Genomic DNA, 144,179 nt, shown 5'->3' with positions numbered 1-144,179 from the left:
ACATGGGTTTCACATCCCGCAATCCAGGGTTGGTTGAAAGAAATCCACCTATCAGTGGACTCCTGCAGTTCAAACCACGTTGTTCAAGGTCAACTGAAGATTTCAATTATATCTCTATTCTCACACAGTCCCCTTTTGCATCAGTAGTTGCTTAATAAGTGAACTGAGTGACTAGAACAAAAATACATGCCTTTCTTTGCCCAGCAATTAAGTGGGCTTAACACAGAATGTCGCAGAACTATACTCCCATGGACTTTTTCACTTACTACATCTTTAAGTTGAAAATCCTGTAACAGTCCTCATTGTCAGCAATTGCATGTTATTGCTACATGAGCTACTGGCCTCTGGGTGTGAGCTCAGGACACAAGCACAGTCTGTAATTAAAGTGGTTGGAATAAAGCAGAATGTACCACTTTTTAGGATGTCCTGAGATGTTTTGCAACCTTTTTTGTTTATTTCTTGGAGAAACTGTCTCATGCTTAAATGTATGCTTCTGTGTTACCTCCAATACTCATCACACCAATCAAGGACACCTAAGCTATACCTCTTTCTTATTTTTCTTCAGTTACTGCAGTTACTAACAAAGAATGTTGGCACGAGAAGGAAATCTTCTTGATTCTCTATGAGAAAGGAAAGGACCCAGCTCATGTTTGTTGACAGTAAATGAAACACAGATTTATCTTCTTATTCCACCCACTCTGTCCTATTTTCTAAGTGGAAGAAAACTACTTGAGCCCAGTAGTTGAGAAAACTACTTAAGATCAACTGGTTTACCATTATACACATGGCTACTGAGTGCAAAAACTGAGTAAGAATTGAGAACTTTTGTTTTTAAGCTTGGATGTTTGTTTTAACTTTCATCATTCTAAGAGCCAGAACTAATCCTTGAAGCATATCTGAACACCAACAGTGCTTTGACTACCCTCAATTCAGCAAGCATAAAGCAGTCTGGAGAATAAGTGGATGCCCTCGTCTTTGCCTATTCTTCAAAGGCTCTCCAAGTCAGTGATTTTGTCTCTCTGATTGAGCCTGACATGATGGTGATAGTGCTGGGAAGCCTCACAGCAACCAACACTCATGAAGCACACCTACACACACGTGGGTTCATGCAAAGCAAGTTAAACAGGCTGGAGGAGCGTATAAACAAATTACAGAATCTCATAGTCAGGTGCGACTTGAGAGAGAGTCTAGCCTAACCTCCCATTTGTCTGGTGCTCAGATCTTCCCTACAACCTTCCCACAAAATGCTTACTTACACACCTCCCACCATGCAGCTCCCAGGGCAGCCCAATCTTTAGACAGTTCTAGCTATTGAAGTCAAGCAAGAAGAATCAATTAACTTAAGCAACAGCTCCCTAAAAGTTGGATCAAAATAATGCACGATGTATAGGTTAATCAGAAAATGTCTACTGCAACTGTATCTGGCCTCTTTTTTGTATATTCCACCTTTCAGCTGCAAGAGTCATCAACACCAATAAACATCACATACTTTGGATGAAATGGAGATTGTCCAAAGCATTATAAAACCACAATACACAGTGTGATATTCGTTTCCACAGGAAGTTTCTCAGTTACATTTTTATAAACTGCTTGGCAAAAACTATCAAAAAGAAACTGCTGTATCTCATTTCTTATATTGTATACGATGACCTCCCTGTACAATGTCAGCATACTGTATCCCATCAGATACTTTATGAAGGTCACGTATTTTTTACAACTGACTGTAGTTTAGTCAGGGAACAAGGGGTTTTAATATTTCCAGTGCTAAAACCTTGATAAATCCCTGTGTCTTTACTCTTAAGTCACCAAGTAAACTCTACTGAAAAAGACAGCATGCTACGTGTACAATTTCAGGAAGCTTGCAGCCAAGCTTTTCACCTAAAAGCACTTCATGAAATACAAGCTTTTATGAGAAACACTACTTATATATACACAAATAATTCTTTTCATCTCTAGGTGTCGTAGAACTATACCAAAACTGGATAGTGAATCATTTTCTAGATCTCTACATCAGGTAGGTGTGAACACCACCATTCAGATATAGAAATAGAGACGGGTTTTCCAGGCTCCTTCCAAAGCTCCAGTGAGTCATTGGCAGGTTTGTAGAGAATGCGTGAGTCAAGGGACCCTCTTCTGGGAATTAGTTTTGAGAGAAAGCCCTGGGCCCTACCTTGGATAAACTATGGCTTTAACTAAAACAAAAAGTAGAATTTGATCTGGAGTTAACAAAAAAACAAAAAAAAAAAAGGAAGAAATCTCTATAATGTGTGTGTGTGGGATGTTTATAATTTCCATCAGAGTTTTTAAAACTGTCAAATCAATAATAAATAAAAATAAAACATTTTAACCCATCATGTGAAAGGATGCTTTGTTTGAGTATTTATAACACATATCAAACTGATTTCATTTGGTCATTAAGAGAAGTTAAAAGGCAGCTTGTTTAAAGATACTGAAAATTAATCTTTTGATCAGAAGAATAGAATGAATAGTGAGAACTCTCCAGAATTGTTCTTAGAATCTTCTCCATTTGCCGATTCCTCAACATGGTACCTAAATAAATGTATCTTTCCATGAGAAGATTCACTGATTACTTCTCAGTCGTCCACTTTATAAATATGAATGTAACTCAGGAGGTCAATAGTCCACACATAATTACTACACTTAGAGGTTAGTTTGGTATAAGGGAATCCTAATATGGGAACTGTCAAAAGCTGAAATGATAATACTCAAAACCACTTCACATGTTGACTGAGCAAATGCCCCAGAGGTTCAAGGTGTTTAAACAGACTTGGAACAAGTTCAATAACTCAGCTACATGGCATTGACACACATTATTAGAAGGTGTCCCTCAGTAGGACAAAGCAACAAGTGACACCAACTGAACAATGACGACATTGCCCACCTGCAGCACACAGAGAGGGCTGGAGGCCATTCCTGTTTATCTTGTAAATAAAGACTAAATTTCTCAGGAAGATACTCCAGACATGAATTGGTATTACCTAAATTAGGGGGAATTTAATAATTTTTTGACAAGTCACTCAAAACCCTTCATTAAAAAAAAAAGTGAAAAAGGCATTCCATTAACCTTCTGCTCACCATCCTTAGAAATATTTCTCTCTACATAATCCTTTCCAACTTGATGATTGAGCACTGAACATCCATTACATAGAAATTCCTTTGTGGAAGACTGAAGCCCTCTCCCCGCCTTCCTCTCCCAGCTAACCTTTGCACTCCTCAGCTGTGACTATTTTGCTGCATTTATCTTCAGTGCCTTCACTTTCCCCTGTGTATTGTGTTGGGCAGGTTATTTAGAACTTCTCTTTCTTGTCATTTTTTTTTTTTTTTAACCTACTATCAACTGTCTCTTTCCAAACAGCATTGCACAACTGGCCTTTTCTGAAGACCTTGGTCTTAGTTGAAAATTTTGGGTAATTGGAAAAGGTTTCTTCAAGGGACTCCCTGCACTAACCGGATTTTACACATAAAGAATAAAAAATTCAACCTCAGGGAAGTAAAAACACCAAGATGTGACATTCCATGTAGGAACGTAATAATATGAAAAGTAATAGTAAAGGTTAAAAAATTGTTTTTATGTAATACTTTGGGGTTATCTAATTTTGCATACTTGAGAAGCTATCAGCCTCCCAACTTTTCTAGTCATCCCATTTTCAATTTACACAGAATCTTACTATGTCCAGGAGAGGCCTAAGGGCTCAAGTTCACATTTCCACATGCATTCTCTCACTCTTCACCTACTTTTATGGGATTTTAAGATGAAATTACACCTAGGGTGGAGAAAAGTGATACTGAAGAGATAGAGGCAAAACTAGAGTTTAGGCCTGGGTCTCCCTGTCCCAAAGTCAGGGTTCTCCTCAGTTCTACACGATAAAGCACGTGGTCAGAATTCTTGATCACTTAAAACCAGTAACTAAGGCAATCACACAACAGAATGAGGGGACAAGGGGGCCACGGGGGTTGGACTGTGGCTATGGGGTGGGGGATGCACTCACTGGTCAGATTCAGCAGGGAGTCGAAGACTTTGCACTGGATCTGCCCCGTGCTCTGCGACACGCAGGACATCCACAGCCCCTCATAGATCGCCTGGGCGGTCACGATGTTGTCGCCGGCGTAAGAGTAAATCTTCCACTGGGGCAGGGCAGTGCTGACGATGGCGCCGATCCAGCCCAGGAAGGCCAGGATGAAGCCCAGTAACTGCAGTCCCGCGTTGGCCATGGCTCGCTCGGGCGCCCGCACTTCTCGCGACCGGCAGGTGCAGGAGGCGGAGAGTTGGCAGGTGCGCGCCTGGGGCTCCCAAAGCTGGCGGGGCCGCGCCGGGAAAGTTAGCGTGGAGAGTCCTGCTTGCTGCGCCGCCGCTGAAGAGGCTCCGCGCCCCGGTCGGGGTCTGGGTCTGTGGCTGCAATGGTAGAAGCTGCCGTCGCTCCTGGCTCAGGAACTGAGAAGCCAAACCGCTGGGCGCCGCGATTTAAAGCAGCTCCGCCCCGGGCCCAGCCCCGGCAGCCACGCAGCGCCCCCTGGCGGTTTCGGGACGGCTCTCCCGGAGGGCGGCAGGGAGCGCCCTGCTGGGAACTGGCTGCCCACGTCCTGGGGACAACCCACAGAGGGCCAGCCACCGAGACTGCGTCAGGACTCACTTTCTCTCGTCTCTCCCCCCCTTTCTCGTCAGGCTTCTCAGGCTTTTCATTCATTCACTCCACAGTTACCCCCAAATTACCCTCTACATGTAAGGGTAAACCCTAAAAATACCTAGAAATGAAGCCCTGAAGAGCTGGGTTTTATTTTTAATGTTTTCTGTCACCTTTGCCCCTCCTCCTCTCCCAAACACACCTCTCTCCACTGTTCAATTTCCTCCCTCTTCTCTGTTCCTTCCTCTGCTCCCTTCTCTTCGTGGTCTGACCATGTCTCTGCAAGAACCCCCCGGGTCTGTACACTTTATAGATCAGAAGAGTGAGCCTCAGAGAGCAACATGTCTCTACAGAGTCACACAGCAAGTTAGCAGCATCCGCAGTGCTTGGTTCCCTCCCAGATGTTTTCAGTGACCAAAATATCTGTCCTTTGAGCTATTATTTTCCTTATAAAAATGCAGCTCTCCTGCCCTCCCACTCCACTTCCACTCTCTGCCCCACTGCAGTTTGTCCTACAACAGCAAGTCCTTACCAGAGAGGCCTGGCCAGTGCCACACGCCCCCTCCAGGGTGTTTCACTAAGGAATCATCACAGGCCACTCAGCAAAGGTGAGGGCATCAGAACAGGGCTTTCCCCCCTAGAGAAAAGGCTGGGCTGGGATTTAGGAAGTCTGCTGCTGGCTCTGGATTCGGATGGGGCTAGTTGAGCCTTTAGTTGCCTTCTGTGAGTCTGTAAAGCTTCCTCCTTTGTAGTTATTCAGAAGTGCTGTTGTGGTTGAAAATAATTCATCTGTTTTCCTAACTGCTTTTTCTGTGTGCTGTGAGTTTGGTGGGAGGAGAAGCGTCTATGATTTTGGTAAAAACAGAAGCATGGTGGAGGCAGAAATAAACATACTAGGGAGAAAACAAGATAGGCTGTTTTGTACTGCGGAATCTTCCGGTTAGGATGGGGGAGGAACGGGAAAAGTGTTTAGAGTGGGAACAGAGGGACTGACCAAAGCCCTATCGCCCCCAGCCCCCGCCTGGCTATTTCTAGTTACCTTTTATGAAGGTTTAATGCTAAAGGACTGGTGTGTGCGGGGATTTGCAGACTGTCAATGAGGAGGGTCATAAAGGAGCTGAATGAAGACATTTAACCTTTTCCAATTCGATTTTTCTGCCACCTGCATACTCCCCAGCTCTTATTTATTTGGGGTGGGGAAGAGGTTAGTGGATGACTTATACTTATCCTACAGTTTTAAAAGAGAAAAACATAAATATGAACACATCTGATAATTTTATTATCTATGTTAAGTTACCTGCAATACTTGAAAGTGCTCTTATTTATATTTTTGATCAAATTTTTGAGGGTGACACTTCTTGAAGCAATGTCTGGGATGAATTCCGGGCTTGCCCTCCTCTTGCATGTCTCCCAGTGGAAAATGGTTTTTCTCCTTCCACCCGTCTCATTTCCTCTGCTGCAACCCATTCCATCCTTTGTTGATGTTTTTTATGTCGCATTATAACACCCATCTTCCCATTCGGCCTTTCCTCAGGGTCAGAACATGATGGTCTTCCCCTCTTTCTTGAATTTCTGTTCTTCACATTGCTCACAAGCTGAGTGATGAGATTTCTTCTCTAAGAAAGGTTGTCTGTGCTTTTTCTTCAGGGTCGTGGGCAAACAAATGCAACAAAAAAGATGCATTGGCTCTCTTCCGACACAGGATTGGAAAGTAATTTGCAGTAAGCAAGATTAACGTAAATGAGTATTGCCTTTCTTCTCCCAGCTTTCCCAAACACCCCACATCCTCTAAGTAAGTTCTGTAGGACAAGACCATATTGATACTGTGTTCCCAGGACTGGGACCTGAAGGAAGAATTTATTACTTTCTAAGTCCAGATGGATGTTCTGTGCCTGTAAGTATCGATGAAGAGGTATTGATCACACTTGATATGTTTTATTCCCTGGGACAGATACTCAGGGTTTGCCAGAGGAGTAGACCAACACCATGTCAATCATATACTGTTAGATTTTTGTGTTCTAGTCATTTGAGCATTAAAGCTATTTTTTAAAGACGTGATTAGATTTCAATGAATATGCTTATGAACCAGACCTATTTCTATCAACCTACAATTGGCAGGGAATTGGAGGGATGAATTCTGTGTTCCAGATGGCCCTGTATTTTTGTGTTTTTATTACAGGTCTGCTTGAGGCTGATGACTTCATTGCCCACAACCATGTTTGTGAGGCTTAGGAGAGTGCTGTTTGCTCCACTGAGATCCACGCCTACCTCTGGCACCCTTAATCCTGTCTACTTTTCTTTCCTTATCCTCAGTGCAGAGGACAGGTGAGATAATGGCTTAGCATAAACCCATCAACTGAAGAAGAAAAACATCTTACTAACACCAACCTTTCATATATGAAGCACAAAACAATAAAAGTGGCACTGTGACCCAAAAGGTTCTAGAAAGACTGGCAATGGTGTGGCAGATATCCTGGCCTCTTGAGGAGGAAAAGCTGCTATGTACTTTCAGACGCATTACCCTCTTTTTTTTTTATTACCTTCTTTCTCTGACTCAGTTTTTCTATTACTTATGGTTTTACATTAATAGGTATCTACTCATGAGAAAAAAAATCATTTTACCACCAGCACATTTATACCAGAGTGTTTATTGCAGTTCAATTTGCAATTGCAAAGACGTAGAAGCAACCCAAGTGCCCATGAACAGGTTAACAGACTGTGGTATATGTATGCCCTGGAGTACTATTCAGCCATAAACAAGATGATGGAGACTTTACATCTTTTGTGTTTACCTGGATGGAGTTGAAACATGTCATCTTAGTAAAGTATCATAAGAGGGCGGCACCTGTGGCTCAGTGGGTAAGGCGCCGGCCCTATATACCGAGGGTGACGGGTTCAAACCCGGCCCTGGCCAAACTGCAACCAAAAAATATCTGGGCGTTGTGGCGGGCGCCTCCCAGCTACTCTGGAGGCTGAGGCAGGAGAATCACTTGGGCCCAGGAGTTGGAGGTTGCTGTGAGCTGTGTGAGGCCACGGCACTCTACAGAAAGTAATAAAGTGAGACTCTATCTCTACAAAAAAACAAAAATAATAAATAAATAAATAAAAAATAAAGTATCATAAGAATGGGGGAAAATGTTATCCAGTGTACTCAATATTAATATGAAACTAATGTATAAACAACTACAAGCACACATGAAAGAAAGCCACAGTTTTGTCTAGTGAAGGGGAGGAGGGAAGGGTAGCCAGAGGAGGCAGGAGGATGGTTGACTGGATTGCACCTAATGCGCACAATGTGAGGGTGTTCAGCACGTCCCTGGATGAAGAGCTCAACTACAACTTGACCTTTACTTCAGAAATGAAAACAAGTTAACCTAAACATTTGTACCCTGATATCAATCTGAAATTAAAAAAAAAAAAAAAAGGTAGGGATTGACTTCTAAAAGTTACTCAGTCTAAGGCTTTATGCCTATAAAGAATAACAGTTAATATTTGTCAGGAATATTTTCTCACCAAGTGTTGAGCTCTGGGTTTTATCTGTTATCTCTCTGTGCAAATGACAGAGACCCAGAAAGGCCAGGTTGCTTGCCCCATGTCCTATTTGGTAAGTGGTTATTCTGGGATTTCAGATGAAGAGTTTGGAATCTATCCACTGTCCAATAGTATTTCTCTGTGTGATCTCCATCAGTTGAGGACAATGGGCTTTTGGGGGTGGACTTTGACATCCTTGTTATGTTTCCAGCTCCAGGCAGTTGTGCGATGTTCTGCTCTGTGACTGTCTCTTCTCAATCTCTGTTGTAGCCACTGAGATTCTCTACCTTGGGAATCCAGAATCATGTGACAGAGAATGCCGCTGCGGAGGAGGGAGGGAAGGGGAATTCCGCAGTTAGTCCAGTTGTTTACTCCATGTGCCTATGTGAGGGATGCTTGTGCTTAGCCATCATCCTGGGAACCAGCAACAAGTAGACAAGATTCAGATTAAGAGATATCCTTCGAAGATGGAAGTCAGGGTGAGAGGAAGGGTGATAAACAGAGTGTACACAGGAGCCAAGTTCCTAAGAGGCAGCCTGATGAGAAATGGTTAAGGTTCTCAGAAACGGTTAAGTTTTTTCCTGAGTGATACGTATATGAATGTTAATGTTTCAGAGCTTGTCACGTGCTAAAGCAGAATGGATGGCCGTATTACTAAGTAGGCAATCTGCTGTATAATTATTTAGGGCTAGAGAGAGGAATCAGAGTACAAATGTAAAAAATCTAACATGAATTTTAGTATTAGAACATGCAAGTTCCTAATAAAATAATGGATGCAGGATTTTTTTTTTTTTTTGCAGTTTTTGGCCAGAGCTGGGTTTGAACCCACCACCTCCATCCAGTATGTGGGGCTGGTGCCCTACTTCTTGAGCCACAGGCGCCACCCAGACTGCCATAACTTTTTAAAATAGCCCTTTGAAATGCCTTGTAGTTTTTGAGAGGGTAATGAAGGGTAGTGGTCAAGAGCACAAGCTTTTTGTATCCTAATTCTATCACTTCCAAGTGACAATTTTGTGCAATGTTCTTGTGCCTTAGATTTTTTTTTTCTCTTTCAAATGACTCAAAAAATAGTTTCTTATGAACATTAAACAAGTTAATACACGTCCATTGCTTGAAATAGTAGTTGGCATACTGTAAATGTAAATGAAATGGCAGTTATTATTTCAAGCAGATCAGATACACTTCATTTGCTAATCCTGCTGCTTAGAATGATCTTCTCATTTATTCAGAAGGAAACTTTGTGGCCTTGATTCTGTTACAATCTCACTTAAAGTCATAAATAAATCAGGGTGAAAAAACTATACAGTTTCTCTAGCAGAAAGTTGCAATTTTGTAGGCAGCAAGTAAAAAGTTGTGGCCTTAGATGAGATTTCTAAGCCTTCTGTTCTGGCTTTGACAGCTTTCCCCTCTGTTCTGTGTAGTTTCTGTGGCTAGGACCAAGGACGCCTAGCAGGCTCTTCCTGAAAGGAGCAGGCCCGCAGCAGAGGGAGAAAGGCGATGTGGAGCCAAATGACTTTCTCTCAGATGTGGGTGAAGGTCTTCACATGGTCGGGGTGGGGGTGGGGGAATGTGCTATTTGAGATCTTTATTATCAAGTACTTGCCTTCTTATCATGTGCACATAAAATTCTTCTTTAGACTCTAGTTTAAACTCCTAGCCTGAAAATTCATCAGTTCCCAAAAATGGGGGCTTTAAAGGGAGGTGGAATTTCAGCATTTCAATTTACTGTTTCAATCATAAAAGTCTGCTTTGAAGCAAATTAATGGACTGCTCCCTTTATCTTTTTGCTTCTGTTGTTTGGGGAAAAGTTTCCTTTTAATCTTTATTGATTCTAGAAACACTCAACTCATTTGATCATAAGAGTCAATGTCAAATTGGTAATGATACGATTCTTTTTATCTCCTTAATGTAACTCTACCTGTACGAGTCACGGTTCTCTAGAAAAACAGAACCAATTGGGAATTATATGTATGTGTCTCTGTGTGTGTGTGTGGTGTGTCTGTGTGTGTGTGTAGAGAGAGAGAGAATTTAGAGAAGATTTATTAGATTTATTTTCAGGAACTTGTGGGAGCTTCCAAGTGTGAAATTTGTAAAACATCCCAATAGGACAGAGACTCTGGAGTTGATCTTTCTAGAGTCTGAAATCTTTCAGTTTTGGGGAGAATTCCTTCCTTTTGGGGAAACTTCAATATGTCTTTGTTTAAATGAGGCTTACAAATTACGAAGGCTAACCTTCTTTACTCAAAGCCTATGGATTTAGATGTTAATTGCTTCTAAAAAATATCTTTATAGCCACATCTAGGCTTGTGTTGACAAGGGACCAGTGAAGTGGACACATAAAATTAACCTTCCTTCTAACCAATGCTTACTGGTCATTTAGATTCTAAGGGCTTTACTTGTATGAACTCATTAGTACTCAACTATCACTGCAGATGAGAAAACCGGAGCCCAGACTTAGTGCAGTTTTTTACTCCATGTTACACAGCTGGAAAGGGGTGGCGTTGCCATCTAAACTCAGTGGTCTGGCTCGGGAGCCAGATAGCTCATGGCTTGTACCACACTATAGCACACTGGAGCTCATGTTTATCTCCTGGCTCCCCTGTGACTCCCCACACCAGGTAGGATGGTGGTACCCAAAAACTAAGTTCTCAACAAGCCTCCAGTGCTGAATAGCGGGCCCCAGTTAGTGTTGGGTAACTAAGTGACCGAGCGAACAGATGAATGGACTGGAAGAAGAAACTCTCATCTCTATCATGAGGAATCTGAGGCTCCAGGAACACAGTGTGAGTGAAAACAGTTTTGACCCAGGAAGATTCGTGTTCTTGTGAGGGAACAAAGATCAAAACAAAAGAAAGTAGCAGTTCAATAAAGCTCATAACTTTTAGTGCGCCAGCCTTTGAGATAAGATAGAATCCGGGATATGATACTGCTTTCTCCTTGCATTAGATACTGTGCTAAACAAGTTAATCAATCACTCTGGGTCTTGTTTCCCCCATCCGTGAAATAATACAGTTTGTGAGGAGTAAGTACAATTGATTAGGGTAATGTAGAAAACACTGAACCTTTTATCTGGAACATGGAAACTGACCTATGATAGAACCTGGGTGTCCCATTGTCATGAAATAGAAGGGGGTAAGTAATTTTTGGAAACTAAAGTAAACTTTAAGTTGGAAAGAATGAAAGATTTCCTGAAAAATCTAGATTCTGTTTTGTTTCACATAATCAAGAGATGGCGATAGCCTCTTAATAATCTAGAGTTGTACAGTTCCAGCTCCAGATGGGCTGCTGGTTTACCCCTTCTCCAGGGCCTGCTGTGCCTACTTCAAGTACGTTACTTCTCTGGGCCCTGCAGGCTTTTGGTGCCAAGGTACCTCATGGGTAGTGCGTGATGTAAGTAGCTGAATAGGCCGGACTTGCATGCTGTGCTAAGGAGTGTGGACGTTATCATGACAGTAATACCAAGATCACAAAATATCAAGTAGGAACTTGAGCAGATTTGTGACTTTTCTGGGAAGCAGGAGGTTAATTCAATGGCGAGACTGTGGGAATAGTTCAGAAATGGGTGAATGGGAGGGTTTGAAGAAGGCTGAGGCAGGGGCGTTGGTGAAGGAGAGATGAGTGCACTTACAAGATACGGGTAGAGAGGAATCAGTCGTGCTTGCTTTGATGTGATTCTGAGCCAAGTGATTCAGGTGGAGGGCTGGACCTTTGCACTTGTGAAGTGTGGCAGCCTTTAACATGGACCTTTCCTAACGGTTTTTCAAGGACAGGTTACATTATGCATGGTGATAGCCTGTAGATGCAACTCTGTGCTATCTTGAGTTGGAAGAATGTTTACACGGATGGAGCTGGAATGTATTCTTCTTAGCAAAGTATCTCAAGAATGGAAGAAAAAGTATCCTATGTACTCAGTCTTACTATGAAACCAATTTATAGCTTCCTTATGAAAGGTATAACCCAAGTATAGCCCAAGAAGAAAGGGAAAGGGAGGAGAGAGGAGGCGGGAGGATGTAACACATAAAATTTGTTGAGTTCTATCCCTATGCTTACTCTTCTAAGTGCTCTGCCTCAGACATTCAGAGACAGATTTTTTTTTTTTTTTTTACTTATCTGTATTTGTTACAGCCCTTATCTGGGATTCTGATTCTGGCACTACCTTGCCATTCACAATTCTTGCTTTTCAAACAGCTTTACAACACGCATGGATAAACTTACAGAGACAGAAATTCGGATTCCATTTTGATTTCTGAAAAAAACATTATTTTATTGCTAAATGTTGGTCCTAAAGAATAAACCAACCAACTGTTACATTATTCAGTTAAGTAGTGATAGTGATGAGTTAATTGTGCTTCATCCTCTTGCCGATGCTCCTTGCCGTGTGTCAATTGAAGCTGTTGAAGTCCATGCTGAGACAGCCCCCAGGGTGTGTAGCGTCAGGGTTCTTGCATTCCTATCCTGGCTTTGCTGGTTGTTAGCTATGTAATTTTAGGTTACTTATTGTCCTGTGAGTGGCTTATTTTTTTCATCTGCAAAATAGGAATACCAGTGTTACAACCATTATTTAGTGGTGGTAAAGAGTGGGTTGTTGGCTGGGCCTGGTGGCTCATGCCTATAATCCGAGCACTCTGGAAGGCCCGGGGGTGGATTGCTTGAGCTCAGGAGTTCAAGACCAGCCTGAATAACAGTGAGACCCTGTCTCTATTACAAGTAGAAAAATTAGCTGGGCGTCGTGGCAGGTGCCGTAGTCCCAGCTACTACAGAAGCTGAGGCAAGAGGATTGCTTGAACTCAGGAGTCTGAGGTTGCTGTAAGCTAGGCTGATGCCAGGGCACTTTACTCAGGGCAACAGAGTGAGACTCTGTCTCAAAAAAAAAAAAAGAGTGGGTTATTACATATAATCCATTTAGAAAGAAAAGGGCCTGGCATATTAGGTGCCCAACAAATCTTAGCTCTTGCAATAATTGGTTCAGAGGGAATATGTAAGGATCTGAACCAGTATGTAGCCACGAGGATGGAGAACGGGTAGAGCTGAGAGATTTTGCAAGGGGAGAAGCTGCCTTATTGTGCCATAATACGAGGTATAAATAATTAGAAGTCACCATCCCTTAGAAAAATAATTAAAATTTACTGAAACTGATATTCCAAAGTCACATATCTATGTGTAGACTTTTAACCTTCAGATTAAAATCTAACCTCTCAAAATACGATCTGCTGTTTCAGCCTTCTCCCCTACCCTGTTTGTTCTCCCACCTGAGAAAACCTGAGAGACTGCTTATTCTGTGAAAGCTGCATAAGGTAAAGGTTAAACCAGGTAGAACCCAAATCAATGAGTAAATGTGGGAAATAGAGAGGACAAAGAACACAGCATTGCAAAATCCCACAGTCAGGAGTGAATTTGAAACTGATTTTCCGTTACTCTGACCCTTTGACCCGCGGTAGCACACGTGTGTGGGGTGGGCCCAGGAGCTGAGAGCGGTTTCCTGCCTGGCTACGCCCGTCCTTGCTGCTGCAGGGGCTGAGCTGGACCGTGGCTGCCAACCGTTGTTCTCTTCTTCCTGGTAACTGTCTTCATCTGCTGCCTTCATGTTAATGGTGCCTGCGCCACATTCCCTTCGGCTTTATCAAATATTTACTGAGTGCATAGTTTATTAAACCCTGATCCAGTAATTAGAACAGGCAAGGACTTGTTTCTCATTTTCTGTGGTACTTATTTTTTTGTAAAATTGTCTTTCCAACCCTTGGCAGGATATAGGGAGAAAAATTTAATTATAATCCAGGCAACCCACAGTGCTGTCCAATTTGATGGCCACTAGTTACCTGTGGTATTTACATTTTAATTAATTAAAATTAAAAATTCAATCCCTCTGATATATGTGGCACCTTTCAAGTACTCAATATAGCTAGTAGTTATATACTGACAACACAGACATAGATTATTCCATCCGCTTACATACTTTGTCAGCTAGATTGTTCTGGTCACAGTTTCAAAATTGATTTGATTACATATATAGGTTCTAAACCTATGTATATCTTTTGAAATTTTCTTTTTATATCCCTTTAAAACTGAGTGTATTGTTATCTGTGGCTACCATTTAACAAATTACTAAATGTAGTCGTTTAAAGCCAAAAATTTATTACCTTGTAGTTCTATGGTTCAGAAAACTAAAATGGATCTCATGGGGGTAAAATAAGATGTCAGCAGGGCTCCTGCTGATTGTTTTATATATATATACATACACACATATATATATATATACACATACACACATATGCATATATACGGGTGTATATATGTATATATATAAATTCTATGTATATATGGTTATATATAGTGAAATAATTTAAATCAATTAATTATAAGAGAAGATATTAATAGTTTATTTAACACGTATCAGACAGTAAGACCTACGATTCTAGGAGCTTACATGCATGAACTCATGAACAAATAAGTGAATAGAAACACTGACAACACCTTAATTATAGTGCAGATGAATGAAGGAAGAGATGGGGAATATTAATTAGGAAACAATGGGGTTCTCCTGCTGGCATAACCACTTACTCTCTTGTGTAATCTCTCTGGATATACATTTATAGGTAGATAAAACAGAGACCTGATAAAATTTTCCTATGTTCCCTTCCAACTCTTCAAATTTTCCTTTATGAGTTACAGCAGCAGAAAAGATAAGATTGTAAAAAAGTATGATATTGAGCAATACAGAATTGCTCCCTATTACTGGAAGAGAAACTAAGACAGTAAGTACCGGAAGACTAAAGCAAGATGATTTAATCAGATATAGCAAAGCATGATTTTATTTTTGTTACACAATAGGCTATGGCTGAAGCGGTAAAGAAACTGGGTACAAATAGTCAAACTGAGCCCCAGAACTGTGAGGGTACACACCACTTTCTGAAGGATGGAGATGGAAGGAGATGGAGGGAGGAATACCAAGGGAATACTTGTATTTCCAGGAGAATTAGACTGACCTTAATTATTAGTCATAAACATGTTTAAATAACTTTTTGTCTCCTTACTGCATTTTAGGCAGGTATATAAGGAAAAAAAGAATATTATTACCTTTAGGAATGGTATGATTCTGTGAAAATCTATCAGACTGTATACAAATAAAACTTTGCACCCAAAAATGTTAATCATAAACCACTGAGACTTTCTCTGCTGTAGACATGTGTGCTGTGCTATGAATTCTCACTGAACAGTCATCTCGGATGATGAGACAAAGGCTTTCATGCATAAAATTAGATAAGAGAAGCTTTTTGGATGAAATAAACCTTGGGTTTAGGAACTCTGAGAAGATACAAGTGATTTAAAATTATGTATTTTCTCTAAAAATGTTACTTCTAAGACTTTATCTGATCCTTGGACATCTTTAGGCCAATGATATTCTCTATGTCTGAATGAATTAGCAGTGTTGAGTGTTCAGTACCTTAAATACTCTCATTTGAGTAATCTTTACTTAAAAATTGTACATAAAATTACATATAATATCAATTGGGAATTTTTCCTTCTGGGAATTGAAAACCAACTAGATAAAGCTATGGTATATATCTGTTCTTTCTCTGACACTAAAAAAAAAAATGCTCCCCCTCTTTGAGATTCTGTGATTTCTCAGTCTCTGTTACATTCATTTACTCATTTATTCATCTTTTCTTTATTTAAAAAATATTCACAAGGCACTGGAAATACAATGGTGAAAGTCTCATATTCCAGTGGGAGTAACAGGCACCTTAAGAAAACTGTTGTTATAGAACCAGGTAAGTTCTGTGAAAAATATCGGTAAAAAGTATTATGGGAACAGGGTGAAGGGGCCATGGGAATTTGATGCAGAGAAGAGAGGCCAGAGTTGGCATTAAAAAGATATTGCTTAAAACTGAATCTGGAAGACATGAATGAATCATTTATTATTTATTCCCCATTCATTCACTCGTGCTGCTGTGTGCCAAAGCAATGCAAAAACAAAGCCATCCCTGTGCTTGATTAATTCAAAGTCAATTTGAGAAGTATCTTCTAAGGAACTAGACTACAGAGTGACTGTTGTTACGATAAGACTGTATGTGTGTGTATTCTGCACGGCGAGAGTGGTTGTGGTGAGGCAGCAGAATGAAGTACTGAGATTAGGGAGACCAATGCCAGGCAGGAAAAAAAAAGCATTTCAGAACTGGAAGTCTGAGGTATTTGGACAGACTGTATGTCCCAGCACGTAGGGAGCCGAGTAATGTGCAGCTGCAAGGCAGGCAAGAAAGAGAGACGAAGAGCCTGCTGTGTGACAGACTTTGGGCTTTCTCCCTTAGGCTACCTAGGGGAAGCCCTAGACAGCAAGCACTGGACGCTTTCTCTGTGTTCCTCCACATCTGTTCTGCAACATTCTCCACCTTGCTCGGTGCCCCAGAAGTGAATCTTTCCTCTTGGATTCATAGTCTCTCTTGCTTGCTGCCTTTGGCCACAGAGAAGCACCTTTAGGAAATTAGAGGGCAAAGGTAGAGTGAAACTGGTGTGGCAGATGTTATCGGTAGCCTGCTCCATCTTCACTGTTAGGATGATATGCCCATCTCCCAGGTGCCATGGTGTTGGCTGCTGGCAACTTATATTCTTAGCAGCAATGAGAAGGACCTTTGGCTCGTGAGGATCATCTCACCGGGGAATGCCTGGAAAGGTATGTGATTCTCCACTTCACCAGTGGCCAGGAACCAGCAGTTGATTGATGTGATGGCCTAACAGCCCAGTCCCCTTATAGCTAGGCTGTACAAACTCTGTAAACAATTAGCATTCCACAGCTCTCCACGTGTCAGGCTAACGATGAATTTCTTCTAAAATCATCTCTTTGTCTTTTTCTTTTACCCTGTTCTGTTTCCCTTGCCTTTTTGAAGGTTTATCCTGAGAGCATTTCTTGAATAAAAGGCTTGCATAAGATTCTGTGTCTCAGACTCTATTATGGGGGGACAGAGCATGTAGGGACACAATTTGAGATAGTTATTGCCATAAATGGTCCTATAAAGCAGACTCTAAAGATTTAATTCTGGAGTTGGATTATAACCTATCCTTTGACAACAAAGATAGTATCCCTAGTGGTAAGTAGAGTATTAATAATTCCTTAGATGTTGTAGTAGTACAATTGCTAATATAGAAGAAATGGCTTAGCTTTTCAATATCTTTAGCATTTAGGTAAATAGGAAAAATAATAAGATTAAGCAATGTAGAATTTGGTGGCTGTTGGTAAGTGTCTTTTGATCCACTCCAGGAGAAAAAAAAAATTGGCTAATCATTACTTTAAAACTAAATGCAAAAGTCAGAGGTTCTTTTGACAGTGTTTAAATAGATTATTATCACTTGCAGCTTGGAAGCATACTGAGCTGTTGAACAGGCATAGGACTTAATTGTGAGAAAAGCACAACATCAGAGAAAGCTGAATTCATAAATTAGGCATAGGACTTAATTGTGAGAAAAGCACAACATCAGAGAAAGCTGAATTCATAAATTAGGCAAGACTCTGGGTGCCATAATGAGACATATGCACAAAGATTCATTAATTTTCCACATCTGTGATGACTTAGGGATCCAGTGATTTGGGACATACTGGGAAATCCCCCCCCAAGGCAAGGGCAAAGTTATGGCATCTTGTGTATTCTACTATTAGAAAGAAGCAAAGTGCAGCAAATACCACATTAGGAATACTGAATTGAATGATTTAGCCAGTGATGAGGAAAGCTGCCAGTTTCCAGTAAGTCTCTAAGCAAGAAAGGGCACATCCAGGCTCTATAGTACAAGCTGTCCCACCACGTGGTTCATGTGACCCAACATATCCTATAGTGGTGCAAGAATTATCTCTGAATGATAAGAATTTTATGTAGAGTCTCCGGCAAGCCCCAACAGCAAGGTTTCAGAGAGGACTGCTGAGATTCTGGAGCAAGGCCATGCCATCGGCAACAAAAGACACCATTCAAAACAGCTGCATCAAGTAACCACGAGACGAAGGTGCTCATGAACTGGGGACTGACAGACTGAGTCACACATTTGAGCAGCCCCCAAAATAATTATTCGTAAAATGGAAGGGTTATGTCTTGGATCACCCTTTAGTAGGTCAAAGGACATCCGTAAACTGGATGAACAAGTATGACAAACTCTTATGTCATCAGCACAGTTTTAACAGACACTACTCACTCAGGTCACACTTGGGACGTCATGGAAGATTCCTTATGATCAACTCATAAGGGAGGAAGACAATCTAGGCTTGGTCTATGGATGGTTCAACTCAGTAGGTTGTTATGGACCAAGAAATGGACAGCTATTACAATATAGCTCCACTCAGAGACAGCCCTGGAAGATAGTGAGGGGAAAATACTAATAGTAGTACTGCTTGGTGCCTATAGCTCAGCGGCTAAGGTGCCAGGCACATACACTAGAGCTGGCAAGTTCAAACCCAGCCTGGGCCTGCCAAACAACAATGACAACTACAACAAAAAAAATAGCTGGGTGTTGTTGTGGCAGTGCCTGTAGTCCCAGCTACGTGGGAGATTGAGGCAAGAGAATCGCTTAAGCCCAAGAGTTAGAGGTTGCTGTGAGCTGTGACACCATAGCACTCTACCGAGGGCAGCATAGTGAAACTCTATTTAAAAATAAAAAAAGAAAGAAAATACAAGTAGTAGACAGGATTTGGTTAGTGCACAAATAGTAAACAGGGCTTGGTCAGCGCTAATTATCATCTAATTCTGGTGAGAGACAAGTGGCTCAAAAGAAGGGTATATACAAATGCAAGAAGCAAAATTGGAAGATTAGGTTCAAGGACACCAAGGAAGAAAAATATTGATGGATATTTGGAAAATGGATAAAAGTTAGAGGAAAGTTCCATCATATGTCAACTCCCATCAGAGAACATTCACTATCAATGGGACACAAAACAACTAAGTGTGGAGGATGACTGGTATAGTAGATTAAGCCAACCTCTTTGCTAGTTGAATGGGCTCATGAATGAAGTAGACATGCTGGTATGGATGGAAACAATCTGTGAACCCAAAAGCAAGAGTTCTCCTCTTACTGAAGAGCCTGCTGTGTGATACACTTTGGGATTGTTAACAAACAAATTCCTGGGATGAGCAACTGACATAATACTGCTCTTTGAGGAAAGCAGCTAAACACAAGGTAGCAAGCTGATAAAACCAGACTCTTTTTATCTCAATAAAGGCAACAATTCATCTGGGTAGTAGTGACACATATTCCAAGTGTTTTCTTTTCTTACTAGCAGGACCTCAGTCAGCATTATATTAAAGGGTGCACAGAGAGAGCTATTGGAGGGTATGTCACATAATATCATGTGAGACCAAGAGATGTCCTTTACACTAAAACATGCATGCCAGTAGGAACATGAAAAGAAGACCTACCTCTGGTCCCATAATATTTTGATGGCTCCTGACCTGACAAAGCATGGAAATACTTCTTTTAAGGAGTAGCTTTTATATCATCTTAGAGATGAGACCCTCAAATGGGGTCCACTTCAAGAAAGGTCTATTATGTGAGGCTAGATCTTTAATAGGGATGATACATGACTTCAGAAATCAAGAGATGGAGGAAATAGTGGCCATACTTCAACATTATCCAGGGCCTCACTGGGAGATCTTGTATTTCTTCTCTCCTCAACTTTACAACCTGTGGATATAGAGGTCCTATTTCTCAGAGAAGGGATATTTTCAGTCAAGAACAGAGCAAATGCCTCAGTAAACTTAAAGCCATGGCTGATATTTTATCACTTCAAGTACTTCAAGTTCTTCAAGTGGATCAGCAAAGAAAGAAATTGTCATACTTGAAGTATTGTGTACACTGGGATATTTTAATATGCAGAGAGAGTATTTTAGTCTGATTAAGGAGATAGAGTTCTGGAGTATTTTTGCTACTTGGACAAATGACAGGATATTTTTTGGTATTCTTATACCCAACTTTATTTATAAATTAAGAAGTACAGAAATTTTTACTAGGCAAGTGTGTGGTAACTAGAGAATCAAATCTGTCAGGAATAAGAGTCTATCTAAGTCACCTCACAAAATAAGCCACCTAGACTATCTAAAGTTCCAGTTGAGGTTAAAAGGAATATAGAGTTCTAGATAAAGAAGATGGTGAGTATCACTTACAACCTTGAGATAAATTGCAGCAGAGAAGGCTGCAATTCATTCTACTAAAGCTCCTCTTACAGATTTTTTTCAGAAATTGAGACCAGTTGAAATTCTGAACAAGTTGAGAGCAATGGGAAGAATTTTTGTGAGAAGGAAATGGATTTGACAAGTGAAAATAGTCAACTTAACAAAAGCTTTTGGCATCTCTCCAGATCCCCTTGACTGGGCTGTGTACTCATCTTCCAGTTACTGCAAGGTCATGACTGATAACTGTTCAAGCTAGCACATTTCACTGTAGGATTGCCCTAAGGTAACTGAAGGTGCCTCCCCCAGAGATACTTGAGAAGTTAAACTGTTCCCTCCCCAAGGGTCATCCTTGACCAATGACTAACTGATGTGGGGATATGACATTACAGCTCTCTTTTAACTGGGCCTAAAATCCTCTGATTATAATCTACTTTCTAGAGCTTCTTGTGGCATTATCAGTAGATCAAGCCTACATATCTCCTGAAATGACATCATTCCCTAACTCCATCCTTCACCTTTACTGCTCTTCTTACTCCCTTATAGATTTCTGTTAAAAATACTCCCTCAATAAGTCACTAGCACAAGATTCCCCGCCCAATGTTCTGCTCCTTGGTTTCTGGACCTCATTCACTTGGATGTAACAATGGCAATGTTTCTCTACAAATTGAACCCTTCACTTACACTACACACAAAGAGCAATTCAGAATGGCTAAAAAGGAGGACCTGTGAGGATCAAGGTCTCACCTAGTGCCCATATCCTATATCTGTATCTCTCTTGCCAGGTTCTGGTAAGGTTTCCCCTTTCTCTCTTAAGATGACTTTTAGCAGAGTCTCTCTCCTGTGATAGTTCTAGGAGCTTTACCATAACTTTAATTTTGCTTACATTTTTGAAAATAGTTCCTTTATTTAACTCTTATTAATTCCTTCATTTGTGTGTGACTTCATGTCCTATCACAATTCTGACTAAGAAAGCAGGGGCAAGCAGGCAGTGAAATGATTAGATTCACATTTAGAAAGCTCAGTCTGACAGAAATGTGAGGGAGCAGTTATAAGGAAGATATGAAAAAGTGGTTTGGCATATGAAAATAATTTAATGTGTTAGATCACATCAACAGACTGAAATATAAAAAATAATTTGATTATATCAACTGACATAGAACAAACATTTAGCAAAGTTCAATATCATTTCTTGATGTTGTTTAACATTTTAGGTATGGAAGAAGAGTTCTTCAACATAATGAAGGCCATTTATGAAAAATCCATGACTAATATAATGAATGGGAAGGAACGGAAAGCTTTTCCTCTGGTAAAAGGCAAGGATACCTACTCTCATCACTTCTATTCAGCCTCATACTGGAATTACTATCAAGAGCAATGAGACAAGAAAAAGAATAAAAGGTATCCAAACTGGAAAGGAAGAAGAAAAGTTATCTCTATTTGAAGATGATTTAATCCTATATGTAGACAACCCCAAAGACTCCACCAAACAACAACAAAAAACTATTACATCTAATAAATGAATTGAATAACATTGTGGGATATAAAATCAAAATACAAAAATTCATGGCATTTTACATATGCAGATAATGACCTAACCAAAAAAAGAAATCAAGAAAATCTCATTTATGATCACATCAAAAAATAAAACAAAATATTTAGGAATAAATATAACTAAGGAGGTGAAAGACCTGTATAAAAAACTATACAATGTTCATAAATTAATGAGGAAAAAAATAAAAGGTTGTTAGAAGGTCCATACTATTCAAAGAGATATACAGACTCAGTGCAATTCCTATCAAAATCCCAAAAGCATTCTTTACAGAAATGTAGAAGACAATCTCAAATTTATACAAAACCACAAAAGACCCAGAATATCTGAAGCATTCTCCAAAGAAAAAAAAGTTAGAAGCATCATATTTCCTGATTTAAAATTATATTACAAAACTATAGTAAAACAATATGCTACTTGCATAAAAACAGACATGCAGACCAGTGAAACAAAATGGAAAGCCCAGAAACAAATTCGCATGTATCTAGTTAACTAATTTTTGGCAAGGGCATGATGAAGACATAGAAAAGGATAGTTCCTTCAACAAACAGTGCTGGGAACACTAGATTTCTGCATGTAAATAAATGAAATTGAGCCCTTAGCTTACACCATACACAAAAAGCAATTCAGAATAGATGAAAAGACATATATTCAAGACCTGAAATTATAACACCCCTGGGGGATTGGGGAGGAAACATAGGAGAAAAGCTCTTTGACACTGGTCTTGGCAATTATTTTTTAGATATCTGGCTGCAAAAGCAAAAAAAAAAAAAAATGAAACTACATCACACTAAAAAGTTTCTGCACGGCAAAGGAAATAAACAAAATGAAAAGGTAACCTAAAGATTGAAGAAAAAATAATTGCAAACTCAACCATCTATCATATAGGGGATTAATATCCAAGATTTGTAAAGAACACAAGCAACTCAATAGAAAGAAAACATATAACCTGATTAAAAAATGAACAAAGAACTTGCATAGACATTTCTTCAGAGATGATATAAAAATAGCAGGCATGTATATGAAAATGTGCTCAACAACACGAATCACTAGTCATCGTGTTAGGATGTTAATCAAAAAGACAAGAGCTGCTCATCATCCTTAATTATCAGAGAAATGCAAATCAAAACTACTTTGAGATATCATCTAACTCCAGTAAGCTTAGCCCATATCACAAAATCCCAAGACCAGAGATGTTGTTATGGATGTGGAGAAAAGGGAACACTTCTACACTACTGGTGGGAATGCAAACTAATACATTCCTTTTGGAAAGATGTTTGGAGAACACTTAGAGATCTAAAAATAGATCTTCCATTGGATCCTACAATTCCTCTACTAGGTATATATCCAGAAGACCAAAATCACATTATAACAAAAATATTTGTACCAGAATGTTTATTGCAGCCCAATTCATAATTGCTAAGTCATGGAAGAAGCCCATGTGCCCATCGACCCATGAATGGGTCAATAAATTGTGGTATATGTACACCATGGAATATTATGTAGCCTTAAAGAAAGATGGAGACTTTACCTCTTTCATGTTTACATGGATGGAGCTGGAACATATTCTTAGTAAAGTATCTCAAGAATGGAAGAAAAAGTATCCAATGTACTCAGCCCTACTATGAAACCAGTTAATAGCTTTCATATGAAAGCTATAACCCAGTTATAACCTAAGAATATGGGGAAAGGGGAAAAGGAGGGGAGGGAGGGGGGAGGTTGAGCAGAGGGAGGGTAATTGGTGGGACCATACCTACAGTGCATCTTACAAGGGTACATGTGAAACTTACTAAATGTAGAATGTAAATGTCTTAACACAATAACTAAGAAAATGCGAGGAAGGCTATTTTAACCAGTGTGATGAAACTATGTCAAATGGTCTATAAAACCAGTATATGGTGCCCCATGATTGCATTAATGTACACTACTATGATTTAATTAAAAAAAAAAAAGACAAGAGCTGACAAGTCAAGTTGGCAAGGGTGTGTAGAAAAGGGAACTCCAATATACTGTTGTAGGAAGGTAGATTGGTACACTCACTACTGAAAAAATTAAAAATAGAACTACCATATGGCTCAGCAATCACCACCTCATAAAGATATCTGCACACCTATGTTTATTACAGCATCATTCATTCATACAATAGCCAGGATATGGAGACAACCTTGTTCATCAATGGACAGGTGAATAAAGAAACTTTGCTGTGTATATAACAAGGGAATACTCTTCAGTCTTTAAAAGGGACAAGTTTCTGTTATTTGCCACAACATAGATGGACCTGAAGGACATTATGCTAAGTGTACTAAGCCAGGCACAGGAAGAAAAATATTGCATGACTTCACTTATATGTGTAATCTAGAAATAGGTGAGGAGGAGGGCCAAAAATATAGAGATATAAATATATAGAGAGAATAAAAAGTGGTTATCAGAGTCCAGGATAGGGAATGAATGAATAAGTAGATGTAAGCCAAAGGATACAAAGTAGTTATGTAGGACACATACATGAGGGATACAGTAAATAACAGGGTATTATACTCAGGATTTGGGCTAAATCTGTGGATTATAATGAGTACTAACTATGTGATATGATAAATATGTTAATCTGTTTCACTCTAGTAGTAACCATTTTACTATATGTATAAAATACATATATATTATATATAAAAGGTAGATTGGTAGAGAAAGAAAGATGGAGCATAATATATATGTACATAATATATATGTAATATCTCTTATGATGTCATGTTTCATACCTTACTTATACAAAACATTTATATTTAAAAATAAAATCAACTAAAAAATGAGAATTTGAAAGCACAGAATAAGGAATAGCTATTAGCCTATCATTACAAAGTACAAGTTGCCTAATCTCTGTAACTAAAGGCTGTCTTCAAAGAAATTGCTTATATTACCTAAACATCTCTGAGTAACTTGTTACAATGTCATATGTGGATTTTTAGCATGCATCTCTCAGCACCTGTAATTATCTTAATTATATTCACTACTACTATTAAAAGTACTACAAAGGAATTACTATTAAATATTATGTAAATTGTCATTAACATTTGATGGATTTTGAATGCCTATAAATTTCTAACTCTTAATTTTCTTTCTTTCTTTTTGTTTTGAAACAGAGTCTCACTCTGTGACCCTGGGTAGGGTGCAGTGGCATCATCATAGCTCACTGCAACCTCAAACACTTGGCCTCAAACAATCCTCCTATCTCAGTCTCCTGAATAGCTGCAACTACAGGCACCTGACATGATGCCAGGCTAATTTTTTTTTTCTGTGTTTAGTAGAGATGGGATCTCACTCTTGCTCAGGTTGGTCTTGACCTCCTGAGCCCAAGCAATCCATCCACCTCAGTCTCCCACAGTGCTAGGATTACAGGAATGAGCCACCACACCTGGCCATAACTCTTAATTGTCATATAAGTATAGTGGAGTAGTGAAAAAGATATATTATCAATATAGGGTTTATAATTATAAATGGCTCATACTATATTATGTATTATGTTTTCTATATATGCATATGCAATATAAGTGTTAATATGGATAAAATACTTTAAAATTATATGATAATGTATAGTTTTAGCCCAAATGTTTATTTTGGTAAAATATTCAGAATTAAATTACAAAGTTATCCTTTGTCCTCCGTAAATAACATAAGCAAAGGTGTGAAAATGTAAAAAATGGTTGAAGATTTCAGAGAACAGTGTGACTAGGATATAGGTTGTATGAAGTAGAATGTCTGGAGAGAAGGTTATAAAAGTTAGCTGAGGCCAAGGTCTGAAGGGGGTTTGTTGTTCATGGTAGGATTTGGTTGGAATGGAGGGACTATCAGTGGTTCTCAACCTGTGAGTCACGACCCCTTTGTTCCATTTGCAACAACGTGGCAATTAGGAAGGTTGAGAACCACTGGACTAAGTGAACATTGGCAGAGGAGGTCAGATGATAGTGAGTTTTCAGGTTGGTTGATTGAATAGAAATTCTATTTACCCGGAAGTATTAAGAGAAATTGAATAAGTATGAACTTTTTCTCAGAAAGAAAGTATGAGAAAAATAGGCAGAATTCAGTGTCAGAGAAAGAGTTAATTTAATGCCCAATTAACACTGAAATTTGTTGATTTTAGGGATAAATAAACTTGGCTGAAGACACCTCTCTCCACCCTGACACAGAGTACTGACTGCTCCTGTCACCTGTATTAAAGCTGCATTTTCAGTTCCTGCTTCTTGTCTTACCAACTTTGGTGGCCACCGGGGAGATGGCAAGAGTTTCCAGGGGCAGGCAGGCAGGATTTTGGCTTGAATAGATATTATCAGACAAAAGATCTTTCATAAACTTTTACAGTGTATCTCCGTTTAGGGGATTTTTCTTTGTCTCCCCAGATCACATGTTTGCTACACTTCAGGAATTTGGTATTTCTCCCTTAGTTACACACTCTCTCACTGCACTTAAGGAATTTGAGTTACTTCCTATCAGTTTGAGTCACCCTATTTGGCAATTCTGGAATTATTTTAAAATACTCTCACCTCATGTCTATTATTTTTGTCCTCTGTAAACAAGTCTAGTGATCTCTCCAGGTGCATTTTTTGAGTTGTGTTATTTCTTATTCATTCATTTTTTAAAGGTCCTAGCTCTGTCTCTCTTCAGTATAAGGAGCAAAAGGCTGTGGAAGGACTCTTTGGTGAGGAAAAGGAACTCTGGTTCTGGTTTCACCATTGACAGCTATTCAGCTTGGGGTCAATGCTTTACCAGATTGGGCATCCAGTTACTCATCCAGGAAATACAGGAAGAGGCTTAAATAAATGCACTTCATCAGCTTTCCTTCCTGTAAAATTCTGACTTTTATTTTGTCCCACGTAACCTGCCAGCCTCTCTACGTGTTCTCCCCTTTAAAGTCATATTTATGTGTTTATTATTGTATTGATTACAATCATTTATTTATATAACATACATTTGTTGAGCTTGTGCTGAATGTATACCACAGACTGGGTTAAACACAAAGAATGAGACAATTGTGGTCAACCTTTTTAGGGCTCACAGTGTAACTGAAAATACAAATGAGTGTTTATAAGTATGAAGAAAGTAGCTGAAAATAGAGTGGAGGGCACTGTGGGTTGTAAGGCAGAGGGATCTGTCGTAAGCAGGAAAGGGCTCCCTTAAAAAAGAACTTTATACAGGGACCTAGAGAATGAGAGTTACCTGCAAAAGGAAAAGGAAGAATGTTTCAGACAGAGGGGATGAATGGCATGTTTAGAATGTTTGGAAATGGGAGAGAACAAAAGTTTGAAAGAAGGTCTGTGTAGCTGAAGAAGAAAGAATGAAGGAAAAAGAAGTACTGTACACAGTACTGCATATGGACGTGCATGTGTGGACAGGTTTTGTTCTGGGGGTGCTTGGAACCATCTTAAGTTTTTGGAATCTTATCCTGTGAACAATAAAAAAGTCTCTGAAAAGTTATAAGCAAGAGTGCACTGTGGTCATATTTGTATTTTAAGAGTTTTAATCTGGATTTATTATGGTAATAAAATTCTAAAAATAAATGAATTTCTTTTCAATCTTACAAATGGCACAACTATAAATTCTTTATGTAAGTTGTCTTAATTAATTCTCATCACAACTGTATTGGTTTCCTAGGGCTACTGAAGCTACAAACTGGCTGGCTTGAAATAAAAGAAATTTATTCTGTCACAGTTCTGGAACCTAGCAAGGCCATGCTCTCTCTGAAGACTCTAGGGTAGCAGTTCTCAACCCATGGATCATGAACCCTTCGTAACAATGAAAATATATCCTGCATATCAGATATTTACATTGTGATTCATAAAAGTAGCAAAATTACAGTTATGAAGTAGCAGTGAAAATAATTTTATGGTTGGGGGTCACCACAACATGAGGAACTGTATTAAAGGGTCATGGCATTAGGAAGGTTGAGAAGCACTGCTCTAGGGGGTAGCCTTCCTTGCCTTTCCCTGGCTTCTGATGATTGTTGACAATCTTTGGTGTTCCATGGCCCACAGTGTTATCAATCCTATTTCTGCTTCATTTTTGACATGGTATTCTCCCTGTGAATCACATTGTTTTCCCTCTGCCCATGTCTCTGTGTCTAAATTTCTCTCTTCTTATATAGACACCAATCATCATATTAGGGTCCACTCTAATCTGATATAACATGATTTGAATTTCTTACATCTAGAAAGATCCTATTTCCAAATAAGATTATATCCTTAGTTTCTAAGGGACATGAATTGTAGAGGTCACTATTTATTTTTGTACTGTATCCTCAAGTAGTTGACTCAATACCAATTTGAGAGGTGAGAAGTCCGATGTACCGAAAAGTTAAGAAATGTGTCCAAGATCACAAAGCTAACATGTGGCAGAGCTGGAGTAGCAGGGAGACCATTAGGAAGCTATTGTGGAAAGAGGATGACTGCAGCAGTCAGGGTGGAAAAACATGGATTGGTTCTAATAAGTATTTTTAGAGTAGAATCAGTAACATCTTCTAGTAATTTTGATGTGAAAGGTAAGTGGGAGGAAACAGGAGAAAAATTCACAGCTGACGATGTTGAGTTTTAGATGCCCATAATGGCCTAGCACTAAAGAGAAAGTTGTGGGCTAGACCATCAGAAAATTGAATTATTCATCACTTATCAAATATTATGAGGGCCTACCATGTGTCAGTTGTTATAGGTATCAAGAACACACCCATGAACAAGATAGGCAGAGTTTCTGCTTTCATGGAAATACCATTCTTTTTTATTTTCTGACAATTCATTCTGTTTATTGGGCTAGAGTGCAATGGTATCATTATAGCTCACTGTAACCTCGAACTCCTGAGTGCAAGTGATCCTCCTGCCTCAGCCTCCCAAGTGGCTGGGACTATAGGTGCATGCAACCACACCAGGCTAATTTTTGTTTTTATTCGTTTTTGAAACCGGATCTCACTATTTCCAAGGCTGATTTCAACCTCTTGGCCTCAAGGAATCTTTCTGCCTCAGCCTCCCAAAGTGCTAAGATTAAAGGCATGAGCCACACTCAGCCATGGAATGTCATTCTGGATGGGGGGGACAAAAAATAAATGTCAAAAAGAAATGAGATAATTTTGAATAGAGAAAAGTGCTATGTACAAGAGGGGTGACATGCATTATTGGTAGAGATCGCCTTCTACAGTTTTTATGGTAAGAGTAGGCTTCTCTGAGCACATGAGAACTGAACTGAGACATGTCTGATTTGAAGAGGTGACCTCTGGGCCCAAGCGTACAAAATCCCAAAGACAGAGATGTCCTGGTAGTTTGTGAGTAACAACAACAACAAAATGCCAGTGTGTCTAAGGAGGTGAGGAAGGTAAGAGAGGATGAGACCAAGATACTGCAGAAACCTTGAGTGTGTGTGTGTGTGTGCGCGCGCATATATGTGTGTATTTTGTATGTGTTTTTGGAAGATATTTTTCTTACAAAGATACACACACACATTTCTTTTTTATAATTAAAACAAAGAGAATGGAAGATATTGCCTAAGGAGACACAGAAGAGTGAGAAGCAGCAAAAGCTATGGTACCAGCTGCAGCTATTAAATACTTAAGTCTCATGGATAAGAGATGGTCACATCTGATGGAAGAAAATAATATGCTTTCATGTCTGTTTCTCCCATTAAAATGAAATCTGTGCTTCCATAAAAATAAAAGTTATTCTCCCATTGCCTCTCCAAAGCAACGTGCCTTTTACAAAATTGTGCCCATAAATACTTAGCTAATTGATTTCAAATAGGTGAAAGGTAATAGTAAGGTAAAACATTTATTTGTGACATTTTTCATCCATGGCCAAGTCTTCATTTGTCCTGAATCTACATAATTTGCTGTGAGACTTTGATATTTTTTTCTGCAAAAGAAATGTACTCTAGTTTCCCATCTCCTGACTTGTGGAGGGTTAGGCCCTGTGAGTGCATTGGCCAGTGGCATGAGGCAGGAGAGCCATGTGCCAATTCTGCATGCTGGTGTTTCCGCCATTACCATGAGCAGGACAAGCTTGGGTTGGACCCAAGATGAAGAAAGAGAATGAGAGATGCGTGAAGTGCGGCTGTCCCAGTTGTGCTGTCCTGGCCAAGCCTAACATAGGGCAGAACTGCAGGTGGATAAGTGAGTCCAGCCCGTGCCAGAGTACATCAGCCCAGTCAACTCACAAGCTTGGAAGCTAATGTAACAAAGGGTTGGTGATAAAGCCACTGAGTTTTAGAGTAGTTTGATATGTAGAAATAGCTAATGAACTCCCCAGTGTTTTAAGGAGAGGCTCAAGATGAGTGAGCTATGGGACAATGATAGGGCGTAGGGAAAAAAGGCATCTACCTCAACTAAGTGTATACAAATATTTCATGAAGACTCTAAAAATCCAATTCAATTGAATAGAAATATTTACAACTTTGGTTTAGAAAGGAACATATTTTTGAGACATGATCCATTATATTCCCTGTATAAAGCTCTTCAAATTGACCCCATATCTGATATGAATTGATAAAGCTTTTCTATATAAAAATAGTGCTTGGGGTTAAGAATCATAATTTATGATGATATATAAACTCTGCAATAGATGTTGGATTGTATTATTAAATTATTTACCATCTTAAAGATATTGAAAATTACTTAACTCAAAATTAAAAATACAAAAATGCCAAAGCATATTTTTAAAAGCAACTAAGAATTGCTCATTTTGATTTTAAAATGTTAAAAAAAGTGTTGGGTACCAAAATCAAGAGAACACACAAAGGTCATAAAAATGTAACAAGTAAAGGGGAAAGTCTCAAGCGCCAGGGATACACAGGGTTGAATTTCAGCTACACTACTTAACTGGTGTGACAACCATGAGAACACACCTCCTAGCCCTGCAGGGAGGGAGCTTGATAGAGGGCTCAGGCTGCCAGCTTTGAAATCTATTGGCAAAGATTTTAGGTTGACCTACTCTTGAAAGTCAGGAGACTCTTTTGTCAGTGACTTTTGCTCTAGAGCTCCAACAATTTTGCTCAAACTCCTTAGATTCTAGGCAATCTCTTTCTCTCTGGTGCCTTCACTCTGCGCTGGACTTATATTGTGGTCTGGTTTCTACCCAGCCTTCTCCAGCTCCCTCTATATTTTCTTCTGCACAGGTGTTTTCTCCACTTAAAAATTTTCACTTTTAATCTCTTATGTCCTGCTTCTTGAGAGCACAGACGACCACACTTGCTTCTCCAAGTGTCACTTCCCTCATGTGTTAAGTAGAACTATTCCATAGGAATATAGTAACATTTAAATGAACTAGTAAATTTTCTTTTTTTTTTTAAAGACTTTGTTGCCTTTGGTAGAGTGCTGTGGCGTCCCAGCTCACAGAAACCTCCAGCTCTTGGGGTTAGGTGATTTTCTTGCCTCAGCCTCCTGAGTAGCTGGGACTACAGGTGACCACCACAACACCCGGCTATTTTTGTTGTCGTTGTTGCAGTTTGGCCGGAGTTGGGTTTGAACCCACTGCCCTCAGTATATGGGGCCGGCACCCTACTCACTGAGCCACAGGCGCCACCTGAACCAGTGAATTTAAATCAAAATTGTACAGTGGCTACATTTAGTAACACTTGATTTCATTAATGGAACCTTACTTGTTGTTATTATTTCTTCAGGGTTTTTAAAAGTTAAAAACATGGAACATATTAGCAGATACTGAACTAAGAACTCTTGTTGCTAGAGAGAAATGGGGATAAATAAATGTAAAACAAAACAAGCAAGAAAATAAATATATAAATAATGAACGCAAAATAATACCCTGTTTTCCCGAAAATAAGACAGTGTCTTATTTTAAGGTGTGCTCCCAAAGATGCGCTAGGTCTTATTTTCAGGGGATGTCTTATCTTTCCTGTAAGTAGGTCTTATTTTCAGAGGATGTCTTATTTTCGGGGAGATAGGGGGATATCTTATTTTTGGGGAAACAGGGTAGCAAAAAAATCCTGAAAACTTAAGGTTATTTTATCTGTTAGCCATCTAGAGTGAAACATGATATAAATTCAGGGTATCGTGGCTTTTTATTATAGTTTCATTAAGGATTGAACATTGAACATTAAACATTGAAGAATATTCAGATTGGACTGAACATCTTCAGGAATGTTATAAATTATAATGTCAGGAAGGGCTCTAGCAAGTGTAAAAAAATGTCACTCTGGGCTTGACTCACCCCACTAATTGCATATATTCTACATTCACTTAGGCTGGGAACACAGTTAATTAATGGTCTTAATTGATTGTAATTCAGGGATTGTGCTTTATTAAACATTATCTGTCTGAAACTATATGACAACTGCAAGAGTGAATTTATAAAAAGAAAAAAAAAGAAGGGAAAGTAACTTAGTAAAAATAAAAAAGGGAGGGAGTTCAAGATTCCATCTTTCTAACTTTAAACATAATTAATTTTTTTTTTTGAGTCTCATTATGTTGCCCTGGGTAGAGTGCCATGGTGTCACAGCTCACAGCAACCTCAGACTCTTGGGCTTAAGTGATTCCCTTGCCTCAGCCTCCCAAGTAGCTGGGACTACAGGCGCCCACCACAACGCCAGGCAATTTGTTTTTGTTGTTTATTTGAGACAGAGTCTATGTCGCCCTCGGTAGAGTGCCATGGTGTCACAGCTCACAGCAACCCCAAACTCTTGGGCTTACGTGATTCTTTTGCCTCACCCTCCCAAGTAGCTGGGACTACAGGTGCCTGCCACACCACCCAGCTATTTTCTTGTTGTTGTTGTTGTTTACCTGGCCCAAACCTGCCATCTTTGGTGCATATGGCTGGTGCTGTAACCACTGTGCTATGGCTTAAATATTTTACAGAATAAGGAAGGTTTCCAAAGGGAATTTGGTTTTTCTATTTCTAAACATTGTGCCTGCCATGTAAATTCTCACTAAATATTTGTTGTATTTAATTATATTGAAATAGCTCAGAAATAGAATATGTGATTGGAATCCTCTTTGTTTAGATCTACCCCAAAGTAGAAAAATAAACAAGATGAACACTCAAGGTCATTTCCAGCTTTCAGAATATGTATGACACTATTTTCGAATGTTTAATCTAGCAGTGAATTCCACTTTCTATAGTAAAATGCTGTTTGAATTTCGTATCCCAGACAGAGCTAATCAGGTTAGCTTTTATTCAAGTAATTAGAAATCAAATTAGCTATGGCTGAGGAAAGTTGCACAGAAAACTTCTGTATTTGAATATGACAGTTTTCTTTTACTGTGTCTCATTAATACAAGACAAAGCTCCAATTCCAGGGCATCGAAAGGACTTTAAAATTTTGCTAGTGCTCTCAGAATACAGTAGTTTGGGGCCTTAGAGTTTATCATGGCTCCGTTGCTTTCTCTATCAAAAAAGTAGAAAACTAAACTCTTTTCTTGTATCAACTGTGTTTGGGCAATGAGTAGATCACTGGTTTTAAGTAATTACGATTACACTAATTTTTTTCCCCACATTTTGCTCTCCTCTTTCTTCTGCCCTTCAGAAATAGATATTGAATAGCCTAACTTAGTATCTACAAGCTGTGTGTCCTTAAAAAGGCCCTTGACTAAGTCAGGAGTGGTGGCTCATGCCTCTAATCCTAGCAGTCTCGGAGGCTAAGGTGGGTAGATTTGCCTGAGCTCAGGAGTTGGAGACCAGCCTGAGGAAGAGCAAGACCCCCACCTCTAAAAACCAGCTGGGTGTGAGAGGCACTTGTAATGCCAGCTATTAGGGAGGCTGAGGCAAGAGGATCACTTGAGCCCAAGAGTCTGAGGTTGCTGAGCCATGATGCCACGGCTCTCTACTGAAGGTGACAAAGTAAGACTCTTATCTTAAAAAAAAAAAAAGTCCCTTGACTACAACTTAATCTTAATTTCCTCCTTAGCTCTTCATGTAGTACTAAACCCATAGCTAATGCTCAATAGTATTTGTTGAATACATGATGTTGTAAAATGGGGTCAACTAGTACCTGCCCCAAAGAGTTACTGTGCATGTTCATAAAAGTCACAGAGACTGCCACCCAGCTGGCAATCCTCTATGTTGCTTATTTGTATGTTAATAGCTATGCTACTATGCCACCTTCACCAAAATTTGATGGTTTACTTGACCAGGTTTGCTTATATCATCATTTTTATTCATAAAGTTTCTAGTGGTAAAAGTAATAGCCCTCCTCCTGTCATGGAGTTTTCTTTTTCCTATTAAATATGATAGATAACATTATTCCCCTTATCTTCCATTCATGGTTTCTGTACTAGTTTCCTCTGGTTATTGTCATACATTACCACCACCACCCCCACCACGACGCCCCCCCCCCAACCCCCGTGGCTTAAAAGAATAGACATTTGTTTTCTCACCATGCTGGAGGCCAGAAGTCTGAAATCAGTTTCTCTGTGCTGAAACCAAGGTGCTGACGGGGCTGCACTCCCTTTGGAGAGTCTAGAGGATGATATTTTCCATTCTTCTGGTTTTTGGCAGCTGCCAGCATTCCTTGGCTTGTGACTGTATCGTTCTAATCTCTGCCTCCATGGTGACATTGCCTCATTGTCTGTCTGTATCAAATCTCCCTCTGCCTCCCTGTTACAAATATGCAGGCAAGTGCATTTAGGTACACTCTGATAGGATAATCTCTCTGACTCCTAACCTAAGCACAGTTGCAAAATCCTTTCTTGCTATATGGTGCAACACCTGAAGATTTCGGGAAGAACTGAAAGATATCTTTTGGGAGGCTTTATTTAGTTGACCATAGTTTTTTCTTTTTGTTTTTGTAAGAATCTTTAATAAGGCTGTGGGAGGCAAAATTCTGAAAGGTCTCCCAAGATTTCCACTCCCTGGTGCACATATCTTGTGTTTGAAACTCCTTGTGAGGGTGGGTAGAACTGTCATGTGATGAATTTCACTTGTGATTGTGAAAAAATGGATTTTGAAGATACACCCTTTTCCTTAGGAAATGATTCTTTTTCCCTGTGTTTTGTGATGTCTTCTTGTTCCCTTGATGCCAACAGAGGTGTTGGCAATCATTGTATCCTGATTCCTGGGCCACAGTCGGAGATGGCGCAGGACCAAAACTGGTCAATGTGAGTCCTTCCTAACTTTTAGAAGTGGCACCCATAGGGAAGAATTTTGTTCTCATTGGTTGTGAGATTGTGGGGCATGTAAGCCAGGACTGCTCTAAACCCCAGGGTTTAAGGCATTGTGGAGTTTCTGCAATTAAAGAATGAAGTCTACGGATGAAGAGGAGCAGAGAGGAGCGGGGGCATCCTACAGAGTTTAGTATCCTGAATTTGTATGCCCCTTGTATTAGATTTATCTCTGCCCTTTCAGGTAATGCTACTTTTCCATATGATTTCACAAAATCATCTTTTTTGCTAGGGGCAATTGTGTTTTTTTAAATCTTACAAAGCTATGCTTAGCACCTTGAGTACCTAACAAATGGGCTGGCTCACAGAAAGTGTCTCGGTGATTGTTCAACAAATCAACATTATTTTAAAGGTCTTTCCATGCCACTACTATATTTCTCTATAGAAAAGAAACTGAAAGAATCTCTAACATATATAAAGCATTACAAAAGTTATTCTTAGAACTTCTTTGTGTTAGACCTGCTCTCTCACACAACAAACCTTCCTAGTAATCTGGTCTCTCTTTCTCACACCGTCATTACACACTTTCAGAGATAATTAAATGTCTGTGATAAACAGGATTTGTCATGGCTAGACTAAGGATCATTTGTTTTTTAGTTGTTGATACATTGTTTTTATATTTTAATTTCCACCAAAATTTTCATTTCTGTGATCTTTCTTTACTCTCACTTTAGATAAATATTTACCAATTAGTCCCTTAAAAAAATCACAAAATGTTAGTCCTTTTCCTTTAAACTTTTGACTTGGGAAAATAAAGGCAATGTGCTATGCGCTCTATTTATTTATTTTTTTCTGAAACCTTTCTAATAAAAAATACTTGAGAAATAATAATGCAGAAGGTTCCACCTTTTTTCCTAAGATGATTTAAACTTAATGAGAATTTGAAAAAAATTGCTAGATCTCAGATGATCAGAAAATATGTAATTTATGGGCTTGATATATCATTCTATAGTAATTCTAGTAATAAACATTTATGTTATTATAATTGAAAAAATTCCTCATAATTTTGTGAGAACCAATGCAGGGCATTTTAATGGAATGTTCACATTCATTAACATTCCAGTGGTATGTACATAGTCAATACCAGATGGACCGTCCCTGTAAAATAAAAATAGCAATATGCTTAATTATTGCTGGAAGGGTATAGAAAAAAATGGAGCGACTTACACAGTTCTATACTTATATTTCTCATTTGCTGTATAAGATTATTTATTTATTTATTTTATTTTTTACTTTCCTATGAGGGTATCTGAAGTGCTCAATTTTACCTGGCAGGTCTTTCACATGAAGAGATTCAGGATCATTAAAAACTAAACTGAGCCTAGAGGAAATCAGGAGGAAAACAAATATGTTTGTGCAGGAAAGAGTAAAAAACCATCATTTTGGTGAGTTGGGTATCTGTGATCTTTTTTTCTTTTCAGATTTTTATACCAAACAATTGTAAACAATATATTAATAATTACATCTATAGGCTATTTTATAACTGCATTTTCTGTGGTTAACAAACAGCAAGCTTGAATTTATTTCTTTCTTCTTATGAATTGTCTTTAATTAGTGGTAAAATACTGTTACAGTAAGCATGATAAGATCTAAAAGCTATGATAACCTTCAAATTGAGATAATTCTTATTTGTAACAAAATGTTTGTATACACGGAGCATAGAAACCTCATGTCTGGATGAAGCCACGAATTTTCAGACTAATGCGCCTGTTGATGGAAAAATTTTTAACAGCCAGGCATAAATAACACTGTGGCCAATTATCTGCCTGCGGTAAACCAAAGGTATGTTTGTCCAAAATGAGATTATCCTTCCTCAATCTCATTTAAAGTCCAATATTATTTACACTTAAAATACGAAATTATTTACTTTGTAATAAAGCTAGCATTTAAATGCAATAGGGATGTGATACTTAATAAGTAGTGTTGAAACAGCTCTTTATTTTGAAGAAATAGTTATGTTTCCCTTATACCATAAAGTCTATGAAAGAAAGAATTATTATCACAACCATGAGCCATTTTTGAAGCCAATTTTGAAGCTTAGTACTTTCAGATAATATTTATTATTTAGGTTGAAAACATTTTCTCACTCAATGATTAAAAGTTCTGTTGTACTGCATTCAAATTGAGAAATTATAGTCTGTAAAGTTTTCAGATATAGCTGGCATATGATTCTCTATGTTAGATAATACACACATTTCATATTACCAAAAAAATAATAAAAGGAATCTTCACATTTTAAAAATACCTATTTGCTTACCTGATATATTCAAAGTCTTTAACATTATAGAAAGTTAAAAGTATTTATGTTAATCACTATCTCCCTTCTTTTGCACTCAAAAAGAAATTGCCTCCATTTTTATAAACATTGTTCAGATGGAGTTAGTATCCTTCAATGGGATATGTCCTCATATCAAATTTTTGGCATAATTCTATACACATGATTTTAAGACATTAAATTTCTCCAAAACCATGAAGAGCTATGTTTAAAACAGAGATAGCCTGGACTCTACCAAATCATTAAGCCATAGTCTTCCCTAACGTGGAACTCACTATTTCATTTTCAAAAATGTCTCATATTCATTGCCACCTTTGTTCCCAGAACCAATACTTTTATTCAAGTATTGAATAAAATACTTTGCTTGGACTCAAACACAATCTCATAACTCTTTTCTTGGCCTTCAGTTTCTTTTCTTTTCCTCATTCCATGTTTTGCCCTGTCCTGGAGGGATCTTCCTAAGCTCTAAACACGATCTTTAAGAAATTCCATTTTTCCAAAGACCAAAGTTCAATGCCTCAGAATAGTACTCAAAGTTCTTCACAAAAGAATCCAAACTTAGCCTTTGTGATGTCTCCACTATACCCTGCACATCTGCTGTAGTGACTGCACCTTTCTCTTCCACACGTTGGGGCTTTCCTCATGGTTTTTATCAGCCCAGATTGCAGGTGGGCCTCCTTCTTGACATTCCTAAATCCTTTCCTTCCTTTAAATCAAACATCATAGCCAGCCTAACACCATCTTTGAATCTCCCTGTCAGAAAAATTTCCTTCTCCACATTCCTACAGCATTTCAGCCTACTCTCAGAGTCCTTTTTACGCTTTGATTCATATTAGCATGAATCAGTCTCTTTTTTTTTTTTTTTTTTGTAGAGACAGAGTCTCACTTTATGGCCCTCGGTAGAGTGCCGTGTCATCACACAGCTCACAGCAACCTCCAACTCCCAGGCCCAAGCGATTCTCTTGCCTCAGCCTCCCAAGTAGCTGGGACTACAGGTGCCCGCCACAACACCCGGCTATTTTTCGGTTGCGGTTTGGCCAGGGCTGGGTTTGAACCCGTCACCCTCGGCATATGGGGCCAGCGCCTTACCGACTGAGCCACAGGCGCCACCCATGAATCAGTCTCTTTGCCACGATTTGTAAATTCCTTTAGGGGAAGGGCTGTTTAATTTTATTTTTATGTTAGCACTTTCCCTGGATCATAAGAACTAGGGAGACATCCCTAAGTAGTAGGAATTCAATATGTATTTATAGACTGGGCTCTAAGCATAGACTTCCACACCTGGATGCATACAAAGTATTGTGAAAAAGGAGAAATCTGAGAACTTGAACTCTGGTCTCTGGTTTCCATCCTCATTATATGTCTTCCACAAATAAAAGTAAATATCATTTACTTTGCTATTTAGATTTTTTTTTTCCCTTTTGTGCCTCAAATTCCTGTTTTGTAAGTGAAGGATGTGACTCTGTGAATTTTATATCATAAGGGCCATTAAGGAAGAGGCACGATAAAGATACCAAAAATAAAGCATGCTTTATAAGGCATGCTTTCTCTCATGATATAAGAAAATCTAACCATTAATGTATTCACTTCCACATTCAGAAACTTTGAAAGTAGAAATGCCACACAGGATACAATACTTCAAGTAGAATAAAAATCTGTCTAATTCCCACTGAGCACAAGTAAATGGGTCAGAGCAAGATACCCCTCATGTAAATTCTCTGCCATACACATAAGGTGGGTTGGAAAGTTCAGGAACAGCACTAAATATGGGATGATTGCAAAGTGTGTGGGATTTTGCAACGAGAGCTGGCTATTTATTCCCAGGATGTCATAATGAGGCTGCACATGGACGTTTTCCTGGAAAATTCAAATGCAAGTTTATTGCTAAAGACTCCACCAAGCTAAGATTATATTAGGAAACTTCAAGTTTTAGATGGTTTCACTCTAAACTTTCTGATATTCTGCCATTTTGGTGCATATATTTATTCTAGTTAATTAATAGTTTTTTCTTCTAGCATAACAAGTATGATTTATTATCAAGGCACCCATTTTCTACATACAATTGAATGCTTGTGAAATGTGACACTTTGGTCTTTTAAGTGTTTTTTTTTTTTTTGTAGAGACAGAGTCTCACTGTACCACCCTCGGGTAGAGTGCCATGGCATCACACGGCTCACAGCAACCTCTAACTCTTGGGCTTCCGCGATTCTCTTGCCTCAGCTTCCCGAGCAGCTGGGACTACAGGTGCCTGCCACAACGCCCGGCTATTTTTCTGTTGCAGTTTGGCTGGGGCTGGGTCCGAACCCGCCACCCTCGGCATATGGGGCGGACGCCCTACTCACTGAGCCACAGGCGCTGCCCTGGTCTTTTAAGTGTTTTAAGCACCTCTTTCAATCTTGTATACAGTATATTTTGCCTTGTCTCGGCAAAATTTTGCTGAATAAAGATTATTATTGGGGCGGTTCCTGTGGCTCAAGGAGTAGGGCGCTAGTCCCATATGCCAGAGGTGGCGGGTTCAAACTCATCCCTGGCCAAAAAAAGATTATTATTAACTTTACTCCTGAACAAGTGAACATACCATTTAAAGAAAGGCCAGAAATTATGTATCTTCCATGAATGACTTCCAAATTTGACTTTCTCGATTCAGTGTTGTCAGTATTAAGTTCTTTCCATATAGCTTGGGCCCTAACGGTTAGTAAATGCTAGTTGGATCGAATGAGTGGAATCCAGGGCGTCTTTATGGCAATCCTTAAGTTGTTTCTATCTAGTAAATGGTATAACTTTCTGATTGTTTTGTTTTGATAAGTTGCCTATTCTATATTGTGACAAACTGTATATTCAGTCCACTGTCACCTAGCAGAAAGCTTTTCAATGTTAGTATGGGTACTAAGTACACAGAGTATGCAGTGATAAATAAAATCTTGTCCCTTACAGTTTAGTGGTTGATTCAGACAGACAATATTTACAACCGAGTGTGATCTGTGCTAGTTCAAAGTAGCGAGGGAGCACTGAGGAAGAAGGGACAGACTAACTCTGACCGGGAAACATTTCAGAGTCCATGTAATATTTGAATCAGGTCGTAGAGGTAGAGTTCCCAAAGTTGAGAAAAATGGTTAGGATATTTCGGAAAGAAGAGAAATGATTGTAAAAAGGCAAATAAATTAATAGAGAATTTCTGAAGTTTGGTGTGGCTGTGGCTGGTGGCTTGAAAGGAGCTGTAGGGCTTGATATGAAGGAACATTCATGCTAGAATTTTGGCAGCACAACATATTTGAATGCTTCCCCTGGCCAAGCTGGCACTCTGACAAGGGCTGGAATTCCTAACAGGGCCGGGCTGAGCTGTGCTAGGTTGGGCTGAGCTGAGACTGAAACTTGGCTGACCCTTAGCCTCTAAACTATGAAGGGGGGAGAGAAATAGACTACAGCATCTAAGGCAAAATAGTCACAAAACAAAGAAACCTTGCAAACCAAAGATAGATGTCCAAAGATCTAGAGTAGAGAATAGAAGTCTATTCCGAGGCACAGGAGGTGCCAAAGTTTCTAAAATAGTATAAACTGTTTCCAGGGAAGACAGTAGGGATGTTTCCCGTTTCTATTATTTGCCTCAAGATCTTCTTTTCCTGACAGAAGATCTGTAACCTCACTTGCAGGCAGGAAAGAAGCTGTAAGCCAAGTTCTGTGACAAAGTTCGGGTTTTATAAAAGTTTATCTGATATTGGTGTGGTGCGTGAAAATGTTGAGGTGTGATGACCATTTTAGGAAGCTTTCTCAATCACTAAAATGAGAGATAATAAGAAAATAAACTGGTGTAGCACCACCATTGAAATGAGGAAGATGATGTCGATAAGAACAAACATAGGGAGAGCCATTTACATTTAATGTAAATTATTGATTTCATTGAACTTCAGTTTATCATCTTAGCTATGCCTTTATTTTTCCCATTCTTTCTTCCTTTGTCTCTCTTTTTCTGCCTTTTCGGGATTAACTTATTTTTCTAGTAGAGTTCTATTTATTTTTCTTCATTTGCATTTTGATTATGTCTCCTTGTTTTCTTTTTATGATTTTATTTTTATGTGGTTGTGCTTGTGATTTAAATATGCATTCTTAAATTACAGTTGTCTACCTTGAAATAATATTACAGCACTTCACTTATAAAGAGCCCTACAAAGACATACACATATTTAACCCCTTATTCTTCATGCTATTATTAAATGTGATAAACCCCACAATACTTTGTTATTGTGGTTGCTTTAAACCATTCAATTATTTTTAAAGTAGTTAGGAAATTTTGTTTAGTGTAGCTTTGCTATGAACTAATTCCTCATTTACTGCCTTTTTTTTTAATGAAGAGCAAAGAAACTTGTGTTTTAATCATACATTGAACACTTCAATGTAATGACATTCCATTCTTTCATTCAGCCAATATTTATCCAGCACCCATTATGTGCTAGTCACATTAATAGGCACTGAGAACTTATAATTCATAAAATTAGTAAGTTACTAGTAAAATTAGTAATTGGACACTTGAATACGCATTATCTCAGTCTGTCTTTAGTTCACTCTCATTTCTGAAGAACGCTTTCACTGAATACAAATTTTTATTTATTTATTTATTTAAGACAGAGTCTCAAGCTTTCACTCTGGGTAGAGTGTCATGGCGTTACAGCTCACAGCAACCTCAAACTCTTGGGCTTAAGCAATTATCTTGCCTCAGCCTCCTAAGTCGCTGGGACCACAGGCGCCCACCACAACGCCCGGCTATTTTTTTTGTTGTTGTTGCAGTTGTCCTTGTTGTTTAGCTGGCCTGGGCCGGGTTCAAACCCATCACCCTTGATGCATGTCGCTAGTGCCATAACCACTGTACTATGGGCACTGAGCCTGAATATAAAATTTTAAGTTGACTTTTTGCTTTGATTTGTTTCAGGTCACCAATGCATTCTTCTTTCTTATCTTCTTGCTTGCATTGTTTCTCATGAAAATCAAGTCATAACAATAGTCCTCCCTCATCCATTGTGAGGAGGAACATGTCCCTTGGGGCATGTTTCAAGGTGCTAGGGGAAGCCGGATATTCTAGGTTGAACTGAACCCTGAACCTTATATATTCTATGCTTTTTCCTATACACATATAATTATGGTCAAATTCAATTTATAAATTAGGCACAGTAACAGAATAATAATAATGAAATAGAATAATTATACCATATACACTATACCATTATACCATAACAGAAGTTGTATGAATTCTCCCTCTCTCTCGCTCTTAAAGTATTGTATTGTATTAAACTCACCTATTTTCATACCACAATTGCTCATAGATAACTAAAATCTGGGAAAAGTGAAACTGGATGAGGATAGGTCACTATATTTGCATTTGTTTCCTTATCCATTTTGTTTTCCTTCTCTTTCTCATTGTCTTTATTTTTTTCTTTTTCCCTGGCTCATTTAAGATGTTCACTTTATTTTTAATTTTTGGTAGGAAATATCTAGGTGTCCTTTTTTCTTCTTTTGTTTTTTTCTTTTTGTATTTTACCAACTTGGATTTTTTGGGCTTTGTTAAAACTACACACATATCCAAAAAGCCCAATAAATCCAAGTTGATAAAATACAAAAAAAAAAAAAAAAAAGAAGAAAAAAGGACACCTAGATACTTCCTACCAAAAAAAAAAAAAAAATGAAGCGAACACCTTAATTTTTAAATATATTTTTCTCTTCCAATTTCTTTTTCCTTTCTTTCAAAGACTTCAAGTATAAGCACTTGATAATAATTCACAGGATACTAATTCTCCCCCACCCCCCACACACACCCTATTTTTCTTTTCTTTCTGTCTCAGTTTAGGTGATTTTTATTGCCCTTCCTTCTAGTTCACTATTTCTTTTCATTGTCCCATTGGCCATTAAGTTCATTCAATGAATTTTGTAATTTCAGACATTGTATTTTTTAGTTACAGACTATCCATTTGCCCTCTTATGACTCCCATTTTCTCTCCTTAAACAGTCTGGCTTTTTACTCACTCTATTCATCTTTACCTGTAAATGTTTTACTGTGTTCATACTGATTATTTTAAAATCTTTGTCTGCTAATTCTAATAAATAGGTCTGTGTTATCTGTGGGACTGCTTCTGCAAACTGTTTTCTTTTGATTACTAATCATATGTTTCTTGTCTTATCTTTTTTTATTATTATAGTTATAAATAAAAGGAAAGGGAAGGTTAAAGTGTATATTTTTTAGTTGTTTTTATTTCCTGTTTCCCTTCCTGGGAATTAGTGTCAGGTGCAGATCAATCTGACACCTGAGAGTTGAGTCGAGTTGTGTTGCAGCTGTAGCTATGAATAAGTTGTACGGCTAGTTTCAGCTGCCATTTGGTTTAGTGCCGTTTTCTGGTGTGTGTTCTCTGGCAGGTATTAGCATGTGATGCAAAGACCTGAGTTTTATGCTCAGCCCTACAAGGTTCATTCACATGTCTCTTCCATAGACCTCTTTTTCCCAAATCTAATCTTCTTCCAGACTGTTAACCAGCTCATTGCCACTGTTCTTGAGTCTATGTATATTATTACCAAAAGATATTTCTTTTACCCAGCAGATGGATTGACTATGCCACTTTATGTTTTGGCTAATAGGAATATTTCTGCTCATTGCTCTCTTTTAGTGCTATCCTGAGTGGGGCTGTAGTACAGAATGGTTGTTTTATTGGCTTGCACCGTATATGGAGCCAAACCAATATGCTTATGTACCAGACTTATCCCTTTCCCTCCTCCTTCAGTCAGATGTAAGGAAACCCTTACAGCATCAACATAGTTTGGCCCATGGAGACATAGCAGTATCAGAATGGTGTACGGACTGAGAGTCTGGGTCATGTACCTCTGGTTCTGTCTTGATGTACTACATATTTTTTCTAACAAGGAATTACTATAGATATGTCTGATCTTCTGACTTTGTATTCCTAACAGAATACAAAGCTCACAATGAGCTGTTTCAGGACAGCTCTGGCCAGATGGATTCTTACTGTCCCTGGACTGAAACTTCATCTCTCCTGGATCCCAGTTGCATATCATGGACTATTTTTCAAATGGTTTTTACTTCTCTGCTGCAGGTGACATGCACGGCCTGGCTCTAGAGCTCTAGCTATTTAAATTGTGACTTTCCTATTGGAACTTCTCAGACTCAGGATCTGGCTGGCACATGGGACAAAGCTGCCTGCCCTGCAGCCTAGATCTTCTATAGAGCTCTTTTATTGCACTGGGTTCACTCAAAGCTGGCAGTAGTGAATATCACTTGGCAAATAAGTCAAATAAGTATTTTCAAATGAGCAATATGCTACCTGCAAAGACAGCTCCTGAGTGTTGTCTTTTTTTCTTTTTGAGGTGCTATCTACAGCCCTTCAAACCTCATTCATGTGGCAGACTCCTGAATATTATTAGGGTTACTCTTCATTGGGATCTTGTCTCTCCCATTCCTTCTTTAGTCAATGGGTTCTAGTCTTAAGAACTGGCTCAGATCTGAAAACAATGAATTTTATTTGGAATATTGCCCTCAGCCTCCTATTTATGTATCCACAATTTGTGTTGGTTATGTGTGTCAAGCAGCTCTTTTTTTGGTGGTCCACTTATGTGTGCCTGAGAACACTACGGTCTACTAACTGTCTTCACAGGTGTGCATGTCTGTCATGTCTGCTGGATGCTACTCTAAGCTCTGTAATAATTACATGTTCTTGCTGCAGATGATTGAGCACCACCACTGACCTATGTCTTTTTGAGATTCCTCATTGTTACCAGAGAGCTTGTTGTGTAACAGCATCCCTGCCCTCAGTCTGGCCCACTAATGACAGCTACCACTGATCTTTCCAGTTATTCTGATGCCCCATCCACCCATGCATTCTTTACTGTGTTGGTAAATGAAGCATCTTTTGGACCTTTCTATAGAATAAAGTTGGATTGTGCACTTCCAACCTTACAATGGTGGTGTAACCATTCTGGCATGCTTACTGCTCTGAGCCTTTTTGATACTTCCTGCCTCCATTTTTTACGAAAGTTCTAGTATTTCTGCCTTGTCTAATATGAGCCAACTTTTTCCTTAAGCTTTCAAGAGCCAGCCTAGAAGCTCTGTTTTCCAGGAGCTCTGGTCAAATATTAAATTTTATGTCACAGGAGAGTGATCCCACATCAATCAACAGCTTCTACAGCTTTGCGCTATGTCAAGACCCCCTTTGTTAGTACCCTTATGATTCTTACAGTCCAGTTTGGTACACACTCTGCCAGTTCCCCCAACTATAATTTGTCCAGGTCCAGCACTTTTCTTTATTACATTATCCCATTCCTCTCTTGGCAGGCCCAGTTTATCCAAGTCAGACTCAATCCTGGTTATGGGTTAAGAGCAGAGGTGTGGGTATGTTCAAGGGTAGGCAGGGTATATATAGTTCTTAAGCAAGGAGAGACGTTCTTATAGGCCTAAAGGATTTAGGTTGGGAAGTCAATGTTGTCAGGAACAATGATCCAGATATCCCATCCCACATGTAAGGATCCTACTCCTTCCCAGTAAGGGCCTCATCTTGGCATAGAAGACTTGCCAGACAACAAGTCAACACTTTCTGGAGCTTTCAATCCTACGACTGCTTTTATTGTCTCTTCATCTGTGGGAGATGAGAGTCTTTTTGTATGCTGTCTCTGATATTTATCTTAAATTGATAATTTAAGTTGGTAGTTTATAATTTTCAGGCTTTAACTGTCTTTCTACAAAACTATGACATATTGCACCATCAGGTTATTATTTTCCAACATTATGACATCCAAGTTTATCAGTAGTGAAAGTTTAACAATGTATCTAACACAGCTTGCAAATGGCTATGAGTACTCCAGTGAAGGGTCTTCATTTCCAGTCAGACAACAGAAAATTGAGCTTTTAAAAAGTCCAATACTATTTTAAAGACTGTTTTGTAGGTTCCTTCCTAATACCAGTGGTCACGTTCGTGGGGGTAAAAACACTCTGAGATGAAGACTTAGAAGCAAGAGATTTACTAAAGCGTGCTCATAGGAATGCACCTGTGAGAGAATAGGGAAACAAGATAGAGCAGAGGGAGAAATTCATCTCTGATGCATATACAACAGGATTTTGGTCAATCTCTCATGGAGCTGTGGATTTGAGATGACCCTTCAGAGTTGATCCAAAATGCAGAAGAAGGCCCTGACTTTGTTTTCCTATATCCTGGGATGTGGGCTGTTTTCTGGAAGGGAGGGTATTCTTAGGAGAGAAACTCCTTATAACAATGTACTCTATGAAAAGGATCTTGGGAGCCAAGAGCATCTATCACTCCCAGCAACCTGTAGGGGAGTTTCAGAAACATGTCAGAGCTTCTGCTGTATTTGATATAATATGAGCTGGGGCTTCTAACATTAAGAATTTCTGAGGATTTCCAGGAGCCTTGTGGTTGAGTCCCTCAGGTTTTCTTATAAGATCATTTTATCAGCAAAGACTGATTTGAATATCCTTGATATCCTTCTCTTGTCTAATTGCACTGGGTAGAAGTTCCAGCATGATGTTGAATAATAGTGGCGATAGTGGTCATCCTTGTCTAGTTCCAGTTCTAAGGGGAAATGCTTTCAGTTTTACTCTATTCGGTGTCATATCTGGTATGGGTTTGTTGTGGATGCCCTCTATCAGTTTAAGAAACGTCCCATCTATGCTTATGTTCTTAAGTGTTCTTGTCAGAAAAGGATGCCAAATTTTGGCAAATGCTTTTCTGCATCTATTGAGAGTACTATATGGTCTTTGTTTTTGCTTATATTTATGTAGTAATTACATTTATGTATTTTCACATGTTCAACCAACCTAGTATCCCTGGGATAAAATACATCTGATCATGATGTATAATTGTTTAATGTGTAGCTGTATTTGGTTTGCTAGGAATTTATTGAATATTTTTGAGTTGTTATTCATTAATGATATTGTTCTGTACTTTTCTTTTTTGTTGGATCCTTTACCACTTTTGGTATCAGGGTGGTGTTTGCTTCGTAGAATGTGTTGAGGAGAGTTCCTTTCTTCTCTATATTTTGCAATATGTTCTGCAATATAGGTGTGAGCTCCTCTTTGAAAGTTTGGTACAATTCTGGTATGGAACCATCCGGTCCAGGACTTTTCTTTTTTGGAAGATTTTGTATTGTTGATCCAATTTCTATCCTTGATATTGGTCTGTTTAAAATTTCTAATTATTTCTGGTTGAGTTTAGGAAGGTGGTATGATTCTAAGTATTGGTCCATTTCTTCCACATTGCAAATTTCTGGGCATAAATTTTTTGTGGTGATCAGTGATGATTTTCTGTATCTCAGTGGTACCTGTTACTATTTCCTCTTATTTGTTTCTGATTCAAGTTATTAGAAATATTACTTTTCTGTTTCTAATTAATCTGGCCACGGGTTTATCATTTTTTTAATCTCATTAAAGAACCAACTTTTGGTTTAACTGATTTTCTGAATCATTCTTACATTCTCAATTTTATTTTATTTTGATTTAATTGCAGTTTTTTATTTTCTTCTACTAGGTTTGGGATTGGATTGCTTTTCCTTTTCTTGCTTCTTGAGATGGTTCATTAGGTTGCTGATGTGTGCTTTTTCTCTTTTTTTTTTTTTTTTTTTTTTAATGTGGGCATTTAATGTAATAAATTTCCCTCTTAGAACTATCTTTGCAGGTTTTAATAACATTTGGTTTCATTATCATTTTGTTTGAGAAATTTAACAATTTCCTTCTTCATCTCCTCCTTGGCCCAGCTGTCATTCAGCATAAGGTTGTTTAGTTTCCGTGACTTTATGTGGGGATGAAAATTTTTTTGATAGTGAGGGCTGTTTTTTAAAAAAGATTAAAAAAGATACAAGGTACAATTTCTATTCTTTTAAATTTGTTCAGATTTAATTTGTGCCCTAAGATCAAGGAATGTCTTGAGATAGAAAATCAATATCTACAAATCAGTAGCCTTCATATACCCCAATGAAGTCTAGCTGAGAATCAAATCAAAGACACAATACCCTTCATAGTAGCTACGAAGAAAATGAAATATCTGAGAATATGCCTAACAATGGATGTACAGGATCTTTATAGAGGGAACTAGGAAACCCCGAGAAAAGAAATAGCAGAAGATATTAGCAAATGGAAGAACATACCATGTTCATGGCTGGGAAGAATCAACATTGTTGAAATGTCCATACTACCCAAACTTATCTGCAGATTTAATGCAATCCCTATAATGTACCAACTTCACACTTTGAAGAACTTGAAAAACCAGTTCTTCATTTCATATGGAACCATAAAAATCCCTAAATGACCAATGCAATTGTAAGAAATAAAAACAAATCTGGAGCCATTACCAGACTTCAGGTTACACTACTGGTCTATAGTGATCAAAATAGCATGGTACTGACACAGAAATAGAGATACAGATCTATGAAATAAAATAGAGAACCTAGACATGATTATAGCCACATTTCATCATACGATCTTTAATAAACCAAACAAAAACATACACTCGGAGAAAAAAATCCCTATTTAATAAATGGCGCTGGGAGAACTAGTTAGCCACATTAGAAGACTGAAACTGGACCTACATCTCTCATCACTGAAAAAAATTATTCTTGCTAGAGAAAAGATTTAAGTTTAAGATACAAAGTGATTAAAATTCTAGAAGAAAAGGTGGAAAAAACTCTAACAACATTGGCCTCAGGAAAGATTTTATGAAGAAGATCCCCTTGGAAATTGCAGCAAAAACAAAAATAAATGAATGGAACATGATCAAATTAAAATGCTTCTGTACTGCTAAGGGTACAATAACTGATGCAAACATACAATATTCAGAATGGGAGAAGATATTTGCATGCTATAAATATGACAAAGGACTGATAACTAGAATCTACAGAGAACTCAAAATAATCAATAGGAAGAGAGCAAACAATCCCATTTATAAATGGGCAAGAGACATGAAGAGAACTTTCTCTGAAGAAGACAGACAAATGGCCAACAAACATATGAAAAAATTCTTATAGTCCCTTATAATCAGAGAAATGCAAATCAAAACTACCCTGAGATATCATCTAACTTCACTGAGACTAACCCAAATCACAAAGTCCCAAAGCTGCAGGTGCTGGTATGGGTGTGGAGAGAAGGGAAAAATTTTACACTGCTAGTAGGGTTGCAAACAAATACAGCCTCTATGGGAAAAGTATGGAGAATCCTCAAATAGCTAAAAGTATACCTTCCATTTGATCCCATAATCCAATTACTAGGTATTTATCCAGAAAATAAAAAATTATTTTTCATAAGGACATTTGTACTAGAATATTTATCACAGTTCAATTCACAATAGCCAAGATGTAGAATCAACCCAAGTGCCTCACGAATGGATTAATAAACTGTGGAATATGTCTACCATGTAATACTATTCAGCCATAAAAAAATGATGGTGACTTTACATCTTTGGTATTTACCTGGATGGAGTTGAAGAACATTCTTCTTAGTAAAGTATCACTAGAATGGGAAAGGAAACATCCAGTGTATGCAGTACTAATGTGAATCCAATAGATAAACAACCACATGCCCACATAAGAGAAAAACACAGTTAAACTCAAGTGGGGGGATAGGGGAGAAGGGAAAGGAGAAAAAGGGAGGCAGGAAGGGAATTGGTGACCTCTCACCTAATGGGCACAATATAAAGGTATAGAGGACACCCCCTGGGTAAAGGGCTCAATTTCAGTTTGAACTTTACCTAACAAATGCACAAATGTAAGTAAACTAACCTTTTGTACCCTCATGTTAACCTGAAAAAAAGAAAAGAAAAAAATTCTGAGGATTAACAAGGCCTAAAATTGCTCCAAGGCAAGCTGTGGGAATGTTCAAAGAATGAGATAAATACAAATACTCAAAATTGTAATTTCAACACAAAATTTGAAATCATGGATTAAGTTGAAGTCCATCTTCTCTTCAATTATAACTATCTTTCATATCTTGCTTCTTTCTGAACAGGGAGATTTATTTGTCATTCTGAAAGAAGAGTACTTTGCTTTCATTATTTCATAATAGATAATTCTCTCTGCCCCAATAATTACAAAGGTTTGTACCTGACTATGGATATGAAAGTCCATAGTGAAACTTAAGATATGATAGAAAGCAAAATAATTAGAAATCATTATTACTTTCATGAAATCATCTTTCTATCCTGTGACCTTTTAAAGAATTGGTGCTGACCACTTCAAGTTATAGGCATAAATTGGCTTCCCTCAGGAATTTACTAACACACCAGATGAAATACATCCAACAGAGAAATTTGGCCTGTGAACTAATGATTCAATTGTCCTACTTCAGTCTGAATTTCTCCAGCAGGGACATCCAATACGCACATGTTCAATAAGCGAGGAATATATAAGGAATATTAGGATTAAAGGGTGATGAAGGTAAAAATTTTGTCTATGTGTACAATTTGTTATGTGTCAAACTGTATTCCATAGAAAATAGGTGCCACAAAATCATTTGTTTTAAAATGGCTTTATTATCCAAAAAGAAACCTTATGTATTTTATTGCTTTAACCAGCTGGCCACAAAACTCACTAAGTAGAGCTCCTTATAATTTATTAGGATTAGGGGAATATAGTCTATGCAGTTATGGCTCCATTTCATTCTTGAAAAATGGTAGTGGCCCTAAGTAGAGCCAGAAACAATTATATTAATTAATGTGAAATAGAAAATTTGTAGGCTGAAGTAGATATTTGTTGGTTAGATTCCTAGAATCTCTACTTTTTCTTTTGAGAAGTCTCTGTAATCCAATTTATGTTGGGTTCCCTGTGGTGTTGGGGAAGCTGATACTAGTCCTGAACTGGTAGCCAGCCTTCAAAATTGTACTCAATTATCTCTGTCCTCTTGGTATTGATAACTTGTGCAGTTTCTTCCCATGTTTTACTGGGATTGATCTGTGTGACCAATGAAATTTAGCAGAATTGATAGTATGTTACTTCTGAGATTAAGTTATAAAAAGATTGTGGCTTTCATCTTGAGAGCATACTCTGTCTCCCTGAATACTTTGTGAAAAACCAGCTTTCTGGTCATAAGAAAATTCAGGCAGTCTATGGAGAGACACCCCTAACAGGTGTCTGGTGATTAAACAATAACCAGTCTGGAACTAGGGGCTGTCAACATCAGTGGAGAGAAAGCAAGTCTTTCTCCAGTTGAGTCTTCAGATGAAACTGTATCCCTAACCAATAGCTTGACTGCAACCTCGTGAGAGATCCTGATTCCAAGCCCCACAACTAAGGTGCTCCTGTGTTCCTAACACATAGATACAGAAGTTTGTTATTTAGGCTGCTAAGTGTTGGCAGGTAGTTTGCTACACAGCAATAGATACCTAGTACAATGATGTCAGCTAAGCCAGACATCGCATTGCATCTCTCTTGCCACAGTGATAGGAATAGAAGTGGGCATGTGAGCTAACTTTGTCCAGTCAGAGTGACTTTCAGGACTCTTGGGGAGGGATTCTAGCACATGGAGATTATCCAGTCTTCTGTGTGTATGTGAATGCTGGAGCCATTCTGTCAGGACAAGGAAAATAGCCAGAGGACAAAGCTGTCATTCTGAAGTGTGTCAAGAATTGTGGATAAATCCCCTGAACCCTGATGAAAAATGCTTAAAATTCCATCTTTCCTCTATATCTTTTCCCTTAGGTGAATCAGCCAAACCCTTCTATTGTTTGAACTAGATTGATGTGGTTTTTTGTCACCTGCTACCAAAATAATCCCAGTGTACACATAGACAGAGAACATGCCTTTAAATCTTAACAAGCATCTTCATTTGTACTGTATTATTAAAGCACAAAGAGCAGTCTTGTAAAACATTCCTGAGTCTCCAATTTCAAATAGGTGATCTTAGATCTTAACCCAATTAGCCTCATTTCCTTTGCTCTGGATTATACTCTGTCAAGCCATGCTTTTTGAAAGATGGATGTTTTTTCTTTCTTTCTTTTTTTTTTTTTTTTTTTTGTAGAGACAGAGTCTCACTTTACCACCTTCGGTAGAGTGCCATGATGTCACAGGACTCACAGCAACCTCCAGCTCTTGGGCTTTGGCGATTCTCCTATCTTAGCCTCCTGAGCAGCTGGGACTACAGGCGCCCGCCACTACAGGCGCCCATTGTACCTGACTCTACCTTTTCTTTTCTCAGAAATGATTACCTTTAGGTTCTCAGCTCCAGCATATCTTTTAACTGACTCACAAAGCTATTATGGAGTTCAGATGAAATTGTGTATAGCTCTGTCTTACAGTAGTTGCTCAGTAAATGTGTGTAGGATGCATAAAAGTTCTCTTTAATGAGTTCTATAGTAAATGCTTATAAGAAAACATACATGGAGGATTTGGCATAATTTGATTATTTTGTCATTTTTATTCGACTATAATGAATGTTCATTGTAGAAGCATTAGAAAATCTAGATGAACAAATCACTCCATCAATTAAAATAACCTAAAATAAATCCATCAGGGGAATCTGATAGTTTAAATTTTGGTGTAAATGTTTCTAGCCTTGGCTCGTCTATATTCCCAGCTACCTGGAAGGCTAAGGCAGGAGGATTGCTTGAGGCCAGGTGTTCAAGGCTAGCCTGAGTAACATACCTTAGCCAGAGCCTCATCTCTAAAAAAGTAAAAATGAAAAAAAAAAAAATATCCAGTCATAATATGTTGACCTTCAATTGCAGCTACTCAGGAGGCTGAAACAGGAAGATTGCTGGAGCATAGGAATTTGAGGCTGGAGAGGGCCATGATTGCACCACTGTACTCAAATCTCAGTGACAGAGCAAGATCTCATCTCTAAGAATTGTTTTGAATCTTAATTTTTCTAAAACTTTATGCTTTAGAAAAAAATGATCGCTTATTAGTAGTTTTTTATCATTTAAAAGTGTATCATGAACGTCTTTTCACATCAACAAATACATATGAACGTGTTTACTGAGTTCTATGCTCCCATAATCATTCTCTCATGTATTTCTTCGTGTCTGCCTTTAGGAAAAACAGTGACTCAGATTCATCATCATAAACAAAATCTTATGAAAGAATGGCTAGAAAATGACTAAACCAGTGTTAGCTCTGTTTAGACTTGTTTGTTGGAGGAAAGAACTAAATATTATTTTCCCTTGCTCAAATATAAGGTGTGGGTAGATGAAACCTGTGAAGTTTCCATGGACTGAGTCAGGTCAGCACAGAGTTTTCAGGCAAACTTAGTGTTCTGAGAAAGGCTGAGGTGTTTAGAGAACATTTGTTTTTGTCCTAAATAGCTGACACCCTTCTGCATGAGGGGTATGACGATATGGTAGGTGCACAGAGCATTAAATGAACCTTTAGGAAACCTGGGTCCTGACACTAGAATAGTAAGTGACATTTATGTGACCTTGGGAGGGTCTCTTTCCTTTTAAGAAATCTCTTGAAGGTATTCTAATTCTGCTACTTTAAGAGTCTTTAAAACTGAATTGAGAGATGAAAAAAACACATGGAAAATCATTTAGGTGTTAGTCTTGCTTCTTCAACTATTCATTTGACACTGAAAATTCCTCCTGTTCTTCTTAGTAAAGTATCTCAAGAATGGAAAAAAATATCCGAGGTACTCAATGCTACTATGAAACCAATATATAAGCAACTACACGCCCACAGAAATGATAAAACACAAATGTAGTCTAGGAAGTGGGAGGAGGGAGGCTAATTGGCAGGAGGACAGAGGGCAACTGGTGGGCTCTCACCTAATGTCCAGTGTGAGGGTGTTCAGCATGACTCCTGGATGGAGGACTCAACTACAACTTGAACTTTACCTTAGAATGGAAAACAGTGCAACCTAAAAATTTGTACCCTTATATTAATTTGGAATAAAAGAAAGTTCCTCTTAACTCTAGAATACAAGAGAAATAAATATTTTCTCAATTCATGCTGTATCTTTAGCTATTTACTTTTGAACATACCAGTTAATTTAAATGGGCGAAACATAATATTTTTCAAAAAAAAAATGCAGGGAATGATTTTACTGTCATACAGCTTGGTTAACATCACAAATTAACGTCATTCATTCCAGCTTGGTAAAAATCTTGTGATTTTAGATGTGGCCATGCTAGCTGCGTATTGCTTATCTGAAAACTGATAAGCAAACCACAAAAGGTCCACACACATTTTTTGTGATATTTGTCACCACAGATAAGCAAAACAAGCAAAACCACAAAAGCAGCATGTGGCTCATCGGCCACCGGTTGGACGCTCGTGGCCAGTGGTGCCTTTCCTGCTGCCTCACCCTTCCAAACTCTCTATTTTGCAGGTTCACTTCCACTCCAGGCTTTGAGATCAAAAGTGTCCCTATTAAGAAGGATGTAATAAATCATAGGCTGTAGTCCAGGCAGAGAGAATCAAGTCAGACTCTTGATGTTCTCAATTTTTCCACAAATATCTTCTTTTGAAATTAGGTTCCTGATTTGTTCCTTGGTGCATGAATTTATTTGCTGGTTTCCTTCTACCAGTAGAAAGTAAGTTCCATGTAGGTAGGGATTTTCATCTATTTGTTCACTGATCATTTCAACCTAGAGAAAAGCTTTGAATTCAGTAGGTGCTCAATAAACATTTGTCAATGCCATTAATCAACGAATAGTCTGTCCAATTCAACTAGCAGCTGGGGTTTTGCCCTCTCCTAAACCCTAGCTCTGAGTCAGGTGCCCCATCCCTCAAAGTTTCTACCATTGTCTTTGGTTCTGTGTGTTGAGAGTGGCCTCCCTGACACTGGTGCCCACGTGCCTGCTGCCCCAGGCTGTGTCGATGCATGGCCATAGCAATCATAATCTTTTGTTTCTGTGCTCTGCTTCCTGAGTTGTTTTCCCTTCCATCTCCGAAGTCTTATTCTGGATCTCAGCACCCACTCTGGTGTGAAATGTGTCTCATTTCTAAGTTCCAGACTCTTTCTCCCAGACTTCCTCAATTCCCAGCTAGCTCCTATCCCAGCTGGATTTGCCTTACTTGAAACCTGGATAACAATCAATCTTCCATTTGGATAGCATTTGGGGATCTTTTTTTTCAATCCAGGGGTTGAAAAGCTTTGCAAAATGAGGCAAGCACCACTACTATGTCTGCCTTATCACCAGACCCTTTCAGAAGGGACATCCAGCCGGCTCCTTAATGTTCTCTGAACTTTGGGAAAGATACTAACATTCCCTGAACCTCAGTGTCCTCAAAGGCAGAGCTTAATTAAATGAGCTAGAATTGTGGAGGTGCATGCTATGGCCCTTGGTACCTAGCAATTATATCCCAATTAGAATTCCTTTGATCTTTCCCTTGAGGAGAAACACACCATTTGTCACAGGCCTTTCTTAGGTATCAAGGTCTCCCAGTGCAGGAGCCTCATATCTGTATGTGAGACTCGGCCTTTGTAGCTCTGTCCAGCCCAGCTTCTGTTTCTGGACTATCTGGCTCTCACTTTAATTCCTCAATTTTCTCTTCTTTCTGGCATTTCTTCCTATGTCTCAATACTTACCGTCCATGCTGATGTCTGTCCTGCTCTTCAAAGAACAGCCCTTTAAAGAGCAGTTCTGCCTTTCAATTCCTGACATAACCACTCAGCTTTTTCTGTCTCAGAAAGTGTCCTTTATTTGACATATGTAGTGTTTAGAAAATCCAGTTTAAAATAAGAGTTTGGTGAGCTGAGAGCTCTCTTCCCTTCCCCTTGATGTTTTGGAAATGAGGCTCAAAGCAATGATATATTTTCTTACGATAGTGAATATCTATCTGTCTGAATTGGGGGTGAAGCTGTGGCCTCCGGGAGCCTTAGTCTATTGACTAACCTAATCTGTATCCTGTTTCTCATCCAAAAGCTACTCCCCTCTTTTGGGAGCCCTGGAACCTATTAGCTAGCAAATTTTTATTTCACACCAATGACAATAGGAGCATTGAATTGAATTTCATGAATCATGAAGGCCGAACATACTATAATTTCTGAATGACTCATAGATGAAAAAGGAAATATGTTGATTCCTAATCTACTTGACAAGGTTAAATTTTGACTTAATCTTGTTTTCAGCATAAACACTCTAAAAGAGAGACTATCTTCTTATAAACTTCTTACACGTGAGTAGTGGGTATGTCTCAAATATACTTGTAATACATTTCCTTGAACTAGTTGATATTGCCTTAAGTAATGCTATTGTGCTAAAAATAGATCATGCGCTCCTAGAAAGCAGATGCTTATTACCCAATATCTAGCACCTGCTCAGGCAGGCTTTTTTCTGTATGAATCGATTCTTCAGAACCAGTCAATGGTGTAGGAACATATATGACAGTGACACATATTTTAAATGGTCTAGAATCTACCCATACTTTTGAAAACATTAAGACAAAACACTATTGCTTTGGTAGTCTGGCAAGAGACCTGAGATATCACTAACATTTCTAACATTTCCCTGCGATTAGAAAATGCATCTCATTTACTAGGAAACTTCCGACTCCTCCTTTTCTTCTCCTTTTAGAGAAAAGAAACTTTCCAGTGGCTGAACATTAGTCCCAGATGCTTGTCGTTCCTTCTGGCTGATGAAAGTCTGAGTGGGTTTTAGGCAGCAGGATCTGAGCTCATTAGGTTTTGTCTTACATAATCTTAAAACGCAGGCACAGAAAGGTTCTGGAGAGACCAAAAGCAGTTAAATATTCAGATTCTAAGAATCAGTGAAATGTGGGGACCCTCAATCTACAGAGGCAACATTAATTTTTTCTAGTTTCCTTCCAATGTTGAAAACCACCTGTGTGTGTGCTTGTGTGCATGCGCGTGTGGTTTTCACTGTGCAGGGCTAGACGTGTTAGTTATGAATAAGTTTCATGAATTGCATTAGACCAGAAAAAGTGCACAGCCTATGAAAGATACCATCTAAGGGAGTGGCAACTTAAGCGTTTACTTTTCTCTCCTGCCCTTTGTAATTCCCTGAAACACTCCATTCTCCATCATTCCACAGGCCTGGACTTGCTGCAGGCCACCTCTTTAGAGAATTATCCTTTTGCAGTTGGACTTAACACGTGCGGCACGTGGACATCAGCATGTGAGGGTCTGAGTTCTTTCCTACACTCAGACAGGGACTTATCTAGCTAGACCCAGGTGTGCCACTGACTAGTCTTATTTCTTCGGCACACTTTTTTGCTAAAATAAACAGAAAAGAAAGACGGTAAAAAAGAAGACTGACGGCTACAAAACCTACAGGAAGATTTAAAAATATTCTACATGTTCTCATTTTTAACACTATATTTGGCTTAGTTTTAAGGATTTTTATGAGAATATAAGCAGAGAGGAATTAGGTCTATCATTGGATTTGATATCTTCAATATAAAGGAAGAAGGAAAACAAACAGTTTAAATAGCTTTAGCTTTTTAATTTTAATCTCTTCTATATTTCTTTCTGAAAAAGGGGCATATGCTTACAAAACTTCCAAAGGTGCCTTGTATATTATTGTGAAGTATGATCTTTTGTTTCTCTCTTTCCTGAACTTCACTTTGCCATTTTTATTTATTCGGAAGGGATGTTTAAACTCCAGTGAGTGAGATGCACTTTAGGATAAATGATAAGCAATCGTACCTCTTTCTTTCATACATAACTCCTGAAGGTCAAGGAAATAATGTTTATTTAATAACTCACTGGCAGCATTTTTGCAAATGTTAACTGACCAAGGGGATTTAGGCTGTTTCATATTGTTTTGCAAACTTGGCATTTAATTTTGCTTCAGCCCCTGGGCTTTTAGGAATGGCAGAGTTACGAGTGTAGCCTCATTATAGATCTAGAGGAAGGATTAGTCACTACAGGAACTCAGCTGAGAAAGTACCACATGATAGGATTAGGAGGAAGTACCTCATACATGGACCATGAAGGAGGAATCCGTTGTTTTATGGTTGATCCTAGTTACAATTGAGGCAGTTAGCTTTTCCTGCACAGAGTACAGCAGTATTAGGTAATTAGCTTGTGTAAGCAAGTAGAGGATGGATATGGTTAGGCTGTTTTGGATTGGTTTGCATCAGGCTAACCTGGACTATTGGGGAAATAAGGCTTATTACGACCTTGCGGGTGCATTGTTTCCAAGACGTTACAGGTGGGTTGTTTTGAAAACACAGTTAGTTAAGACCCTGGAGCAGCTAATGCTTCTCAAAGTTGTGCATAAAACCCCAAACTGCATTCTCCATGGAGCCTGTGGTCACTAGGATAGGGTCTGGCTTGCTGTGTAAGTCAGCAATAAACTTTCTTTTTCTTGCTAGAACTTTTCTTGCTCTTTTCAGTTATTTGGCAACTACTTGGAGCCACTATGCCTCTCCAGTAAGAGCTGCTTCTTGGAAGTCTCCAGGGTCTTAATTGGCTGTGTCTCTCTACGGGACAGGTTGGGATGTTACTACTTAAAATTATGGGCATGAGTAATACCAGATATCCATTCATGCCTCTGCGGGTTCTTCATTTACCTATGGATTTAGCATTTATAGTTGATTCAAATTTATTTCCTTCAGGAGTCCTCACACTATCCAGCAAGGTATTTGTGAGTTAATGCAAAATGAGTGCCTCATAGGTTTTTCCATTTTAGAAGATTTGTCTTCTACAACTAAATAATTACTTTCCTCTGGGCACCTTCCTTCTCTGATTTCTGTACCTTTCTTAATCCTTGCCTTGATTAAGAACTTTCATTCTTAAAAAATCCCTGATTAGCCCCTGTTTCTAAATTTATGTCTTATCTCAGTATCTTGGTCTCAGATCACTTCTGGCACAATATTTTCAGTAACCACTTCCATTTTGCCAAACAGTGCAATCATTCTCTTGTACTGTTTTTATTTGTTTGTTTGCTGGAAAGTTCTACTGGACTTAGCTTAAAACTGAAGGAATAATAGGATTGGATGGTTGAAGCACAATTTGTGAAAGAATCCATATCACTGACCTGAGAATAACTTGCACTGAAACTGTCAATTGCAGATTGATGTATTATTGAAAATCTTGTGCCCAATTTGATGTGTACAGATTCCCTAGCACTGTGTTAGAGAAATGTATTTCTATGAAATGTTAAAGGGTCATAAGGATTTCATTCTGAGAATCTCAATGATATGAAATATCAGCCAGGTGCGGTGTCTCACACCTGTAATCTCAGCACTCTGGGAGGTCAGAGTGGATGGATTGCTTGAGCTCAGGGGTTTGAGACTAGCCTGAGAAAGCAAGACCCCATTTCTAAAAAAAGCCAGGCATGGGTGGCACCTGTGGCTCAAAGAAGTAGGGCGCCAGCCCCATATGCCAGAGGTGGTGCGTTCAAACCCAGCCCTAGCCAAAACTGCAGAAAAAAAAAATCTAGGCATTTTGGTGGGTGCCTGTAGACCCAGCTACTCAGGAGGCTGAAGCAAGAGGATTGCTTGAGCCCAGTCTGACGTTGCTGTGAGCTATGAAGCCATGGCATTCTATGCGGGGTAACAAAGTGAGAATCTATCTCAATTAAAAAAAAAGTCGTAAAATTAAGGGAATATAAAATTTTTATTTACTTCATCAAAAAGCATGAAATATGTTTATGATTTCTGAAGAAATTACAAAATTAAAAAAAGTGGGGGGACTTAATCTCTGAATCCAAGAACTCAGAACTCAGGAGAAGAAATTCACAAACATAAATATAAGGACTATAAAATGTCATAAGAAAAAAAGAATCAAAGCATCTGCCACTGGAATATTTGTCAAGCATAGATTAACTTAGCCAAGTGGGTCTGAAAAATTTATTGGAAAATAGTAGCTATCATATTGTAGGCAGAGGAAAGAATTTGAGGAAAGAAGCTAATGATATTCCAACCTTGTTTTTTCATGTATTCATTCAAATGAAGGCAGGAGAAGTGAGCGGAGATGAGCATCTGATAACTGATGTCATAGGAAGGGGTAGGCTCAGAGGAGTGATCTCAGCATAGATTTCTCAGAATCTCCTGATTTTCCAATGTTAAGAGATTGTAATGCCTAGAAACTATCATCCCTGTCATCTATGTTTTAGTAACAACTCCCATGTGATTCTGGTGATCAAGCAGGCTTCAGAATCAATTAGCTAAGAGATGATGAAACTTGGGTCTAGAAGGAGGTAGAGGAGTTACAAGGGGTGAGGGGTTGTGGGGAGGGCAAGGACAGTGATTTTCTAGGCAAAGAGAAGAGCACTTTCTAGATGCCAGAGGAAATGTTATTGGTTAAATGGAACTGCTAACACAGTGTGGTGACGTCTCCAGGTAGTCACAAAAATAATCAAAAAGAGCAAGTAAAGTTTTAGTAAGAAAAAGAAAGTTTCTTAAGGACTTGTACAGACAGCCTGCCCCCATCCTAGTGACTGCAGGTGCTGTGGAGAGCATAGTTTGGGGTTTTATACACAAGTTTGAGAAATAAGAGCTACTTCTCAGAAGTCTCCAGGGTTTTAATCAACAGTGTTCTCAGAACAACCCACCTGCAAGGTCTTAATCAACCTCATTCCCACAATAGCCCAGGTCAGCCCAACCCAAACCAATCCAGTATAGCCCAGCCATGCCTGTCATCCTCCCTGCTTGTGTGCAGCTGACATAATACTCACTTCATAAAGGCAAGAAAACAGGGTCTATTAAGGAATCTATTAAGGAATCATGAGAAGTGAAGAGAGAAAGGCCAGATCAGGAAAGATCCTGCCTACTATACTTAATACTTTTTTATTTTGTCCTGAGAGTGGTACAGATCTATGAAATGGTAGGGATAAGAACGTAGTCAGGGAGACACAAAAGAAAAGCTGCTAAAGCATTTGATCCTCAAAGAACTTACTTTGCTTATATTTAATATTGGTTGGACTATTTCACTAAAATGGAGGGGTCCACTGGTTATCCTTCTATCATAAGAGTTTGTACCCTAAGCCTTCATTTGGGGCTTTAATTAGTTTCATCTCTGTAAATCAGTCTAGTTTAGTAAAGCTTACTTAGTTCCTGGTAAAAATAACAAAACAATGTTCTGACATCTTCTTTTTAAAGTGTCCTTAGACACTTAGGCAACTAAGTTACAGTTAATAGTTTGTATTTTATGCATGTTATTAATGACCATGATGAGCTCTGACATCTGTTTTCTAATTAGCAATCTTTGATCACGAAGAAATTCCAACAAAATTTAATTCTTTAAGCACTTGCTATGAGCAAAACATATGTGTGCAATGCCGTGTAACAAGAGGGTGAGCAGCTGTCCTCTTTGCTTTTGTGAATCTTATAGGTGCTGCAGAAAGTGTAAAGTTGAGAAGGTTTGGATCTCATTAGCAGCTGTGTTATCCTAGGTAAAAGATGTACTTGGAGTCTCAGTTTATTCATCTGTAAAATGAGGGGACTGAATAAGATTAACACCATGATCCCCTTCAATGTTCACCATGTGTTTCCAGTGAGCTAGTAGGAAAAGCTCTGGTGATGATGCAGAATAGAAGTCTTTACTGTTCTGTGGTATCTATGATCATGTTCTCTGGAGTCTGTCAGATCTGGGTTTAAATCCCGACTCCATTATTTACTACTTGTAAAAATGTGGATGTGTGAAATTACCACCCCAATTGTTCCCCTACTTACTAAGTGCATTTTTACCTCTATGTAATTATTATTACAGCAAACAGTTTAAATTAATTCAAAGGAGACACTACATATAAATTGGGGCTCACAGTGCACTCATTAGAAGATGGTATAATAATTGAGAAGATCCTCAAAGATGGATGATGATCTCAGTAGGTAGAATCGGGAAACAAGAAAGAGAAGAGGTGAGAATAGGAGAAGTTCTCTAAAGGAGGATAGAACTTATCCAACATTTTCAATATGTATAAAATAGAATATGAAATACAATAGAACTTTCCATGTTTCAAGTGTAATGATGCTTCTCTGAGGGCATTTTGGTCAAAACCACAGCACAGATAAATTGAAAGGGATGAAGTGACTTGCTTCACAGTTTCAGCAGAGAGCTTCCATGGAACCAGGATGGTAACCCACATGTCATGAGTGCCAGGCCCTGATTCACCCGATTCAATCCAGGCAAGCGTGGGTGAGGATCTTACATCAGAACACTGCTTTAGGATCTTAATGAGTGAGAGCTTGGGACATGAAAGAGGTGGAGTAGAAGCCAATCCCAGAACAAGTGCCAGTTCTGAGCAGGCCTTGCTCTCCTCCTCAGGAGGACTTCCATTGCCCTGACTCATTCCCCCACTGGCTTTCGTACTTTCTGCTGGACACTTGCCTGTGTTCCACGTGGCTTGTCTTGGACCCAAACTCTGATTCTGTCACTTTCTAGCTCTGTCAGTTTGCATAAGTAACTTAACAAATGGTCTTCGTTTCATTCATCTATAAAATGGTGATATTGATGCCTTATGACTTTTAGTACAAAATGAAATAACTAAAATGAAAACGTTTAAATATGCCAATTAAATGACTAAAATGAGAAATAGTGATAAAAAGCTTTTACACTAATGTTTCAAAAACCTGGAAGATAGACCAGTACTTATTTGAGGCATAGACAAAGGAATTTACTTGATTCTGTTTTGCTTTGTTTTGATTCTCAGTCATAGGATTTAGATGTCAATGGTCAAAGTTCCACCTCCCTTATTACCATTTAATTCAAGCTAAAAATAAATCGGAATTTTTCTTTGAACTGAAGCCAAGTATCTATAATTCTAGTCCAGTATTTTCTATTCAAGTGTCCTACCCCTTGCTGTAAAAAGTATTTCAAATAAACTGCACTAGAAGAGAGTCACCTTAGAAGGATTTCTTTAGAATGCTCACCATAAACTCATGTCTTTATTTGATGTAGAGACAACAAGTATCATTGAGAGCCTAAGTACTACTGGATACTCTTCCCACCTAGAATCACTTGTTCGCTGATTAATTTCTGGTGCTTAGCACAGCATGTGGCACATATAATTCATTTTTGCATTTATTTATTCACTCAAATGTATATGTATTAAACCCCAGAATTCAATAAAGCTAATCACACAATCGTTCTTTCCATTGGGTTTAAATTCTTAAACAAACAATCAGCCTCAGTATGTGGGTTTCTACAATGATGTACTTCCTGTACTTAGTATTTGGGGGGCATTTGCAAGTAAAATGAAGGCTCCCTACTCTGAAACTGTGTATAAGATGCTTGTAACAAACTCATTCCTCAGTATAGTGATGCATACTCACACTTTTTGTCTTTGCACAAGAGGTTTCCCATTGGAAATGTTCTTTTCCTTTTTTTTCTTTAGTAAATTCTTCTTAAGAACAAAGTTAACCATCTTCCTTCCATGCAGATTTCTGTAATGATTTCCCAGAAATACTAATAATTTACTAATCATTTCCTCATTATATTTCACAGAAACATATTTCATACTATAGATCTATCATCTATTTGTTATTTTTCTACTTACTTACCTATATATCAACATGTCTGTTTTCCCACTTGACAGCAAACTTCTTGAATGGTGATTTATTGATCTAAGGTTGCTAAGTGACTAACACATATTCTCTACTTGGTGAAATTTTTCCTTCCTTCCTTCCTTCCTTCCTTCCTTCCTTCCTTCCTTCCTTCCTTCCTTCCTTCCTTCCTTCCTTGTCATAAACTAATAAATACTATCTGCAGATATCAAACACGTAGAAAACTTGAAATTGTGACATGCTAAACTATGCAGATATAGATTATAAGTGCAACAGAGAGGAGAGTGAACTGAAGATATCAATTCAAGGTTCATGACATTATATTCATTCTTGAGATATGCTTAGGATTATAATAAATGGCAAAAAAAAAAAGTTTTCCAGGCAAAAGGAACAGCATTAAATATATGTTCAGAGAGAGAAATAATCAGGCATTAAGAAAGAAGGTGCATAATAATGAGAGAGAAATAGATGAGAGCAAGAAAGAGCCATAGATTTATAATAAGGCTTAGCTTAGTCAACTATGAAGATTTACAGGGTGAACTGGTGAGCTAAAGCCCCAGGGAGCCCATTGTTTAGTTCCAGTTTAAAGACCTGAGAACCAGGAAAGCCAATAATGCAGCCCCTGTCTAAGTCCAACAGGCTGAAGACTCAGATAGAACTGACGTTTCAGTCAAGTTCACAGGCAGGGAAAACACCAATGTCCCAGTTCAAAACCTTCACAAAAGATGAATTTTCTCTTACTTAAGAAAGTATCAGCCTTTTTTTGTTCCATGCCAACCTTTAGCTGATTGGATGGAGCCCACCCCTGTTAGGGTGGGGGGAGATCTATCTATCCATTCAAATGTTAATTTCATCAAAAAATAGCCTCACCGAACACCCACAATAATGTTTCACCAAATATCTGGGAACTCTGTAGCCAGGTCTAGTTGACACAAACATTAATCACCATAAGATATAGAAATATAGAAAGTGAATGCCAGGAAAGATTAAGTTCTAGTATTATTAATAAAAATCTTTCCATAAGAAGATACTATGAAGGCTATATAGGTTTGGAATAATCAGATTTGGGGTTTTAATTGGGGTTGTTTCTGAGGACAAAGCAATATGAGTAAATATATAAGTCAAAAATGGACAAGATATTTGTGGGCAAAGAGCAAGGGAAAGAGTAAAGAGAGAGAACCTAAGATAGTTTCCTAAAATCATAATATAATTGACTTGCACTTGTTTTTATTAGCTCCCCCACACCTGGGTAGTGGGAGTCATTCTGATTTAAAGGCTAGGGATTAAGCCAGATAGGAGTCACTTTAATACACTTATAGAAGCAGAAATAAAGGATGCTACTTGATCTGTCTGCTCTTTGATCATTGTTGCGTTCTTATCTGCGTTCTCATCTTTCAGTGGCTCTTAAAGATGAGTTCACCTTAATCGATGGTCCTTCACCTGGACCTGAAGATCTTCCATAAGGCTGTCATCATTCCAGCTTCATTTTCCTATACTTCCTAAACACGTGCTAAACTCTGCACATACACCAGCACTCAGTTCTATAATTTCTGTCCTCCTGCCTCTAGGCCCTTAATAACATATTTGTATCCTTAATGTCATTTAGTACCACTGTACTGAGTAAAACTGAAATTTGGCCATCTACTTCTTTTTTTAATTGTTGGGGATTCATTAAGGGTACAAGAAACCAGGTTACGCTGATTGCATTTGTTAGGTAAAGTCTCTCTTACAATTGTGCCTTGCCTCCAAAAGGTGTGTCACACACTGAGACCTCACCCCCTCCCTCCTTCCCTCTCTCTGCTCTTCCTTTCCCCCACTCCCCCCTCTTTCTCTCTCTCTTTGTTCTCCCCTTCCCCAACCCCCCACTGGGTCATTAATTGTTATGAATTGTCCTCATATCAAAATTGAATACATAGGATTCCTGCTTCTCCATTCTTATGATTCTTTACTAAGAATGATGTGTGCCACTTCCATTCAGGTTAATACAAAGTCTGTAAAGTCTCCATTTTTTTAATGCCTGAATAGTATTCCAGAATAGTATTCTATATATAGAATAGTATTCTATATAATAGAATATATGTATACCATGGAATACTATTGTTAATCCATTCCTGGGTTGGTGGGCATTTAGGCTGTTTCCACATTTTGGCGATTGTAAATTGAGCTGTGATAAACAGTCTAGCACAAGTGTCCTTATGCTAAAAGGATTCTTTTCTTACCTAGGGATTCTGTTTGTGTACTTGTCCTTCCAGAGTGTTGAGGAGGGAGCAGGTGAGCTGAGAGAACACATCAGTAAAGCTGACTGGGCTGGACAGGAGGACAGGAGTACAGAGATAAGGACACAACCTCATAGTCTGTAGGAGAGTCTCCTACTTCCTGATGATTTCAATATTTTCTTGCCTAACATAGATTAAGTATACATTGAACAGTCACTATTTCCATAGCCTTTATGATTTGAAAACAAGAGCTATTACTGACTCTATAAGAGAATGCCGAAAACTTTGGAGTGAAAAGAAGAGTACACAAAATGGTGAGATAAAATTAATAATAGTCGATTGAAGGTGATTGAGTCAAATGCAAAAAATTTCATTTGGTGAGGTTAAGCCTGGTTACCTCCAATTTAATAATGAACATAGGATATACATGGAAGGGTAGGATGTTCGAGAGGATTTTCATGCCAGAATGATATCATGAGTTACTGCTAACTCAAAGGGAGCAAAATGCTAACCTTCAACACCAGGTTCATTCCATCCTGGTTCAACCAAAGTACACTTGATGGCTTAATTGTGATGGAAGTCCTGTTTTTCCAGGTGAAATAAGTTACAGAATGAGTCATGGCATAGGCTAGTTGATGAATCTGAGGTGTGATTTTTTTCATGAAAGTTTCACTGACTAATCTCTGATGTTTGGCTTAAATAAAACTCAAATTCTATGTAAGGTGAGAAATAAATTGAGAGTACAAATTTTCCAAGGCTCCATGCTTGCCTAAGCACTCTCCAAATTGGAGTGGTCAATTATTTCCATCATGAACTGATTCATGACCCCTATAGATAATAACTCCACCAATGGTGATCCTGCCTCTATTTGAACCTTCACTGTCAGAAAACCCAACCAAGCCAGAAAATTTCCCTTTCAGTCTGTTCTACTTGCTGGAGAGTTCTTCCTTAACTGAGACAATTCTAATTTTCTCTGACTTTACAATATTTTGTGGTTATGATTTGTGAAACCTCACAGAAAGTTCTTAATTCCTTTGGGCTATTATCTTATTATTTAAACCACTGTTATATTTACACTGACTCCTTTTTTGTACTTAAAATATGCTTTGCTTTGAACCCAGCTTCTTTCACTATGCCTCAGAAGAGATGGTAGCCACTCTCCTCATTATCACACTAACTAGAACCTTCTCCTCCAAAGAGGCTTCAGCTTATCTTGAATGATGGTGCCTGGGAGTCAATACATCAAATCCAGGTGTGGTCTGCCCAGGGTGAACACTAGACTTCCAGTCTAACATCACATAACATATGTAACAGGTTTTTCAATTGGAACTGTTATAGTCCTGATTTCAACCAACACCCATATCAATACCATATTTTAAAATAAAATGAGAGACCCTTAGGCAGAAGGTGTCAAAGAGGTGTTTGAGAAACGGTTTTAAAACCATTAATGGACAAGCTATTCTCCCTCCCCACCGCTCCTCAATTAAAAAAAAGAAGAAAGAAAAGGTTAAGGTTGACTTCAGGAATGGAGTTAAAGTTTAGAGAATAATTTTTGCAGAGCACTATTGATATGTATTGAGTACCACTTCCATGTCCACGTCACATTGGAGGGGAGAGGGCATGGAGGGTTTTGTACTTTACTTTTTAAACATACAGAACAAGGTTTCAACTTACCCACTCTTAAAACTTTGTATTGGTTCCCTAGATCTGGAGAGACATGGTGGACTACTGTTTAATTCTCCAGCCTCAGAAATGGGAAGGTCAAAGATGACGCTGGACACATTGCTCTGATGTCTACAGTGGTGGCAAAGGGATTGGCCTGTGTAGGGATAATTATATCGCTGGAATGAAGCTGTATCTTTGTGTTTTAAAGTATCTCAAGAGTTTATATCACATGATAATGACAGAAGTGTCATGGAGCTCTTCCTATATTTTATCCAAGGGACAGGGAAAGAATTGGCCTAAGCTAAATGGATTTGAAATCACCACAGAAAATAAAAATGAAATAACTTTATACTCACTCCTTTTGTTTCCAGCATGTTTAGCTTACAAAGTTGTTTTATATAGAGATGTAGGTACACATATGTATATACGTACACATATTTTAATAGATATGTATGCATAAACATGTGTATCTATTGCACGCATGTAAAAGAATAAGCTTATAACATAAAATCATAATAGCTATAAATTATTATTTATTATTTGTTATGCCCTGTATTGAGACCTTCACAAAATTATTTATTTTTATAGTCATTTCTTGAGACAAAATTCATAATTCTCATTTTATTGACAAGGAGGCAGCCTCAGAAACATGAAGTTGCTTGCTCAGGATCTGACATACACTAAGTGGCTTAGCCTGAACCAAGGTCTGCCTGATTCTGAGGACCAAGCTTTTAACTAGTGATTTATTTTGCCATTGGCTACAACCAGTATGGCCTGTGACAACAGCAAGTAATTTTATTGTGTAGATTTTTCCAATAAGCATTGAGCATCTAAAAAGGAATGGGAAGATTACATGGAAGATATGGCATAGATTATTCTTTCTAAGAACTCACATTATTATAATGAATATAGAAGGGACATTTTGTGACATTTAGAGATAACCGCAGAATTAACACACACACACACACACAAAGTTTGGCTGTTTTCGTTCAACTCAAAATGCAAGGCTGCTTCCACCTACAGATCAAAAGGACAACTGCAGTATTTCTAACTCTACAATGAATTCCTTTCACAGACCAACAGTCAGGGTGCTACGCTGAGAGTGTCACTCACCTGATCACCAGGTGGCTGTACAACCTTAGCTAGGAGCAGTGCAAATACTGGCTGGGAAGAAACACAGTGCATAATGAATTGACCAGAATGTTCGTTTTCAGGATTTTGCAGAAGAAACAGCTCTGGAGCTGCAAAGATGATCAGATCACTTCCACCAGCCCAGGGTTCATCCTGGTGGACCCTGAATGTTTCAAAAAGAGAAACTCTAATATTCATCCTTCTTTTTAAAACTGTGGGGTTTTGAGGATTCAAGTCAATTCAGTATATATTTGTTTTTGGCCTACCATATGCCATGCAGAATTTTAAGCATGTGATATACATGGGTGAACTAAATAAAGACGTCTGTCTCCATGGAGCTTAGATGAGATAATGTATTTGAAAACATGGTGTAAGCCCTATTGAGCCCCACACAGTGATAATTGTCCTTTGTGTTAATAATAAATTGGGAAATCTTGCATTTTTCTAACTAACCTTCCTATGTACTATGATTGGAAATGGTCCTGTAACTGAAGGCTGTTGTCAGTTACCTGAATGGAGTCCATTTCTTCCTCTCATCTGCCTGGCTCTGGTCCACTTACTGCGGAGTAAATTTCTCAAGGACTGGGATGAGATCTTCCATCTTATATTTTCTCTGTGTTCCCAGGACCTGGCACAGTATTAGAGTCAGCAGGATGTACGTAAAGCTAAATATTGGCGTCTAGAGTGTGGCAGAATGTGAAAACGATTTGTCTATATAAATGTGTGATTAATTCCAAATTGGCACCCTCCATCCCTCCGTCCATCTCCACAGCTCCCTGCCATTTAGCTCTTTTGTAGAAGGGCACTCACACCACACCCGGGAAGTCATTGTGGCTCTGTCAGTCTGCACCACTCCCCTTTTTTCTATCTTTTATCATGTTACGGCCTCGCCCACAGAAATAAACATTTAAGCCTGTCTCTCTGATGCCATTCTCTAAAAGTAGTAAATGTCAATTTAGGAACAGTTCTATATTTATCCGAGAAATTTCCCATCCTACTACATACAATATGCAGTAAATTTTGAAAGTGAAATAAGTTACAGTGTAGATCTTTCTGGTGGAAGCACCTCTGATTTCTAGAGATATATGTGTATATGGATGGCACATTTGTGTGTTTGCATGCAGGGATGCGTGGTGCTCCGTGTTTTTTGCTTCTTACTTTTTTTTTTCTTTTTGTTTTTTGGCCATGGCTGGGTTTGAACCCACCACCTCCAGCATATAGGGCCAGCGCTCTACTCCTTTGAGTCACAGGCACCGCCCTATTTTTTCTTTCTTTACTCCTCTCCTTAAGTTCTGATGTTTAAATTTGGGAGCTGCTATAGGTATTATTTAGGGAAGAGCTTGTTGGCCATGCTTCGTGGCTCATGTCTGTAATCCTCTCAGTCTGGGAGGCCAAGGCAGGTGGATCTCCTGAACTCTGGAGTTTGAGACCAGTCTGAGCAAGAGTGAGACTCCATGTCCACTAAAAATAGAAAAACTGGAGGGGAGGAGACAAGATGGCTGACTGAAGCCAGCTTTCCACAAGGCTCCCCTCCAGAAGGAGAATTAAAGGACAGAAATTTAGCAAGTAACCTGGTGGATTTGAGCTGCACCAAGACAGAAGGTTGAAGAATGCACATCAACCCTGCTGAGGCGAGCTGCAACCACAAGGATACAAACAAAAGCTCTGGGCTCACAGCACTCCCCTCCACTCTCACTCTGACGTCTGGAGGCCTGTCCCCTAGGAGTCTGGACTCTTGGGTGATTTTTTGAGGGGTGTGTACAGTGCCTGAGCGGCGGCTGGTCAGTGCTGACTCTGGGGCACCGGAGCGAAGAGAGGATGGTCGGCTGAGAGGGAACCACACCAGAGCAGCGGTTTCCTGGGGCACAGAGCAGAAGTCATCTTTTGGCAACAATATGGCTCACTCCCAGATATTCTGAAGCCACACCGCCTGTCTCCCTGGGCAACCACCACCAACAGATCTGGGACAGAAACACAGGCCCTGTGAGTAAAGGATTTGCCTGAGGCAGTACCCACCTGGGTGGAGCACAGGGACTAGATATGTACTCACAGACCCTGGAAGTTCCCAGGGCGGGGCTGACCCAGAGGACCACTTTATTTAGCCTAAGATGCACCTGGCCCTCAGGGGATCATCAGCCTATAGACAAAGGAAGGCAGCAGGATAGAACTGACAGGGAAATATAGCAGGAACAGAAACAAAATCCCACAAAGTTGTTCTGTTCTGTTCTGTCAGTAACATCAATCAAGGGCGGGGCTGGAACTGAGTGAACACCCCTAGCCTTCATCAAGCGACTGAGGTTGTCAGGCCCTCACCTCCTGCTGCTAGGTAGAGGCAGAGTGCAGCAGCCTGGCTGAACAGAATAGATTTCCTTGTGATTCAGCCAGCTTCAAACCCCTGGAGTATCTGTTCACTACAGGCAACTAGGTCAGCCAACTGCAGGGCTATCAGTGACTGGGTGTGACAGAGGTGCAACGTGGGGAATGAGGCATCAACCTTCCCAGACTGATCTATTTGCTGGGTGACTCCTCCTGACTCCATGCAGCACTGGAGCAAACCATATCAAAGTAGTCACCAGACCCCTGTGATCCAGTTCCTAGAAACCTCTTAAACTCTCCCACCCGAGACAGGTGCTGACTGAGACAATTGATTTGGACCTTTTGAACTGAGCCAATCGCCTGAGGAACATTCAGGTGGTGCCCTGCGTGTGAGGTTGTAGGAAGGTTTGATTTTCCTTTTCCAATTGTTACCTGTGGTGGGCGGGATAACTTAATTGCTGGTATTTCTCCACAGCTGAGACTTCAACCTAGAGTAACTGTTTCACTAGGGTCGAACAGAAACCAGCATAAAACAAGACAGAACCACTTAGCCCCACCACACCAAACAAGGCCCCAGTATCTCAGGCCATAGCACTGTATGGGTCCTCGAAAAAGCTCCAGGGGAAAAAATCAAAGGGTGTAAAACAATCATGGGGCAGAATCAGTGGAAAAACTCTGGTAACATGAATAACCAGAATAGAGCAACCCCCCCAAGGAAAGATATGGCAGATGTAACTGAAGATCCCATTCATAAACAGCTGGCCGAGATGTCAGAAATCGATTCAGAATATGGATTGCAAACAAGATTAATAAATTGGAGGAAAATTTGGAATTAGAAATTTGAGCAGCAATTCAAAAGTTGGAATTAGGAATTTGAGGAGAAATTAAAAAGTTGTTTCAATAATTTAACGAATTTAAAGACAAAACCACCAAAGATTTAGACACACTGAAGCAAGAATTTGCAACCCTCAAAGATCTGAAAAATACAGTAGAATCCCTCAGTAACAAGTAGAAGAAAAGATTTCTGACATTGAAGACAAAGCCTTTGAATGCTCCCAAACTCTCAAAGACGAAGAGAAATGGAGAGCAAAAACAGATCATTCTCTCAGAGAACTCTGGGATAATTCAAAGAAGGCTAATATCTGCCTCATTGGAATTCCAGGATCCGATGAAGTGGCCTCACTAGGCACAGAGGCCCTTCTCCATGAAATTATGAAAGAGAATTTTCGAGACATGCCTAGAGATTCTGAAATTCAGATAGCAGACAGTTTCAGAACCCCAGCACGACTCAATCCCAATAAGACACCCCCCAGGCACATCATAATTAACTTCACTAAAATTAATATGAAGGAGAAAATTCTCAAAGCAGCCTGATGGAAGAAATCCATTTCCTACAAAGGGAAGAATATTAGAAGGACTGCAGATCTCTCTGCTGAAATTTTCAAGCCAGAAGAGGATGGTCATCGACTTTTAATCTCCTAAAGCAAAATAACTTTCAACCTCGGATCCTGTGTCCAGCTAAACTGAGTTTCATTTATGATGGAGAAATTAAATACTTTAATTACATTCATATGTTGAAGAAATTTGCCATAACCAAACAAGCTCTTCAGGATATTCTCAGACCTATCTTCCATAACGACCAACCCAATCCTCTACCACAAAAGTAAACTCACTCAGATAATTTTGATCAAACTCCAACTTCCACGGTGGCAAAAGGATTAAAAATGTCCACTGGACTTTCGAAAAACTCAATACCCAAATTTTACCAGACTTATCAATATTTTCCATTAATGTGAATGGCTTAAAATGTCCTCTAAAGAGTCATATGTTAGCATACTTGATACAAAAACTCAGGCCAGATATTTGTTAAATACAAGAGTCACATCTTACCTTAAAAGACAAATATAGACTCAGGGTGAAAGGATGGTCATCCATATTTCAGGCAAATGGTAATCAGAAAAAAGCAGGTGTTGCAATTTTATTTGCAGATACAATAGGCTTTAAACCAACAAAAGTAAGAAAGGATAGGAATGGTCACTTCATATTTGTTAAGGGTAATACTCAATATGATGAGATTTCAATTATTAATATGTATGCACCCAACCAGAACGCACCTCAATTTATAAGAGAAACTCTAACAGACATGAGCAACTTGATTTCCTCCAGCTCCATAATAGTCAGGGATTTCAACACGCCTTTGGCAGTGTTGGATTGATCCTCCAATAAGAAGCTGAGCAAAGAAATTTTAGATTTAAACCTAACCATCCGACATTGGATTTAGCAGACATCTACAGAAGATTTCATCCCAACAAAACTGAATACAGCCCATGGAACATACTCCAGAATCAATCACATCTTAGGTCACAAGACTAACCTCAGCGAATTTAAAGGAATAGAAATTATTCCTTGCATCTTCTCAGACCACCATGGAATAAAAGTTGAGCTCAGTAAAAACAAGAATCTGCATACACATACAAAAACATGGAAGTTAAATAACCTTATGCTGAATGATAGCTGGGTCAGAGATGAGATTAAGAAGGAAATTGCCAAATTTTTGGAAAAAAATGACAATGAAGACATGAATTATCAGAACCTCTGGGATACCGCAAAGGCAGTCCAAAGAGGGAAATTTATACCACTCCAAGCCTTTGTCAAGAGAACGGAAAGAGAGGAAGTTAACAACTTAATGGGACATCTCAAGCAACTGGAAAAGGAAGAACATTCTAATCCCAAACCCATAGAAGAAAAGAAATAACCAAAATTAGAGCAGAATTAAATGAAATTGAAAACAAAAGAATTATACAACAGATCAATAAATCAAGAAGTTGGTTTTTTGAAAAGGTCAATAAAATAGATAAACCTTTGGCCAACCTAATCAGGAAAAAAAGAGTAAAATCTCTAATCTCATCGATCAGAAATGACAAAGACGAAATAACAATAGACTCCTCAGAAATTCAAAAAATCCTTAATGAGGGCGGCGCCTGTGGCTCAGTCGGTAAGGCACCGGCCCCATATACTAAGGGTGGCGGGTTCAAAGCCGGCCCCAGCTGAACTGCAACCAAAAAATAGCTGGGCGTTGTGGTGGGCACCTGTAGTCCCAGCTACTCGGGAGGCTGAGGCAAGAGAATCACTTACACCCAGGAGTTGGAGGTTGCTGTGAGCTGTGTGATGCCATGGCACTCTACCAAAGGCCATAAAGTGAGGAAAAAGAAAAGAAAAAAAAGAAAAAAGAAAGAAAAAAATCTTTAATGAATATTATAAGAAACTTTATTCTAAGAAATATGAAAATATGAAGGAAATTGACCAATACTTGGAAGCACATCACTTTCCAAGACTTGGCCAGAATCAAGTGGAAATTTTGAACAGGCCCATATCAAGTTCTGAAATAGCATTGGCCACACAAAACCTCCATAAAAAGAAAAGCCCAGGACCAGATGGTTTCATGTCAGAATTCTACCAAACATTTAAAGAGAAATTAGTACCTATATTACTCAACCTGTTCCAAAAGGTAGAAAAAGAAGGAAAACTACCCAACTACCACGTTCTATGAAGCAAACGTCACCCTGATCACCAAACCAGGAAAAGACCCAACAAGAAAAGAAAATTATAGACCAATATCGCTAATGAATATAGATGCAAAAATATTCAACAAGATCCTAACAAACAGAATCCAGCAACACATCAAACAAAATATACATCATGACCACAGTCAGTTTTATCCCAGGGTCTCAAGGCTGGTTCAATATACGTAAATCTATAAGTATAATTCAGCACATAAACAAATTACAAAACAAAGACCATATGATTCTCTCAATTGATGCAGAAAAGCTTTTGATAATATCCAGCATCCCTTCATGATCACAACACTTAAGAAAATTGGTATAGAAGGGACATTTCTTAAACTGATTGAGGCCATCTACAGTAACCCACAGCCAATATCATATTGAATGGAGTTAAATTGAAATCATTCCCACTCAGATCAGGAACCCGACAAGGCTGCCCATTGTCTCCACTGCTCTTTAACATTGTAATGCAAGTTTTAGCCACTGCAATTAGGGAAGAAAAGGTGATCAAGGATATCCATGTAGGGTCAGAAGAGATCAAACTTTCGCTCTTCGCAGATATGATTATATATCTGGAAAACACCAGGGATTCTACTACAAAACTCTTAGAAGTGATCAAGGAATACAGCAGCATCTCAGGTTACAAAATCAACATTCATAAATCAGTAGTCTTTATATATACCAACAATAGCCAAGTTGAAAAAACAGCTAAGGACTCTATCCCATTCACAGTAGTGCCAAAGAAGATGAAATATTTGGGCATTTATCTAACAAAGGATGTGAAAGATCTCTATAAAAGAACTATGAAACTCTAAGAAAAGAAATAGCTGAAAATACTAACCAATGTAAAAACATACCATGCTCATGGCTGGGAAGAATCAACATTGTTAAAATGTCCAAACTACCCAAAGCAATATATAATTTTAACGCAATCCCTATTAAAGTTCCATTGTCATACTTTAAAGATCCTGAAAAAACAATACTTTGTTTTATATGGAATCAGAAAAAACCTAGAATAGCCAAGATATTACTCAGAAATAAAAACAAAGCAGGAGGAATCACACTACCAGACCTCAGACTATACTACAAATCGATAGTGATCAAAACAGCATGGTATTGGCACAAAAACAGAGAAGTAGATGTCTGGAACAGAATAGAGAACCAAGAGATGAATCCAGCTACTTACCATTATTTAATCTTTGACAAGCCAATTAAAAACATTCAGCGGGGAAAAGATTCCCTATTTAACAAATGGCTGGCAACCTGCAGAAGACTGAAACTGGACCCACACCTTTCACCTTTAACTAAGATAGACTCTCACTAAATTAAAGATTTAAACTTAAGACACGAAACTATAAAAATACTAGAAAAGAGTGCAGGCAAAACCCTTGAAGAAATCGGTCTGGGCGAGTACTTTATGAGGAGGACCCCCCAGGCAATTGAAACAGCTTCAAAAATACACTACTGGGACCTGATCAAACTAAAAAGCTTCTACACAGCCAAGAACACAGTAAGTAAAGCAAGCAAACAGCCCTCAGAATGGGAGAAGATATTTGCAGGTTATGTCTCCGACAAAGGTTTAATAACCAGAATCCATACAGAACTCAAACCCATAAGCAAGAAAAGAACAAGTGATCCCATCGCAGGCTGGGCAAGGGACTTGAAGAGAAACTTGTCTAAAGAAGACAGGCGTGCAGCCTACAGACAAATGAAAAAATGCTCATCATCTTTAATCATCAGAGAAATGCAAATCAAAACTACTTTGAGATATCATCTAACTCCAGTAAGATTAGCCTATATTACAAAATCCCAAGACCAGAGATGTTGGAGTGGATGTGAAGAAAAGGGAACACTTCTACACTGCTGGTGGGAATGCAAGTTAATACATTCTTTTTGGAAAGATGTTCGGAGAACACTTAGAGATCTAAAAATAGATCTGCCATTCAATCCTATAATTCCTCTACTAGGCATATACCCAAAAGACCAAAAATCACATCATAACAAAGATATTTGTACCAGAATGTTTATTGCAGCCGTATTCATAATTGCTAAGTCATGGAAAAAGCCCAAGTGCCCATCGATCCACGAATGGATTAATAAATTGTGGTATATGTACACCATGGAACATTATGCAGCCTTAAAGAAAGATGGAGACTTTACCTCTTTCATGTTTACGTGGATGGAGCTGGAACATATTCTTCTTATTAAGGTATCTCTTTTTTTTTTTATTTTTTTGAGAGAGAGAAAAAGAAGAGGGAGGGAGATTGGTGGGATTATCCCTGTGGTGCATCTTACAAGGGTATATGTGAAACTTAGTAAATGTGGAATGTAAATGTCTTAGCACAATAACTAAGAAAATGCCAGGAAGGCTATGTTAACCAGTGTGATGAAAATGTGTCAAACGGTCTATGAAACCAGGGTATGTTGCCACATGATCACATTAATGTACACAGCTATGATTTAATAAAAAATAAATAAATAAAAATAGAAAAACTATTGCTTCTGTGTGGATGTAAATAAATACATATGGAAAAACTAGTCAGTCCTTGTGGCAGGCGCCTGTAGTTCCAGCTACTCTGAAGGCTGAGGGAAAAGGATGGCTTGAGCCCAAGAGTTTAAGGTTGCTGTGAGCTATGATGCCTCAGCACTCTAAGAAAAAGAACATGACTTGGCTTATACCAAAGATTCAATTGAGACATCCCCTTTTTTACAGCTTTGTCTGTAATTTGCTATATGATTCTAAAATATAGTATGCTGACATATATATATATTTTGTTTGTTTGTTTGTTTTTTGTTTTTGTTTTTGGCCAAGCCCGGGTTTGAACCTGCCACTTCTGGTAAATGGGGCAGCCGCCCTACTCCTTGAGCCACAGTTGCCACCCAGTATGCTGATATTTTATGCTAGTTTTTCTTTTCTTGCTTAGAACCAATTTCTCAAAGCTTGGTCATCTGTCTCTGAATCAGAATTTTATTTAAAAAAATACATAAAATATGAACTCCTGGCCTTATCCCCAATTTCCTGAATCTTAGTCTCTGACAGTGAAACCCCTTCCTAGGCCTGCATTTATAACAAGCAGCTCTGGAGAATCCAGTTATATTCACTTTACACAGCCCTTGGGTGCACTGTTAGCCGGAAAAGTACATGTGAAAGGTCCGTGGGTGGAAACCTAGCAGCTAAATTCAGGAATTTTCCTGTAATGGGCATGTGCTTTTGGAATTGGTTTGCTCTCCCAGATCAATAAAGGGTTAGCATTTTAGATTTTAGGGCACAGGGAAAGATTCACTCATGACTCATAAAAGCAGCATATGTGTGTGTGTGTGTGTATATATATATATATATATATATATGCGCCAAGGGTGATTACTTTCTTTGAGAACTTTAAACAATATGTATTATTTTTTCATAAAAATAAAATAAAACAATGAGAGGAGAGGCATCTGTAATAAAAGGCAAGCAAATAAATAAAATGAAATGAACCGGACATACACATGTAACTCATGTTACTATATAGAGTAGTGTCCCCTTGTTCTTGGGCATCCCTTCCAAGACTCCCTGTGGACGCTTGAAACCACAGGTGGTATTGGACTCTATAGACAATCTATGTGGCAGATCTGCTGTTACGTGACCCAGCCGTGAGGAGTGTGTATAGTGTGGATATGGTGGACAAGGGGACTATTGACGTCCCTGGGCAGGATAGAGTGGGATGGCTTGAGATTTCATCACGCTACTCAGAATGGTGAAAGATGGACAGCTAGTGAATTGTTTATTTCTGAAATTTTCCAAGTACTATTTTTTCAATTGCATTTGTCTATGGGTAACTGAAACCTCAAAAAGAGAAGCCTTGGATTAAGGAGGGCTGCTGTAGGAGCTAGGCTTAGCAGTAATTGAGCTTATAGTCTCCTTATGGTGTTTCATCCAGCTTTCACTTTCAAATTTACAATTTACATACTTGAATAACAGTGAATTAAAATTTGAAATAACAAGGCTGTCATGGAAGTGCATTATTTTAATGTATTCTTGAAAATGCTATAATAATACTGATTTTATTCTTTTATACTAAATACTATGACCAAATGATTATTACACAGAAAAAATCCTTTATGAGCTGTTGCTAAAATAATTATCATTGTAGCTGACTCCTTCCAGAGTAATGGCCTATTTCTAATCCATTTTTGTGCTTCTCTCTCTCTGTCTCCTTTTCTCCTATTGTTTCTGCTCCCTCTCATTCTCTCTCTTGCATTAACAATCATATCAAAAAACTTTCTGGCCATTCACTTAAAAATTTTCTTTTAATATAAAGAAATTTATCTGATGATGATAAAACAATGATGTATGTGCTTTTGAAAGTATTTTTTTAAAGTGTTGATTATGAAATATTTATACTCTTTGAGGTTACCCATTCACATGTAGGTAAAACTCCAGTTGCCCCTTCTATATTAAAAACTTAAAAAAATGGGAGGCGCCTGTGGCTCAAAGGAGTAGGGCGCTGGCCAAACCCAGCCCCAGCCAAAAACTGCAAAAAATAAAAATTAAAAAATTAAAAAATAATTAAAAAAAAACAGTTTTCCTTACATAAACAGGTTTTTTATTAGATACATTTTCAAATATTGGTTGCATATGATATTCTTGGTCATATTAATATTCAGCATTTAGCTATTATATTAATAGTATAAATAGTAAATAGTATATAATACTTTCCCTTTAGACACCATTCTAAGTAATTTACAGGCACAATATCCTTTAATCTTCCCAGACCTCTTATGTAGAAGGTATTAATACCAGCGTTTTCAGAAACTGCGCCCCAAGAGCTCTCAGTCCATAATCTGCACAGCGAGGATTTGCATCTAGAGCGGCCTGGGTTAAAATGCACAACTGTTTCCATCCTCCGATGCACCTGCCACTGTAGTCTGAACTCCTGCATGGGTCTATTTTGCCCAGTGCTCTGGAATGCAAACTCCCTTGAGCAGGCCCTTACTTAGCATAGTTTCACCAGTGGCCTAAGGTAGTCAGCGAATATTAAAATAGTCCTAACAATAAAATAACAGGCAGTCAACCGTGCAGCCTTTTTCAAACGGGGAGGGGAACAGCTCACTTTCCCTGGAGGGCCTCAGAGAGATCAGTTTACAGGCTCCAGCATGGGGAGGCGGGAGGGCGGACCTTCCCTCCTTTCCTTCATCTAGGGGATGGCCTGTGCCTCTGGTGACCATCATCTTGGATTAGCTCACCGTTGGGTCAGAAAATATTACTAGGGCTGCTTCTCTTCCGCACTCAGAACGGAACCAGGCCTTGGACTCACCTGGCTTCTGATTGGAGGTTGGTTGCTTTGGATAATGACCTCCAAGACCCCAAGTGTTTTATAGCCTGTTTATACCATTCTTACTGCAACTTAAGATGCCTGCAGGGGTGTGTGAGAAAAAGTGGGAAAAACAAAACACAACAAAACGAAAAAAAAAAACCCAGTATTTTCATCCTCAGGTGCCAGAAACGCAGAAGACCGACAGCCTTCCAGCTCCCCGAGCAGGCCCCAGGCAACATCTGCCCATGTGGCTTCCAGACTAGCTCCTCGCCAGGATGAGGGACCTTCTTCAGTACGTCGCCTGTTTCTTTGCCTTTTTCTCCTCTGGGTTTCTGATCGTGGCCACCTGGACAGACTGTTGGATGGTGAATGCCGATGATTCCCTGGAGGTAAGGAGTCAGTAACTTCTTTTCCTGTCCCAAGTCTTACCAAAGTTTCTCTAAGTGACCGCTGCTGTGTCTGAAACTCAGTTTGTGTATTAAAACTAATAATAGCAAAACTAGGCAACATGGACTGACTGACTGCTGAGGTTTTACATTATCATCTCATTTAATCCTCATAGTTCATTTACGAGGTAGGTCCTGTTCTCATCCCATTCCACACATGAGGTGACTAAGTAGTTCTTCCATTTTCCATAAGGATAAATTTACACAGGAGGGTAATTAAAAATTCCCTGCCTCTGTGACCTTCAGAAAGGACCCACCTTTTCCATTGCTCTGTGTACCAAATTGAATAATACAATTTCAGTAACTTCCTTTCCTTCCAAGATAAATTTGTTAACTGCATGACAGCATTCAGAGTAGTGAGATGGACTTTCTTAAGGAGTCATAACCTAAGACATTTAGTAATCAAATGCAAGGCAGGTCCAACTCACCCAATTTGTATGCAATCAAAAAATGTTATCTTAATGAATTTCCAAGTAGAAATAAATATCCTGAGGGACAAAGAATCTTTTCAGTGAATCCCCAAATAAAGAGGATAGACATGAATTTAAGAAATACTCTCATTAAGAAAGATGGAGACTTTACCTCTTTCATGTTTACATGGATGGAGCTGGAACATATTCTTCTTAGTAAAGTGTCTCAAGAATGGAAGAAAAAGTACCCAATGTAGTCACCCTTATTATGAAACTAATGTAGGACCTTCCCTTGAAAGCTATAACCCAGTTACAACCTAAGAATAGGGAGAAGGGGGAAAGGGAGGGGAGGGAGGGGGGAGGTAAGTGGAGGGAGGAGGATTAATGGGATTACACCTGCGGTGCATCTTACAAGGGAATATGTGAATCCTAGTAAAAGTGGAATGTAAAGGTCTTAGCAAAATAACTAAGAAAATTCCACGAAAGCTATGTTAAATAGTGTGATGAAAATGTGTCAAACGGTCTATGAACCAAGTGTATGGTGCCCCATGATCATACTAATGTACACAGCTATGATTTAATAAAAAAAATAAAAAAATAAAATCAGTTGCTCTTGGGAACTGTTTTGCAAGAGATGAGTAAGTGGGTTCACATTTGAAGATTTTACTTTTTTCACTGGAGAAGCAGAAAGAAGTAATTTTGAAGTTCAAAACCATTGTCTGTGGCCATAGAAATCTGACAGAGGTAGAACTGAGTGAAAAAAATAAAATCTTCAGAATCAGCTGCTGTTCATTAGTGAGTTTTAGGAAAGTGTAGCTGAGAAGAGGAAATAATATTTCAGGAGCTTAAACAGAGAAAACAGAGAACACCACCTGCTCTTTTATGTATATACCGAAGGAAACAATTTACCCTAATAAATGTTCTAATGTCACCTGCATGAAGTTTAGGAAAAATACCCAAGAGTGAGTTTATATATTTTTCTTCTAATTTCCTTTATTAGATTCTCCAGTTGGACTGAGAAATGGAAAGCAATCATCTTCCTATTTTGCCCTATTTTTGCTGTTTACTTTTTTTTTGAATTTTCCTCTGACTTCCACACAGCATTTCAAAACTAATGGAGTCACAAATATCTCGTTAGTGCTAGAAACTGACATTTCTAAAAATTGTGATACAATGGTACTACTGTAAAGGATGTCTGCTCTAAGTGAGTCTAGTGATGCATTTTATCTGGCCATGAGGTCTAAAGAAAAAATAGAAAATCTTTGAATGATGCTCAGGGAAATGTTCAGATAAAACCTGCTGCCATTAATTTGCCATTTTCTATCCTGCCAGTGGTAGGTGATTAAAACAGAAATATGTTGGACTTCAGAATACTTCAAATTATGTTTTTAAAAATGTTAAACCCCCCACAAAATCCCATCTAAAGACATTGTTAAAATATTTTCTAAAACAATTTCAAAGTCATTCTGCTCAAGCTAACATCATTGCTAACTTCACTTGATAAGAAATAGAGTTTCAGAAAGGGTCAAACCTTGCAGAGAGAAAGAGAAAGAGAGAGAGGGAGAGATTTGGAGAGCTGGCATTTAAAGTGCCTTCTTTCATTTTAGTACATCCAGCCAATTTGCCATCTGTCTTGTGCAAGAATATGTCTAGTTAATAATGAATGGAATGGGCTGTTCAAGTGATTCACCCTAAGTCAATTCTCACTAATCTTGGGCAAGAGTTAGTATTTCTTAGCTTCTTTATCATTTCCTATACCTGAAATGTGCACGTATTTATAGAAGAGCCCCCAGGAAACCTCTATATTGTGACTCCATGACAAATCGGGTCCCCTTTTCTTTCAACAATCTCTTTATTTCTCAATTTCTTTAAAGGGAGAGGAATCGCTTGTGGTAATTGCTACTTCAAATTGGCCAGGATACAAAGTCGTGCTAGAAGGTTCTGACACTCACTAGCGAGATTCCACTTTTCTCCTCCCTTGCTGCCTTCCCCGCTTATATATCACCTTATGGTCCATTTAATGGCACACTTTTGAAAATTGCGGGACAAAAATTGGCACAAAAAGGTATTTCTTTAAAAGCATACCCATGAAAAATTTGAACAAGAAGGAATATGTTACGTTTCCAACTTTGTTATGTTTAGGATAATATAGGCAGAGGAATTGGAAGAAGGGCTCTGTGCTTCAGAGTTCAGCATAAAAGAAATATAAAATATTTATATTTTATATATATTTATATTATAAAATAATATGCCCTAAAACAGTAGCATGCTCACTGTACTCGGTGGGGTGGGGGTGGGGGACAAAGACAACAAGAATTCCTTCTGGAAGTGTATATTTAGTGAGGGGAAAAAGGATACACATGAAACTACATGATATCCCCAAACTTACCATGCATAGGAAAATCTTCGTAACAACCAATATCTTGGAACATGTTTGTCATGAGTGGGAGGGAAGAGTCCACATGTGTTCAGAAAGAGCTAGCCAACATGTGGAGAGAATTTTATAAATCAATGTACATTTAGCTACAATTTCCAATTTCCCTTTAATGGTGCCTTTTGGGACACCCTGAATAATAAAAGGCATAGGTCAATTTGTATTTTGAGAAAGAAATGAGTAAGGTGCTCTTGGAGCAGATTATTTCCTGTTAAGGACATCGAAGCAGGTCTCATGGAAGAAAAGACATTTGAGCAAAGCCTTAAAAGGATGCAAAGGATTTGCAAAGGGAGAAATGACAGGAAGGGTCTTTCAAATAATGGAACTACATGGCTGAAGTGCAGAGTAAGTGCAGAGTAATACTAAGCTAGAGGCAGAAAGAGCTCAAATGTATTTTTGTCTTAACATTGTAACCTGCTTCACGCAAAGTTCTTTGCATTAGCTAAATATGTCAGGAAAAAAGAAATAACACAATATCCCTAAATCTGGTCCAAAGCCTCTGAGCTACCACCCTGCTTTTGTCATTTTTGATTCAATTCGGTCTCTGAGAAGACTGAGATGGTGAAGAAAACTTGGGTTTTGAGATCTTTCAAGTCTATATCTGCATCTTAACCCATTTAACTGTCTGTTATTAAGCCACTTGACCTCTTGTCTTCAGCTCTTTCCTCAATTGTAAGGTAAAGTTGAACTTAGTTGTTTCTAAGGTCCTTTATAGACTTTATTTTCTTTAACATGAGAACTCCCTGACTGTGTGTGTAACTGCAGAGAGCTGGCTAATCACTAAGGGATTGATGGTGTCTACAGCCTTCCAGACATTTCCGTTAGGAATCTCCTGTGAATATTCTCCATTATTCTCTAACTTTGTACACTCTGCCTTCCTTCCTCCCCCGCCCCTTTTCTCTCTTCCTTTCTTCTTTATTTTTCTTCTCTTTTCTTCCTTCTCTATCTCTCTTTCTCCTCTCTTTTCTCCTGTTTTTACCCCTTTCTCCTCCTTCATCTTTAGCCCTTTTTTTTTCTCTCCCTTTTCTATGTCTATCTTCCTTCATTTCACAGACATTCCTTGAAGTCCTCTGTATACCCAGTACCGGGGAGGGTGCAGGATGAGAAAGGAAATGAGACTGAACACTTCTTTAGTTGCTCAGAGTATGGTGAGGAGGACAGAAGAGTGAACTGGTAGTTGGAGCGTGGTGTGGTGAGTGCTGTGGGAAAGAAGGATCCTAAGTGGGCAGCTCACCCACTCTTGAACTATCAGTGAAGTCTACTCAAAAGAAGGGGTATCTGAACTAGGAGTGGAAAGAACTATGACTGAGGCAGAAGGGTAGAGAGTATTCCACGCACAGGGAATGGGATGTGGTGAGCTGTAGGTATGAGCACTGCATGCCTGTGGCGTGGTGTCTTACTGCATGGTAAGAATTTCCAATATGCTGGGAGCATACAGGAACTTGGTCATCAAGAGATTCGCACGTCATATAAAATATAGATCTTCTACCATAGCCAAGGGTTGCTTCACTGTAAGCAAATAAGTATGTGCTTTTTAGAAGTATCAGTCATTCTGGTTACTTGTGGGGAGTGGTTCAAAGGGGTATGGGAAGACCAATTAAGGAGACTTTTGCCATAGACCAAGCGGGAGACAATGGTGGTCTGAGTTAGAGCGGAAGCAAGTTTGAAGAAATATGTAATGATAGTGAAAAACTCCAAAGAACTTAAATTGATAGGGTTGGTAATTGACTGCGTGTAGGAAAGAAGGTGATGGAAAAAGAGAACACAAAGTTGAAACCCACCTAACTGATTGGGGCAACTGGAAGGGCAGTGAAGTCACTCATTGAGGGCTTAAATGGAAGAAAATTTATCTATAGTGGAACAATGTACCTGCATCATTTTTTTTCTATCTTAGTTTATTGCAGAAAACCTGGAGATAGGAACACAGTTCTTTTTGTGGAAAAGTTCATAAGTTAGATTTGATGTCAGAGGGAGCTGAGTTAAATCTCATTTTGTCAGGTAGCATCTGTGTTGAGTTTAGGCTTTCAAACTTCTATAAAGCACATTTCCTCTTCTGTAGAGGAAGAATAATAATACACACATCAGAAGTTTCTTGTGAGGATTAAATGAGTTTGTGTAGCTAAAGCATTTGCTACAGTAGCAGGCAAATACAAATCAACCAATAAATGTTAGATAAATTATTGTCTATTTTCAGTATATTGTTTTGTTTTTTCCTCTGGATAAGACGACGACATTTTGCATAATGTTCACTGAACAGAGGGATAAGTGATTAAAGTTCCATTCCTATTTCCTCTGTTGATTCTATTGCAAACATTTTGTTTATTTGTCTGAGCTCTGGTTTGCCCATGTTTATACTATGACTGTTTCATTTTTGTTTCACCAAGGGAATAACGCAGATCATAGCATCAAATAGCAAAAGTGCAAATGTTATCTATGAAAGACTCATATTTAAGTCATATGTAAGAAATAAGACTCATATTTAAGTCTTATATAAGAAAACAAATTATGAATTAACCACACTTTGGTATATTAACTATAGAATATGTAATTCATAATTATTCACACTGAAATAGATAGTTTCTTCACAGTTGCTCATCTCTCAATTATAAGAAGGAAAAAGTACTTTTACAAGAGGATTCCATTTCTAGTCAATCTTTTGTTAGTTACTTACTGAGAACCTGCTATATACCACATGTAGTTATGATTGAAATATTATTAATGCAAAGGAAGGTTGCTCAAATTTGAATATATTTAGCCCTATCATCAGGTTCACCTCTGGAATGTCCATTTGTGTTAATAATGTGACAATGTTTTCAGACAAAAAGTAAATATTAAAATGATTATATCTAGCATATACTCTGATCATTTATATAGTAGTTTTATTTTCTAATTGAATTTCAAACACTTTCAGCAGACATTTGAAGCTACAAATACTCTCTCATTCACTTCATGATTTCTTACAGCACCAAGCGCTGACATCCATATAATAGGAGCTCATAATACATTTGTTCACATGATTTCATGGAGCACCTATTAGACCTGGGGCCAGGCACGGTGGCTCATGCCTATAAGCCTAACACTCTGGGAGGTCGAAGCAGGCAGATTGCTTGAGTTCAGGAGTTTGAGACCAGCCTGAGCAAGAATGAGACCCTGTCTCTACTAAAAATAGAAAACTTGCTGGGCGTAGTGGTGCATGCCTACAGTCCTAGCTACTTGGGAGGCTGAGGCAAGAGGATTTTTCAAGCCCAAGAGTTTAAGGTTCCCATGACAATACCATGACACTCTATCCAGGGAGAAAAAATGAGACTCTGTCTCAAAAAGAAGAAGAGAGAGACCTGGCACATTTGTTGAAAAAATGAGTAAATTAATGAAAATATAATAGAAGGAGTTCTTTTAAAAGCTCATATTGAATCCTCAATAAGAAATATGTCTGTAGGGAAATTGCCACTTTTTATAGGTATAAAAGAAAGATTTTATACCTTGATACAATCTAAATTTTTTCAAGATATGTATTTGGCTCATTTTTTAAAGGTAGAAATAAAAGTCTAATCTTCTGTAATGTCTAATAAAGTTGATGAGAGTGAATTTTGGTGTAGAGAACGTGGCTTTTTGCCTGGTGTTTCAAAGAGAGAAAGAAACAAAAAAAAAAAGAAAAAAGAAAGAGAAAGTTAACAATTTATAATAATTCACTCAACAAAAATGTTGATCTCTGTCACAGGACAGTAATAATTATAAAGTTGTGGTATCTTACTTTTATGAGGAAAGCATTCTAATGTATAAATTAAATAAATATTAAAATTGAAATGTATTAATTAAAATATTAAAATTGAAATCTTGGGAGAGTTCAGATATGTAAATTAGGTCATATACCCATGAAGATCACAAATGTTACATTTTATTCTAAGTTTACATTGTACCACTTATTATTTACACATTTAACCAGTATTCTACAATTAACCAGACTGAGGTAAAACAAATATATTTTAGCAAATGAATCCCTGACTTTCTTTTATATCTTATCAATATAGAATATAAAGGAGGGAAAAGATGACATCTATTATTATTTTAGTCTTGCTCCTTCATCTTTATTTAGGTCTCGCTTGACTTCTTTTAGACCCTAGGATGGTAAAAAATATAAAATAAAATATCAAAGTAAAAAGTTCAGAATCCCAGTTTAAAAAATTCAAATATGTTTTATATTAAAATTGAAAATGCTTCAAGTTTTAATAGTAAAACATGTTATTTGCTACAGTTTTACTAAAATTTTCTCATTTTATTAAATATAAGTACTGTACACAGGCACGTTGCATCTTCAGTACTAAAGTACATTAGCACCGGATGGTAAAATGGTGTGAAAATTATAAATTCTTGTATGTATGCAAGGTGGTTTTTAAAATGACACCAAATCAGTTTAAACTCTCCGGTCTAAATAATAGTTCTTTGGTGTCTGGATTTAGCTGTTCTAGTTGATCCAGTCAAGTTGAAAGCACTTATTAGCAACAATTGTGCACGTAGTACGGCCATACCCATTTTCTACTCCAAAGTTCAAATGAGATTTAAAGTGTGTGAATTAGAAAAATTAACAGATTTTTTCCCCCTCAGTAAACATCTATTGAGAACATGTTATGTACCACAAAAAAACAGGATATACGCTTGTTGAAGCAGGGTGCCATGTCCATCCTGGTCACTGGTATATCTTTCACATTTAGTTACCAAGTTGATTGGCACAAGACCGGCATTCAAAGAATATGGTTTGAAATATGACAGACAGAGGCACTAAATACACCTATAAAAGAGGATCCAAAAAGTGATGTAAAATGTGGATCAATTACTGTGAAATCTCAGGATAGGAAGAGGGTAATTCCAGCTGAAGAGACAAAAGCAGGTCTTGTGGAGGAAAGGATGTCTCTAAAATGGAACTTGAATAATAAATAGAAATTTGACAGGTTGAGACTAAGGGAAGTTATTCTCATTAGTATATACCATGAGGGGAAAACTCAAAGGCCTTAAGGAGCCAAATAGCCAACAGACATAGGGAGGCAGGTGGGATAGGAACTGTGGGAAACTTGGTGGGTAGAAGCCCCACTTAAGGGGAGCAGCCACCTGTCTCTTTCTAGATGTTGCTGTGTGGCACTCACAGAATGACCAAGTTCTATAAAATCTCTACTGCGACCAACTAGGAGTTTTTGCTGGCCTCATGTTTGTGACTTCTGCTTTATTGTCATACTGAATAAACTGACTTCTCATTTAGGAGATAATTCACTGCTTACTTTCAGGAACAATAGATATTTTTTGAAATAATATACAGATTATTTAGCATTGGTAGATTATATATTGATGTGCAAATCACATGTTAGAAGGAGCCATCTATTTTGGACAATCTTATGAGATAAAAATTATTAGCTAATATTTTGCATTTTTGCTTTTTAAGAAAGGATAACCATTATCTTTTAAACATTGGTTTGCTTTTTAAGAACCTTGTCTTAAAAATTGCTTGCCTTTTATAAAGGTTCTAATAAGCCATTTTACAACAGAAAGACAGGGAAATGAAGATGACGTAACGATGAGGACTTTTCTTAATATGATAAATAAACGTAAAATCTTTCAACCTTGTCTTTTGTGCACAAAGGCACCTTTAAGAGCATCTCAGTAAGTGCTATATTAACACAGGAGTTTAGTTAATTACAGCCACTATTCTCACGTACCTTAACTGAGTGTGAATTCCAAGCAATCTAATAGTGTGCCCCTGAGCATTAATACCTAATGAAATTGGATTCCTTGTTTTCTCTAATGAGCTCATTGCTTTTCTAAATATGGTCATTGCAAGTAAATGATCAATAGCTTGAAACTGACACCCCACTACTAGATTATTTTGGCAAGACAAAAATACTCATTAGTGCAAAATAAGAATTTTTTAATAATACACATATATACCCCAGACTACTTTTAAAATAACATTGCATATAAAGGGAATGACAAAAATAGGTTAGTTTGTTTATAACAGTAGAAAATTGTGAATAGTCATTGATTACAGAGCAGTGGCTTCAAATCCATATAACCCGGGTCAAGTTGCAATGAAGTGGATCCAGTGTGTTCCTGTGAATTGAGAATCTGAAGGGCAGTGGGCTAGGGGAAGGCCTGCGTAGGGTACAGAACTTTTGTTCAAACTGTCTTTTCTATATTAACTTCCCAGGGCTTCTGTAACAAACAATTGTAAACTTGGTGGCTCTAACAAATGAGAAATTTATTCTCTGACTGTTCTGGAGGCCAGAAGTTTAAAATCAAGATATTGCACTGCCCCTGAAGATATTAAGGGAAATTCTGTTCCTGTCCTCTTTGGGAGGCCATAGGCATTTCTTGACTTGTGACGGCATCCCTCCAACCTCTGCCTTTGTGGTCACATTGTCCCCTTTTCTGTTTGGGTCTCTCCTCTGTGTATCTCTTATAAAGATGCTTGTCAATGGTTTAGGATCTGACCAGATAATTCAACGTGATCTCATCTCAAGATCCTTAATTAATTATTGTCTACAAAGACTCTTTTGCCAAATAAGGTCCCAATGGCAAGTTTGGGGGGTAAGGATGTGGACGTATATTTTTGAGGGCCACCATCTTTCTTCACTTCCATTGTGGTTAGTTGGTAAAGCTGAACACAGGCACTGCTCAGCTCATGATGAAGTTTAAGCATTTTCCTACTATATGTGTTTATTGAATTTATATTATGTCTATAATTTTTAATCCTTAAAGCTACTCTATCATCTCCTTTATACAGATAAAGGAGATTGAGTTTCAAAAAAGGTAAAATTTTGCCAAAGGTTAAAAAATAAATAATCATCAATTTACATTTAATAGTTAATGCATATTAAATTTAATTTGTATTTAGTGTATATATAATTTAGATGTTTAATTTAGATGCTCACAAATTTATTTAGAAACTATTGTAAGTTTCACAAGACAAATTTTTCTTCATTAGATTTCTGTCTCCCCTGGGTCAGATATAATCTTCCATAAAGTCCAAAAAATTGCTTCCAAATATAATCTTAGGAAGAACAAGTCAAAAATGAAGTTTTGCAGAATGATTGTATTGCCCTGAGATTCAAGTATGGGCTTACTTCATGCAAATCTATCTTCTAGTTCCACAATCTGAAGTACTTTAGTCTGAAATAGAATTGAAAATTCTTTAAAAAGTGATTTAAAATATTTTTTACCTTTTTTTACCAAAAATAAAAGTAATGTTTTATTATTTTTAGCACATAATGCAACATTTCTAAGGGGGTTAACATAATGTTTTGATACATAGAATGTGTAGTGATCATATCAGGGTAATTAGCATATCCATCATCTTAAATTTTATTATTTTTGTGTTTTGTATTAAATTTTATTATTTTTGTATTTTTGTGTGTGTTGAGAACATTCAATATTTTCCTTTTAGCTACTTGAAACTATATAATATACCATTGCTAACTATAATCACCCTACCGTGTTATAGAACGTTAGGAATTACTCCTACTCTGTAGTTGAAATTTTGTTATCTTTTAACAAATTTCTCCCTATCCTGGTCTCCAGTATCTTCTGTCCTACATTTTACTTGAGATCAACTTTTTTAGCTGCCATATATGAGTGAGAACATGCAGTACTAGCTATTTAACTTTCTCTTTCTGACTTGTTTAAAACATAATGCCCTTCGGTTCCACTCATATTCCCATGAATAACAGGACTTCATTTCCTACAAAGTATTCCTTGTGTGTGTGTGTGTGTGTGTATGTGTGTGTGCGTGTGTGTATCACATTTTCTTTATCAATTCCTCTGTTGTTTTACATCTACAATGTCATTGATTTCACATCTTGGCTGTTGTGGTTCGTGCTGCAATAAACATAGGGGCACAGCTATCTCTTTGGTGTACCAATTTCTTTCTCTTTGAATAAATGCCCAGGAGAGGGGTTACGGACTCATATAAAAATAAGCTTTATGTATATGATGATTCTTCAGAGTACATACACATGTGCTGTGTTTGAGTTCTATTTCCTCCATTTATTAACTATGTTTTCTTGGGATTATCACTTAATTTTACTATGTCTTCATTTCTTTCATCCATTGTAAAATGGATAATAATATCTCATAAGTCCTTTAAGGAATAAATAAAAAAATATGCTAAAATAATAGCTATTTCAAAGTATAGACTCAGTATAGAATTATTAATTATCAACTGTCAATATTTTATATATAAAGTAATAGAAGAATATCGCACTCAGATTTGGGGGCGTTTACAAACAGTAGAGTTTTATTTGGCACAAACCACAGCTTCAAAGCAGATCGTGGGACCAAGAACTTCATATGCATATACTCCTTTATATAATTTTCTTTGGCAGAGCAAAGTGTTTTCAGGTTTTTCCTTTCTTCTCCACATCAATTTAACTCCCCTTCCTGTGCATTCCTCCTCCCACCCTGCTCTGTTATTTATTCTTTCTTGGGGGAAAAAGTGAAGTTTTCGTTTTCCAAGATAATTCCTACTTAAACTTTACTAAAACTATTCCCAGATTTCCAAGGTGCTGTGAATCCATAATTGAGTCAGAAGAAACAATTGTGTTAGCTCTGTTCCATATGCATGAGTTCTGTCATGAATACTTGAAACTATTTTCTGCTAGCATGTTCACAATTCTAAGAAATCTACTGTGACTTACAGTTTATGGATAAAGTACGGGAAGGCTCAGGGCACTGGTACCTTTTAACTCAAGTGGACATGTAGAGTCATCTGCACATCATTTCCAAGGAAAAGTGGTTTACATGTGTCAACTTGTACAAAATTAATGTGCAATTTGCTCACATCCACATCCTAGCTTGAGCTTTTGTAATATGTTAGTAGAGCAAGGAAGAAGGCTTGGGGCCTTCATATTTTATTTTATTTTATTTTTGGTCTTTTCACTTATTGGTTTTCTTTGCTAATTATTTTAAATTTATGAACCTCTTATAAAATAACACCTTTCTTCATGGAACTCACTATTCATGATGAAAAAAATTAATGTAAATTCCTAGTAGTCTCAAGAGATCAGCAACTAATATGTGACACTGATTTATTTTTAAATTTGGTGAGTAAATGCCAACACAGAGAAGTGAAATGACTTCTCTGTTGAAGTCACGTTGAAGAATGACTCCATGGTGGAAGCAGCCATAGGTGTTTGAATATATTTAGCTCTGATTTTATCTCTCTTAACCATGACTTATTTGTCTGCCCAGCCCCCACTGGAAAGCAGATTTATTTCCTGGTCCAGAAAGACTTTAATCGTCAGTGCTTAACAGAACATATTCTACAATTCATGGTTTGTTGTAAATGAAATTCTCATCATGCTCGTAACCACTGTTCTTTGCTATCAAACACAGCAGCCAAGTTCTCTCTTTGATCAGGGGGAACTGAAGTGTGTCTGCATGCGTTGTTTACACGGTGTCTTGTCCAACATACAGGTGAGCACAAAGTGCCGTGGCCTCTGGTGGGAGTGTGTCACAAATGCTTTCGACGGGATCCGCACCTGTGACGAGTATGACTCTATATATGCGGAGCATTCCTGTACGTACGCCTTCGACCTTTCCACTTGCCAGGACGGGAAAGCAACAGAAAACTGAGCTCAGGCTTGCACTGTGGTTTTGTGTCCTGGTGTCCTGTAGTGAGGTCCTGCCCTCTTTGAAATACTTCAATTAGAAATTGAGTTCATTTTGAATTATGAATTGTAACACTTTAAAATTATTTACATTTTAAAACCATTTTAAAAATATTTTTTTTTCTTTCTTTGTGTATTCCTCGGGGGTAAAACTATGATCTTATTTATCTCTGCTCTTCCCCAAAGGGCTGGGCATAGTGCCTTGTAGGGCAGACTTGCGTAAATGTTTTCTGAATTGAAATGATTTTCTTAGAGTGCTCTGATTTTATGACTAGAATTGATAGGTCAGATGAAAAGCATTTCAGAGGTATCTTTTAGCTATGATTTAGTTCAAATAGAAAGTTTACAATTATTTCCATTGAAAGTTTGTTAAGAGGGTGGCGCCTGTGGCTCAGTGGGTAAGGCGCCGGCCCCATATACTGAGGGTAATGGGTTCAAACCCGGCCCCGACCAAACGGCAACAAAAAACAGCCAGGCGTTGTGGTGGGCACCTGTAGTCTCAGCTACTCCGGAGGCTGAGGCAAGAGAATCACCTTAGCCCAGGAGTTGGAGGTTGCTGTGAGCTGTGACGCCACAGCACTCAACCTAGGACGATAAAGTAAGACTCTGTCTCTACAAAAAAAAAAAGTTTGCTAAGAAAGAAAGAGGCGGATAGGCAGGGAAAGAGACAGATAACCAATGAGACACATAGACTACAGAGATCGGGGATAAAAAAATTAACATGTGTGATAAATTGTTACAGGCAATCTGAAAGCCAGTTCCTTGGCCTTCCCAACTTTTAGCTTTAACTTACAGTAATGTACTGTTAGCAGTTTCCATGCCCTTACTAGGAAAGAGATCCCTTAAATTAAAAAATGAAATTGTTGATTCTCTCGATTTTTCTCCATAGCATTTACTTACTTACTCATTTTAGCTCAAACTGTGCCAACAAACACCAGTCCTGTTATTAAAGCAAAGTGTTTTGCTTGTAGTCACTTTCAAAGCAAATGATGCTGTACTGTTTAAGATAAATTGAAAAGTAAACCCTTGGAATGTGACTTTTCCCCTGAATAGTTATTTCACTCCAGAGAAAAGCACTTAAAAAGAGCAGTGCTCTAAAATATTTTCATCTGCTATTTAGGAATTGGGTGCCTGAAATATGTTTAAATTTTATTTTTGTCTTAAAAAAGTGCTCCTAATTCTTTCCTTTTCCCCCTCCCTGTGCTAAGCTAGTTCTGCCTGCAATGAATGCAATTTGGTAAATAGCAGTGGAAATTCAGCCTATTCCAGAATTCAGTGATGTGGTCAGAGCTGAGAAGAAAAATTAAAGATCAGATATTTCAAACTTTTAAATACTGTTCTATACATATATATATATTTTTTTTATTGTTGGGGATTCATTGAGGGTACAATAAGCCAGGTTACACTGATTGCAATTGTTAGGTAAAGTCCCTCTTGCAATCATGTCTTGCCCCCATAAACATATTTTTAAGAACAAAATAAAATCACTCATAAGTTCACCACACAGAGAAAGCCACTATTTGTATTTTAATACGCTGCTTTTTATCTTTGGCTGTATTTTTTTCTTTTGGTTTTACTTACTTATTTTAAATAATATACTAAATTTTCCTTTAAACATTTCCATTGTATGTTTAAAGACATTAGAGATGAAAATGTATTGAGGAAAATAACCTATTTTACCTTCTCTGTTGGGATGTTACCTGTAGAAGGTAGAATTTTAGTTTTAGTTTTTGCTATTTGTTTATATAACCATAATTAGGGGTTATATAAACCCCCTTCTATCCCCTGTATCCCTAAAATGTGTGGCCCCAGACAAATATTTGTTTGGCAGGGTTCCTGTTGATATAGATAATTTGAGTACCCACAAATCATGATATCACTGCTATCCTAATCATCATATCTCACATAATCCCCCTCCAAAGAAATTCTTACTGGCCAGCATGGACCATCTGCTTGCAAAACTGCCTCTTTGGAATCTGAATGGCCATGGCGGCCTCAGTCCACCCCATAGGTATGAGTCCTGGAGCTCCTCAGAGACCCTCTACACCAGACAGGAGGCAGAAAGTCTCGAAGTGAAGGGGGAGACCAGGACCCATGCGGGTCTGCATGAGTGAGTCCAGACCAATCCAAACTGATGGTGCTGCTGTGCCTGGAGACTTGAAAAATTTCAAGGGAGGTGCTGCAAAGTCCAGGGACCCTTTGGCCTGAGGCACTAAGTAGGAGGCCCATTCGTGTACCATGTGGTGACCAAGAGGATGTGTTGAAATAGAGCTAGTACCTAGTGTGTTGCAACTTTTTACTCTTTCCTCTATTTTGAGAAAAATGATTCTTAGATTTGGTTCATTTAAATTTTTAAAAATAATGCCAAATTATGAGGCTCTACAAATTCTGTTCTAGAAACAAATATATACTCATATATATTAATAAGATAATTATATGTAGGTATTCACCCATGGATGTGGCAAGAACTGATTTCACACATTGATTTCCACACGTAGAGGCATCATACTTTGTGTTTTCTTTTAAGTAAGGGAAATTGGATGTATTTTTGCAAGCAACATACTACCAAATAAGCCCCAAGTTTACTTACCATCAGAGAAAAATTATTTAAAACACAAGGAAACTCCAAATCACTATATAAATAAAATGTATTTCATGTACTATTAAAGGAAAAAATTTAATTATGCTTATTTATTAGAGAATAGTAATAGTTCTGACTTTAGGTAATTAATCCTCCATTTGCAACCTAATTTTCCTAATTTCAATGAACCATAACTGTAACTCAGAGTTCTGGAAGCTTTTATAGTTGAAGATGCTTCTACTTTGAAGATGATTGGTACTATTCCACTTTCATGTGCCTGATTTTTTTCTTTCCAGGACCTTTTCTCATATATTTTTATGGGGTGTAGCATTAAAATACGCTCATTTGACAATATAAGGTTGAAGGCTTGATATGGAATGTTGGCTAAGAAAAGTCATGATCTGAAAGGCTAAGAGAAAGGATGATATGGCTTCTAAAATAGTCTTCTACTTAATAGCAGAAATGAATTCTCCTTTTTCTAAAGATATGCCAATGGCTCCCAACTAGCCTGAATTGGCAAGAAAAATCTCAAAACACATTATCCTGTTTTCCTATGTCAAATTTTAACCAATGATTTTAAGTTTTTTCGGTTAAACTTAAAATAATTACAGTGATAATTGATTCATATCTTCATTCAAACCTTAATGGCTAATTTTTTAGAATAAATAGATATTCTACCTGCAATTCAGCATTCAGCTGTAATACTTGTGAACAAGACTCTTTGCGGAGCAGGAGGCGTGAAGGAAAACATTTGTTTAATCCCAATTATCTTCCAGAATGCGATCTGCTAGGATGCCAACAAAATCAAGTAATCACTACTATTCAAGGAAGTGATAATGTCAATTATCTAATAATATTTTAGGTTTTATTTAAAAAAATTAAATGTATTCATGCTCAAGTTCATGAAAATGTGAAGTCTGACTTCTGTTAGTGGGCCTATATTAATGTCATGTAGTTGTCTGTTTTTCGATCTGTGTGTTAATGTTTCTTTCCTTCATCTCTGCTGTAACTACATGCCCTGGTCTTCCAGTGAAGCTGGTGATAACTCGAGCGTTGATGATTACTGCAGATATTCTAGCTACGTTTGGATTTATCACCCTGCTTCTTGGTCTCGACTGTGTGAAATTCCTCCCTGATGAGCCGTACATTAAAATCCGCATCTGCTTCGTTGCTGGAACCACATTACTAATAGCAGGTACTGGTCTGGACTAGTGATAGAGGTAAAGATAGTCTGCGAAGGATTTGACGTGAGAAAGAAGTTCATCCTAGGATCATCTGTGGCTTGCTTTGCTAGAATAAATTAATAAAGAGCACATCTACCAGTTCTACTGTCTTTAGCTTTGAAATTGGATAATTAGGCTTTTGTCAATATCCCATATCAAAGTATGCCAAAATTCACCAATTGTTTTTTCAGACATTTGAAAAGTTATATCATGTTTCAAATTCTTAAAATAATTTCTTTTGTGATTATTCTTGAAGTTAAATTCTAAAGTAAGTCCCAAACCACCACCTCCTTAGCTGTACCCACCCCCCCACCAAGTCTTTTTAAGCAATGAATTAAATTGTGCCAAATCCTGTATTAAACTTTTCCCATGCACCAGTCCATTTGATCATAAATGTAACAATAAACAGATCATATTATTATCCCCAAAGCAGATAAAGAAATGGAATTCTGAAGACTAATAAATTCAGCAGGACTAATAAACAATATGTCAAGAGGTACTTTCTTTGCATTTACTAGTGAAATAGCAAAATTGAAACATTAGTCAGGTCTGTCTTCAACTTCAAAGTTTATTCCTCCTCTGTTACAACATCATGTCTTCTTCCTTGAATCTGAATACAAGTAAGGAGGTGGCATACTGTTGAAGAAATCAAAGTACAAGAAGATTATAAATCAAGGGGCACACTGCAGAGAGAAAACCATCGTATTATCCTGTAGCTGCAAAAATTCATCTTAGAATGGGTACAGGTGAAACTTACTAAATGCAGAATTCAAATGTCTTCATACAATAACTAAGAAAATGCCATGAGAGTATGTTAAACAGTTTGATGAAAATATTTCAGATTGTATATGAAACCAGCACATTTCACCCCTTGACTGCACTAATGTACACAGCTATGATTTAATAAAAAAAAAAGTGAAAAAAAAATTAACTAAACAAATAAAAGCAAGAACCTGACCAGTCAGTGTAGGAAAGTGAATAGATGGGCATTTTGGAACTAAAAGTACTTGGAAATACATTTGTGTGATATCTTTACCCACATCTCTGTTTTCTGATCTGCAAAACACATAAAGCTGGGACAATAGTATCCACCCTGAATTGCTGCTGTAAAGATTTGGTGTGGGCAGAGCAAGTTCTTAGCAGAGGGCCTAAACCTTTACACCCCAAACTGGGGCTTCTCTGATTATTTCACACAGAAATGTTGAGTCCAGGTCCTAATAATCCTCAGGTTGCATTTAAAAAAAAATCACAAAAGTTTAGCAATTTATCCTTTTTAAGACATTAATATCCATATCCAGCCTACTCATAGCATAAAGCTTTTGTACATAACGATATATTTTATTTAACAAATTTAAACACTATTTAAAGACATGCAATTTTATTCCAAAAATTTATTTTCGAGGCCTTACTATATACTCATTTTTTAATAAATGAATAAAGCAAATAAAATTTAAAGAAAATACAAGTCATTGAAGAAAAGTTTTGTAGGAATGACTAAAGAAATGACTTCATGACCAGTGATGGCCAAAACTTTGAAACCATCATTCAGAATTGGTATTATATATGAACATATTTTTATAAGGCCATAATCTGTTTTGAACTTTCAGAGAAGGAATTTCTAACTTAAACCAGTATTTAAGGATTATAGACAAGGTGTGGCAATTTATACTTTGTTTTCTAAAGGCCAGCCCTTCTTAAATCTCTTGCATTAAACAATTAGAAGAATACAATAAAATCATGATTCAAACAGATACTACAGACTCTTTAGGGAAATAATTTCAGTTTTTTGAAGATTAAAAATTTCAGAAACAATCCTTTAATACAGCTTTATGTCCCCTAGCTCCCTACCTTTTTTTTTTTTTTGCATGTATACCATCCCATGTGACTGATACTTTTAAAGTAAGAGAACCCTGGTGACATCATTTCAAACTTGTCAGTTATCAGAGAGGCTAATCCATGGTGCTTGCATTTTATTTATTTCTTAGTCCACTCTTACATGGCGTGGGAATGGTAAATAAAGACTTATTTGAAAATAAAGACTTTTTAAATTATAGTCTTTGATCTCAACACACTAAAATGTATGACTTTAAAAGCATAGCTCCCATGCAGATGCTGGTTATGTAGATGGTGTAACTTCAATCATGGAGCTAAGGAACAACAGAATGCTCTTCATGATATATATTTGCAATTAAAAAATCAGCATAGAATAAACATAAGCTTTATAAAATTTGTATTGAACCATATGATCTTTTGTGTGTTTTTTTTTAATTTTCTTTTATACAATACTGAAGTATCATTGGAAAGACACAAAAATTAAAGAAAACCATGGTAGTTAGTTTAGGTTTATACTAACAGATGAGCATTGCATTATTTTGTTTCTGTATTTCCCTTGAGGTATAAATTGAAATAAAATCTAAAAGATACAAGATCAAAGCAGAAGGAGGAAACAGAAGAGATGTTCAAAATTTGAGTTGCTCGTGAATCCACAGTATTGCTGTTACCTCTCTAAATGATGTCATTTATTGGGTAGAAAACAGCTTTCCTTGGATTTAAATTTAGAAAATGCCCATATTATTCATGGCATCCTTTCTTTCTTTCAGGTGCCCCAGGAATCATTGGTTCTGTGTGGTATGCTGTTGACGTGTATGTGGAACGTTCTTCTTTGGTTTTTCACAATATATTTATTGGCATCCAATATAAATTTGGTTGGTCCTGTTGGCTAGGAATGGCAGGCTCTCTGGGTTGCTTTCTGGCTGGAGCTGTCCTTACCTGCTGCTTATATCTCTTTAAAGGTAAAAATAAAATGAAATAGCACATTTTCTTGCTTTCTTTCCCAGCTCAAAGGAAACACAACTCACAAGAACAAGATAAAATTGTTTATTTAAATTCCTGTCTATTACCATTCAAAACTCCAGTTATTCAAGGGCAACAGAATCACATGACTCAAGTCTTATTTCCCAGTTCGCGGTATATTCGTTGGAATAAATATCCATGGCTATAACCATGTCCAATATTCAATACGTCACAGTTAATGTGACTTGTCATAATCTTATATATGTACACAGACAGATGTAATATATGAGATATATATGTAACTTCATTCAGTCAATGAAATTTATATTTAATGTTAAGTAGAGAAGTAGACTAAGAGCCAGATGAATACCTATTGTTAAATAATTTAATGTGTTACATTGAATTTCTAAAAATATCACTTAAACTCATTAGAAAAAAAATTACTCATCTGAATTTTTAATCTATTAATAAAAACTACTTTCAGGATGAAAATACTAGATTATTTTAGGGTTCTTAGAGAATTCTTATTTTGTTATTTATATTCTTGCCCCTTTGGGGAAAGAATATGTAACATGGCATTATTTCTTCATTTTCTAAAATGTACTGAATCATATTTATTTTTATATCTCTGCATTTGTGTCTTTCAAATAGATGTTGGATCTGAGAGAAATTATTCTTATTCTATGAGGAAGGCCTATTCAACTACAGCTGTTTCCATGGCCAAGTCATATGTGGCCCCTCGGACAGAGACTGCCAAAATGTATGCTGTAGATACAAGAGTGTAAGATGCCACGTATCGATCTGTTTCTATATTATTTAATCAATAAATATAGTCATCTGAATAAAATAGCATGTCATCTCAGGAACATTTAGACTTCATGTGCAACAAGTTATGACTTATCCTTTCTATTATTCTCATATTCTCTTTCATTCTCTCTGTTTCTCTCCCCACACATTTTCCCTATATTTTAAGATAAGTATGCTAAGACGTAGAAATGTTTGTGATTTCTCTTAGAAAATAAGACATTATGATATTAAAATAAAATGATACTTTAAAATGGAAAGTAGTCTCAAAAGAGGCCAGAAATTCTAATCTATCAAAGGATTTACACACTCTTATCTTTCTCCACTGCCCTTGGTTCAGTTTTTGTATTCTCAATGATTGCATGAGTTATTTGATAACTTTGAGGAAGATGATTCTTTTAAATTCAAACTAGTGTATCAAAGTCTACCATTGCTCTGATTCTGGAAAAGGAGAAAAAAGAAAATAATAGCTTCATCTACTAGCCACCGATGGCATTAAAGTTAAGAAATTCTTCCTGCGCACTCTAAATGTCAACAGTAAATGATATATTAATACTGGAGTCAGTGGTGACTTTCTATCTCATTACAACATAAGAAGTCTGTGTTTTATTTCACTGTTGTAATTTTCCCTATATTATCAAATTATTAGACCAGAGCAGTAATAGATCAGCCATAGAGTTCATTCATTTATTAATTGAATATCCAAATATGTTTCATGAATGTATGAATTCATATTAGATTCACCAACTGAAGTGCCCACTCACCACTGGGGTCTCAGTACCCAGCAAAAATTTGATAATTGACAAAATTTAACAAATGTATGTGGTGAAAATACATAAAGTTTAGAACTCTCTACTGAAATATAAATTTTCCTCATAAAATGTTATTTTTTAAAAATAGAATTATATACATACTTAAAGAAGTCAGTAATGATTGCAAAAAGAATTTCATCCATATTTATAATGTAATCATCTAGAATTTTTTAACTGTAGACTTTTGAAACCATTATAAAAATTAAATCTCAAGTTTTCTGATTTCTTGTGATTCACATGAATATCATTAATACCTTTATGGTAACCTTGCAGTACCTTAAAAGAATATCAGCTGAGCTAGAAATTACTTCTTTGGAAAAAAAAATAAATTGTGAATTTATGAAGACACCAAAATAAATGTTTCAAATTTAAAGAGCTAAGGATATTGTGAAAATGAGATGATGAAATCCTAGTACATGTATTTCAGAATGTTCATGACGTTCCATGGTATCTCTTTAACAGTATTCTCTGGAACAATTCCAATCTAATCTTAGAATTAAGAGGGACTAATTCACCTTTATCTCCTCAATATTATTAACTATATAATTGACATTAAAATTATTTTCAGATCAGATATGCTAGTTACATATGTATTATTTCATACATATTATTTTGCTTTACTTTTTTGTTATTTTTTAATTTTTATTACCATTTTTATTCTGTTTTCTATCATGTTCTATATATTCTAGTAAGTCTCTTGAAATCCCCCTGGAAAAGGGCAGAGGAAAATAGATTAGGTTTTAAAGGTGTTAAATTTATCCTTCTAAAGATTTCATTTGTATTAGAAAATATTTCAAACACTCATGGTGATAATTAATATGTACTATGTGTAACTGCTTTAAATATTGTCTCAATTAAAATATTTGTATATCCTAAAAGGGATAACAATATTTGGGTTTTTTAATTTATTTGAAATATTTATTTCTAATCCATTATTATTTAATTAAGCATACCAAAATAAAGCATAAAAAGAATATAATTTGTATAGCAACTAATGAATAACAAAACAACTATTGAATAGTGAGGAATTAATAATTGACAATAACAAAACAACTATTGAATAGTGAGGAATTAATAATTGACATGGTGGTTTATTAATATGTCTAGGAAGAAAAAGTAATATAAGCCAACAATATACACACATAATGATATTATTATGTTAAAACAATGAAAGAGCTCACTAAATTCTGGGTAGTGTAATTTAGTCATGCCTGTTATTAATAATAAAAAGAAAAAATTGAAAATGCTATTTAGCTACCCCTTTATCAACTATTTACTTTATAGTATCATATTTTATAATTGAAATTAGTCTTTCATTATTACAAAATTTGTGTATTTGCATTATAGAAAGAAAACACAAAGAATTACACACACCTTTTTAATTTTAATGTATTTTTTTATTAAGTCTTTTGTACATAGATCATAAATACTTTTATGCCATTTTCAGTGTGTTGATTATTTGTACAAATTGGAGTGCTTACATCATACTAATCAGCATAGCTTTCATCTCATTTACCCAATTATAGCATTAGGACATTTGTGTTCTACACATGATAGATCCAACTTGTATTTGCAATGTGCTCCATAGGTGTGGTCCCCCTACTATCTCCTGCTATCCCTCCTACCTCCTCCCCTCCCCTCTCCCTCCTCTTCCCTCTTTCATCCTAGGCTAAAGTTATGTTTCATTTTTCATATGCAAGTGTGAGTGATTATAAATTGGTAGTACTGAGTACATCTATTTCTGAGATACTTTACGAAGAAGAATATTTTCCAGCTCCATCCATGTAAACATAAAAGAGGTAAAATGTCCATTTTTTTTACTGCTGCCTAGTATTCCATGGTATACATAAACCACAATTTATTAATCCATTCATGGGTCAATGGGCACTTGGGGTTTTCCCATGAGTTGGCAATTATGAATTGAGCTGCAATGAACAATCTGGTGCAAATATCTTTATTGCCAAATGATTTTTGGTCCTTTGCATATACACCTAGAAGAGGAATTGCAGGATCAAACGGCAGGTCTACATTTAGAACCCTAAGTGTTCTCCAAACTTCCTTCCAAAAGGAACGTACTAGCTGTCATTCCCACCAGCAGTGCAGAAGTGTTCCCTTTTCTCCACATCCATGCCAACATCTGTTGGTTTGGGATTTTGTGATGTAAGCTACTCTTACTGGAGTTAGATGGTATCTCAGCATAGTTTTGGTCTGCATTTCTCTGATGATTAAACGTGCATCTTATCTAAATACCAAGGTACCATATTCTCCCTATCTAGAACATCACTATTCCTAAAACTTTATTGACTCCCTACCCACCTACTCATCCCTCCATGTGGTCTCCACTTAGACACACACACACACAGACTTTGATGCATACACATCTCTTTTGTAAAGATATCATTCCATATATGTTGCTTTGTACTTACTTTTTTTTTTAAGTTAACAATCTCTGCCTTTTGAAAGCAATACTTTCTCATCTTAATTAATACTCATTTCACATTAAATTTCCTTGAGCATTTTAAAAGACACAGTATACCTGGTTTGTCCAAACCAGCATTTTCATGTTATTTGGTAGATGTGTCCCTTCAAGCTCTGTCAACTGAGCTACGTCGTGTTCCACTGACTCTGATTTGTTAAAAAAAAAAAGAACTGAACCTGTTTTCTATATTTTGTTCTACCATGTGGATTTTTCTAGCAATATCATTTTGTTTACATTCTCACTGCCTTTTATATTCCGTTAAACTGAATTTCAATCTAAATGCTAGATATGTGCAGAATCAGGTTTAATAGTTTTTGTTAATAGAATACATCAAAGAAGATGTGACAGCATACTTGGAAACTAATATCTGGTTGATTTACCATTAGTTTAAATGTTAAAATTTTCTGATTAAGATATAACAGTCTTCCATTTTCAGTTATATATTTTTTCCTTTAATGACAAAATAAGTGATCACTGTGGTTTTATTTTGGAACTACGAGAATATCCCAACCCTGGTCAACCATACATAAGATAGTTTTAACAACTGTACTCTTTATCTGACTTAATGTGTTGGTTAAGATTGGTACAGAGAAGATTTTCTAACTCTGTTGCATCTACATGTTTAGTAGAAATTCTTCCATAAAATAAGTCTATATATCTTCATCTGAGTCTGATCAAGTTAGTCTGAAAGGTGGGATCAATACTTAATTTTTTCCCTTTATTCACCAATTAGCTAATCCAAACTAAGAAGCTGGTTTATTAGTGGGATGATATATAATTTATTATCATAACTGGTATATTTCTGAGAGCAAGTGAGTTCCATTAATAATTGAGGATGTTTCTGGAAAACAAGGAGGTATGGTCACTCTATTAACTCAAAGAATGATAGGATGTGTAGAATTGTTTGGCATTGTTTTATTTTTCAGTATCATTATGGACTCAGATTTTATTTGATTCAATGAGTTTCAAACTACTGTAATCATTATTTTTTTGATACTCAAATTATTAAATTTCTTTGATGGCTCCTGTTTTCTTCAGTAATCTTAATGTTGAAGCACATACAGAAAATTACAATTTTCTAGCTAAATTTTCACAATGTGAATATACCTATATGATAAGTATCATGTTAAGATGTAGATTATCACCAACCTCCACCTGCCACTCTGCAAGAAGCTTTGCTGTCTTGCCTTCCAGCTATTAAACTCATAATTCTATGGGTAACCACTCTTCCAATTTCAAACACCGCAGATTACTTTTGTCTGCATTTGAACTATTATATTTAATTCTTTGTGCCTGGCTTCTTTTATTAAACATTATGTTGTGATGGTCAAGATTCCTCCATATTTTTGCATATAGTTTAGTTACTCTCATTGCTGTATAGTATTCTTTTTTTTTTTTGGTGTGGTTTTTGGCCGGGGCTGGGTTTGAACCCGCCACCTCCGGCATATGGGACCGGTGCCCTACTCCTTGAGCCACAGGCGCCGCCCTGCTGTATAGTATTCAATTGCACAGATGTACCAAAATTTTTTAATTCATTTTATCAGTGATGGATGTTTTGGGTTGTTTCCAATTTTTTGGCCATTACAAATAGTGACACTATGAGCAACCTCATACTTAATTTGGGAGACATATGCATTCCTTTCTCTTGAAATTATATCTAGGAGAGGGGTAGTCGATCCCAGATAAGCATATGTTTAGATATAGTGGATATTGCCAAACAGTTTTACAAAGTTCTTATATAAATTTACACTCTCACAATAGTTAATGAGAGTTCTAGTTGCTTTGCATACTTGCCAACATGTAGTGTTATCTATCTTTTTCATTTTAGTTATTTTCATGTGCCCCTACTGGTATCAAAACCCCCAAATTCATTCACTAATTCATATTAGTTCCTAATAACTAATAAAATTCTGAATAATTGTACATGTCTGTTAAGCATTTGGATGGCTTTTTTAGGGAATTCATTTGCCATCTTGTCTGTCTTTTTTTTTCTTGTTAATTTGTAGATATTCTTTACACATTTTAATATGAGTTCTTTACCAGTAATATGTATTTTAAATATCTTCTTCTAGATTAGGGATTGCATTTTCACTCTATTAATGGTATTTTCTGATGAAGAGATGTTATTTTTAACATAGTCTGATTTATCATTTTTTTCCTTTATGTTTTTTTTTGTTTGTTTGTTTTTTTCCTTTTTTTTTTTTTTTATTGTTGGGGATTCATTGAGGGTACAATAAGCCAGTTACACTGATTGCAATTGTTAGGTAAAGTCCCTCTTGCAATCATGTCTTGCCCCCATGATTATCTACCCCAAATCATGATGATGTTCTGTTTTCTTCTAAACTGTGAGTTTTAATAACTCTTTGTATTTTATTTTGTGAAAACCTAATTGAAGAGTAACATACATATGGAAATATGTGTCATCTAAGTGTATAATTTGATAATTTTTTGCAAACTGAACATAGTATGTAGTTGGCAATGACATCAAGAAACAATAGTATACCAGAACTCTGGAAGTTATTTTTCATGCAAATCCCAGGTGATTTTTCTGGATAGACTCAGGTAACTGAGGTTAAGAAATGACATTAAAAAGATAGGAAATCGTCCTCATATTGCCATCTATTCTTTGACAAAGCAAATAAAAACATACACTAGGGAAAAGAATCCCTATTAAATTAATGGTTCTAGGAAAATTGGATAGCTGCGTGTAGAAAACACAGCTCACCACTCAAAAAATTAATGTGCTATGGAAAATGGACTTAAACCTAAGATATGAAACTATAAGAATTCTAGAAGAAAATGTTGGAAAACTCATATAAATGTTGGCTTAGGCAAAGAATTTATGCAGAAGACCTTAGAAGAGATTACAGCAACAACAAAAATAAACAAATGGAACCTGATAAAATTTAAGAGCTCTGTACAGACAAGGATTCAATCAATAAAGCAAATAGACAACCTAAAGAATGGTAGAAATTACTCCATGCTATGTATCTAATAAAGTGTTGATAACCAGAATCTACAAAGAACTCAAGCAAATCAGCAGAAAAAAATCAAATAACCCCTTTAAAAAGGGGGTAAAAAACATGAAGATATACTAATGACCAACAAACACATGAAAGAATGTTGTGTCTAATCATCAGGGAAATGCAAATCAAAACCACAATGAGATTTCACCTAACTCCAATGAGAATGGCTCTTATCAATAAATCCCAAAACAACAGATGCTAGCACGTGAAGAGAAAGGAAATCTTCCATGCTGTTGGTAGGACTGCAAACCTCTATGGAAAGTTGCATGGAGATACTTCAGTTAACTAAAAGATCTACCATTTGACCCAGTAATCCCACTGCTATGTGTTTACCCAAGAGGGTAAAAAAAAAAAAAAAAAAAAAAAAAACCCATAAAAAAAAAAAAAAGACATTTGAGCTCAAATGTTTACAGCAGCACAATTCACAATTGCAAAGATGTGGCAACAACTCAAGAGCCCCCCCAAAATATGAATGAATTAATAAAATGTGGTAGATGTGTACCCTGGATAAAAGTGGTGATCTAGTATAATTTGAAATTACCTAGGTAGAACTGAAGACCATTCTAAGTGAAGTATCACAAGAATGAAAATCAAAGACCATGTGTACTCAATAATAATTGGAATTAATAATTAAATATTTATATGCATATATAGAAGTAAAACTCAAGGAAAATAAAGTAGGTGAGCGGGGTGCGTATGGGATGGGTAAATTCATCCCTAAGGGGTACAATGTACACTATCTGGAGGGGAGAGCACACTCATAACTTTGATTCCATATGTATGAAAGCAAATTATGTAACCAAAATGTGTGTACCCTCATAATTTTCTGAAATTAAAAAAATAATATCTGAGTCAGATGATTTCCATGCAAGGGGATTCAATAGTACAACCATACAGCTTTCTAATTATGTCCTTCATCATATGATTTTCTTGTTTGTGGTACTTATCAACTTTAAATTTTTTAAATATATCAACTTAAAAGGTAATGACAACAATATGTAATTCACAAACAAATGTATTACCAAAAGCAGTTGATTGACTTTACACTCACACTGACATATACACACATACACACACAAATGACACTTATTGGGATTAAAATTAAATAGGCCATTTAGAGTATAAAAATCAAAGGATACTTGTTTTTCTTCCAGAATTTCATTTTTCTAACATAGATTATATTACATGTGTTGGTGGATGTAATAAAGACTCAATATTGCATTTCGTTTCAAAGTATGAACTACTGTTTCATTTCAAATACAGATGGAACATCTGCCACTTACTCACTTTAGGAATTAAATTTGCTGCTCAGTTTAAATATAAACCCAAATTTTTGTGAATAAATTTATTTTAAAGAATAAAAGGAATGATTTTTATGGCATTTTAATTACAGATGGCAGGGTTAGAAAAATATATAGCTTTTTCAGATTAATATGGGGGTATATATGATTAGGTTACATCATGTGCTTTTGTTTGGTTAAAGTCTGTAGTTGTATGAATTATGCACTCTATGAGAAGTTATTGGCTTTAAAAACCTCTTATAAAAATAATACTTTGGCTAGCATATTTTTTCCAGAAAACTGAAAAAGTAGTTTTAAAGTTTATTTTTATGTTGAAAGTTTCTCGAACCAGTAAATTTTAACATAACTGACTTTTCAGTCTCTATTCATGAAAAATAGAAAATATATACAAATATATACATGTAGAAAGAAATAAAGAAGATGGCAAAGATGTTCTAGACAATTTTTTAATAATGCAAAGTATGAGAAAAATAAGAGAAGAGAATGTTATATAGATTATTATTCTATTTATGAGGTAGTCCTCCATACTGACATTTGCTGATATGCTCTTTCACATCACCTTAGTTTCATTTAATTCTCACTTTAGAGAAAACTAATCAAAACAGTCTCTTAACTAATTCTCTCCATAGAACTAGAAGTTCACACACATGCACAGTGCACGCACACACACACGCAATGATATTCAGGGATGTGGCTATTTTCCTCCAAATTTTTTAAACCCCCCCCAAATTATTCAATCTTAGAATCACTCTGTTAAATATTTAGAAGTATATAATAATAATAATTTAGTCCTGGAACAATTTTTTGAGCACATCCTGTTTAACCCTTCCATTTTACAAAGTTGCTCACTTTTTAATTATTTTTGATAATAACACAATACAAATAATATAAAGGCTTTTAAAGGTTGTATACAATGATACTATGTCTAAGTTTATAAGAATTTATACACCATGGGATACTATTCAGCCATACAAAGAAAAAAGTTCTATCATTTGCAACCATGTGAATGAACCTGGAGGACATTAACTGAAATAAGCCAAGCGCAGAAAGACAAATACAAAATGATATCACTCATGTGAAACCTGAAAAATTCAGTCTCACAGAAATAGAGCAGAATGGTGGTTACCATGAGCCCGGGGAGGTTGAAGGGTGGAAGGATAGGAAGATGTTGGTCAAGGGACACATAATTCCAGTTATACATGTATGGGAGGAATATATTCAAGAGATCCGTTAAACAGCAAGGTGACAAAAGTTAACAGCAATGCTATAATTTGAATTTGTCCCCAAAGTTCATGTTTTGGAAATTTAACCCATGTGTCCTTATGGATGGATCGGCGCATCTATGAGACCTCTGCTTTCCTGAACCCATTAATGTCAATGTCATAGGAATGGGTTTGTTGTAAGGCAAACACTCTCTGACTGTCTTGTTTTTCCCTGTCACCATGCCATGCCCCCTGCCATGTTGTGACACAGTGAGAAGGCCCTCATCATATTCTTGAACTTCCAAGCCTCCAGGAGCATTAGCTAAATTAACTTCTTTACTTCATAAATTACTCTGTTTTGTGTTATTGTTACAACAACAGAAAATGAACTGAGACAGATGATACATTGTATTCTTAAAACCACAAAGAGAATATGGGGAAAGGGCCAAGGAAGGGGAAGGGAGGGGGGAGGTTTTGGTGGAGGGAGGGTAATGGGTGGGGCCACATCTACGGTGCATCTTAGAATGGGTACAGGTGAAACTTACTAAATGCAGAATACAAATGCCTGCATACAGTAACTAAGAAAATGCCCTGAAGGCTACATTGAATAATTTGATGAGAATATTTCAGATTGTATATGAAACCTGCACATTGTACCCTTTGATGGCACTAATGTACACAGCTATGATTTAACAATAAAAATAAATAAATTAAAAAAGGGCGGCGCCTGTGGCTCAGTGAGTAGGGCACCGGCCCCATGTGCCGAGGGTGGTGGGTTCAAACCCAGCCCCAGTCAAACTGCAACGGAAAAATAGCCGGGCGTTGTGGCGGGCGCCTGTAATCCCAGCTGCTCGGGAGGCTGAGGCAAGAGAATGGCGTAAGCCCAAGAGTTAGAGGTTGCTGTGAGCCATGTGACGCCACAGCACTCTACCCGAGGGCGGTACAGTGAGACTCTGTCTCTACCAAAAAAAAAAAAAAAAAAGAAAACCACAAAGAGAATGGATGCCAAGCGCTTTCACCACACAAAAAATAATGACACTTATGTGCAGGAACAAATTTGTTAATTAGCTGTATTTAACCATATCACAATGTATATATGTATACTCCAAAAACAGCATGTTGTACATAAATCATACCATGTTATCTGTCAATAAAATTTTAAAAAATCTGTTGTTGATTTATTTTAAAACAGTTACATCATTACGTGTACTGTAAAAACACCAGGTATTGTCTGCTTAATAGCAAAACCTGGAAGTTGTCTTGGACTCTGTCATTACCTTCATTTCCATGGCCAACCAAACATTGATTGCTACAGATTCTAACTCATTAAAAGCCTTCTAGTCCAAGTCTCCAGTCCCATCCAGATAGTTACAAAACATATTAGTTCACCATTTTTTTAATAGATGAGCAGTGCTCAAAGGTATACACATAATAATTTTAGTTTTTATAATCACTATTTGAATCAGGGTTCGGGAGACTTTTTAAAAATGTAAAATACTATGAGGTCTCCTTTGCAAAAATTAAGCTGCCTCCACAAAACAGACAGGTTAAATATTTGTTGATGTAAGGGGTAAAAACAAAATTGAAGTTGAAAAGGAAAATGGAATTAAAAATCAAGTAAAAAGGATACTTTTGTGATAAAGCCTTAGTACATATGTAGGGAGATAAAGCCAAGTAGACTTGGGCCCTTTACTTGGCATCGTGAGTCTGCTGGGTATGTGGGAACTTGGGAAGGATTGTTAAAATCATATTTTTCCTGGTGTTTTCTAATTTAAGTTGTCAAATGCAAAGCTAAGCCTATGTCAGCTTAGGGTTTGAGAAATGCTCTAGTTGCAAGTGGCAGCTTTCCTGTTATTGAATTAAAGTAAGCATCATATGGTATCTTTGTTTTTCTAAAGCTAATGAATGGGAGTATTGATGAGGGAAGGAAGTCAGAGGTGAACTCGATTTATTGGAGAAGGAAAAGACTTCAAATCCTATAAAGAGAAACAAAATAAGCTAATTTAGCTAAAAAAAAAAAAAAAACAGAAAGTAAAGCAGTCCATAAACATTCCCCAAACTAGATAAAATAAAGATGGGGGGTTGTGTTTCCGGGGAATAACAAAGGATGCTAAAATCACAGTGGAGGCTTAGTCACGTGTAGCTAAGGTTTCAGCCATGACTGTTACTCAGTCTACTTCAATTCTTGCTGACTTCTCAATGGAATCTACACCTTATGCAATTAAAATATAATAAAAATAAATACATGTACTAGAGATATATATGTTTAGGTTATTTATATGTGTATGTTTGTGTATTTACATATATACAGGGTAAACAAAGTCTCCTCCATAGCTTTACACAGTTTAGTTTCTATCCCAAAAATGTGTTCCTCAAAAGCCAGCAGTTACAGAGACCCACACTTTTTTAGTGATTGTCTTCTCTTACCTATATGCCTTTTGTGCGGCTTCTCCTTACTTACAGCAGCTTATCAAAGTATTCCTTTCAACTGCATACTCTCCTTAAAGAAAAAAAAATGCTCACATTTCCAGACATGCCTTAGCATCCCAGCAATGTGTTGTCACCCTCAAGAGGTTGTCATGTCATTCCTTTTCCTAACTCTCCTCATAGACAATCAGTCTAGTATTTTGTTGGCCGTGTCTCAGGTGGCAAGCAATCCATAGGCTACCAGGTCAGCATGCATTTGTCCACTGATTATTTTTAATAAATCCCTAGGCTTTCTTATTTTGTATCTGTCACTACTCTTTAAGAAAATAGTTTCAACACTTTTAAATCTAGAAGTCAATTAGTCAGTAGTATCTAAGAATTTGAAATTATAATTTACCTAGATTGAGATACATAAAAAAGAGAATCTGAGGTGACACATGACTTCACTTTGTATGGTCAGTGCTCCCATCTAATGGAGAAAAAAACCTGACTATTTATTAAACCTAAAGAGACATTACTGTGTTAATTATTAGAGAAAGATAAATTATATCAGTTTAGCTGGCTATCTCTCATAAGCAGATTTTCCAAAGAGAAAAACTTTTCCCAACAAATATGATAATGACATTATAAACCTGCTTCCACTGATAGTCTCAGCACTCCTGAGCGATACTGTCATTTAATAATATAAATATCTGACTCCCTGATTGTACCCATTGTTTCCTTCATGAGTCGGATTGCACATAGTGGGTGTACACTGGCATAATTTCGGACAAAAGAATAACCCTTTCCAAATGAACAAATAAAAATTCCATTTTATCATCAAACTACGCCATTTTATAAAGGGTACCACTTCTATTTCATTTTTCCATTGCTACAGTTAGGAAAATAACACAAAATAACACTATTTTGCCAAGAACTAATATTGAATGCAAAAATGCCTGTGTGAAGCTATTTTGTATGAAATCTTAAAGAAAAATGAATTTGAAAATAAAATATTTCTTTGGATTCTATGTTCTTTCTTTTATTCTGACTTTAAAAATTTTCTATCAATAGTGGAGTCTTACAGCCAACATATTTTTATTACCTTGTTTTCCCCTTACACAATTTTGAAGTATCTCATATTTTGCCTTAAATATAATATCCTGGGTGACTTTCATTTCATTGTCAACATGAGGGTATTCAGTTCTATAAGAGCTTTATTTCATTTCTGTGAAAGATACTGAATTTTAAAGTTATGTTTTATCAAAGTTGTGCTCCTACTGCAAATGAAACAAATTTGGAACTACAAAACTGAAAACTGAAACAGAAATTGTGGTCAGGTTAAAAAAGAGATAGGCTAGAGCTCCAAGGTCAGTGTTGTAGACATTGCATACCACGTGAGCACAGTATGCACAGATTAGTCTATCTTTGCAGACAACTCAAACTCAAAGGTCTCATCCCCAGAAGGTGGAATGTATTTCAAAGACCCCTCTGATGGCAGGCATCCCACCTCATTCACAGCTTTTTTTGTGAGCAGTCTGGGCTTAAGTACAGGTTCCTCTTTGCAATCTGAACCTCATTATTTTTTCATATTGCTGGAGTCTGTCAAAAATTTGATATCAGTAGTAACTCAGCTTCACAGTTTCATTTACACATTAAATCAAATCTAGCGAATGGGCTGGAATTATAGATAGACTTTCATGCCCTCTGGTGGATGCTCAGAGAAAGAGCTACACCTTTTAGCAGTAAGAAAAACTTTAAAAAATGAACATTCTTTAATACGGGAACAAAATTAATTCTAGTCCTGTTAGAAATAAAATCTTAAACACCCAGTTAAAATGGAATCACAATACTTAAGACATAAGCAAAGATTTTTTCAGAGATGAGATAATAGAAAAGAAATACATGTTTATCTGTTAAATTTACTTTAAATATTATTATAATCATAAAAAATTGGTAGTATTATTTTATTATTTGCAGTAGTGTTCAGTACACCAGACAGAGTAAGTGTACTTGCTATAGAATTTTCAGGTCTCTGTCTGGATGGAAGTCAGAGCCATTTCCACCAGCCACCTGCTAGTTGAAAGAAAAACTGGCGGACACACCACCAGCGATAACTAAAAATAATACTAACTGAGATGTTGCAGACAAATGGTCATTCAGTTCAGTCATTTTTCAGACATTACATGAAAATGTAGCCTGTGATATTAGTTAAAAGGTTGTTGTCAGAAAAGCTTCTATGAAAATAAACTTTTTTTATCAGTCCTACCCGCTTACCTACACTGTATCCTCACACCGAGTCCTCTGCTACCCAAAAGTAAAGCAATGACCCACAGCAAAGCATGGACTTGGTTAGACTTGCACTGACACCTAAACACAGGCACTAAAAATAAATTCTGATTGCTTCAACCTGGCTTTCAACAATGTCTTTAGGAGAAATTCTGCTGCTAAATCATTAGATGTATTTCTAGATGTGCTTACCCTTTTTTAGGAATTAATTATACCTGCTGCCTGATCTGTAAATGGAAGGAATTTGAACATACACAGCTCATAGGATACAAAGGGAAAAATTTTCTTAGTGTTACTTGGGATAAATGTAATTAAACCCACATTCTCTGATCTTTATTTTTATGGTCACGTTCATAGTTAGAGAAGATTATAGTTAGAAGATTCCAAAATATAGTTGGAATAGGAATTGAAAGATCATGGTTCCTGGTCTCTAGGTTTATGTCTCACGCTAATTAGCTATACACCTTGGGAAAATCAAATCCTCTTCCAGAGTTCACACTTTCTCATCTGTTAAATGAAAGCAATTATATACACGCACAACACACACACACGTTTCTTTTTTGTCTACGTATTAAAACAGAAATTCGATGAAGTTTTAACTATGAAAATTTTAACTATACACTTATTGAACTTTTATAAAATCTAGAATTGTGCATAAAAAAATAAAATCACCTGTTCTATTATAAAGACATGTATGCTTCCTATTTTGTATGACTTTATTGGCTTGAAATTACAAGCTAAAACTTTGTAAAATGGCTTACTTGTTTAATTTTACGTTTGTTTCTATTAAAGTAATACATTGATTTAGTTTTAAAATGTAAATAGTACTGTAGACTCACAAAGAAAATCAATTATTTTTCTGCTGTAACTTATCTCACCCAACATTATGACCCAGTTCCATTTCTTGAGGTAATACTTTTCAATTCTTCCAGCATTTGGTTTCAGATATTTGTGACATAGTTTCAAAATTATTTCCTTTGCTACTGTTTGATTTTTCCTTTGAATGATTAATTAACTTTCGACAATTTGAGAGTAGAACTTAGGTTGCTTACTGTCCACAAGTACTTTCCCTTTGCCTAGCTTATCAACATGAGTAACGTAAACCTGAAAAATATTAATTTAACAATTTTAATTGATTTAAGCAACAAATTATTTGCCTTATTCATAGCTTAACCAGTTTTGAACAATGTCAATTATTTACAATATTTGTAGCTTAGCCACTTCTTTAAGTTATCCAACTTTTTTATGGGTCTGATAATAACCTTATTTCCTCACTTTTTTTATTTTCTGTTTGTCAGTAACTAGTTCTACACATTTATGTTATTCTTTCTTTAGTCATTCTTCTTATCTCCTGCAATGCTCTGTTATTATGTTCTGATTGGAATTGGCTCTTCTCCATGCCCTGCAAAGCTACCTCCCTGCAGATTAACATCATTATCATTTTCTGAATCCTCTTAACTTCCCTTGGCTCTATTGGTGAGCATTTCTGAATTGCTGCAGCGTGCACTTGCTTGACCATTCTCAGGTTCTTGTTTGAAGACACTTAGAAAAGTAAAAAAGGTCAGTTATGATCATTGACCCCTATCAATTATGAAACCATCTGTATCCATCTGTAGCTTTCCAGCTTCTGAAATCTTATGATTAACTTTCTCTTTACCATCATCTTCTTACTACTCTCTTTTTCCTTGTGAATGAAAAACACTTTTATTCCTTCACGGTATCCTTGGTGGATTTCAAAAGGTAGTAGATGTTTTCATTCTATCATGTATTAACTTGATGTCACAAAATGGTTATGAGAATAAAATATAATAGCTGGTATATACATAAGTAGTTTTTGTACCATAAAGTCCTCCACGTGCAGCAGAGATTATTACAGTACGATAACACAAATTATAACAGTATGTTAACACAAGAGGTCTTGAAGGAGGTATAAGTGACGTTATGCTAACAGCACTAAGTCAATTCTCCCTGGCTTTTACTCAGGCTCACTTTCAAAGGTCTCATTCCTATCAAATACTCATCCAGTTAGTTGGGGGGGAATTCCAAGAACTTATGGAATTAGTTTAAATATATACTACATACCATGCAATCTGCTTTAAACACTTGGGTGTAAAGCAGTGAATAAGACAATAATTCCTCCTTGCATGGATTTACATTATCTTCTCCTAGCAGGAGAAGACAAACATCAAGACTGTAAATAGAATTTAGCTGCATGTAGCCGGGCGCTGTGGCGGGCGCCTATAATCCCAGCTACTTGGGAGGCCGAGGCAAAAGAATCACTTAAGTCCAAGAGTTTGAGGTTGCTGTGAGTTGTAATATCACAGCTCTACCCAGGGTGATATAGTGAGACTCTGTCTCCAAAAAAATATATATATATATGAATTCAGCTGCGTGGTATGGTTAACAGATGGTATAGAATAAAGGAAAAGTATGTCTGGGATATGGTGGTTGGGAATGCCAGTGTTGGAGAGGCTTTAATTTAAACTAAAATAATCAGGATGGGTGTCATTGAGACAGCAACTTTTGAACAAAGACTTATAAGATGTGAGAGGTGAAGCTCTGTGGATATCAGGCAAAAGGGTATTAAAGAGAAAAGGAACTGAGGATAGAGGTAGTGTAATAGCTGGTAAGTTTGAGTACAGTGTTCCTGGAGAAAATGAGTAAAAGCAAGAATCACCAGAAAGGAGACTAAAGAGTGGTATAGATCATTTAGGGCTAGGCTATGTGACAAGAACTTGAGTATATCTGACCGAGGTGGAGCGCCTAACAGCGTTTAGTTCAGGGATGCAAGGCACCTTATGTTGTACAAAGATCACATGTCAAAAGATGCTGCACATCATATGTCATTGGGGAATTGCAAATTGAAAAAATATATATGACATCCACCTATGAGAATGGCCAAAACCAGAATGCTGACATCACCAAATTCTGGCAAGAATGCAGAGCAGCGGGAACTCTCATTCATTGCTGCTGGAAATGCAAAATGGTGCATTTGGAAGACAGTTTGATGTTTTTACAAATCTAAACACATGATTCCAGAAGGTGCTTTGGGTATTTACCCAAAAGAGTTAAAAACTTATATCCACACAAAAACCTGCACATGGATATTGACAGCAGCTTTATTCATAATTGCCAAAACATGGAAGCAAGCAAGATGTACTTCAGTAAACATACAGACAACGAAATTTTATTCTGGGCTGAAAAGAAATGAGCTATCAGGCCATGCAAAGACACAGAGGAAATTTGTATGCATATTACTATGTTAAAGAGGATAATCTAAAAATCCTACATACTTGTATTCCTTCAACTACAAGACATTCTGAAAAAGGCAAAGACAATGGAGATAGTAAAGATATCAGTGGTTGCCAGGATTTAGAAGGGAGTGAAGAATGGGTAGTCTGAGCACAGAAGATAGTTTAGTGCAGTGAAACAACTCTGTATGATACTAAAATGGGGAAAGCATGTCATTATGGAATTGTTAAATCTGTAAAATAGACAACGCCAATGGTGAACCTTAATATAAACGAGAGACTTTGAGTGATCATGATGGGTCAATGTGGGCTCATCAGAGGTAACAAAAGTAGCACTCTAGCAGGGGATGTTGATAATGGCAGACGATACCTGTGTGGGGGAATGGGGTATTTGGGAAACGTCTGTGCTTTCTTCTCAATATTGCTGTGGACTTAAAACTGCTCTATAGTAGTCTATTACACAAGGATTACTCTGATTATTGTGTTGCAAATGGAGCACAGGAGGGAAAGGCCACAGCAAATAGATGAGTCTAGCTGCTCAGAGGTCATTAGATGCATATGATTAAGTAGGAATGATTTAGAATCTAAACTAGTTTAAGGTAGTGTCCACAAGATTTTTGACAAAATCTATGGGGGAAGTAACACAAAGAGAGGACTCAAAGATGGCTTCAAGTTTTTCAGCCTGAGCAATAGGAAGGTTGTAGTTACCATGGACTGAGATGGGAAAGGTTTGGATAAAACAGATTTTGGAAAATAAGATGAGGAGATAAGTTTGGCCAAGTTACACTTTAGGTGTCTACTGATGACCAAGTGGGGATGTCAATGGTTTTGTTCAACAAATTTCAGCTGAAGTCCATGTGGGATCTGCCGGGGATTTCTTCTCCTGCCCCACTGCTGATGGACGCTAACAAAACGCCACTTGAAGATGTCTCACTGCTACTTCTGCAGTCTGAGTCTTCCATGAGAACACTGACTTGGATAACAAAGGTTATTATCGTGATGTTGGAATAAATGCCAAACCTTGAGGTACGAGGGAAGGCTGAGGGCTCTGCAGCTCACATTCACCAGTGTAAAATGGAACCCTTCCTTTCTCCCTGTATTGGCCATACACACACTCTGTGTCTTAAGCAATGTCCTTCAGCTTCCATCTAACATTTCTCCTTCCTCTGGCTAAGGCATAAAACTTCCTAAACTGAGACTCGTAATCTTTCCTCTTCGTTTATCTTTCACCCTTCAACTCTAAACTTTGTTTCTTCCTTCTCTCTCTCCTCACACTAATTCAAATATTCTCTTTCTGGTCCTAGGTCTAAACACATCTGAATCTCTGCTTGAACAATTGTTAAATTATAATAATTTGTTTGGACTCCACACTGGGAGAGAGAGCAGATTAAGATGGAAATATTGAGGCAAAGAATGGCATGGTATGTTCTGCCATGGAGTCTTACATGTGATGGAGACTAGTTCTAGCACCTAATTACTGCCTATTTGGATACTAATGGAGATACATTAACTTTATTGTGTAGCATAAAATGATAACGCAGCTGTGATACACCGAGAGTCCACTGACTCACTGTTTAAACATCTCCATGATAAAAGCGTTTCCCAGCACCCGTTCTTTTGTCTATTTGTCTTTTTTCAGAATATAATAATAGATCTCTGGGAATTTTCACTAAATGAAATAATTATTCCTAAACTTGATGCTTTAGAATTACAAATGTTTCTGATAATTTAAATTGATGATCCAGTTCTAAAATTGATTTGTTTTTAGAATTTCTTCATAGGAAGGTGGGGGGTTTAAAGTGCCAAAACATGGAACAGGGTACAGTTCAGGGTTTGGGGTTTGAAGGCGAATTCCAACAGTTGGACTCACAGCTGCTTCTGTCCCTGGAAAAAGAAAAATGGAGACTTGTAATCTTTCTAGTGAGCATGAAACAGAAGTACATGAACTGCCTGATACGATCTGACACTTCATGGATCACTAGGGCAACAAAAAATTATTTATACCCATGAGAAAGAAATGACAGCCATCTTGCTCTCTGCAGTGAACGTTTAGTCACTATTGTAAGAAAATGTGCTTGCATGAACTGATTATGTCATCACTGACTAATGCATCAAGAATAATGTATAATTAGCAACTGAAAGCAGAAGGAATATCTTCTTTTGTAGGTACCAAAACAGAATTTCTCTAAATACTAATGACATTTCAGCTAATGATCTCATCATGGGAAATGCAGTCCCACTAGAAATATTAAAAAGTCACTTTATAAACTTCATCATTTTACATTTATGCTTGCAAATTGTAACTGACACAAATAATTGTTTCCCTATAATGAACAGTAAAAATGTTACAATAAATGGTGAAAAGTTTGCATTTAAAGTATTCACACATGATAAAGGGAAGGCATTCTAAATTTTTTTCAAATGTTCCGTGGTAAAGTTCCTGACTTCTAGATTATGCACAGTATAAGGCATTAAATATTAAAATAAGCCCATTTTTCTACAAACTGCTCATGTTATGAGGCCATGAATTTATTCTAATAGCTCATTAGACAATGTTCTATTAATATTTCCTTAAAAGATTGTTTTTGAGTCATACAAAAAATAGTAATATTTTATAGCCATCTCTCTTTTATATATTATATATGTAAACATATATATGTTGTAAGAAAATGTGCTGGCATGAACTGATTATGTCATCACTGACTTATCCATCAAGAATAATGTATAATTAGCTACTGAAACCAGAAGGAATATCTTCTTTTGTAGGTCACAAAACAAAATTTGTCTAAATACTAATGACATTTCAGCCAATGATCCCGTCATGCGAAAGGCAGTCCCACTAGAGACCATCTACAGCAAACCCACAGCCAATATCATATTGAATGGAGTTAAATTGGAATCATTTCCACTCAGATCAGGAACCAGACAAGGCTGCACATTGTCTCCACTGCTCTTTAACATTGTAATGGAAGTTTTAGCCACTGCAATTAGGGAAGAAAAGGTGATCAAGGGTATCCACATAGGGTCAGAAGAGATCAAACTTTCGCTCTTCACAGATGATATGATTGTATACCTGGAAAACACTAAGGACTTTACTACAAAACTCTTAGAAGTGATCAAGGAATACAGCAGCATCTCAGGTTACAAAATCAACATTCGTAAATTGGTAGCCTTTATATATACCAATAATAGTCAAGTTGAAAAAACAGTTAAGGACTCTATCCCATTCACAGTAGTGCCAAAGAAGATGAAGTATTTGGGAATTTATCTAACAAAGGACATGAAAGATCTCTATAAAGAGAACCATGAAACTCTAAGAAAAGAAATAGCTGAAAATATTAACAAATGGAAAAACATACCATGCTCATGGCTGAGCATGGTATGTTTTTAACAATGGGAAGAATCAACATTGTTAAAATGTCCATACTACCCAAAGCAATATATAATTTCAACACAATCGCTATTAAAGCTCCACTGTCATACTTTAAAGATATTGAAAGAAAACAATACTTCATTTTATATGGAATCAGAAAAAACCTAGAATAGCCAAGATATTACTCAGAAATAAAAACAAAGCAGGAGGAATTACACTACCAGACTCAGACTATACTACAAATCGACAGTGATCAAAACAGCATGGTATTGACACAAAAACAGAGAAGTAGATGTCTGGAACAAATAGAGAACCAAGAGGTGAATCCAGCTACTTACTGTTATTTAATCTTTGACAAGGCAATTAAAAACATTCAGTGGGGAAAAGATTCCCTATTTAGCAAATGGTGCTGGGTGAACTGGCTGGCAAAGTGCAGAAGACTAAAACTGAAACTAGACCCACACCTTTCACCATTAACTAAAATAGACTCTCACTGGATTAAAGATTTAAACTTAAGACATGAAACTATAAAAATACTAGAGGAGAGTGCAGGGAAAACCCTTGAAGAAATCAGTCTGGGAGAGTATTTTATGAGGAGGATCCCCCAGGCAATTGAAGCAGCTTCAAAAATACACTACTGGGACTTGATCAAACTAAAAAGCTTCTGCACAGCCAAGAACACAGTAAGTAAAGCAAGCAGACAGCCCTCAGAATGGGAGAAGATATTTGCAGGTTATGTCTCCGACAAAGGTTTAATAACTAGAATCCACAGAGAACTCAAACGCATTAGCAAGAAAAGAACAAGGGATCCCATTGCAGGCTGGGCAAGGGATTTGAAGAGAAACTTCTCTGAAGAAGACAGGAGCGTGGCCTTCAGACATATGAAAAAATGCTCATCATCTTTAATCATCAGAGAAAGGCAAATCAAAACTACTTTGAGATATCATCTAACTCCAGTGAGATGAGCCTATATCACAAAATCCCAAGACCAGAGATGTTGGCGCGGATGTGGAGAAAAGGGAACACTTTTGCACTGCTGGTGGGAATGCAAATTAATACATTCCTTTTGGAAAGAGATATGGAGAACACTTAGAGATCTAAAAATATATCTGCCATTCAATCCCGTAATCCCTCAACTGGGCATATACCCAGAAGACCAAAAATCACATCATAACAAAGATATTGGTACCAGAATGTTTATTGCAGCCCTATTCATAATTGCTAAGTCATGGAAGAAGCCCAAGTGCCCATCGATCCACTAATGGGTTAATAAATTGTGGTATATGTACACCATGGAATATTATGCAGCCTTAGAGAACGATGGAGACTTTACCTCTTCCATGTTTACATGGATGGAGCTGGAAAATATTCTTCTTAGTAAAGTATCTCAAGAATGGAAGAAAAAGTACCCAATGTACTCAGCCCTACTATGAAACTAATTTAGGGTTTTCACATGAAAGCTATAATATTTCACATGAAAGAAATATTTTTTTTGTTAAATCATAGCTGTGTACATTGATATATTCATGGGGCATCATTCACTAGCTTCACAGACCGTTTAAGAAAGAAATATTAAAAAATCACTTTATAAACTTCTCTATTTTACATTTATGTTTGCAAAAGACAGGGTCCTACCTGTCTTTCGATGGTTTTTGGCTGCTTCTTGCCAAAACAATAGTAATAACTATAAATTCACCTTTAAAGAATAAACTAGACCCTTGAACTAAATCTGTCCCTTTGACTATTTTTGTATATTAAATTTTAGAATAAAATCATATCATTCATTGACATATTTTCTGTGGCTGCTTTTGCATAACAAAGGCAGAGTTGAGTAGACCATATGGCTTGCAAAGCCAAAAAATATTTTGATACCATAGGGAAGATTCCAAGTACATGACACAATTATCAAAAGAGTTTACAGAGTAATTATACATAAGGCATTAGCTGTATCACTGAAACCTAAGTTTACTCAACATTCACTGCATAATGTTAGTTTACAATTATGGATTTTCATACATTTATATATTTTTATTTGTTATATGTCTTTATCTTACTGTTTTCAGAAAAAAAGAATACAAATTCACACATGTGAAGAGTAGAAATATACTTAACATATAAGTCTCACCTCCTGGTTTAGCATTTTTCTTAAGTAGTTGTTTAATTAATTGAACAATCTACTCCTAGACTATTATGTAACATTTATCTAATTTTTTTCTTATACAATAAAACGATAATGTTAGTATTTCTCTAACAAGCAAGACTAAAGGAGTATAAAGTGCTTAAAACATGACCTGCCACATAGTAATTGCTCACTGAATGTTTATTCTTCTTATTAATATTGTTATTACATTTAGAACTGTGCTATGCTTGGAATATGAATGCATTTTCTTTATTTATAATATTTCCTCCAGTATATCCTATTTTAATGATTAGAAAATGATTTAGTAATTATCCTTATTATAATAGTTACAATACAAATTACTAAATGAAAAATATTATATAGTTAGAATTCCTTGCAGTTTTTAAGTTTAGGCTGATGTCAACTAACTATGTGGGACTTGAGTTGACGTTGGTAAAATATACAACTTGCCCCAATAATTCCCTCCATAGAACACTTGTACTAACTGCTGGCTATTTTCTTGTTGAACTGCTTTTAGCATATCCAGTACAAAGTCAAACATAACACAGCTATGGAAACAATGAACCAGATTGACTCAAAACATCTCTTATTTGTACTATCTCCGATTTATTACTACTGCTGCCGCCATCAACACTGGGCTCCAGGTGATAGGATCTTGACAGTTGCTCTCTGTGGTAGGATTGTTTTGTTATCTCCTTTACCAACTTGACCATTGCTCTTAAATCTGTGATGGAAACCACAGGCCATTCTTTTGTTAAAAATAACTAAGCCAAAATTTTCAGAAAGCTTTTAAAAATAAAAAATATATAAATTTATATTTTTTAAATACCATATTTACCTATAACATCAAGAGATTGGAGGGGGGAGCAGGAATTATTTTCTCTTTTGACAAATTAAGAAGCTGTGAGAACTCAGTTGAAAATGATAGCAAAAATCTTATAATTTTACCAGAACTTCTGGCTAAGATGTCAGAGTTTATTGTTGAATTTTACAAAATCAATATACTCACCGAGTTTTACAGTGAAAGTTCAGATTTCTTACATTATTAAGAGTCACTCAAATAGAATAGACAAGCCCTTTCCACTGTTTCTTTTCCTTTTTCTTTTTTCTTTCTTCTTTATCTCCCCCTTTTTCTAATATGGGAAAGGCCTGAATTTGAGTCAGAGCACCACTATCTAGCAACCTCGTTCCTTAATCTGTATGTGTCTTCATTTCCTCCTCCGTAAGGCGTTAAGAATGATGCTGAATCCTTCATACTGTTGTGGGGATGAATGAATGAGATGAAAGGCATCAAGAGTTAACAGAGGTCATGGCTCATGGTGAATGCTTAATGAACGTGACCTGGCACTATTAATCATGTCCTTCCATGAAGGTCTGTGAATGAAACCCTCCCACTTTTATTACCTACAGTACGTCCAGAATATAAAATATGGGTAGATAACTTTGCTAAAGGATCCTAATATAAAAGATAGAATCCTGGGAGACATCAGGGAGAAGGGAGCAGAGCGTGGAAAGCCCCGCTTCTTGTTCTCCTTTTCCTTCCAGCTCAGAGCACGCACACTTAATTACGGCTGGACAACTGGTTATTTCTATTTTCCCTGAAATAAGAAAAAGGGAAGATTGTCTTTGACATTGCAGAATGTGTGTGAGATTGTATAGTTAAGGGCAGTGTTACCTGGCAATTAGCCCCAAATAGAATCTAAGCCAAGAAGAGTGTCCCCAGGAAGGCTGTCTTCTCGGGCCGTCCTTTTTGCTGTCTCCTCAGGAAACACCCAGGCATTGTTAAGGAACCCTGTCAAGACTGAGAGGACCCACCTTTGATCCACAAACCTGATGTGATAAAGGCAAAGGGACCCTAATGTTACAGTAATTTATTATTTTTTTGTTAAAAACATGGACAATGAATGGTGGAGGCCCTTCTCTTAAACTTTCAGTCTCTCTACACTAACACACATTAGTTTGTTTTCCTGCCTCAATCTTCACTTGTGAAAAATGAAAGTGAACCCCAAACTTCTTTTCCTTTATTGTCTTCGAATGTCTTACTTCACCATTAACAATCTTATTTTTAATAAAACCTTAGCTTTATTCTTATTCTTAGTGAATTAAAACAAAAATCACATTTAGTTTTAATAAACTTTAAAATTCCTTTGACATTGCCTACATTTCAAATGCAAATTAAAAAAAATCAAAACAACCTAAAAAACAAAATCCTTTCCCTTTGTTTTCTCTCTCAAATCATTTGTAATTTCTACCTATTTCACCCTCTCATAGTTACAGTCCTTGATTTTAAAAAGTAGAGAGCAATGCTAACAAATAATAGAGATTCCGGAGACAGATCATTATATAAGAATTTTGATAATTTTTCTTTTTTCCTAATCCTTACTAAAAACTTGCACACATTTCTTTAAACAAAATAGTTTTCTGTGACTCACTGTGTGTTCTCATTTTTCATTTTGATATTTGGAGAAGAAGGGGGAAATGTGTTACAAATCTTCTGTGTGAGATGAGAAATCACTGACCAAAAAAAAAAAAAATCATTTTACCTTTAACACAAGCGCTAAAAAAGTGATAATGCTAGAATTCCTAGTTTCTGATGGTTGTTGCTCTAAGAAACCTCATCATGGATGATCTCATTCAAGAATTATAGGGCAGAAAGTGGACACTATTGGGGGTTGTAGCAGGAATGGCAAGGGAGAACCATATCCAGATATCAGTGGAGCTCAGGAAAGACTAATAAGGAAAAAATAAGACTAGGCGACTCTGGGGCTGGGTCCAGGAAAAGGAGGTAGGCCTGAGGCTAACTAACTAAATAAGTAAATAAATAAATAAAATGACTTTAAGGTCTATATAAGATCCATACACTTAAATTTAACCCTTCATTTGCACCAGAATGTTTATTGCAGCTCAATTCACAATCACCAAGATGTAGACGCCACACGAGTGCCCATCAACCCATCAATGGATTAAAAAACTGTGGTATATGTCTACCACGGAGTACCATTCAACCATGAAAAGATAGAGACTTTACATCTTTTGTATTCACCTGGATGGAGTTGAAGAACATTCTTAGTAAAGTATCTCAAGAACGGGAAAAAAAAGTATCCAATGTACTCATTCCTGATATAAAACCAGTATGTTAACAACCACACACCCAGGAGAAAGAAAAGCACAAGAAACCCCCTCCAGAGGGGGAGAGGACAGAAGAGAGAGGGGAGAGCGGAGGAGGGAGGGTGACTGGCGAGCTCTCATCTGATGTGCACAATATGAGGGTGTCCAGCACATCCCTGGGTGAAGGGCTCAACTACAACTTGAACTTCACCTTAGAAATGAAAGCAATCTAACCAAACATTTGTATCCTCTTATTAAACTTAAATAAAAAAAAAATTCGTCCTTAAAATATCTACAAGATTTTTTCTGTTCTTGGTCCTTTTCTTGCTCCTCATCTTCCTCCTTCTCTCCCTTCTTGACTTTCTTCTTTTCTTCCTCCTTCTCTTCTTTCCCTGATAACACTTTCTTCTTCTCCTCACTCCCCAATGGAAAATGCATTAGTTTGCTAGGGCTGCCATAAAATGTGCCACAGACTGGCTGGCTGAAACAACAACATAAATTTATTTTCTCACATTTCTATAGCTAAATGTCCAAGATCCAGGTGTCTGCAGGCTCGGCTCCATATGAGGCCTTGCCCTTCGCTTCAGATGGCCTCTCTTACTTCTGTGTGTTAACACAGCCTTCTGTCTATCTGTGTGCAACCTCCTCTTTTTCTAATTGTATTTTTTTCTCTCAAGTTCAGGTGCAGTTGTTTATCTAGTGGTTTCAAATTAGTATTGAGTACATTCAATACTTGCTCTTCCATTCTTGTGATAACTTTATTAAGAAGAATGTTTTTCAACTCCATCTAGGTAACTGCAAAAGATGTAAAGTTTCCATCTTTTATGGCCATATAGATATACATATACCACAGTTTATTAATCTATTCATGAGTTGATGGGAGCTTGGACTAATTTCACGAAATGGCAATTGCGAATTTTGCTCATGTCTTAGAAGACTCAACATTGTTATCATGTCCATACTACCCAAAGATATCTATAGATTTAATGCAATCCCATCAAAATACTAATGTATTGAAGAACCTGAAAAAATAGTACTTCATTTCAAATGGAGCCAGAGAAAAACTTCAAATAACAAATGCAATTCTAAGAGATAAAAACAAATCTGGAGGCATCACGTTACCAGACTTCAGGTTATACTGCAAATCTACAGTGATGGAAACAGCATGGTATTGGCACAAAAATGGAAATATAGATCTATGGAATGGAACAGACAACCTACAGCTGCACCCAGCCACATATTGCTATCTGATCTTTGATAAAATCAAACAAAAGCATACACCAGGGAGAAGAATCCCTATTTAATAAATGGTGCTAGGAGAACTCGTTAGCCACATGCAGAAGACTGAAACTGGATCCTCACCTCTAGCCACTTATAAAAATTGACTTTCACTGGAGAAAATATTTAAATTTAGGACACAAAATGATAAAAATTTTAAAAGAAAGGATGGTAAAAACTCAACAACAATGAACTGGGATAAGATTTTACGTGGAAGACCTCCTTGGCAATTGCAGTAACACCAAAAATAAGGGAATGGGTCATGATCAAACAAAAAGCTTCTGAACAGAAGCTTTCAAACAACAAAAGCATTCAGACAATCCTGATAGTGGAAGAAGATATTAGCCTGCTATGAATCTGAGAAAGGGCTGATGGCATGTTTTATAAAATCCCAAGCCAAACATTTTCTTTTTAATATATCTAATCAAGATAATTGGCATGTGATATTGTCAGTAATCACAATTGATAAAAAATCCCATTTTATATGTTTTAACATTAGAACAGTGGAGTCATTGCCAGCTTCCTATATGCAGCCAAAGTATTCCTCTTGGCTTTTCTCAGTGGATCCCAGCTCTGACCCTGTTCCCACGGGTCAGAGGAACAGAGATATTTCAACTAAAGTGATAATAAAGTGAAATGAGTCTTGAAAGAGTAAAAGATGAAGTTCTGGGAAGAACCCCAGGTTAATATATCAGATATAGCCTCTCTATTAAAATGTTTTCAATGACCCATTTCTTACATTCCATATTCAGAGGAGGGGTGTACTGTCTTCCCCTTTGTGTTCAAAGGGCCACAGGGAGTCCAGAAACCCTATTTCATATTCTAATATGTCACCAGTGTCATTCAAGATATTTCTCATTTTTCTTTCCCTCTCTTGAATATATACTGTGAGGAATACTCAGAAAAACAGTCCCATAACCTTCGTGTGAGCCCGTGAATCCCTCAGTAGCTGGACTCAACCTCAAGCTGTGAGCACGTGCTTTGCGGGGGCTATGAAAGGAAATGGTGTGGTTTTGACACCTAGCCTTCCTCTATAGCCACAAAAGTTAGTGGTTCTCTAACTTCCACTTTACAGAGCATCTCTTCCTCTTAGAAATGTTAAGTAGGAAGAATCATTTTTGGGGGGGGAAGAGAAGGTATAAGCAAGATACAGTGGGGAAAGTACATTCAATGTGGGTACAGGTTTCAAAATGCCTTACAATACTGACTCTCTGAAATCTTCTTCCACAAATTACTAGTTAAGAAGTCACTAGAGTCTCCATCACTCTCTTACTTGCTCCCTTGCATTTTGTTTTGAAGAGGAGAAACAGGAATGCCAAAAAAACCACCACTGTGGGAACAGCATCCACATCAAAGATTGTATAAATGGCTGTTCACCAATGGTACAGCTCCCCTGAGCATTCCCAGGACAGGATAGCAGCTGAGCAGTGGGCAGGATAACCTAACACTCAACCTTATACAGACACGAGGAAAGATAGATGGGAAAAGGGCCATTGGGCCTGTGGCCTCCAAGATGTGAATCAACAGAAAAAGCTTTGTAACCCAAGTCAAGAATGAAGGAAGTTTCAATGCTTCTTAAGCAAATTAAGATCTTGGATTTATACCAGCGGATTGGCGGAAAGGATAGAATGAAGACAGAAACTAAATATCTGGCTCAGCCAACAAGAAATGAAGATTCTGGAGTGTAAGACCTAACATTGAGAAGCCATTCTAGTAAATGTCTATATAATCAAAATATGAGGCTGGACTTAGTTTTCAGAGATGAGAAGGCTGGGCACTTAGACCAAGTTTTCATTGGATCCCTACGTGGAATTCTAGAGTGTTTGAACTCTACTAATTGACTTGAAGCAAACATCTTTGTATATATATTTACCCAGCAGAGTCAAAGAACTAGAGAACTAATAGCCACTTTCTTGAGTTGATTTTTAGGAATTGGAGGCAATGTCTGAATAGACCTGAACTAAAAATTGATGGGTGAAACCAATTTGTGGCCATACTTAGAGAAGAAAAATCTTCCCAAGTTGTTTTTACTTTCTGTTCATAGTGATTTCATGGTAATATACAGGATGTAATTCTAATGCCTCCCCTCCCCACACACTTACTGCTATGACGTGTAGATTATTGAAATAATGTATCTGCCTTAACCCCTTTTCTTACACTTGTTCAGGCAAATTCAAGAGCACGTAAATAAGCCACTGCAGGAATACCAAGACATAGATAAATGAGGATATAGCTGTTGGGACATAAACTGCTTAAAAATTATAACCGTATACTAATTAGCCTTTAATATACTTAAAATGAAAAAACAGAATTCTTTTAAGATTCAAGAGAGTTTAGTAAATGGTATTCCTCAAAGTGAGAAAAGGGCTGAAACCAGGCTGCACATTTCCTCTTTGAAAACTCAAGTTCAATAATTAAGAAAATGCCATGAAGGCTACGTTAACCAGTTCAGTGAAAATATTTCAAACTGTATGTAAACCAGTACATTGTACCTCATGATTGCATTATTGTATACAGCTATGATTTAATAAAAAAAAAAAAACTCAAGTTCATAATACCTCTAGTTACATAAAGGAGAATAGACCCATGCTACCATGGTGTCACCCATTGCTAATGTGTTTTGTTAGAAAATCAATGACCTTACTTCCATCTATACCCTGTGGAAAGTGCCTTTGATTTTTAACAGAAAGAACGATTGTCATTGGAAACATTAATTATCCTTCCCAAAATAACCATTTCCCAAATTTATAATGTGTTGTTCTTGCTATATAACGAACTTTGAAGGTAAAAAAAAAATAGGGAATTATCACTAAATCTTAGGGCACTAACATTTTAGTTTGTTTTCACCCCACTTTTTACCTAGCTAGCTATTAGTTTTTCCCAGGGCATGTCTTACTCCTTCTGTTGAAAATCTCCTGCTGCCCTAAGTTTCTGAAGGGCAATTGTTAATTTCCATGAGCACTCTTGAGGCCACTGTAGTGTGAAAGGCAGTACCTTAAAGTCCAGTCTCATAACAGTCTCTGGATGAGAACGTGCTTAATAAAAGAAATAGCAATGACCTCTGAGAATTCAGTAAATGATCGTTTTTTTCCCACTTGCATCGAAGGCCGGCAGCTGCAGATACTGTTCACTTCCTCCATTCCTCGCCTCCTTATGCAAACTAGAGAATGACTGGGCCGCATGATTGGGGAGAGGGTTGGAAAGCAGCAAAGCCAGGTCCACCGGCGCTTCTGGAGTGAAAGGCCGTGAAGACTCACAGTCTCTTGGCCATTCTGGCCCATCTAGAAAGTGGGGTTCCATCTTACTTCTGATGAGTTAAATAAGCAAAGGAAGTTTATCTAATGAGAGTATAAATAGAAATAGGATAGACTGACATCAAAAGCTCAGAGGTGAACCTGAACCTCACACTCCACCCCGCACTCCGAGTGTCCAGCCCTGCGGCTCCTTTTCTTCTGCTTGTTGGCTGAGCCAGATATTTAGTTTCTGTCCCTGCACTCAACTGTAAGCCAAAGCTCCAAGATACCTCTTGTTTCTTCTGAAATCACCTTTTTCCTGAAGCTTTCTCCCTAATCTCTCTCCGCAACACATGCCTTTGAGTCTCCAGCAAGCTATGTTTTGTTTTAAGGTCACAAATCCGCTTTTCAGAGAATGGATTTTTAGCTCACCACAAAGCCACAAAGCTTCAAAGAGAAATACACAAGTGTGCAGAGGACTCACCATAAACCGGATCTGCGTCTGCAACAGCAAAAACAGCCACGGTGCGTCTCTGGGAGGCAACCCGGGCCCTCTTCAGACAGCACTGTAGGCAGAAGAGCGCGACTGCGCAGAGAAGGGCCGCCAGGGACACCAGCAGCAGGACCCTAAGGCCGAAAGCGGCAGGGGAAGAGTGAGCTCAGGGCATCTGCTACTGTCTGGAAAGGTGGCAAGGCCTCAGCCCAAGCCAACTTGCATTCCTCCAGCGATTCCCTCCGGCTCCCCCCACCACTGCTCCGACATTCCCACCCAAGGTCAAATACTCTCTTCCTTCCAAGGACTGAGCTATTCCAGGTGGTCATAAGCATTTTCTCATTGGAAATTGGAGGGTAATTCTAAAAATTTATGCTTTGGTTCCTTAACGTATTCATCCATTCTTTTTTTCATTTAGCCATCCATCTATTCATTTAACTGGTAGTTAAGCAACTGAACATATTTTAGATATTGGGGTTAGAGACTCAAAAGTAGACCAGGGAGGGGACTCTGCCTTTGAGGTGCTAACCATCTAACTGAGAGAAGTGATGCTTTGCAAAGTACAAATCTCAAGGTTTACAAGATTATAGTAACTGCCTTAAAATTTCTGAAAGACTATCTCATCAAAGAGGTAGTGGTCTTATTTTGAATGGCTTTAAAGGCCAGAACTAAAGTCAGTGGAGGAGTCATTCAGGGATATTTCATGAGAAAGAACAAGTATTTTACCATGAAAAAATTTTAACTCCACAATAAACTCTTATTCTTCAAAATAGCGAGTTCTCTGTCACAATTGATATTTAAGTAAATACTGGCCAATAACCTAAAAGTAGTGTTTCTATAGATATTGATTTGCATAAAGCCTAAAATTGTCTTAAGCTGTATGTTTTATTTTTCCACCTCAATTTTTTTTAGGAAAAATGTGTTTCTATACCACCCAATATCTTATAAAACAAATCGAAGATATCCTTACCAGATATACCAATCATTAGGGTGTTGACCATTATAATTTACACACCTAGTGACAAGGGAAGATCAGTTAGTACTGGAACTCTAGATGAACAAAAGCTTATTTCTTTGGACCATAAAACTTATACTGATCACATGTGCTTTCCCAGATAATCGCCTATTTTCATCCCAACACTCCTCCTACAATTAAGCAGATGTTTAGCATAGGCTCAATGAGGATACAGATAAATGTGATGCTATAAGACATGTACACAAATAATTTCACGGAAGCAGGCTTGGTTCTAGAGTTACAAACACTCTTGTGTGTTGAGAAGGCAGGGCAACTAACAATTCAGGACAACCTGTTGTAGGTATTAGATATTAAGTATTAGACGGGTAATCAATGTACCGATCCTTTAATCTATGGACATAAAGTTCTTATGTCCTGATAATCCAAATTATCTAGAGAAAGTTTATAATATCTGTAAAGCTTTAATATCTTGATAGAGAATAGCAGACATTGGTGAGGAAAAAAGTTAGGCTAGGAGGAAAGTGAATGAATACGGCTACAAATACCATTTACCAGGGAAGTTGATCCCTTCAGTCAGGATGGTCAAATAATTTATTATCTAGGTGAAACTCAATCATTCCTAAGATAACTTTAAAAAGACCACACAAAAATGAAGTTCATGGTGTGATTTTGACTCTGCAGGTGTAGAGAAACTCGTTACTCATGCCAGAGTCCCTCACTGTGCCTGACAAGATGGACTGAATGTTTGTTTGTTGATGGACCTTCTGTGGACCTCAATATATGGCCACTGTCAAGGTATTCTGAACCTCACAGTGGAAACTTGACTGTCACAGCCAAAAATGCTTCTGGGATGGACCTATTCTTATGCCTTCTTTGGCCGTAGTTAAAAAAAATCTCAGTCCTTTTCAGCTTGAAAGCATTCATAAATGTCAACAAATTTATTGCTTCCAGCATCCTTCAGGAGGCAATGTTTCATGCCATCATCATACTAGTCAAAAATGACTTTTTACCATACGTGAAGTGTCATCTTAAAATTTTTACCCTAAACATTTAAAAAATCCCCCAGAATATGGATTATTTCATCCTCTTCTATATATATAAATTTTCTGCTTCAGTTTTTTTTTTTTTTTTTTTTTTAACATGTACAAAGTTTACCAAAGTTCACAGGTACAAATGGCTGGGGGAAAATAGCAACTGAATTATAAGTTTAGCAAGCATTTTAAGACAAATGTCCATCAACAAAAGATTTAAAAAATAATGGCCCAGACTGACAAAGGAATACTATCCAGTCTTCAAAGAGAATGGAGACTTATGTCAAAAATTAAGAGTCTCATTGAGTAAAATAGTAGAAAGAACTCAATCCTATGTTGTAAATACTCTTTTACAAAATACAATCATTTAACCAAAATAACTACTAGATAAACATAAATATACACCAAACTACTAACAGTGCTTACGTCCATTGACGATGGTATTATAAAGAACTTCATCAATTTAATATTGTTTAAATTTTTATAATGTTCACGAACACTTTGTAGTCAGAAAAAAAGCTAACATTATCTTAAAAATATAAAATACTAAAAATATAGTATTCCACTCAGAGATGGATGTAGAAAAATTGGTGTCCTGCCCCAATTAAAGAGCAGACAGTTTTTGTTTTTTATTCTTGACATCTAACTTTCTGTCCAGGAGCTTCTCTTGTATCTCTTTATTTCCATGTTAAAATATCCCATATTCTTAACATTAAAGTCAATTCTAAATGTTAACTTCCTCTCTTCATTTTTAATTCTACTTTTCAAGCCACCAATAGTTCTTCCAGAGCTGACCCGGACTGACTTTACTCCGCTTTCTCATTCTGGTCCTGTGCACCCTCTGGTGGAGGTTCTGATCAGCAGTACAAAGTGACCAGGATGCAGTTCACTCGCAATTTCAGAAGTGCTTGCACCTTTCGAACTGTTGATTCCACTGTTAAGATTTTATTCATCGTATAATTTAGACCCCGGGTGGAGGCCAGAGAGAAAGTGGACAGGTCACTCGGTTGGGGAACTTAACCTATAGGTCTTCTGAGATCATGTGCTTTCCTTCCTCTCCAAAAATTATTTCCATTTTTTCTTAAATTTGTTCTTAAGCAGAAATACTTTGAGTTCTCAAAAAGAAAGAAAGAAAAAAGCAACAGTATTCTAATTACTCAAATCGTATATGGAAGATCATCAGAATAGGAAAAGTTATAATTTTGACAATGATGTTACTACTCAGGGATTGGTCTAATTGAGAATTGAGAGCTAACTATGTTCAAGGAAGACATTTGAAATAATAGTAATTCTCTGGAAGTACTTATTGAAGAAGATAATTTCTGTCCCTACCAGAGAGCTATTATCTCTTTTTTACCTGGATGCTGTAGAGTGATGCCTGCTCTATGAGGATGGTTAGACCAGTTGGCCTTTATCATTGTTCTCAGAGCTGATAAACTGTGGGTCTAAGATTAGTCCTTAACCTTTAATTTAATAAATTGAAAAGAAATCCACAGACTTGCTCCATGGGTTCTTTTGTTACAATAACCTCGTGTTTCCTAGACCAGGCACGCTGCAAAACCAGTGGGTAACTTCATGTGAAATAACTCACATGTAAGATAAGTGTCATGTAAGATAACAATATTGTAATCCTTCTTTTAAAACCAGAGAGAGGTTAAGTAAGCTGTCCAAGGAAACACAGTTTGAAGTGGCAGAGGCAAATTTTAAATACAAATGATTTGGCTGTAGAATCCATGCCTCTTACTACAACTGGGACTAGCAGAAGCCAGCTCTAGCCTCAGAGTGCTGTTTGGAATATTGCCTGAATGATTGCAATAGCCTGTGTTCCAAAATGCTTTAACAACAAACATACAAATAAAATTTAGAAACCAGAGCATGGAGAATATTAGACAAATGGAAGAGGCCAAGAGTGAGGTCAGTTTGTAAACTAATGTAGTAAATCTCATATATAAAATTAGAACTGACTCTAGATCTGGCTTAAGCTTTCTAGCAGTTCGTAGCATGAGAGAGAGAGAAAGAGAATTGGTTATATAGTCTCTCTAAAATTAAAAACAAAGAACGTTACTTATCAGATATATAACAATTCCTGGTATAGAAACCAGAGAAAAATTCAAATTATGAGGCCTCATAAAGAGAAATCTGTTAACAATAAGAACAATGCTTTCCATAATAGTCTGAGAATGAATGCAGTAACAGATTTCATGGATTTATTTCTTTTATAAAATCATTACTCAACATAGGACAAAGTGCAATTCAGCTATAATAATTTGAGGGAGGAGTGAGTGTCAAATCATGCTATACAGACTCTGTTGGTAAATTCTTCAGTATCTAGAAGAATAAATAGACTACATATCCCTCAGTTATTTTGATCTGTCTCTCAAATTGCATGGAAAACATTTAACTTCACCAATCCAAGTAATATGTAATACATCATTAGCAAGTCTATTAGTGCAATTCATTTATAGAATCCTTTATATGTATAATCATATTTACGTTTTATAAATAAATGTGTATATATATATATGTACATGCACATCAGTGTACTTGCTTATTTATGGGGACAGGAGTGGACAGGTGTAATCTTTTATGTTTTATTTTATGCCAAAAATCATCTACAATATTTAGACTTTATAGAAAGACAGCAAAACAATTGATTTTTCATACTAAAAATGCCACTATAAAAATGAGTTGGTTAGTTCAGAAAACATCGTCTAGTGTTTAAAAACAAATTTAAACAAGAACAACAATAGATCAATAATTTTTTAAAAAATAGAAAATGCACGCAAATTATTTTGAACATTTCTTGGGACACAAAAGTTGATAAATAAAAATATTTTTATTTGTGGCTAATCAGGGACTCCCCTACCTTAGTCTCCACCTAGGCAATTCATTTTTCAGGTTTTCCTTTTTCATAACCTTGCATCAGATCCAAGTCTCTTTTTCTGTGTCCATTTTGCATGTGAACTTTGGGCAAGTTACGGTCCTTTTGTCTTTGTCATTTCTAAAAGACACTTGGGAGAGGCCTCCTCTTGGATCGACTGTGTTTTTGTTATTCTCTTGTGGCAGTTCAGGTAAAGAGGAATATGCTCTTTGGCTGGGTAGCCTATTTCAGTAGAAGGTGATACCTCAGATCAAAGAAGTGATTCTAACCTGAAAAATTTTTGAATGAATATAGATAAAAAGGATTTTGTTTGAGGAGGGGCCTTTTTTATTATTATTAAATCATAACTGTGTACATTAATGTGATCATGGGGCACCATACGCTGGTTTTATAGACCGTTTGACAACATTTCATCACACTGGTTAACATAGCCTTCCTGGCATTTTCTCAGTTACTGTGTTAAGACATTTACATTCTACATTTACTAAGTTTCACATATACCCTTATAAGATGCGCTGCAGGTGTAGTCCCACCAATCACCCTCCCTCCGCCCACCTCCCCACTGAGGAGAGGCTTTTTACTCCCTCAGAAAATAGCATGGCTTTCATTATAGACTCATGCCACGAACGCTGTCCTGTGGTAGCAAACGATTCCAGATTCTGCATCCATCTTTAACACATTTACTTACGTTATATTGCTTTTGAACATCCCAGCCACTCTCTTGCCTTCTCTGTCTTTATTTTCTGCTAATTTGTGTTTTATTTGTGGTGGTTTCTTGTTTTTACTCCAACAAGCAGTGGTATCAAAGAACGATAACCATTATGGACACTTAGATGCAAAATGTTTCAGCTGCCAAAGATTTCTGCTATTAATTTACTCTCTCTCTAACTCTCAGTTTCTTCACTTAACAAGACCAGTAGCCTTGGTGGCTCTAAAGTCAGCATAAAAATTTCCTGAATATCATATTTTCCAGTCATGCTGATTAGAGGGATTCAATATTTAAGATCATTCCAATTATGCACTTCTTGGTTCTATTATTTTGGATCAAATGCAGAAACTAGGGAGGCAAGATAAGGACATGCGAACAGTTCAGAATCAGATAAGCATACAAACAATAAAAATTCTGTTATGTCACAAACAGCGTAAGATAACCAAATAATCAGGTCCCAAATTAATGTAATAAAATAGCAATGGGAGCCACACAAGAGCGGGAAGAACTGCACACATTTAAGAAGTAGATTGTCAACCATAGGATGCTTCATCAGAAAAAGGTGAGTGATTCCAGGGCCAGGAAAACACCCCACCTAAAGCGGTCTCTTACTCTAGGGCCAGTGACCAGAGACCTGGCTTGTAAGGCAGCAGGCAATGGCAGTGAGAGCTGCATGTAAGCACAGCCAGCTGGCAGTGAGAGCTGCAACCAGGAGAAGACCGTGCTTGGCATTAGGGTCACCACTGATCGTCAGCAGCATTATTATCGATAAGCATCCACTCCCCATCTCCTGGATAGAATTGCAAGCACCATTAAGCCTATAGAACAAAAGTGAGGAAACTGAGTCAATTATTCACACAATTCATATCACAAGTACTTTGAAAACATAGATAACAATCAGGCTGGTGCAGTGGTTCACACCTGTAATCCTAGCACCTTGGGAGGCCGAGGTGGGCAGACTGACTGAACAAGAGAGGGAGACCCTGTCTCTACTAAAAACAGAAAAACTAGCTGGGTATGGTGACAAGTGCCTGTAGTCCCAGCTACTCAGAGGCTGAGGCAATAGAATCCTGTTGAGTCCAAGAGTTTGAGGTTGCTGTGAGCTGTGATGCCACAGCGTCTACCTAGTATAAGAGTGAGACTCTCACTGGAAAAACAAACAAACAAAAACACACACATGAAAAACACAGGCTAAAATTTCAATTAGTGTGCTTATATTTGAAACTGATTTATACAGAAAATTGTTGCCATTACCATGACTTGGAGTTTGAATGTAGCCATAGAAAATGTCGTGACTCTTTCATGAACTTAAAGTGGCCTTGAAACATCAAGAGAAGGGAATTCAGTGACTGAAAATACCTAGAAATCTACTAGGCCTCTGGTTTCTTTAACAAAGCTGGTCATAATAAAAATTATTTTTCTTGTTTTTTAAAAAATTAAGCTATCTGCATTTAAAATTGATTTACTTTTCTTCTTACGTGATTATAATTGTTATTTGAAATTCCTATGGGGATTTTCAAATGCCTTAAGTCTTTTTTATTATTTAAATTTTCAAAACACTGAATAAAAACATGGAGTTTTCAGCTATTTACTTACATTTCTTTTTCTTCACACGGTATGTCCGAGAGCACCAACTGAAACACATGTTTAGAACAATAAAATCTAAACATCTCATCAGTCTAATCCTTTAACGCAAACAGTGCCTAGAGACAATGTGGGTTTATATCATTTTGTTTGCTTTTTTAATTAAAAGCTCCATAGCAGAGTTATTCTTTGTGCACAGAATTTTAATTGGAAAAAATATCTCTGGGTAGATTCTGAAGCTCCTCCTTGAGAAGTTGTACATTGTGAACCAGATTCCCATCCTGTAAAGCACTGCAGATGGATAGGACAAATCCTTTTTGTTTTGTTTTTCTACAGAAAAATTTTGCTTGCTCCAAAGACCTTTGTGTGCCTTGAATTTTTTGTTTTTATGTTTTAGCTAGAGGAAACAAGTTCATTATTTATGAATATTATTTTCATGGGAAGAATGCAAATTCCAAGCATGCACATGGAAATAAAAGTCAATCAATTAGTTTTTAATGAGTGTTAAATATATTCATGATGGGCAGACTTATCCTGCTCTAAGGCTAAGGACCATTTAAGTTATGTGGCCTTCCCTTTGAGATTTCTAATGGGTTTCACAATAAAAAAGCAGGTAAAAAGATCTGCTCTTTTAAAAAAAAGAGAGAAAAGTCCCAGATGATAAGTGTTCTAACACAATTAGCTTAGTTCTCTGTGTCGAGCCTCATCTTATATCCACAATCACAAGGAAACAAAATACTCCTTTCTACATGTTTTATTTATTTGTTTGTGTATTGTTTGCTTTACCTCTTGAACTGTAACTGCTTCTTTAGACAATGAGAAAATCTTTAAATGCCATTGATAGTAAGTATATACCTCTAAAAACTGGGTTGAGGAGGTCTCTTGAAGTATTTATTTGTAACATGCAAATAAAAGTATGAGTAAGGAGTTACAAAATGTAAAACGACAGACTTGGGAATCGTGCGTGAGGTATGTCTTTTCCCTTCATCATCCCAAATGCGTCTTCTTCAGCACCTTGTATTTACTCCAACAGGTTTATCTGGGCAAAGAGATTTGTGGAGTTGCAGATGGAGCCACGAATTGGCCATCCGAGAGCATGGTAATGAACAATTTATAAGCGCAGAAAATGAAGGGCATTCTTTCTTGCTACAAATAGATTTGCATACTAACTGAGAGGAAAATGAACATTCAAATTTTGTCCATAAAGAAAGTGTATGTGTGAGTCCATCAAATCATTTGGGATCCATCGCCTTAACAGATAAAGGCAGAATTTCACTTTCCAGTCACTTCCTACTCTTCTCTGCGCGTCGTCCCCTAGCAGGAGAATTAAGTGTTAAATGATTACCACCTCCCTGCCAGTGCCTTAGCTGTCAGACTTCTGGGTTATTATGAACTGGCAAGTAAAGTCTTAAAATACTTCACATCTAAATCTTACAGATATATTGCATTCAAGTAACACAGACGCAGAATTGTGGGTATTAGTCAGAAAGGGATGTGGGAGTAGAGGAACTAAAATAAGTCCTAAAATGGTTCTGTTGATAGCAGACCGCATTGAAAAACTGTCAGGTACCAAGTGTGGTAGCAGGCCACAGTAACCAGGTCTTAAGTTAACACAGCCGTAGCATCTTACTCTATATCAACAGTATTTGGGGATTTTCCTAAAATAGTTATATTGCAAAGCCAAGCAAAGACTAAATTTTTATCACATTATTTCAACAACAATGGAACAAAATAAAGGGAAATAGGACTGTGGTGCTGGCGCTTTGTCTTCTGTGTCTCTGACCAATGAATATATAGTAAGTCATGAGATGCTGGGAACACTTTCTTAAAAGAGGTCATTTAAATGTAGAAATAGTTAAGTTGACCAAAGAACAAATCTATAGCAAATGAAATCCTCTGAGTACCTCTGTCAATCTTTTCCCAGAAAGAGAGATGGTTACCTGGAATAGAGGCACACACAAGGTTCCTGTTGTTGAGATGACAGATGTGACACTGAAAGGTCCGGATCTGGACATCCTTAAAGGAAGATCTGCTCAGAGGTAGGGGGTTTGGTAACTGTGTTTATCTCCCTCTTTCTCAGAACTTGTTAGCTTCTCCACAAGTTATGCTGCCCACTGGGGCGTGCATTAATGATGGCTCCTTGTGACTAGTGAAGTGCGTGCCAGGGGCAGGAATGCTGGGTGCATGCTCACAGGTACTACGAGCCAAGGAATTTAAGTTTAAGGTCAGAACCTTGGTACTATTTGTCAAGGCCCTTAAAAGTACAGGTTATAAATGCTGACCGGAAAAGCCAGCTGCCTGCTGAAATAATACTGAACATCTAAGTGCATGCTTCTTTCCTCTTTGGAGTTTTTAATTGTATCTCATATTTGGGACATTTGTACTGTTCGTTTTCTTCCCTTTGTTTTCCCCTCTTTGCACATCATTTTCAGTCCCAAGACTTGGCCTAAAGCTTCCCCTATCCCAGAGTGATAACTCTTTTCTTTTAAAAATGGTACATTTGATATTAATTTTAATAAAACAACTGCAACAAAATGACTGACCAAACAAAGTGTAAAAATAGCTAGGGAAATTCTGAGAAAAAAAAAACAAAGAAGTTGCACTAAACTATTGCATAGGAAGACCTCTTACACTAGGGTGCTATACAGATATTGGTACTGACATATATGAAAATGTATGTAACAGAATAAGATAAATGTAACAGAATAGAGATTTCAGAAATAGACTCAAATAATAAACGGAGGGATTGATTTTAATTTCTATTTTAAACCAGTGGGGAAAAGATGGATATCATTCATAGAATGATTATGTGGAAAGACGCCATGAGCAGATTTTATTTTTCAAAGTAAGATAGGCTACCAGCCAAAAAAACCTATGAAAATATCCTCGCAACACTAATCATCAGGAAAATGCAAATTAAAAAGATAATGAAAAAAAGAAAGAAGAAACAGCGAAATTCCACCTTACCCCTGCCAGAGGGGCTATTGTTAAAACGTCTAAAGCAATAGAGGCTGGTCGATGTTGGTGCAGATATGGTGAAAAAGGAACGCATATACATTGCTGGGGTGAGTGTAAACTAGTACAACCTCTATGGAAACAGTATGGAGATTCCTCGAGGAACTGAAAGTAGACCTACCATCAGATCCAGCAGGCCCACTCTTAAGTATCTACCCAAAGGACTACAAGCCATTTTACAAAAAGACGCTTGCACCCAAATGTTTATTGAAGTCCAATTCACAGTTACAAAGCTGGAGAAGTAAACTTAGTGCCCATTAGCTGAGGCCTGGACAAAGAAATGTACACACCGGGGAGTAGTACTCAGCCATAAAAAGGAATGAAATGATATATTTTGCATCAACATGGAAGGAACTGGAGAACATTACCTTAAGAGAAGTGTTTCAGGAATAGAAAATCAAATACCGCACATTCCTACTTACAAGGGAGAGATAAAGGATGGCTATATATAGTCATACAGTGGTATAATGGACACTGAAAACTCAGAAGAGACTTAAGTGGCAGGCACTGAAGGTCAAAAATCGACATAGTGGGCACAGTGTACACTAATCTGGTAATGCGTACACTGAAAAGTTCTGACTTCAGAATTACACAATTCATCCATGTAACGAAAACACTTTGGCCCCTAAATCTTTTTTTTTTTTTTGGATTTTGGCCAGGGCTAGGTTTGAACCCGCCACCTCTGGCATATGGGACCGGCGCCCTACTCCTTGAGCCACAGGCACCACCCTGGCCCCTAAATCTATTGAACTAAAAATATTATAAATAACAAAATAATATAAAGTGCAAAAAATGGCTTTCATTATAAAAAGAACTAAATGGTTATGTGGAAAGAATGTAAGAAATAATTTGGAAGATGCTTAACCCTTGTCATAATTAGATGTGTAATTATAATCCGATTTAAAAAATAAATAATATAGTGAGGAAGATGAGATGTGGACAAACAAATCCACTCATGTTTGATGGGGAAAACTGTACAGCTTCTTTAGCAGACAATTAGGCAAAATGTATCAACCTGAAAAATAAATATACCCTTTGAAAAGAATTCTTACAAAATGCAAGAAAGTATATTACAGATTCTCCTTCGCACAGCACAGGTAATTATATACAGGGATGTTCACCAGAGCATTGTTGGCATTAACAAAATATTTGAAAACAGAAAAGAAAAATGTCCATCAAAACTTGACCAGTTAAATACAAAACCATTATGTCCATTCGTCAGAGTAATACTTCTATTTATTTTATTTATTTTTTTTTTTTTTGGTGAAAATAACTCTTTGTTTTGTTTTTTTTTTTATTAAATCATAGCTGTGTACATTGATATGATCATGGGGCATCATTCACTAGCTTCACAGCCCGTTTACCAAGTTTCACATATACCTTTGTAAGATGCACCACTGGTGTAATCCCACCAATCCCCTTCCCTCTACCCACCTTCCCCCTTCCTCCCCTCCCTTTCCCCCTTCCCCCTATTCTTAGGTTGTAACTGGGTTATAGCTTTCATGTGAAAACCCTACATTAGTTTCATAGTAGGGCTGAGTACATTGGGTACTTTTTCTTCCATTCTTGAGATACTTTACTAAGAAGAATATGTTCCAGCTCCATCCATGAGCGTAATACTTTTAAACTAAAGAAGCTGTTTTTAAAAATGCTGTTTACAAAGTAAAGACAGATCCTAGATGCTATTGTAGAAAGATCTCTAAGAATTATCATTTAAAAAAGGATCAAATCATAGAACATTATGTACATCATGCTACTTCTTTATGCAAAGAACAGGAAAGTATAGCTGCAGCATTTTCTTTCTGAATAAATTCTATGTATTCCTAAGTATATATGCCCAGACTATCTCTGTGTTAAACCATTTGGGGTAATTTTCTCTATAAAAGGGAAATGTGAGACTAAAGAAACGATAGTCAAGGGGGAAACTTCACTATAATCAATTCCTTGTATGTTTGATATATATCGTTTGAAGTTTTGCAACGTCTAGATGTCATCAAAGCATTTTGTATAGACAGACATTTCTAAGAGCCAATTTTGAAGTCAATCATTCCTTTCAAAATAATAATAGGCATAGTGTAGTTCAAGGTACAATGTAGTTCACCAAGTCCAATTCAAATGTGTGAACCTACTTAGGAAAACACATACCGACTGTACTGTAAACAAACAGTGTGAGTTACCTAAACCACTGCTCAGAGCTGGCCGTTAAGGGGTGTGGATTTCTTGGGCTATGTCTGGACAGGCTGGTTGAGTATGCAGCCACAGTCACATTTAAATTTAAAGCAGAAGAAGGGCTTGGTGCCTATTCCAACAGGAGAAAAGTAAACTAAGCCTACGGTATTATTTGTCCCTAAGACAGCCTTCATTTTTGAGTGTCTCTGAAGCCTGTAATTAAACACAATGAAAAATAGGCTTTTCAGTGGTGAGCTTATTTATTAGGCCTGCAGAAGCCTGACTTCCGTCAGTGGAGTCAATGATCTTAAGAATTTCTGGGCAGCTGGGTGTTGTGGCGGGGGCCTGTAGTCCCAGCTACTTGGGAGGCTGAGTCAAGAGAATCGCCTAAGCTCAAGGATTTGGAGGTTGCTGTGAGCTGTGTGACGCCACGGCACTCTATCGAGGGCGAGGGCGATAAGGTGAGACTCTGTCTCTACAAAAAAAAAAAAAAAAAAAAAAAGAATTTCTGGGAAAGAAATGGAAGACAGATAACTAGGAAAGTGACAGAATGGAAACAGGGCAGTATATTTAGTTTTGCTTTGGCAATTGCAACAGGGACCAACCAGATACCTGGATTAAATAATTCTTGTCAAAACAAGAAAAAAAGAAAAGAAAAGAAAGGAAAGAAAAAGCATGACCCTGCAGCAGGTGGCTGACGATAGAACAGAGATGTTGTCTAGGGTCACAATAATACAGCAAACAGCATTATTATATTTGGTGCAGATATAGAAATTCATATTCATTACCACCTTTCTCTTTCCAGATTGCTATTTATCCATTTACTTGTGTGACTTCCCCACACCACTTCCAAAGCCAGCATGATGGAATCTAAGACAGTAGTTTCTTCCATTCTCTTCCCAGCATCAAAACAGTTTGATGATTATAGCAAACAAAATCCAACATGAATACCTTTTTATCTGTATATTTATATATATATATGTAAAATAATGCATCATGAGATAATTCTAAATTCACATACAGTTTTAAGAAATAACACATAAACACATAGATCTCATATAACCTTCATCCAGTTTTCCCCAGTGGTGACATCTTATGTAACTTTTGTACTGTATCACAACCAGAAAATTGACGCTGATACAATTCACCACTTGCATAACTTTTTAAAAAACATTTTATCGGTACTTACGTAGTTGCACATGTTTATGAGGTACATGCAAGATT

The 144,179-nt window shown here is 37.2% G+C and overlaps 3 protein-coding genes across 4 annotated transcripts in view; 1 reads left to right on the top strand and 2 right to left on the bottom strand.

The window, feature by feature from the left end:
• Positions 1-4,451, bottom strand: part of CLDN1 (claudin 1) — a 14,141-nt gene extending 9,690 nt beyond the window's left edge. The window contains exon 1 of the mRNA XM_053565511.1: positions 4,011-4,451. Within this exon, the coding sequence (XP_053421486.1) occupies positions 4,011-4,233 (223 nt within the window). The 5' untranslated portion in view covers positions 4,234-4,451. The remainder of the gene's footprint in view (positions 1-4,010) is intronic.
• Positions 4,452-34,844: 30,393 nt separating this feature from the next.
• CLDN16 (claudin 16) lies at positions 34,845-101,049 on the top strand. 2 transcript variants are annotated; one of them, XM_053565856.1, is made up of 7 exons: positions 34,845-34,935; positions 36,274-36,383; positions 80,038-80,247; positions 92,605-92,707; positions 96,410-96,574; positions 99,203-99,394; positions 100,047-101,049. In XM_053565856.1, the coding sequence occupies exons 3-7, from the start codon at positions 80,134-80,136 to the stop codon at positions 100,178-100,180; spliced, it is 708 nt and encodes a 235-aa protein (XP_053421831.1). In that variant the 5' UTR covers positions 34,845-34,935; positions 36,274-36,383; positions 80,038-80,133; the 3' UTR covers positions 100,181-101,049. The 2 variants fall into 2 exon arrangements, with proteins under 2 accessions (XP_053421831.1, XP_053421830.1); XM_053565855.1 differs by lacking the exons at positions 34,845-34,935; positions 36,274-36,383 and adding an exon at positions 79,762-79,875.
• Positions 101,050-116,827: 15,778 nt separating this feature from the next.
• Positions 116,828-139,841, bottom strand: TMEM207 (transmembrane protein 207). The gene is made up of 5 exons (XM_053565854.1): positions 139,712-139,841; positions 137,784-137,821; positions 131,561-131,605; positions 130,582-130,724; positions 116,828-118,849 (listed from the first exon to the last, which is right to left on the bottom strand). The coding sequence occupies exons 1-5, from the start codon at positions 139,784-139,786 to the stop codon at positions 118,713-118,715; spliced, it is 438 nt and encodes a 145-aa protein (XP_053421829.1). The 5' UTR covers positions 139,787-139,841; the 3' UTR covers positions 116,828-118,712.
• Between the last annotated feature and the right edge of the window lie 4,338 nt (positions 139,842-144,179).

The sequence above is a fragment of the Nycticebus coucang genome, chromosome 16 (genome assembly GCF_027406575.1).
Source record: "Nycticebus coucang isolate mNycCou1 chromosome 16, mNycCou1.pri, whole genome shotgun sequence".
Taxonomy (NCBI): Eukaryota; Metazoa; Chordata; class Mammalia; order Primates; family Lorisidae; genus Nycticebus; species Nycticebus coucang.
The sequence above is the reverse complement of the archived record's forward strand: the minus strand, read 5'-3'. Positions and strand labels throughout refer to the sequence as shown.

What these genes read in the sequence shown, in the direction of transcription:
- CLDN16 (XM_053565856.1), top strand. Translation starts at nt 80,134, where the DNA reads ATGAGGGACCTTCTTCAGTACGTCGCCTGTTTCTTTGCCTTTTTCTCC. An exon ending in ATGCCGATGATTCCCTGGAG is followed by an intron (nt 80,248 to 92,604) that starts GTAAGGAGTCAG and finishes TCCAACATACAG; the next exon opens with GTGAGCACAAAGTGCCGTGG. An exon ending in AACCACATTACTAATAGCAG is followed by an intron (nt 96,575 to 99,202) that starts GTACTGGTCTGG and finishes TCTTTCTTTCAG; the next exon opens with GTGCCCCAGGAATCATTGGT.
- TMEM207 (XM_053565854.1), bottom strand. Translation starts at nt 139,786, where the DNA reads ATGTCCAGATCCGGACCTTTCAGTGTCACATCTGTCATCTCAACAACA. An exon ending in CCTAATGATTGGTATATCTG is followed by an intron (nt 130,725 to 131,560) that starts GTAAGGATATCT and finishes TTTCGGCCTTAG; the next exon opens with GGTCCTGCTGCTGGTGTCCC. An exon ending in AGACGCAGATCCGGTTTATG is followed by an intron (nt 118,850 to 130,581) that starts GTGAGTCCTCTG and finishes TTCTTTTTCCAG; the next exon opens with GGACAGAAGCAGCTGTGAGT.